The sequence below is a fragment of the Haemaphysalis longicornis genome, unplaced genomic scaffold (genome assembly GCF_048455015.1).
Source record: "Haemaphysalis longicornis isolate Haplotype H1 unplaced genomic scaffold, Haemaphysalis longicornis Haplotype H1 scaffold_9, whole genome shotgun sequence".
Lineage (NCBI taxonomy): Eukaryota > Metazoa > Arthropoda > Arachnida > Ixodida > Ixodidae > Haemaphysalis > Haemaphysalis longicornis.
This window is the reverse complement of record NW_027526460.1, coordinates 77,887,874-78,030,940: the sequence shown is the minus strand read 5'-3', so window position 1 is coordinate 78,030,940 and position 143,067 is coordinate 77,887,874. Positions and strand designations below refer to the sequence as shown.

General features: G+C 47.1%; 5 protein-coding genes and 3 non-coding genes across 17 annotated transcripts in view; 4 read left to right on the top strand and 4 right to left on the bottom strand.

Annotated features, from left to right (window-relative positions):
- LOC144153015 (solute carrier family 41 member 1-like) overlaps positions 1-48,985 on the top strand; it is a 117,016-nt gene extending 68,031 nt beyond the window's left edge. For 4 of the 9 annotated variants that reach the window (XM_077684645.1, XM_077684644.1, XM_077684636.1 and 1 more), the window contains exons 2-11: positions 22,986-23,346; positions 24,638-24,745; positions 28,525-28,596; positions 30,367-30,514; positions 32,552-32,698; positions 38,460-38,604; positions 40,535-40,608; positions 44,247-44,559; positions 46,760-46,995; positions 48,647-48,985. In XM_077684645.1, the coding sequence (XP_077540771.1) occupies positions 22,986-23,346; positions 24,638-24,745; positions 28,525-28,596; positions 30,367-30,514; positions 32,552-32,698; positions 38,460-38,604; positions 40,535-40,608; positions 44,247-44,559; positions 46,760-46,979 (1,588 nt within the window). In that variant the 3' untranslated portion in view covers positions 46,980-46,995; positions 48,647-48,985. Of the gene's footprint in view, positions 1-8,958; positions 9,175-9,303; positions 9,678-19,591; positions 19,724-22,985; positions 23,347-24,637; positions 24,746-28,524; positions 28,597-30,366; positions 30,515-32,551; positions 32,699-38,459; positions 38,605-40,534; positions 40,609-44,246; positions 44,560-46,759; positions 46,996-48,646 lie in introns of those variants that run through there. The other 5 variants (XM_077684641.1, XM_077684639.1, XM_077684640.1 and 2 more) reach the window with 4 other exon arrangements.
- Positions 48,986-53,852: 4,867 nt separating this feature from the next.
- On the bottom strand, positions 53,853-68,091 carry LOC144153686 (uncharacterized). The gene is made up of 4 exons (XM_077685358.1): positions 67,927-68,091; positions 67,717-67,785; positions 66,793-66,923; positions 53,853-58,702 (listed from the first exon to the last, which is right to left on the bottom strand). The coding sequence occupies exons 1-4, from the start codon at positions 68,018-68,020 to the stop codon at positions 58,502-58,504; spliced, it is 495 nt and encodes a 164-aa protein (XP_077541484.1). The 5' UTR covers positions 68,021-68,091; the 3' UTR covers positions 53,853-58,501.
- Positions 68,092-69,007: 916 nt separating this feature from the next.
- Trnaq-cug (transfer RNA glutamine (anticodon CUG)) lies at positions 69,008-69,079 on the bottom strand. Its single transcript has one exon. It is a non-coding gene; the product is annotated as a tRNA-Gln (tRNA).
- Positions 69,080-69,086: 7 nt separating this feature from the next.
- Positions 69,087-69,158, bottom strand: Trnae-uuc (transfer RNA glutamic acid (anticodon UUC)). The gene has a single exon. It is a non-coding gene; the product is annotated as a tRNA-Glu (tRNA).
- A 3,411-nt stretch (positions 69,159-72,569) lies between these two features.
- Positions 72,570-114,069, bottom strand: LOC144152603 (dnaJ homolog subfamily C member 2). The gene is made up of 17 exons (XM_077683923.1): positions 113,720-114,069; positions 110,304-110,494; positions 107,949-108,024; positions 105,848-105,946; positions 104,584-104,728; positions 103,286-103,366; positions 101,516-101,581; positions 100,601-100,692; positions 92,522-92,643; positions 87,904-87,972; positions 87,637-87,806; positions 86,132-86,204; positions 84,152-84,333; positions 80,775-80,872; positions 78,642-78,758; positions 77,036-77,199; positions 72,570-72,737 (listed from the first exon to the last, which is right to left on the bottom strand). The coding sequence occupies exons 1-17, from the start codon at positions 113,790-113,792 to the stop codon at positions 72,666-72,668; spliced, it is 1,890 nt and encodes a 629-aa protein (XP_077540049.1). The 5' UTR covers positions 113,793-114,069; the 3' UTR covers positions 72,570-72,665.
- Positions 114,070-114,165: 96 nt separating this feature from the next.
- Positions 114,166-119,345, top strand: Clbn (Nuclear export mediator factor NEMF homolog Clbn). Its single transcript, XM_077683922.1, has 2 exons — positions 114,166-114,984; positions 115,943-119,345. The coding sequence occupies exons 1-2, from the start codon at positions 114,413-114,415 to the stop codon at positions 118,368-118,370; spliced, it is 3,000 nt and encodes a 999-aa protein (XP_077540048.1). The 5' UTR covers positions 114,166-114,412; the 3' UTR covers positions 118,371-119,345.
- Positions 119,346-122,665: 3,320 nt separating this feature from the next.
- On the top strand, positions 122,666-122,738 carry Trnar-ccu (transfer RNA arginine (anticodon CCU)). The gene has a single exon. It is a non-coding gene; the product is annotated as a tRNA-Arg (tRNA).
- Positions 122,739-132,480: 9,742 nt separating this feature from the next.
- On the top strand, positions 132,481-142,632 carry LOC144151334 (protein lethal(2)essential for life-like). 2 transcript variants are annotated; one of them, XM_077682343.1, is made up of 3 exons: positions 132,481-132,884; positions 140,731-141,003; positions 142,278-142,632. In XM_077682343.1, exons 1-3 carry the CDS (start codon positions 132,537-132,539, stop codon positions 142,584-142,586), a joined length of 930 nt encoding a protein of 309 aa, XP_077538469.1. In that variant the 5' UTR covers positions 132,481-132,536; the 3' UTR covers positions 142,587-142,632. The 2 variants fall into 2 exon arrangements, with proteins under 2 accessions (XP_077538469.1, XP_077538470.1); XM_077682344.1 differs by lacking the exon at positions 132,481-132,884.
- The last annotated feature ends 435 nt before the right edge of the window (positions 142,633-143,067 follow it).

Below are 143,067 nucleotides of genomic sequence, written 5' to 3'. Positions count from 1 at the left end.
GCTAAATTGCATTGGTCTACCACAATCGAATCAGTCATACATATAAATACATCCCATTGTTTATGTGGTGCGTCATTGTTGCCCTTTGTGAAAACCCATTTAGTAAATTCGGCGTTCCTGCAGTGCGTTTTATTCCGACACCGCCACAAGTGAGGAATAGAAAGCTTCGCTTAATTAAAAAACTCCAATCCCGGAACCCCGTGTTTGGGGGGGTTAGTATTTTATGTTTACTGCTGGAAAGGAGTGGGCCTTTGTGAGGGCAGTGCCAGGAAGGGTGAGGAAAGCCCCGGGCGACAGCGGTCTTTGTTTTTCCCCCCACGTCGCGTGCGTTTCCTGCGTCCATGGCATATAGCCAACGTTATCGGCGCAGACTTTTGTCCTCATAACGATATCTCGCGCGTGAAGTGCATCTCTCGTGTAGAGGACGGGCGCGTGTGAGCGCCTCTTATCTCGCTTCACCGGCATCTCAATCATAAACACATTCCTCGCTACGCATGGGCCCTTTCCGCTGCTCACGTGACCCTTCGTTCTCACGTGATGCGAAAGGAACGCTGCCCACACCAAAAGCGTCGAATTGTGATGACGTCTCTTCTGCTTCAACGTTATCTGTGATGTTTAGGCTTTTGCGGGTTATATCGGCGGAAAACTGGACTGCAACGCAAATGGGACTTTCTGGAATGTTAGAGATACGTTAACCCCAACAACGGCTTGTCCATGAACACAGAATAGCTATAAGTGCGTTGCCCCCACCATCATGTAGGGGTTAACAGCATGTTTACCAGCTCGGTTGTGTACAAGGGTGGTCTGGCCTCACCTCCTTCGCGCCCCTCTTGCGGTAGGCCCGGCGAAATTTATTCCTTTAGGATGAACTTCTCCAAACACAACTTCGAGCGGACGAACTTTTTTATGACCTCCGCAAAATATAGAAATGCCACATGCTGCAACCTAGAACGTTATATTTTATGAGGGGTCCCTTGACTGTATGACAGAAGTGTCATCTTCTGCTGGTATTTTTGCGCGTCACCGGGCTAAGTCATGGGGTGCGTCTTTCTGTGTCTTTCAAACAATGTGGCGTCGCTTATGCGGAACAAGTGCCGGTAGTTTCCTGCAAGGCTTAGTCCGCATCAGCATGCTACACTGAATTCGGTGCAGCATGAGATTTTAAAACGCTAATTTTTTTACATGGAGGTAACAAATTATTCAAAAAAGTGGCAACAGCCTACTCTGCAAACATTCCGTCCATTCAATTGTCCAAGTATGAGTTCACTGTGCACAGAACGGGCTGGCAATCGTTGGTAATCTGAATTAAGGTGGGTAAGTACAGATATGTCAGCGAAGATATGCGATCGGCAAGTTCGGTAGCGTATGATTAAAAGCAAAAAGATAGCGGCTGCCGCCGTGGTCCGTATCACTTCGTTCGGGTAAAGCCTTCACAACTTTCAAATGCAGCATGCATTTTCTATTCTGTGCAGTCATCATTTGCGTCTAACTCTGCTCAGTTGTTTCACTTGGTGCTTACACCGTCCAACTGCGATGACAGCGTGGCGCTTTGACCAATATAGAACAAATAAGTCCCAAAGATGTACAATTAACAATGCGTTTTATTTTACCTCGTAAACAGCCAACTCAGCAAGAGCATCGCGATTGCATCCGTTTTTCCTTACGAATACATTCCCCTTTTGAAAGCTCCTACAGGCGCCACCATCACCGTGCGCAAAGGCGCGAACGCACATACTACTGTTGCCTGTCTCACCAAAAGAACAGATGCAGCAGCTAGCTTTTGTCGTATTGAACACTAAAATTGGCGCAGTGGCAGATACCGCCTTGTAAATATATTACCGATGTACCGCTTAAAGGGACAGAACACCGGTTTTTTGTGGAGCGCGTGTCGACTGGCTCATATGAAAGCCAGCGTTTTATGTACTGGGGTAACCGCAAAAGAAATTTCCAAATAAGCAGGCGGAAAAAATTTTAATTTGTCACTAAATCAAATTAAATTAATAAATGGAGAAGTCTGAACGGTGGCGCCATGTAGTGTCAGAACGTGACACTGCCGTACGTGTCCAAACAACTCCGTCGGTTTGATAGCGTGATTCAGAAACCTCATAAAGTAATAGGAAAGACTGATTATTGTTGTTTCATCCGGGAATAGGGTTATTAAATGCATCTTATCATCTCACGTACAGTTTAAAGTACGTTACCGCATGGGTCCCTGTCATGGTTGCCAGCACTCCTTTTGGCGCTGGTAGATCTAAAAATTCCGATTCCAAAGTTCTAGGGCGCTACCAGCAAAAGCGTTTCGTGTTAAAATGCGACAAAAATTGACTGTCCGTCCCGTTGTCGAAACTCCCGAAAAGGCCTAAATTTTTATTTACTTGATTTTTGAATAACTTTGTTTTGCATTTTTTTATCCTGCGCACTGGGCTTTCTTGTTGGCGCTGTCCCGTTTTTAGTCTCATCACTTCGCTGCCTTTCAGACACTTAATAAGCACTCTTAAGTGTTAATATGAAAGCCGGAACGAAAACAAAGTGGCATTACTGTTTTGTTACACTTTTGCACCGGCAGCTACCAGAAACGTCTGGGTCGAAGTGGTTGTGTACAGGATGCGACTGCCGCAGCCACCAGCCACCACAACGCCTAGAAATGGCTCCCGCCAGACAAAATAGCCGCACGCTAGACACAACACTCGCACGCTCACCTAACTTCCTTGGACGGGCCTGTATTCCCTATCATTTGCATCGCGAAGAGAAAGAGCTCGGTTCCACTTCCTCGATGAACCGTCAGCGCTTCTATCATTACAGACGACGCGCAATGCGGATTCGATATAATCCGTCGTCCGGGTTGCTCGTCTAATGGAAGAAGGCGAGTTTTGGTTTCCGCTTGTCGGTTTGCAGTTATATCTATGTTTCTTGCGTTCTGAGTACGTCGTTGTACAGATTACCACACAAACAGGCAATAGTTTTGCTGCATCGTAACGTACACTAGCTAGCATGTGGTTTCGTGTTGCCGAACTGTTTCCGGATTCGGCTTAAACACCGGCAAGAAAATGTGCAAACGAGCTCACTTGAGATTGAAACGCTCATTAGTGTTCTTATCTTTGTACAAGTGTTGTTTACGAACGTGCGTTCAAAAGCGTGTGCGCATATTGGACGCACAAGGGTCTAATACATAAAACTTGATACCATTTTTTGTTTCTAGGGTCACCGTTTTGTCGACATTGTTGCGTGAATACTAACGATCGTTGTGAGTAATATTGAACTCGACTGGGCCTCTTTTGAGATTGCAACCACCACACGTAAACACCGACGCCATGTCCTGCCAAGGACCACTGCCCTTGTGCTCCTCCTTTTCGTCTAATCTTTTTACAATGAACATAATAGCTGAATGTGGAAGCATGCACTTCTCCCCGCATAATTACATGCTAAAGGCATCGTTGTACTGCCAGGAACCGCCACTAAGCAGCGAGTTCACTGTTCGGCAGCCGTTGAGTATTACATGGTGATGGGCATATCGTTTTTTTAAGGGGCAAAGCTCCGTGGGGGTTCGGGCTCTCGGCGCCTCATGTCGTTGTCGTAACCGCCGTATCATGTCGTCACGGTAATAAAACACCGGGACACTCGTTTATTCCTGCCGCTAGAATGTAACGCGTACTAAAAAAACACCCGGGCACTCTTTTACGCCTCGCGCTGGAATGCTTCGTAACGCGTAGTAAAAAACACAGGGGACACACGCTCGCGCTGGAACGCTCCGTGCTTCAAAGACACCAGACTTTCACAGCAAAGCTGTATACCTCCACCCAACAACGGTTTCATCTCCGTTGGCAAAAACGCCAAGGCGCCAAGAATACACTTATACACTGCATGCTTCGCCCCCCCCCTTAGGTTCCATGTTAGTGGAGAAGGTCCGGGATTTTTAAATCACTCAGATTTGCTTCACTCATAGCTTTTCAAGGATACCACAGGAAACATCTTTCCTTGTCTTAACTCCTTCCTGCGCATATGTTACGTGATACATGTTCTTTTTGAGCAAACGAAAGAATGCCCTCATATTTATTTTGGGCCACTCTTCTGAGTAGGAAGTTTCAGAACTATTTGAGTAGAAAAGTTTGGATTTTTCACACATTTAAATGGTCCACATCGATCACAAACATGCAAATAGAGAGAGAGTGAGTGTAGGAGCTTTTCCCCCAGTAAAAATAGATGTCCGTGTAGAAACACTCCGAACGATTGACCAAAGGGGTGGGCGAATGCATTGAACAATTTATTCATTGGTATTGAAATTCCTGAAAAATGTGCTACACACTTAGGAGTTCGAGTACATCCTCAAAGAGATGTTTCGCGAACGCGAAAGTTAAGTTATTGCGTAACCTATGCGCAGTGTGGTTGGTCGATGTCAATCTTTGCACAGCAGTCCAAACTCTTCCAAAATGAACTGAGGGAACCACTTTTCGAGACATCCGTGTTACAGTCCCCGAATACAACAACTGGAGTGCGTTACACCTGTTGCGCCACTGTCTGGTCGCTTTGAAAACAAACAGTCGACGACATTGCTTTTTCTCTTCCCTCTGTAGCTTTTCATGGGCAGGCTGTTCGTCGGCAACCCTATCTGCGTGACCTTTCCATAGCATCACTAGAACACTAATATGAAGACCCCGTTCACGCTGGTCTCCGGTTTACTGCAGGCTTCATTAATTTTATGCCGATCACCCTCAAGTGTATGTCGGATGCGCCAGGGACAGGTTTTCGTTCGCGGAAGCGAAAGGTAGTGCCATCCCCGCCATGTACAGCTTCGATGTAAGAAAGAAGAAATCACCAAACAACGCATCCTCCTAATGCAGGCCAAAAATGATGGTTGCGAAAAATTAAAGTAGCCAAGCACGGGTTCTCACAGTGAAGGGAAAACTCGCGAACAAGCACCCCAAAAAAGAGCCTAACGGCCAGAGAAAAAGGAGGTCTAAGCAATGAAAGCCACAGCTCAGTCTGACCCTAATCCAAGAAGAAGACTGCAGGAGACTCCCCTGCGACGACTAGGGCTGCCGTTGACTCTTCCTGTGCTTTTGTCTTTCGAAGGCACAAAGGTTGGCCACTGACATAGGTATGTGTGCCATACCATCCACTCATTTATTTCAAAGACGATTCGTGTACCGTGCTAGAACTATTGCGGTCAGGCTGACTTTTTCCATTTTATTCCTGCTCCTCTCCTTTTTGTTTATTCATTCAGACTACACATTTCCTTCCGCTCTCGTGTGTTCTTCTCGTCCTATTGGATTCTCTGATTAAACTGAATTCTTCTTGGCTAATCCCCCTAAGTGGGTGTGCGCTTTTTTTATGGGTCATAACCATCATCATCATCATCATCTGGTTGGAACTTGCAGGCATAGCGCCTTCGCCCCAATGCGAGTTTTGTCAAGAGGAGGAGACAATCGAACATTTCCTGCTGTCTTGCCGGCGGTTCTCCTCTATCCGAAATCGATTCCTGGAGGTTCCCCTCCGGCGCCTGGGTCTTTCCTTGTCTGTATCGAATTTACTGTCATTTGGGGCATCGGGTTTAGGTTTCTGCCACGGGGATGTTTGTCGCGCCCTTCACGCTTTTATTTCACAATCCGGTCGCCTACCCTGTTAAAAGACACTTCGTACTTTCTTTCTTTGGTACGTGTAGTATCTGTTTTTACTTCAGTATGTTATAGTTTTTGTTTTTTTTTCCCCTCAAAATTGCCAACATCACTTCCCTCACACTCCACAGCTCTATTTTACCCTTAGTTTGAATTCTTGACCAGTTTCCCCAATCTGACTTGGCCAATCCCCCAGAGTGGGTACGCGCCACTGATTTCTGGTTCCAACCAACCAACCAACCAATCGCGCTGTGGTTTTGCTCAACCCGCTCAATAAAATATCCTAGTGTGAGGCGGCAGTTGAGATTGCAATGTGTACGGTGCAGTTAAATGCACGAGTAATAAAGAAAATGAAAGATAACGAAAAAGAAAACGCATGTCGTGGACAAAACAAAATAGGTTAAACAAAATAGATGAGTAAGATGAAGAATAAACCAATGCCCTCCAGACATTTGATCTCGGCTTCACAATCTTGGAAGTCAAGTTGTCGTTTCCTCTCTCTCTCTGCTTTTCTATGACTTTTATTTATCCTCTCTGAGTTAAGCGCAAAAAACTTTGGAGTCATGGTCAATGCCATTTCATGCGCACAGGCCACTCGCTCGGGGCATAGGCATTCGCAAAAATAGCCTCGTAAGAGCCGCACTGGCGCGGGCATGGTGACTTACAAGGTTTATTAGTTTTTGCGCGGTGACCTCCTCACAACGATGACTCCGTCGTTCGAGGTTGAGAACAAGCTTGATCCCTCACAACGTTATGTATTCGTAATGTGTACCAGCGTACAATGCCCTGACTCTGAACGGATATGTTTACACTAATTAGCGTTGCTGGTAGTACAGCGCGTGACTGTACAGACATGCGCAAATGAAACGTGCAGACGAAAATATGAACCAAAACACTCAAATAGCGCGATTTCTCTCCGTGCATGTGAAATTGTCGCGTGGCCTTATTACAGTAACAAATATTGAAAGTGTGTCTTTACAAATATACCACTAGCGAGTCATTAATCTGTCTCCACTATTCATATTCTTTGATTTTGCGTGTGCTGGTTCATATTTTTGTGTTCTCATTTCATTTGTATATGACTGTACATAGCCTTTAGAGCGTAGGGCAGCACGCACGCTGCTATATTACATCCACCTCATCAGAAACCATTGAAAAGTTTTACACAGGCCCAGACTTCACGTAACCAAAGTACCGGTTATGGCGAAATAAAGCAAAGCCCCACTTCGCATATATTCAGCAAGGTTGGTGTCCTAGCAAAATTGCGATAGTGCCTCATTGCTGGTCAACACGTGCTCTAGTTGTGCTTTGTTTACGCTTACCGAATCGACTTCGACCTATCTAGGCGCAGAATCGGAGAACGCTAAAGGGGTCAGTCGTGATCCGTCATTTCAGTCGCTGTACCGTTGCACTGCACGCGGCGAAAGGCGGGGGCTGCCGTTCCGCCAAAACGATTACGTGCTCCAAAGTGAGCTAAAAACAAGAAGACGAAGCCCCGACGATACACAGTTGGGCCAGCGGTTCCGTGTTTCCTGAGGCCATCGTGAAACACCGGCGTGCGGAACATCAGCTCTCGTCACGCATAGAACCCTTTTCAGCACTAGAAATATCCAGTAAAAAAGGAAAAGAGAGTAATTCCTATGTACCGAACAAAGATACCTGGAATTCCCGATATATCGAATGTTAGGTACTGCCGAACTTCTTCTCTGCGTCCCGCCGGAAACGATACAGGGGATCAAATGACTGCTGCTGCTGCACTTACAACTAGTACTTGACATTACAACAATACCTTCCACTGACCTTAAGTCACACATCATACAACACCTTCGCAAAACATGGCAAGCACACTGGAATGAACAGACAGACAACAAACTACACGCTATAGAGCCACTATTGGGAGCATACCCCACTGACACACATAACAAACACAATGATGTAACCCTGGCTCGATTACAGATAGGCCACACGCATGCAACACACTCCTACCTGCTCACGGGATCTCCAAGACACCTGTGTAGCAGGTGTGGAGATGGCCTATCCGTGATCCACCTGCTACTTCAATGCAAAGTACTCCGCATAACATGACACAAACACTTCGCCGAACTCTACAGACAACACATCCCACTACACCCGGTATTTTTGCTCTCTGGCGATCCCATGCTTTCTATCAAGCGCGTTTTTAACTATATAGCGAAAGTGAAATTTTTAGACCTAATTTCATACCACAAACTGGCCCTCGACACCAGCCATCTTCATTGCCTTTCACTAATTTTACTTTTGTTCTAACCGAATTTAGTGTTTACCACTTCATCTCTCATGTCATCATCACCAACCTATATACGCCCACTGCAGGGCAAAGGCCTCTCCCATTATTCTCCAATTGCCTCGGTCCTGTGCCAACTGTGACCAATTTATCCCCGCAAACTTCTTGATCTCATCTGCCCATCTAACTTTCTGCCACCCCCTGCCACGCTTGCCTTCGCTAGGTATCCACTCTGTTACCCTTACTGACCAACGGTTATTTTGCCTTCGCATTACATGCCCTGACCATCGCTCATATATAACAACTGTTCGGCGCACTTTGCCCCACTCGCCCTTGCGGCATAAACACCCAACCATCATCATCTCCTTCTTCTCTGCGTCCGACAATAGAAGTATGGCAGTACTTGGAGTTCGATATACCACGACCTCCCGGCATCCTTGTTCGATATATGCGAATTGTTTGTTCCCTTTAATTTTATACGGGGTATTTAGAATGGTGGGAATTGCTCACTAGGCGGCGAAACTTGACACGTAGCTGTTGAACCTTGCGGTGCTCGTGAGCATTTCAAAAGCAGTCTCAACAAGGAGAGCCAAGAGCTCGGGGGGAGGCGGCCCGACCAAGGCTGCATTGCACGGCTTCGTTCGAGGTCGCGCGAAGGCGCGAGTCGAGGAGAAAGTAGGTGAACTGCGGACAGCAACAACGACGCCGGAAGAGACGCCGAGTAAAAGCTCTGGTCTTTCCCGAGGGAGGGAGGGAGAGAGAGAGAGAGCAGCCGGCGGACCCACAAAGGGGCTCTGTGGAAACCGCGCGCGGCGCACACCCGATTCGCTCTACTGGCCCCAAGACCAAAAGCGCGCTGGGCCGTCCCGGAATCGCGCTGAAGGAAAACGAGGAAGGCGAAGCTCTTGGCCGGCTCTCGCGCAAGCCGGCCACGCCTGAACACCCGTGTCAGCCACGGTATTACCCTACCTGGCGCGCGCCTCCGCCTTCTCATCTTTCCTCCGCTCCCTTCTCTCCGTCTTCTTCTTCCTCCTCTTTCTTTCCTTTCACCCCTTTCCTTCATTTCGTTTTTTTTTTTTTCAGCGATGTAACGTACACGCCAAAAAATTCAAAAGCAACAATAGCGTACACAGCCGTCAGAGAGGCCGAAACACGAGCGTCGTGAGAGTTCCCTCGCCGCTGTCGCCGCCGCTCGCTGCGTGTGTGTCCAGGAGGCGGCCGCTCGTGGCATGTCAGGCGAACTGAAACACTGCTGCGCTGCTTCGACGACGAAGGCGGCCTGAAGACGGAAGACGTGAGGTGCGCAACGGCGTGTTTTGAAGTTCGCGCCAAACTGAAAATTTGCTACGGCGTAGCCAGTTCCGCCTTGTGTGTCGGCCGTAAGAGTCATCAGTCCCAGTGAAGGTGGTGCGTGCTTACACTGCCCAGTTCGTGCTTCCGGGAGGAGAGGCCCTAACCGAGGCAAGCCAGCAACTGGGACCATTCAGCCAAGGACAGCGCGACCCCCTTCGATGCCAGGCGCTGAGCAAACGACGTCCTCCTTCCCGACACGGTTTGCGAGTGGTGGCCGAGCCCGCTTCTGAGCTGGCCAGAGACGAAGACGAAGACGGCTGTAGCAGCGCGTCTGCGGGAGGCAAGCACGGGCGCCGGCGGTCCCCGTGACCAGCCATGCCGGCGGCCGACCGCGGCGACCGGGTCGCCGCCACCGCCGCCGTCATCGTACGACCTGTCGTTGCTGAGACCAACGGTGCACCGACGCACAGGCCCAGGCAGCGCGCCATGGCGGCCGACGAAGTGGCACGGTGAGCGGGGCGCTTTGGCACCGCCGTGTGCTTCGCGGTGTTTAAGTTGTCAGGCCTGATATGCGCGGAATTCCAGGTCATGCCGCCCATCTGGAGCTGTGGGTTATGGTTGGCGTGACGGTAAACCCTGGCGCGAATTGCTTGGATTTCGAAAGAAAGCAGAGGAGCTGGTGGCGAGAGCGCAACGCTTTCCTTCTTGGCTGCTGCTTTAGAGCCAGAGGGAAACGATGCTGGGTTTTTTTATGATCGGTGATGGCGCGAGTTCCTTCATTGCGTTTCCATATATCCTGGACTCCAGGCTTTAATTACCGTCGCGCCAACTGTACAAACGAAACTATATCCAACGGTTCTTGATTTCTTAGTGGATAAAGACGTGTTACAACTGACCATCACCGCCATGAGCCAGTTAAAGCGCGCTGTCGTAGAAGGCCTCTCACACTAACTTTCAAACGCTCCTGTCCTGTGTCATGTGAATTTTTTCATCGCAATGGAATTATCATCCTTCCATCGCCTCCCTTGTCTGACTTATTAATTGTAGTATACCACGCATTTCAATGCCGTGAAAGGCTATGCCAGGCAGTATTTTTAGGCATAGACTGACTGATGGGGGCCTCGGTTACGTGAATACGCAGCGCCCCCAACACTGGCTGTACGGCCCAGGGTTGCTAAGGATTACTGTAGTGACTTTTAGTGGCTCCACATAATGATGATAACATTTGTACAACTTTGAGAAACTTTGGAGGGAAATTGTGCGAGCCACACTGGCCCATAATAAGAAGAGTTGTGACACCAATGCACAACGGCTTCATTTTGCAAACGCGCCTATATACGTACAGACTCGGTAGCAACCAACGGGAACACACTTACAGGAAGCCCACTAACTCAATGGAGGGATGAAATAAAAAATGAAGAGGCAAAAAATGGAGTGGTTAGAGCATCGCCAGAAAGGAACGTACCAGGAACACGGAATAGGCCGTGGACACAAAGTACAGTGTACTAGAAGGTAAGGTACGTGTGTCGCGCGGAGGAAAAACCAATGGAAAGCGCGGGTCCCTTTTTCGATGAAAAAATTGTATGAAGCAGCAGGCGTTCCCGAGAGAAGTCCTGGTGCAGTCAGCGCCACCTATGTTTTTAAATCGAAGTAAACCGTTTTTTGACGGGTTTTATAAAACTTTGTCATGAAATGAAGAAATCGGGCTATTCTGGGCAATAAATGAGGATTACTTTGACAAACAAAACTTCTGAAACCAACTGGTAAGCAGCGGTCGCCAGGGGCGCTGCTTACAACAGGAGTTCCTTAGCAGAAATTTTCATCGCAAAAGGGACCCCCCTAATCGGTCCCGAACGACACACCTCTCTCTTCTGGTACACTGTACACAAAGTACAATGTACTGATGATTTTGGATTATAAACAAAACGAAAAAAAAACTGGAGACAATTTTGTGGTGAATGCATGCAGGTGTGGAGGCACCCGCTGCCACATTGCGCTCATCGCCATTTTTGCTGCAGTTGCCTTTGTTATGCTGCGCAATAATTTAGTTACGTGAGTCTTACGGGCTTTTTTTTATTGTTACAATAACGTCAAAGGCTACCGGTTCCGTGGCAACTGAAATATTTTATACTTCGAGCTGTGACGTAAGTTTATGCACCTCGCGTCTCAAGGTAATTTGTCAGCATCAGCAAAGATCGAGGTTGCCCTATAGGTTTCAGTGAATAACAATACCAGGTAATGAACAAGTATATCGCCGGAAATAGTTAGGAGCCATTCTACTATTTAAGATAGATGACCAGCGAAGTTGTAGGACAGGGTTACACGAGGGTGCATGCATTTATTTTCGTTTGGTTGCGATAGAAACGATTGCTTTGTTGGTTACTGTGATACATGCGCTGATCGATTCGTTTGGAACCTTAGATTCTCCCCAAAGTTAAATCTATTCTGACCGCCGTTTAGTATGCCACTTAAATTGGCGTAGCATTTCAAACCGAGCTTTTATACCACGAACTTACCATTGTTTGTGCGGTTTTGAAATGGCCATATTTATGTCTAGAGGAGTTTTAAGATCCGAGCAGCTGTCAGTAGTGTAACATCACCAAAAAGCCCGTGGCACGCACCAGAGATATCAGTAAAGGTCATAATCACTATCTTCATCATCAGCAGCAGCAACAGCCTATCTACGCCCAATGCAGGGCAAAGACCTCTCCCATGGGTCTCCAATTATCCCGATCCTGTGCTTTAGGTCCCGGTCCTAAAGCACAGTATACCGGTCATAAAGACCGGTCCTAAAGACCACTTACCTTTACTGATAGCACCCGGTCCCGGTCCTATCGGTAAAGGTAGGCGGTCACAAAACACTCGCAGAAGACGTCATGGCTATCGTTGAAACTTGAGGCGCTAGTGACAAAGCTCAAACACTGCGAAGTCTTCCGGTCACAAGGCGACAGAATACGCGTGCGCGGAGATTCGTTGGGATGTACAACGTGGACCATGATAGGTATCTCGGAGCTCTTAAAAGGGATTCAACTCGGAGCATCGTTCGTCCGGCGTGGGTATGCGGAAGGCGGGTGTCTTTACTGCCAGTTCATGGGGCACTCACAGTCGTTACGATCCACTTCCTGGAGAGTCGGTGTCCGGTACGCCGCATTCGGACCTTTTACGCCGTTTTAGTCCTCCGCGATGATGATCTTCCGCGCAACACCGACGACGGGGACGTTTTATGGCCGCGAATGATGTTCTGTGCGCTTCCCCCCGCTGCGTCGATCATAAGAGGGGGTTTCCGGCGCACGTAAGTTGGACTCGCTCCGCAAAATGCTCGGCGAAGCGACACAATGAAAATAAGAGTACCTAAAGGCGAGTTGGTTGTGCGAGTATACACGCCGGTGTACTACGGTAACGCGACTAAGGATTGCCAAAGAAATAGTTTGTTTTGTAGATTTTTACGAAAAAGTCGCGTTATTTCTCCTCACCATTACTCGATGGAGGGATGAAATCAGAAAATTCGGAGGAAAATAATGGACCGGAGCGTCGCAAGAGAGGAATGGCTCGAGTAACATGGGATAGGCTATCATATCATCCTCAGCCCCACCCCAGACGGTATGGGGTGAATAGTATTATTATTATTATTATTATTATTATTATTATTATTATTATTATTATTATTATTATTATTATTATTATTATTATTATTATTATTATTATTATTATTATTATTATTAAATGTGGGTATCGCGACGTGACCTCACTGAATTTTCTGACCCTGAGCATCTGGTTATGATGATGGTGATGACGACGACGATGATGATGACGAAAAGCAGCTATCGCTACGTGACGTCGTTGACTGTGAACGTCTTATTATGATGATGATTATGATGAACAGCGGGTATCGCGACGTGACCTTATAAACCTGAGCGCCCGCTCACTCGCTTAAAATAGACTCGTTCGCACTGGTGGAAAAAAAGAGCGGTCATTCTTTCCGTCACGGATCTGTTTTGAGAGGGGGGGAAAGTCGTTGTATGCTCGCCACTGAGACTCTGGCCACTGCCTTTTCAAAAGCACTGAATGCCAGCCAATCACTTATTATTTTGTTTGAAAGCGGATTCGAAACGTATATGCCCTCTCATATTGGTTTGTTTGTTTGTTTGTTTGCTTGTTTGTTTGCTTGTTTGTTTTGTTGTTGTTGTTGTTGTTGTTTTTTTTGGAGCAATACAAATCGTTTTAACGTTGTACGAGAATATTGCAGATGATCACGATCGTCCGATTACTACCTGTGCTACATGGCCGTTTCGAGGACCTTTCGAAAGCGTCCAAACACATTGCTAGCTAATGGCACATTTCCTATCTATGACACACTTGAAATTATTGTCAGCCGTCAACTGAAAGTTTCCGTGCGGCACAGGCATAGGAGTTGTTAAAAAGATAAGTTCAGTTGGTTTCTCTAAAAAACACACACTTGACTGACACTCAACACAATCAATGACCTCTGCTACAAAATACAAAAAAAAGAATACCACCCCTTCCTAAAGAAGGTTGACGAGAGAAGCGCGAACGCTAAAAGTGCGTCCAATCGATCGTTGAACCTTCCAAGATTCAAATCGCAAAAACAAAAGAAGGAATCCAGGCGACGATTTTTTTGCGCAATAAAGAAACGCGTACGCGAACGGCCCTAATCTATACCGATACGTGGTTTATGAGATAAATGTATATTATTGTACTCGTGATCGCTGCGTGTGTTTTCTTACCTAGAACCGTTCCTCTGTCGCGATTCCCGAGTAACCATTTTGTCTCAGTGGAAGCCCGGCTTCACGCACGCGCCGTGTATCCAGAAATGTTATCAGAGCTGAGCTTTTCGGTCAACCAAGCGGTCTATAAAGAATTGCGTGTTTTTTGACAGAACGCCCTCGGTCCCACTACGAAATCTTTCGCAATAAAAAAAAACATTCACAAACGCTTACGGATGGGCTGTCCCCAATGTCTAACCCAAGGTCAGGCAGGCAGGCGCTTCGCTGTAGCCTGATGTGATTACGTCACCGAGTCGTTGCAGCTGATGACGGAACGAGGCTTTTCAGCTGCCCCTAATGGTCATGACCGACGTCTTTCGGAACCGCCACGCACGCGACCCTGGGCAAGCATTGCCGATGAAAGGAAGGCTTCAAACGACAGCGCAAAACACTGAGACGCAGCGCAGTCACGTGTGCTTTTGCTGGGATTTTTCGAGAAATTTACTATTCGAATTTTTGGATATCTGGAACTATAAGCTTATTCCGGCGATCCGAGTACTAGGAAGCAGGGTGTGGAGACTTTGTGAAAATTTTCTAGGCCGCGTCAAAGGGGGATAGGTCAAAATAATTAAAAATACAACCTTACCTATCTGGGGAGTCTGAAAACTGCTATGTCAGAAACCTGGCAAAAGCACCTTTTTCTTAATGTTATAAAATATTTCGGTCATCCTTGAACGTGAAACTTTTGCTGTGAATTCTTTGTAGCCTCCGAAACCTTTCTCGTGGCCTAAAAAGTTTTGACACAAGCTGTATATTTTGTTCCCGGGGATGTTCTGCAAAGGTGCACACGTCTCGGAAGACTTCCCTGCCCTAATAGCTATATGTGGCGATGAAATATGGCTCTGGGCTGTGCTAATATGGTCGAGTTGCTAAACAATCGTTTGCATCCCTAAAGAAACCGTGTAAAGGAGGCTGAGCGTGAGCTCCCAAATTTTGCTTTCTCCGGCTGTTGGCGGTTTGGTCACTCGGCGTTCATTCCAAGCGCCGCGGACGTTGGATATTGGTCTCTAAAGCCTCATCTCTGCGAACATCTTTTCAACGTATGTATCAGCTGAGGAAAAGTACATTTCAACTTAATGATAACGGCCTTCAGTCGGCCGGATTTTCCTGCGCCCGAAGTTTTCTAGTTGTGCGAGCAGTGTCCGTCTCCGCAACACGTTTCAATGCCTACTAAACGATTCCGCACGTACTTACTTGCACGTCGTGCAAGAGACTGCACGTGGTGCAATCTTTTTCACATGCGGTTTGACTTTACAATAGCAAAATACATCAATCCGTGCGTAAACTTACAAATAGAAGATTTAGTTCGACGTTCCATAAAGGAAAAAAAATACCAAGTAAGAGCTTATGAGCACGCAAGCACAGAAAGAGGTCCAGTCTGACCTTCTATGCGGGGGAGAGGAGCACTTGCTTGCGGCAAGCCAATGATGGATATATATCATGCACGTTAGGCTTAGCAACTCTCGCTAGGTAAGTACATGTCTAAGACAATCCTGCGGTTCAGCTTCACGACAATGCACATGAATGACCAATCGGCGGAGCCATTCAATAAAATTTCCACGAATGACAATTTTAAGTTTGGTCTGTGCTGTGGCGAGCGCAAGTATCTCTCTCTCTCTCTCTCTCTCTCTCTCTCTCTCTCTCTCTCTCTCTCTCTCTCTCTCTCTCTCTCTCTCTCTCTCTCTCTCTCTCTCTCTCTCTCTCTCTCTCTCTCTCTCTTGCGTGCGTGCGTGCGTACACCGAAAAACGCCGCTGCCCGGCTCCTCACTTTGTGCTATCCTCTTCCTTGGCCCATCTGTCCGCTTCCACCGCTTCATATTTTGATTTACTGGCGTATATTGCGCCTGAAAAAATGTCGTCCCAACATTGCATTTGCGTCTAGAAGTGAAGCCGACGTTGAAGATAACTCTGCAACACTTCAGATAAAGGCTTTCGCTCTTTCCTTTGCGTCTGGAAGCACTGCGAAAGCTATACTTACCGCCAGAACCCAGCAGCACTGCTTGATTTGCTCTTCACAGCAGATGCGCATTCCGTTTCTGTTTTACTTTTGGGCTTATTTTTGTGAGCGGCTATGGGATGCGTTAATTGCTACAACTGAACGAAAGCCGGCCAATGACCGCCACATCACTTTAATAACGTTATTCGAGCTCTCGAGGGACACGCCAAGACCGGAAAAGAGAAAGTTTTCTTGAGCAAGTTTCTATATAAGCTATCTGATTGGACATAGGGCCGTAATTTCTGGCTGAGGTACTCTGTGGCCTCCTATTTTAAGAACTAGATCATGTATGCCGACAGCATATAAGATTTGGAAAAAAAAAAGTTTTAAAAACTGTTGCAGGGGCCCTTTAAGAAAATGGATGCAACTTGAAAATTGGCGCGGAAATACGTTGAGTAAGAAGAGAACTTGCCATCCTGTTAATGGATGCAAGTTTGATCTTTGTAAGCTGGCTTTACCGCATTATTTTGCGCGCAGTGAAGCCTACTCATGAAGACAAGTAGGCTAACTCACCGCGTACGCGGCGGTAAGAGACCACCGACGGCTGTCGTGCCACGAACGCCAAGCGTAAGCGCGATGGCCGTCGGGACCCGGAATACCGTAATACGGGGAAACGGAAGACGTTGGCGGGGCTACAATCCCACTCAACGCTTTCCCGGCGCGGCGCGATGCGCTTTGAGCGGGAGTTTGTTGCCAACCGATAACTTGCAAACAGATCCGCTGCTCATCAATCTCCCAAAAAGTGGAGTGGTACTGAATAATTAGGCCTTTATTGAAGCCAGAGCTTTCCTAGTGGGACCGACGCCACGCTGTCAAAACACTAATGCATTTCCCCATAGACCGGTTGGTCGACCGAAAAAGCTCTGATACGACCTCCGGACACGCGGCGCGCGCGTGAAACCGGGCTAAAACGGTTACTTGAAAATCGCGAAAAAGGAACGGTTCTATTATTAACGCAATACACGAATCGATCGCGAAGAAGGATTACAGTAGATATAGCTTTTATTTCATAAACGACGTATCGGTATACACTTAGAGGGTTCGTAGATTCGTTTACTTAGTGCGCGCAAAAGTGTTGCATGCGTTTGTTCTTCGTTTGCGATTTGGGTCTTTGGAGGTTTGACGACCGATTGGACGCACTTTTGTCGCAGCTTTGATGTGAGGAAGCTCTCGCGCTTCTCTCAGCTTTCTTTGGGAAGGATGGTAATTTTTTTTTAGTCTAATTGCACGAACGTTGCTGTCGTTCACCAAATTTGCTTCGTTGGCAGAGCACTGTGGCGAAAGTGAACCACGGGAGTGACTTAAACGTGTATTATTATATATTCTCTGTAGCGAAGAAGAGGAACAAGTTGGGCGAAGTCACCAGACGAGCCTAACCTCATCTTCATAAACGTAGCTATAGTCTCACTGTATTCGAGTGGAGATTGAAGGCCTGCATTTTGTTTCTGCATGCTACGGTCACCTTTTTTTCGGCGTAATTCAGACTACAAAGATTAATGACAGCAGCGGTTATTGCAGCGTTTTACTGCTTGTAATTACCGTAGCTTCGATCACAATACTATTCTTGAAGAGGTACTGTAAATGCTTGCTGTTTATGATCACCAACCTGTACTCAAGAAGCGCGCCGACTGAAAACCCTGAATAAAGTCTTTTTTTTTCCTCTTCAGTGACCCTCGCCCAGTATAAAAATAATATTACAGCACTTTTTTTAAGTGTCCAAATTCCCTAGCTCTGAAGCAAAGTGTTTTTCTTTGATGTCTTACTTTTGATTTCATTTCATTCTCACCGGCATTCTCCACGTCTACAAACAATTACGGCTTTTCTTGTACTAATCCTTGAAACGACGAAGTCTTTTTTAACAATTTAGGGTTTTCGAGTGGCTCGTGGCTCTTTATGCATCCATAGCAGCTCAGGTAGCACTGTTTGAGCCAGTCAATTCTTCTAGTTTATATGTAGGTCACATAGATATCCGGTCATATAGATCGATGCCGAAAAGAGTTTTTTCTGCACGTGCGCCGAATGTGCGAACATGGGCAGAAACGTTCCGAGCTCACGATACAGAGTGTTACGGCCTCATTTGATAGATAAAAGACGGAATGCTGCTTGACACCGCATCAAAAGCCGTCATCATTCGTGCAAGAATGCAGTAATGACCTCTTCTGTCTGACGTTATCGCTGCCACGAACAATTGCTGCAGTGTTTGAGATAAGCCAGTCTAGTCCGGACACAGGAGGTTGTCTGTGCACGACTGATCTGGAGCGCCCACCACGTGCGAGCTCCAGACCTGTGTCTGCTGTTGAACAAGACGATACGTATCATTTGCCCCGATTACTGTAACCTCGTTGACAGGAGCGGCTAACCAGCGATGAAATATTCCATCAGCCCTTCCACTTTGTGAAGACGGACGAGCACCAAAGCTGTGACATTTTTTCACTTCAATCGACGCATCTATGCAGGAAACAAAACATCATCATCATCATCAGCCTATCTACGCCAACTGCAGGGCAGAGGCCTCTCCCATAGATCTCCAATCATCCCGGTTCTGTGCTAACTGCTACCAATTCATCCCCGCAAACTTCTTGATCTCATCTGCCCATGTAACGTTCTGCCGCCCCCTGCCACGCTTGCCTTCTCTAGGGATCCACTCTGTTACCCTCAATGACCAACGGTTATCTTGTCTTCGGATTACATGCCCTGCCTGCGCCCATTTCTTCTTCTTGTCCCTTAATGTAACATTAAGGGACAAGACGAGAGCGGAGTGGGTCAGGGAAACAAAACAGGTTTGTATGCAATTTGTGATTGACCATACTTCCTAGTTAATTGGTTGGATGGAACTTGGAAGGATTAGAGTTCTATGCTATAGGAGACAAGCACGGGGCTGTCCGTTTAACTTCTATAGAAGCCCACGTATTGGCGGCAGACGGGAATTCCCCAATATTCACAAGATCGCTGTCAACTACGTAATCACGACAAGTAGATGAAACTCTGCGTATTGTTAGAGTCACCTTAGCAGCTAAATGAAATGTCGCATACTTTGATTCTAAATAGCGTCGATAAAACAAGAGTTGCAGCCGTTTTCTGTAACCGTACTCCCTCCGTAAATAGACATTTAGTGACAGCAGACTGAAATTCTGTAACGTTTACAACTTCACTGTATACTAATTATGACAATTATATAAAACCCGGCGTTACGATAGAGTTATCATAGCGGCCAATTTCGGTGTGACCTGCGTCATATTGAGAGCTGCAAAGCGTTCGCGATAAACAGGAAAGTAACTTCGTGTTTTGTTGAGGCGACGCGTAAACGGATGGATATCGACCCCCGCCGGAAGGCAACCATATACAACTAGACTGCAAAAATTTTCTTCAGTAGAACCCCGCTAAAGAACAAAATGAATATTATTCATCTGTACGAAGCTCCATCGGTCATCGGTCTTGGGGAAAAGCCGGGGAGAGATAAAAGAGGACTGATTGCGGGCGCGCGAACGTTGCCGCAGCGAACAATGCACCGTACAAACCCACAGGAAATCGAGACGCGCCGATAAAAAAGATACAGGTTAACTCGAAGCATACGCTGATGAGTGAGGGTAAGGAAAACCCGACGTGAGCCTTTATTACAACGCGAGAGTACAAGCCAAAACCACAAGGCAGATCTCCTGTTGGAACAGTAGCGTCAGGCATTACCGAAGACAGAGGAGTACCAAATCGTTGTTGTGTTTTCAATGGTGGCAGGAATGTTCAGATACATCTTCGACGATGAGCAACGAGGGAAGGAGTAAGAACTTTTTGCGCTCTGTTTTGGTGTCAGTCACGTTTTTCGCGATTGCTGGGATGTCGCAAATTGTTAAACTGTTAAAATTGGGCTCAGGGAAGTTAAATGCTTTGTTTTTAACTACCCATTGCATCGCGCTGAGTTAGTAAGACTCGTAAATCTTAAAATTAGTGGGTCTCTAGCTCGTGAGTTTAATTAACTGATAGCATTCGGAAGGTAGAATTTGTTTCTTCTCATTTGCGTGATCTCGGCGCGCGTCAAAGACACCAAGGTGGTCAATATAATTCAGAGCCCTCCACTATGGCGCACCTCATCGCCTGTGTAGCGTCGGTGCGTTAAACCTCATAAGGAATCATTCAACCAATCAATCAGTCAATCTCGCTTGCGTACTGAACCAGGAGGTGCTTTATATCCCTGCCGTCGGGAATTATTCACCTAATCTGCGATTGGCTAATCCATCCATGTGACGTAGTCAGTGAATGTCTTGTGAGCCGACGAATTCTTTTAGCACTGATGCCAGAAGAGGTACTTTTTGTTAACCTACAGAAGTTCTTTCTCGGTATGAGCATGCGAAAATTACAAATAAATTCCTATTCGATACGTTGATGCGGGCGAGCAATCTCTTAATTGGGAACTAGTTCTTTAATCCTTTAATCAAATTTTAATTAATTTACATATTTAATTATGTATGTGGTTGCTATTGTTTTTAGCGTGGTGTAGCGGTTGAGACATTAACTGGGTTCTTTTCATCAATAGCACGGCGCATTTAAATCATGTGCCTTATCTATGATCTCAGCACTGCATGTGTTTTGTGTGTGTAGCAATCATGCCAAAGATTCTAGAAGGCTGTACTGATGTTGTCCAAGCAGTCACACCTTATACGTGCCTACGCTCTACATTTCGGGCTCTGTAGACACGCATGTTACTTGTTGTTGCTAGATGTAGGTTGCTGCCCCTGCAGTTAGCCGCAAATGACGGATTTGGCAACACAATTGGCATGTAGTTGGCATAACTGGAGTCAGCCAGGCAGAACAGGTCGAATTTACGCGTGGTTGCACGATGCAGTAGGCTTTCCGGTGGTCACCAAGAAAACGATGACAGATTGTGATTCGCAAAAAAAGCATCTTTCTTTGCTTCATTCTAATCGCTATGTACGAATAAACGACCGTCTGCAGGGGGATAGAAGCGACAGTGATGTACTCAGGAGTAGCTTAAACGACCGTCTGCAAGGTGGTTGAAACGACAGTGATGTACTCAGGAGCATCTTAAGCTTGCCTACCTCTGCAGAGTGAGATAAATAGAGAAAGGAGTGACTTATTTTATTACACCATTCCAGAACCTGGACCAAAAAAGTCCGCACTTCTAAGGTCGCAATGGCGCCGGACATAGCAGATCATATGCACGACCGCTCTTCTTACTGCCACGAGTTAGAGGTAGACAGCCAATGCACCGCATTCGCAGAACTCGCGTGTCATTTTTCCAAATTGATAGTTGGACTAGGCAGTTCATATGAAATGTACAACCTTGCAGAAGCCGTAAGCCTCGCGAGTCGGGGATGTGGTGCATATACTCCGAATGGCTTCTTTTAACACCAAAGGGGCCTCGAGGGATACAAATACCCGCGATCTATCACACGGGCCCCGTGTGAGAAATTTTGGAAGATCTACGCAGGCCGGGCTTCTCGCACGCAGAACGGTCCTATAGTGGCCGTTTTTAGCGCCAAAGCAGAACTAGCCTAGCTGTTGTGCCGCGCCGGCATGGATGCGCTGCAGCGCACGTCGCTACAGACGCTGCCGTCATGCCTGGTGTGAAATAATACCCGGTTGCATATATGGGAAATCAACATGGAAGATTAATTGGCGTCGTCATCTGAAATGTCTTAAGAAGACACGCGTCGCGCTAGACACAGTCATAAACACGGCACAGATGCACATCATCACGCGGGAGATTGCGCGCAATTGGCATGCATTCCCGGTACCTGTAAGGGCATCTGCGTTAGGCATTTACCCGCATATGTACATATGACACATTCGCGCGCTCAAATGACTCCGCAACTGGTACGCGTTTAATTCGCAATTGGTCAAACAATGGCATAGGAAGGCCTAACCTTCTTCAAGAAGATGGAAGAACATTGAACTTTGACGTGGCGCTCTCTGGCCTCGACGCGCTTGCGCTACGAAAACACACATGCTACTACGTGTTTCAATAAAACGGCTAGCTTTAGTTTTTAGGGGCGAAGGGGCTCGGGCTATCGGCGTCTCCTGTTGTCGTTGTCGTCGTCTCATACAGTCACGGTGCTAAAACACCGGGACACTCGTTTTCAAACCCCTCTCGCTAGAACGTAAATCGTACTAAAAGAAAAGTGTATAAACAATAAAACCAGTTCAAAATAAACTAACATGATTTAAACGTTTGTGTAACGCTCCCTGTCCGCTTCAGCAATCGTCAACAACAAGCAGAAGTAGACGGGTTATAACTTGTGTTGCACTCAAGTACCCACCGGATCTCAACGGTAAGCCTGATCGGGTAGGGTGGTCGGTTGAAGCAAGAAAGGGCATACTTACCTGGTGCCGGGGCCCCATTGATTACCAAGAACGAGCCGCGCAGGCATTGCACTGCGCTCGCGTTGATCCCAGCCACCAAACTGGGGAAGATGGGGCATGCAGATTGCTTAAATCTGGTTCAACGCAAGAGAGGGCGCCACCGCCTCAGCGAGGGCGCGATTGCTCCTCCCACCGGCGCTTCTCCGGCGCCCAATCAGCGCGCGGCGTGTGGCAAGAGACAGGCTTGCAATCTTTGAATAATACACTCATACGCTGCATGCTTTACCCCTCCGCAGGTTTCACCTTAGGGTACATGGTGCGGGATTTTTCATTTAAAAAATAATACAGACGCTTTTTCACCGTCTTAGCAGGAAAAGGTTACATCACGTTGCTAACACACAAGGCAAAACTATCAGATTTAGACAATATCAGGTGTTTGACGCAGCCAGCCACACATGTACACACACACACACACACACGCACAAATCCAGCAGTCAATAACGTTAAGGAGGCGTACTATACATACATACAAATACATTTCGCATGCTTAAACATCAGCGCTTGGAAGCTTAAGAACAGAAACAGGACCGGCCGTAGCGCTCCACCAATTCAATTAAATAAATGCCGTAACAGTCAATCATTTCAATGATATATTGTTTCATGTCACAGTTCTGTGTTCCGCTTCTTCTCTCTTTAATCTTTCGTTTATCACGTTCACGCAGGAAGGCGGCCGGCGAAATGCTGTCCCTGGCGGCCAGCCACTGCCGCGTCAGCTTCGTGGAGCGGCCCCCGTCGCGCAGGTCCAGCTGCAGATTGGAGAACGGAGCGCTGCCCGCAGCCAACCCGGCCGCCGCCGCGGGGGTCGCCATCGTGCAGATGTCCCGTCCCACCGACGACCTGCCGGCCGCCGGCGATGTGGTGCTGGCGGGCAGCGGCGGCTCCAGCGAGAGGCTCGACGTCAAGGGCGACGAGGAGCCCGAGAAGGCCGAGACCCTGTGCGTCACCTGCGTCCAGGTCTTCCTCCCCTTTCTGCTGGCCGGCATGGGCTCGGTCGCCGCAAGCCTGCTCCTGGACCACGTCAAGGTGCGCGCTGCCCTCATTTAACGGAGAAACACATGAACGGTAAACCGCGCGTCTGCGGCTCCGAGAACCGGTTTGGTTGCCGGAACGAAAAAGACCCCCCCCCCCCCCCCCCCCCCCCCCCGATCGGCCTTTCCTGCGAGCGTCCAACCTGCTGGATATTTTGCCGCGCTGCGTCGGAAACCGGATTGCTCGGACTCACATGCGTCTGCCGCACTTCGCGAGCAGCAGTGATCCGTTCCAGAGCCGATACAAACTCGCACCCCAGTGTTAAATTTGGGAAGGGGTGGAGAGTGGGCTACAGGAAAATGTAGGCTCGTAAGAAATGTTCGCGATTGGCCGGTTGCGTCGTTTGAAGTCACTGTTTCGTGCCGTGATTGGCAGGTGGGATGATAAAGGGAGAATCGTAGTTCCGTTTTTACCGTTTCTGTACAAGCTGCAGTATGAAAAAGAGCTTCTTCCATTATAGAATGGAGTGACCGGGCAAGACTAGGAGTGGCTGAGAAGGAAATTCAACCCGACAACATAAATCTGACACAGTGGGAACCGCACGGCCAGTGCGGACCCCGGCTCATCAGTCGAAATCATCACTCGTAGTTTTTCCTGCTACAAACTGAGTCCATTGCGGTCGACTAATCAACACGCTTCTAATTAAGGCTAGTTTCACTACTGCGGCCAGCAAACTGGTGCTATATCATTGATGTAAACAAAAGATAAATCGCTTGCGTTTGCCTGCTGCCATGGGTTTACACTCCAGGTTACAGGGCCTATCTCTAGCAAGAAGATGCAAGAGACATCTTATGCTCTCCGGCATTTGTCTCAAAGCTCTGTCAACGATGTGTGTCTGTCCTCCATGTGCTCGCTTAATGGGATACCTGTAACACTCACGGAAAGCGCCATTTTAAAGAGCTAGATATACACCCATTACAACCCCTGCACCCTTCAGTAATTTTTTTCAAACTGTCTCATGTTTTCATACCAAAGGGATTTTAGCTAACTTGCTGATTCTCACTTTTTAAGACACATATCACACCATCCAAAATATCATTTCGCCTCCTCCTTCTCTGTCCCAAAACAAGGGCGGCATCGTGAGACTCTTCCATTTTACATGCCTAGATTCATTGCTTTGCGGTCCTATACACCTACCTGCATAGAAAAATGTTATTCTAGGGAGTTTTATCACGGAGCGTATTCTAACATCTCATCTCACCATTGTAATGGCACTCTTTGCCTTTGTCGGTCTTGCGGCATAAAACCTTGAATCATCATCAACATCATCGTTTTTCCCTTGCAGAGCTGGCCCGTGTACGTTGCCTACCGCGAGTTGTTCGTCCTCATCCCTCCCCTGCTTGGTCTCAACGGAAACCTGGAGATGACTCTGGTTGCACGCCTCAGCACTCAGGTACGCGCTGCGGGATGGCGCCAGGGCGTGGACCCATCTCTGTAGAATTATATACGTTCGCGACAGCAGCCTGTTCCTACATATCGTTTTCTTTTACGTCACCGAAATGAAACGCAAAGCTGATAGTATTCACAAACAATCTGCACAAGTAGTGTGGACATTTTGCGGGTGTGCGGGGCCACAGACTACAGATGTGCGCGCAATCTGTAAAGGTGCGCGTACAATAGCGCGCGCACGCGTGCGTATTTCTCTGAGCCATCTGCTATGGAACGCAATAAAAAGGTGCGCGGCAGGTGGCATGTGCGAAGCAACTCAATTAATGGTGTGTTTTAAATAGCCCCCTATAGACCTTTTTAACTTCTTCGTCCTGGGGTCTGCCGTTTTATAAGTGGGCTGTGCTAGCGGCTCTATAATTGGCGCAGTCGACTGGAAGATGCGACTGCTCGTGCGCAATACAGTCCAGAACATGACCTTATCTTATTAGAGATTAACGGATGAAAAGATTTATATAATGCCCGTTGGAGCGTCGGACCTTAAATCAATTGATAAAAACTTTACCATACCTTCCCAAAGAAAGTTGAGAGAAGCGCGAAAGCTTTCTGACAACAAAACCGCGTCAGAAGTGCGTCAAAAACGTTCGCTAAAAGTGCGTCCCACTTTCGTTGAAAGTGCGTCCAATTGATCGCCACGTCTTCAAAGACCCACATCGCAAATGAAGAGCGAAACCGTGCGACGATTTTTCGCTCACTAATTCAGAGCATCTACGAAAGATGTAAACGTATTCCGATACGGGGTTTAGAAGATAAAGATATACACTCAATCCCGCATATATCGAACCCCAGATATATCAAATTATTGCATTTATCGAACAGTCTTGGAAATCCTATGCGAAAGAAAATATTTTATATATATCGAATTATCCATATATCGAACTATTTTGCGATCCCCTTAGAGTTGGATATATCCGGGATCGACTGTACTCCTCCTTAATGATCGATGCGTGTATTGTGTTAACTAGAACTGCTACCTACTTTTCCGCCATTTTCAAGTAACGGTTTTGACACAATGGAAGACCTGTTTTCACGCACGCACCGTGTGTCCAAAGACTTTATCAGAGCTTTTAGGTCGACCAACCGGTCTATGGGAAAATGCATTAGTTTTTTGACAAAACGTCATCGGCGCCACTACAAAAGCTTTCGCTTTAAAAATTGAACCGAACAGCCGCATGAAAACAAAAAATCTTGCACACCTTTGATGTACAAGTGATCTCGCGGAACGCGATTATGAAAAACATACAATCGATTATGTGTGCATAAAGTACTGGTGCCTTTCAATTAAAGTTGACACACGATAACTGGGACAACCTCTAGCTGAACGCGGTGGCATCTGATTCGGAGGTTATTGGTAAATGGCATATTTTCTCAAGTGTGAGCACCTAACAATTACAAGTTCCATCTCCTACGCATTTAAGCGTAGCGAAAGTTTTAAGGGACTTAAATTCTTAACGTCACCGTTCTTCGAATATAAGCACCTGTCCACACTTCAAGTTTGGCGGGTTAAAAAGAGGTAGCTAACCTACAGTAGCGAAAATGCGGTAGTTAGATACATCAAATCAAGTTAGACGTAATCAGTAGTTCAGTGCGCTAAACGTAATATGCATGCAAAAAATGTTTGAGGTGATGCCAAGACTATTCCGTCTAAGCAATAATTTGAAATACGCGTGATCGAGATAAGTGCGTTAGTGTCATTACGAGACTTAGTCAACAGGTATCAACTCTATAGCTCTACAACTTAATATAACAACACCTGAGGCCAAACAATTACGTCGTTCTTCTTATAGCCGCCTCGCTGTTCACTGACCTTGTTCCAGCATTTCACAATCCCCGTATGACTCACACACACTCAAGAAATAAAAGTGAACTTGCTGCTATCACGCAGATCATAATCGTCTCACATCTTGCGTTGATTAGTACGGGGTTGTGACTTGATTTGTGGCAAGCGACTCGTCCAGTAGAGTACCGATCGTGAGCTCGCTCTTCCTAGTGAATCCTGGCTTGACCAGGGGAGCCATCATGTGGTCGCACGTTTTGGGTGAAGCCGTGGGTGAGCGCGATAACGATGCTGCTTCTCATTTTGGCGACACACACCACATGCACACACCGCAGACAAAAATTAAATTTTCCGACTATAGCGTACATGCCACGCCTTCTACCAAATTTGCCCGCAGAAAATCCCACCAACGCATGCTATTTAGCTTCCTAGCGTTGAGCCCTTTCCTAACTACCTAGCAGTGGTCGTCATGAGCCAAGCTGGTCGATTTCACGTTTGACTGGTATACAGACAAAAAAAATGCTCCCGTCGTCTTCGATACAGTGAATTTTTACCGAAGTTATTTTGCAGCATTTATCCCTTGAAAGTCACAATATTTTGTCTTTTTCAACAATGCGCGATCGGCATTAAATTCTACAACAGATACACACTACAGAAGCACGTACAGTCGTGGAGAAACGTAATGCGAACACAAAAATCTGAACCAGAGCGCGAAAAATTGCAAAGTACTGTTCGTGGAGTCCCAGTAATTTCACGGTAGGGGGATATTTGAAAAGCCACATATCCCAACTTTGTTACCGCAATTAGGTCACGCGTCAATTTGACTTGAAAGAAATCGCGCTATTTGTGGATTCCGGTTCATATTTTTATGATCGCGTTATATTTGTCCATGAGTGTACATGCCAAAACTTTCCATACCGCTCCAAGCGCTTTTGGGCCGCACAAATAGCGAAAGCTTGTAACTTAACAGTTTCCCCGAATTATTTCATGACAGTAAGAATAGTGGTTGACTCCGCCAGCTTTCTGGCATTAATTTAAGTTACTCTACGGCGGTAAAGTGGAACATGAAATTTTTGCGGACTAATAACTTTTTTTCTATGGCCTAGAAACTTTCGACAAAGACTGTACGTTGCCATATAATCGAATATTTTAACTAAGATGATGTCGCTCCTTTGTAGGTATAGGCTTGAATATTGAATTTTTTGTGGACTAATAACTTCTTACATGGCCTAGAAAGTTTTGATAAACACCGCATGTTGCTGTATATTCGATTATTTTAGCTAAGATGATGTCGTTCTTTGATGGGTATAAGCTTGAATGATGAATTTTTTGTGGACTAATAACTTCCTACATGGGCTAGAAACTTTTGACAAAGACCGCACGTTGCATATATTCGAATATTTTAGCTAAGATGATGTCATTCTTTGATGGGTATAAGCTTGAATGCTGAATTTTTTGTGGACTAATAACTTCTTACATGGCCTAGAAACTTTTGACAAAAACCAATAACTTCTTAGATGGCCTAGAAACTTTTGGCAAAGACTGTACGCCCCTATGTAATCGCATATTTCAAGTAAGCTTATGTTGTTCTTTTATGGTTATAAGCTTCAATATTGAATTTTATGTGGCGTAATAACTTCTTACGTGGAACAGAAACTTTTGACAAAGACTGTACGTTGCTGTATTTGTTAAACCCCGCTTAGGACAGACTTATGACTGGCGTCTCTATGTGCTCATTGGCAAATGCGGGCATTGATTCATCTTAAACCCGAAAGCATGCGGACTTGTGATTCTTTCAGATTCTCAGGGCCAGTCTTGAAGCGGCCCAAGGAAGAGAGGAACACGTCAGTATTACTTGGGGAGACGTTCGCCCTGCGAGTTATCATTGTCGAATCGCGCGTGACCGTACGTCTCGGGGAGTGCACTCACATCAGTTTTGGTCATTGCAGGTGAACCTCGACCGACTCACAACGATCAAAAGTCAGCTTAAACAGGCAGCCGCCAACATGGCCCTCCTACAGGTAACGTTGTCTCTAACGTCACGAACGCATTAATCGTAGACTTTTTTTTTTTTGCTTACGAGCGAATGCAGAAGGGACGCCTTTGTGCTTGGCCGCGTGTGAATGACTTCAGTGACGCACGACATTAATGCGGTGTGTTCGCGACCGATACTAACAACAACGCCTACTCAAAAAAAGGAACCCGTAAAGTGCCATATCAACAAACAAAACGACCCACTCCTGCAGTCTACAAGTACTCTAGGTCTACCTTGTTGACGTAGTCGATATAAGATTGAAAAGTTTTAAAATTTTCCAGAAACTCTCAAGTGGTAATTGTCGGATTAATGAGTAAGCCGCTCTAGTACACACCTAGCCCATTCAAAGTCGCCCTCACAACAATACACTATTGCATTGCTGGGACGGCATTCTTAGGAACAATACAAGCAGTCTGATATTGAAGTAGGGAAATCCTAGGTCTTTTTGTTAAACATATCCATAAGGCCCCTTGTTTTCCTAAAGAGCGTTATAAACCCAACCCATTTAAGTCGGCTGGCTGCATTGCTGTGCACGAATGCGTTGATAGCAAGACATCTTTCAGAAGCAGTATGGGCGTTTTTATGAAAATATCAATGCCCTAAGGCCTTCTATCAACACAATTTTCCTAAAACGTGAAAGTTTGCCACATCAGGCGTTAAATGCAGATAGGTGGGTTGCCTGGTTGGGTTGACATAGGATCAGATTTATTTAACTCAAAAATGTACAGCAATATAGTCGCGGTAAAGCCTAAGCCTTTCATGGCATAAAAATGCTTACGCATTTAAAACGTGCTAAAAAACGTCTTCTTGTAGGATCAAACATTGCGAACGAGCCCTGGGCCTGCATTTGGTGTACGCACTTTAGATATATTAATATCTCGCGATGGCTATTTTATGCATCCGATGATGCATGAATAATGAAATATTTTAGGTGCACTGATGAGCCCAGTGCCCCACTTTACCCCATGGTTGCCCGCTTGTCCCTTTTCTCTGCGAGACATTCTTCAAGGCTCAATCTCTTCCTTGCTCGCCGCAGGCTCCGTATACTGGCTGCAATCTTGCGCGGAAATTCGACGAATTTGTGCTCAATTTTCGTCTTTTTTGCTTGTCATTTCGTTTCTCGATATCACGAGCTCCTCCGACATTACGAAATAGCGTGAACACAAGATACCAATGGTCGACCGCCCAAACAGGGTCACGTTAAGTAAAGTGGCCAGTGCTAAGACACCGAGTCGCGAACAGAATTTCTTGTTAGCTGATGAACTTCATGCCTTCACTGGTTAAAACAAACTGTGCTACTGAGAAATATTGAGTAAGCCCTTATGCACGTACAGAGGGCAACACACTTGTCTATAACACAGGCTTCGTACTTGTAGCCTTATCTTTTTTTGGAGCCTTAGCATTTGGAGAAAACTATTGTGTCATTCTGAAGTATGAACCGTATATTTTGACCTCAACGCTTTTTGTGAAAAGTTTGAGTCCACAGTTTTGAGAGGTAACTAGTTGAAGTTGAACTCGGTGTTACAGACAAGGGTGTTGCGCACTGTACAAATGCCGTCAAGCACAGCGAAACGTATGCTAACACCAAAACTCTAAAAAATTCGTTGTTCTCTTCGTGCTTAGCATTTTCGTCTCTTTGTTCTGTCCCAGCACCAGTGAAAACGGCCATCAGGGTGGAATTTTCTTGTAACTGAATGCACCTGTTGCCAACGGCCGGGTTCCGAGACAGCGCTTCTCACGATGTGTCCCACCGCAGTGCCAGTCGACGGTGGTGGCCCTGGTGGCGGTCGGACTGGCCCTGGCCAAAGGCGTGGCCCGGCACGGCTCGGGAATCACGCCCCTGTACGCCTGCATGCTGTGCGCATGCGGGCTCGCCGCCGCTAACGTGGCCAGCATGGTGCTCGGTGAGGGCGCCTGCTTTGTCCTTGAAAATAGTAGTCCTATACTCGGTGACAACTTCAGAACGGCACCGGAAGTTGCCGCTGTGCCTTATCACCGTAGCCGGATGTTTCTCCGCGCGGCGCAAGTAGGGCGTTACTGGGAATATTTTGAACATTGCGTGAGCCGTTCCCGTGATTTTGTGGACTTAATATGCTTATAAACGACTCAAGTGACGACGAACAAACTGCGTGAGACAAGGCAGACGATATCACGCATTCATAGCAAACCCCTTTCAAAACGCGCGCGCGCACTGACGTCACGGGTCCGGCGCTTTGGCGGAGTGATACACTACATGAGGTGGTGCCGTTCTTGAGTTATAACCGAGTATAGTAGTACCCGAGTTTTCCTTGGTAAAAAAGGAAGTTTCTCACGATGAATATTTTCGTTAAGAGAAGGGCTGTTTAAGCTTGAGCTTGGTGTTGTGGCGTTAGGGGGAAAAATACAAAGAACAAAAGCTGCGCCACCTGTAAAGGATGCACCACCGCAGATAGGGTATTATTATAGCACTGAAGCCGGCTTTCGCGCCTCCTGGAGTGTGAGCACGAGGGGAATATGCCTATGCGCGGCCCTTACTGTACCATTTTATAGCTGATAAGTCTTTCTTGGGCTACTAAAACGCAAAAAAAAAAAACTGGTGCATCTTGCACTAATACTGCAAGGCTGGAGAAAAAGTGGAGCTGTGGCTCGACGTAGCTTATTCCTCCATGGGATATGCTGTCAGTGTGGGGGACCGACCGGAACGGACTTAAAGTGTCTGGATAATGGCATTACCCCTCAACGCTTGGCCTAAAAAACCTAACAAAACTTAGCAAAGCCTACCAAAGCCTAGCAAAAGTTAGCGAAGCCGGAAGAAGCTAGGTCTACACCCCCCCCCCCCCCCCGCCCCCCTCCGCTTTTTCTCCTGGTTTGCACCAATAGTGCAAGCAAGCAATGCGAGGTCCGACGACAAATGCAACGCCGTCCGTTATGGAGGGAACCATAGTGTGTTGGTGGGATAAAGGAAAATTCTTGTGCCAACAAATATTGTAAGGTCCTCGAGGTTTAAGAGTCAAACCGCGGGGCCGTATTTTTGACAATCCAGTCGTGTCCCCCATTAAACCATTCGCGTTATTATTGCGACAGCATTATGTTCCTCGTGACGTGAAAACGTCAGCGTCGTTATCGGCTGTCCGCCGTGAATGGTTTTAAAAAAAATGTCCATCTGCGCAGAGTAAAAACACGTCAAAACCACCCGGTTTGACGCCACATTTCTCAGAAAGACTGCTCTAGAGAAAGTACATTAAAAGCTTTAAAGAAAACAAAATGGTACATTTGGGGTCGGGTGGGAATCGAAACCGTGCATTTAGGGAAGCGAGACGAGCTCGCTACCAGTTTGCAATGGCGGCTCCACGCTTCCGGCTGAAGAAAGCGAAGCCTACTGCGTGCGTCATTGGACACGTGACGGAGCATAATGGTAACAGCGCAAATCAAAACTAGATTAAAAATTCCCAAGGGGAGGACACACACACGCGGCGCAGCCAGTGAAGATAAGGTGCATTTTCAGCCTCCTTATTCAGTACGTCTGTAAAAGTTCATACTGTTAGAATAAAAGGCAGCCCAGAGTAGACATTTGGGCAGTTGAAATCCGCCTTCTATGAAGCTCTCCTTCACTCATTGTCCTTCCACGATTAAGCTTCGACAGGTGCAGGCTTAACTTTCAGCTGCCAGATGTGCCTTTTCATAACATAGAAGCTGGCATCACTACCGGGGCTTTGTAGGAACAGAAGTGGCAAGCATTGTCACCAAATAAAACGTGCTACTGGGCTAGTTGGTTGGTGTTTACCAAAGACAGTAAGGAGACACGGACAGTGAACGGACAGGACGGGCGCTATGTCGCGGCGCCCGTCCTGTCCGTTCACTGTCCGTGTCTCTTTACTGCGCTCAGTCTTTATTCCGTTGTCACCGAAACCGACCCAGTCGCTTAGTTCACCATGGCCACTGCTTCGTTACCTATCGTACAGGTGCGTTCATGACGACGGTGGTGCTGGTGGCGCGCCGGTGCGGCCTGAACCCGGACAACGTGGCGGCGCCCATCGCGGCCTCTCTGGGTGACCTGACCACGCTCACCCTGCTGTCCACCATCAGCTCGCGCCTGCTCCTCTGGAAAGGTGAACACCAGGTGATCCCGGACTGTCGCTGCATGCGCTGCTGCTCGCGAAAGCCAGGTGTGGCGGGACTACCCGCACCGTTTACAAACCTTTGTCCCAGGGCGTTACAGGACAAAAAGGGGTGCAATTAGCGCAAGCAACTTCCTGCACCAGGCACAATTGAATAGGCCGGTCTCGTGCGCAATGTTGTGAAGATTCACGATGTCAGGCGGACGAAGCTGAAGGATGTACGAATAGTATGCGTTACGCCTTTAACCAAGTCAATAAAAAATCAGGGAACCTTGCACTCTGGCGCAAGACTTGAATGACGAAGCTGTTGTAGGTGAGCACTGCCGGACACGGAGTTAAGTTCCAGTGTCATTGTTTATTAGCATAGTTGCGGTGCTAGTAATCGTCGTCATATGCATCGAAGAGGTTGTCGTCTTCTTCGCGGTGACTGGTAGATGCAAAGTCATCCTCAGCATTGTAGACTTCCGCCAGTTCAACTGACGAAGCTTGAACTAAGTCGCGCAAGGCTTGCACCATAACGAAGCTGCGGGATTTCGTTATACGTGAGCAGTGAAGGACACATCACCACGCATTTGTAGAAGTTTAGAATAGTTTGTTTACATATTCCGTTGTTGCTTTGCACTGTGCTAGTAGTGGTCATCGATATCGCCGTGTACCTCATGCCAAGCATCACATGCGCTTTAACACTGGACGACAGCACTGGAGTGCTTTCTTTTTTTTTTTGCTAAAACCACTTCGCGTGCCGGGAACGCTCGGCTGTCGTCGCGAAGCAAGCGCTCACGAGCGCCCCTCATTTTCTTGGCATTTTTTCCTGCAACACCGAACTTACGGTTTCTACAACATCTCCGCTGTTAAAAGGTATACCAGCGCAATTGTGGGGACACCTGAAGACATCTTCTCTGCTCATTGTGTGCGTATGCACACACAATGAGCAGACAAAGGCGCGCGCACGTCTGTGCGTGTGCGTGTGAATGTGTGAGCGCTCTGGTGTGCAAAATTCTTGACGTGTGTGAGTGTGCGGGTGTGCATATATTTGTGTGTGTGCGCGTGTTTGGTTGGGTTAAAGGGTACACACACGAGTGCGTGCGCGAGGGGCTGTAGAATCCGACCAATGCCCCTATTTTACTTGGGAGATGGCACTTCGTACACCGGTTTTGAAACGCCGCAGAAATTTCAGAACCGTATTCTCAAAGCAGTTTTGGTACACCGGGAGTTGTGCTACCTCTCATGGTCGAAGACGTAATTAAGATGACTTGAGAACCTAGCCCTTCCTTTATATTTTTTTCCGCAAGTAAAACCCTTTAAAAAATATTGGCCTAGATCTCTAATCATGCTTCTGGAAGAAAACCGAAGCGTAATCTTCGCAGTGTATAAGTGTAAAAAACGTAGTGCGGCGACTGGAAAAGAAAATATTGGCGTTCACTCAAAAAAGTTCCTGTCTTTTCTGGTTTAATGAAACTTCATATTTAAGCAGTTTGCTGCCCCACGTACATTCTGATGAAGGTTTAAGCAAACAGCCGAACTACCCATCACAATGAATACTCGAACTCCAACCGAGGATGACCTTAAATTTAAATCTTAATTCCAAGAAAGCCAGGTCTTGCAGAAACGGAACCACAAGCGCTCGCCTGTCTAAAATCTAAGTTTGCAAAATGGTCAGATGCTATACAGCAGGTGCACAAAAAAGTGTTCTTCTGTCTTCAGCGTACCGTTTGTACAGTTTATTCTGCTCAAACAGCGCGAAATTCCACGGATGGAGGTGAAGTAGGAAAATCGCATGCACAAATTGGGCGAAGATTCATTTCTTTTCGCTCGTTCGTCTCTCGCGCTGTTTGAACAGAATGAATTTGTTTGCGTACCTCGGCCTCGGAACAAACGCGCTGGTCTACGCTTGGGAGTATTCTGAGAAACGTGAAGCCGATTCATCACGCATTGACAATTTTTTGTTCTCAAACTGCTTGCACGCTGGCGTCCTTTCTCGAAATGGCCACTATTTCAATATTTCATTTTCGCCGAAATCATTACGAAAAGTGTAGGGGAGTAGCTGTTCGCTCTACGAAGTGCAGTAAAAAAGTGAAACCAAACTACATTCGGAAGTTTCGCACCTCGCGCATGCGAGCAAGTCAGCAGGCGGTGGTGGTGGTTGCGGTTTTCGGGGAAGGAAAAGGAAAGTAAAGGCACTGAAGATATTTTGAGCTTGTCAGGAAGCTCACCTGCATACAACCCAGTGCAGGGGAAGGGAAGTAGAGGGGGGGGGAGGAACGCACGAACTATCACCCTCCTCCGCAGCTGTTGTGCGTCCTATAGACATAACTCATCACCAATGGGGCCAAAACATTCACTGACAATACTCTAAACATTTCTAGTCCTTCTCTACGACTTAATTAAGAGCAGAGCACTTCAGGGGCTCGCCTTGTCGTTGTAGCTCGTTCGCTCTCACAATGTCTAGCGACTGCCGGAATCAGGCGGCGCAGCGAGATAACGGACCCGAGTAGAGCCTCACGGCGTTACGGCGTTACGGCGTAACGGACCCAAAAAGAGGCTGCGAAAAACAAACTCCTGATCCGCTGGCGCTTGTCATACGTCTCCCCGCTGTTTAGTGCAAAGAAAACTGCAGGTAAAGAAGCAAAATCTGTGGAAATAAGCGGCAGCTCCTGCGTCCATTTAGTTAGGAACGCCCGTTGAGTTGGTTTTACGATAGCAAGCGAAAATAGTGGGCGCCAAAAACGACGCGTCCCAAACGGCGCAGTAAGGCGCCGGCACGTGCGATATATGAAAGCAAGCCCCCCCCCCCCCCCCCCCCAAAAAAAACAGAACTCCCGCTCGCGCTGTTTCAGGCAGGGGCCGCGCGAGCACTGGGAAGGCGGGAAATTTGAAATGCGTTGGACAAACCTCTGTTCAATTCATTAAGGGAGGAGTAAGACAGGGAGGCGAAGAGCGTGATGGGTGGTAGCAGCGAGCGGATAACGGCGCCACAGCCCATAATGGCGAATCACTGCTCTGCACTTCCGACAGCTTTCACATGCAGTGGAACGGCTGTATATTTTTGGCAACATTTCAGCAGTAGAGCTTCCGCAGCGTTCTTAATTTGACTTTGGAGCAGTACAAACGATAGGCATTTTTATTTTGTCGTTTTGGACTGCTCACACCTCCTCCAGAACAGTATTTCTTTCCTTTTCTTCTTTTTTGCCCGTACAAATTTTATTGCGACATCATTTTTGAGTTGGCCACGAACTGCTCAAACGCTCTGGGCAGGCAAAAAAAAGGAGGCCAGATCTTAGCAGCCATGAAGGGCAGACCTTTCTCTACACGGCTGAGACGAAAGCACATCGTTCCACCTTTTCGCGGCGTGGAGTTCATGCGAATAAACTGCAAATTTCTGCAAAACCGAAAGGCGCCAGACGAACTTTGAAAGCGGCATTTTCATGAAAGCGGCGGTATACGTAGCGCGCCGCACCGCCATTCTTTAGCGCATCGCGTTTCACGAAAACAAAGATTACGCTCCATAGGAAAACACACCACATTAAAAAAAACTCTGCAGCGCTTCCGATAAACGCTTTCACCCTTTCTTTTGCATCTAAAAGCACTGCGAAGGATATAGTTGTCGCCAGCACGGAGCGGCACTGCGTGATTTACTTGTCGCAGCAGACAAGTTTCTGCTTTGTTTTTGTGGCTTTTTTTAAAGGGGCACTGACACAAAATTTTGAAGGTGAGATAACTTCGGAGATAGATTGGTGGGAACACATATACATCATCTGCAAAATATCAGCGGTGAATACAGCCTAGAACATTTTTAAAATCAATTTTGAAGTGTGCGAAACGCAACCGAGCGGCCAGCAGAGGACCACGCGCAAGTGTAAATAAACAACATCCAAACACGTCACGAGTTTGTGTTTGCCGCTTCCGCACTGCCGGCTCGCCGCTCCAATCGGAGGGCCGGAGGGCGGAGCTTCTGCTCTCGAGAACGAACGACCCGATCGTTGGCAGCGGAGGCGCCGTGATTTCGTCAGCTCATCGGGCAGCTGGCCGCGACCAAAGTTCTACAGCGATTCCAGGCACTCTGTTTCTATTACTGTTTATTACCATTGGATGCGGAAACGCGCCGGAGGCACGAAAAGCCCACTGAGCAAGCCGCACGGTCGCTGTGCAGGCGGCGGCCACGGCCGCGAAGTGGCCCACGCCGGCGCAGGTAGCTCGAGTGATAGCTTGTTACCGCTGCACGAAATTGTCCCCAAGTCCCGACCATGGTGGCTTACATGAGAAAGGAGTTAATGATGCCATGGCGGGTTGCATTAAAAATTGTCATCTGCACCGCTTACGAGAGCGGCACTCGAATATCCGCCGCAGTGCTAAGCCGAACACATCTGTAGGCGGACCTGTAGGCAGACCGGCCGGCTGCTCCCAGCGCGCGTCTTGCCACCCACCGTCTCGAGCGTCGCGCGTCGTTCGTTAGCCGCGGTAGCATTTGCACTCGCAGCGCCTGCGTCACATCCACGGTCGCTTTTTAATTAGGCGCCTCACGAGATCAGTACGGGGGGGCATTCGCAGAAACTGCCGTCGATGCGGATTCGACAGCGCTACGGCGGCTCTGCTCTGTAACTGTGATATTTCTCCGACGGTCACGTGGTCAGCTTTGTTCACACAAAATCCACAAAATCCATCGTTTCGCGGCACTCGCTGAAACCGAAACTGCGACTGGCCGCATTGAAAATGCCTCTAATTAAACAACCGTCGCACGCTGAAGCAAATGAGGTTTCTACAGGTTATAAGTAGGTCACTAGCTACTTATCGCAACAAAAAAAACAAGATGCAAAATTTTTGTGTCAGTGCCCCTTTAATGGGGCTATCGAATGCGTTCATTGCCATAACTGAAGAAAAGCCGGCCAGCAGCCGCTACATCATTGTAATGACGTACTTCCAGCGGTCGAAGAATGCCCAGGCAGTGAAAGAGAGGAAAACAAGCTTCTAAGTTATCTGATGGCCATAGAGGAGTAATTTTCGTGGCAGATGTACTTTGCGACCGCCCCATCTAAGTACTGGATGTGTTGATTATTTACATTCTGCAAGCATTAAGGATTTCAAAAAAAGGTGAAGAAAGTGTTGCAGGGTCTCTCTATTTCGCTGCCGAACGAGTGGTAGCGCCAGTCACGTTCATATTATGTCGTTCCTATTATCTCTGGAACGGAACGGGATGCAACGGAACGGAAGCAATGGAACGGAAGATGATAGGTGTCACATTAAGGGACAAGAAGAGAGCGGAGTGGGTCAGGGAACAAATGCGTGTTAAGGACATACTTAGTAGAGATTAAGAAGAAGAAATGGGCGTGGGCAGGGCATGTAATGCGCAGGCAAGATAACCGTTGGTCATTAAGGGTAATAGAGCGGATCCCTAGTGAAGGCAAGCGTTGCAGGGGGCGGCAGGAAGTTAGATGGGCAGATGAGATCAAGAAGTTCGCGAGGATAAATTGGTCGCAGTTAGCGCAGAGCTGGGATAATTAGAGATTTATGGGAGAGGCCTTTGCCCTGCAGTGGGTGCGCAGATAGGCTGATGATGATGATGGTGGTGGTGTTAGTGGTGATGCTGATGATGATTATTATCTCTAGTGCGTCGTATGTTTACGCTAACGTTAGTATGATGCGCTACACGTGTGCGTGCACGGTGGCCCGTTGCCTTAAAATTAAACCAGTGCAGGTTTGCGCCGGTCGCCAGCATTTAGTAATGCGCATGTGCACCATTCTCTCGCCGTCGCAGACTCCCCCTTCATGACGCCTGGCGTGATCTCGCTGAGCTTGCTGCTGCTCCCTCTCTGGTTTTTCCTGGCCTTCAGGCACGAGAACACGCGCGCCGTGCTCAAGGTCGGCTGGCCACCCATCCTGGCCGCTGTCCTAGTCTCCAGGTGCGACATGTCTTCTCTCCGTTTGCCGTGTCTGCGTGCCTTGTTCCCGGTGTAGTTCTTCCTTTCCCTTGTCAATTTCGTACTACCGACCGTGTGTCTGTTGCCCATATACCATCTGCCATGCCATCCGCGTGTCTGTTGCCCATACCATCTGCCGTACCATCCGTGTGCGCGGGTTCTACTCCTGGCCGCGGTGGCCGCTTTTCTGATGGAGGCGAAAAGTAGAAAACGCCCGTGAGTACGAGATTTCGGCGCACGTTAAGGATTCCTCAGGTGGTCAAAATTAATCCGGAGCCCTCCGCTACGGCGCGCCTCATCGGCTGCGTTGCGTCGGCGCGTTAAACCCTACAATCAATCAATCAATCAATCAATCAATCAATCAATCAATCAATCAACCCCCGTGTGTCTGTTGCCCATACTATCTACCATACCATCCGTGTGTCTGTTGACCATATCATCTACCATACCATCTACCATACCATCTACCATACCATCCGTGCATCTATTGACCATACCATCTGTATGTTGCCCATACCAATGTCTCAGTGGTGAAAAAGAAACTGGAGCAAAAGAGCTGGAAGGGAAGTTGGACTTGCATTTTGGACTCCCCTCTCCTCACTGTAATAACCCCTGTTCTCTCTCTCTCTCTCTCTCTCTCTCTCTCTCTCTCTCTCTCTCTCTCTCTCTCTCTCTCTCTCTCTCTCTCTCTCTATCTATCTATCTATCTATCTATCTATCTATCTTTCATCTGTCTAATCTCACACCCAGCTACATAAAAATCACGTAATCGGTGGGGTGCATGATAAGAGGCGACAACCGGATAACGATCAATGTGCGAGGGACCGGAAATCTTGGCGAGTTTTCACTACAAAAGGAGGTGCATGGATTGGTAGTTCCTTGCTCTGGCGTCAGTTCAGTACGTTCTCGAAGGAAAAAGTTCGCCTCATAACCCACTGTTTATCGGTGTGTATTGGGTGTTGTCAGGTTGCTTACAATGCCGCTGTATTTTTTACCTCAATCACAGTAGAAACGAAAATTCCCTAGACTTCTGTCACAAAATAAGCTATTACAGTTAGGAGGCTGTCAGCTCATTGGCTACTAGCTCTAGAGAGCAATATTTTATGCAGTTGAATCTCAATAGACGGAAATCGCTTAAGCGGAATTGCCGCTTATACGGAACAGTAGCCTGTAAGTAGGTTGGTTTGCTATTCAGATAACTTAAAAAACTTTTCATAATTGGAAATAAAATTTCCGCGACATCGTGTAAACGAAACCGAAAATGGAACTTCTTGTCAGGCACATTGCCATGAGCATCAGCTGATGAAGATCCTGCTTTTCACGGTGCAGTTGCAAGGTATCAAATAAAACAAATTGATGCATTTGTAGTGCACACTGACTAACTGTTGCCAAATAAACTTTGTGAATGCTGTGCCTAAATCCCTTATAGTTTTCTTGGTTTCTAAAATCTATCTGCTACATTCACCTTCTAGTGCTTAGAGTTCCATGAAATGGTATTAAGAGTGTGTACGCGCATAAATTTGCACTTTTGCGCATCTCTCGCAGTAAGCGGAACTCCTGTTAAATGGAACTATTTTTTCCGGTCCCCTGAAGTTCCGTTTATCAAGAGTCTACTGTATATCTTTCCACTGCACACAACCTGCAGTCACGACACCCACAGAAGCCCAATCATTCCATTAATAGTGGCACACCAATAAACTTACAGTCGCCCTTCTGTTGCACGTGGACTGACGGCGATTGCAGTGTTGTCATTGGACGCGGTGACTGCATCTAATCAGCAATGCACGTTTGGTTCCTAATGAGTGCGCATTTGTACCAATGACCTAAATCGCCCCCGCTCTTTTAGCGGGGCACGGCCTTTCTCGCAGAGCAAGGTCGTCTAAACATTCGTCTCATCTTGTACACCTCGCAGTTTCGGCGGCTACATCCTGGACTACTCTGTAATACGCTTCGAAGGCATTGCCCTCCACCTGTCCGCCGTTAACGGTAAGGACGTTTTATTAGATAGAAGCACTTCACCTATAGCTGTAGTATGAAGCAAGGCTTCGTGGCTAGCTTCGTCGGCCACGTCAGAAATTATCTGCCACAGATCTGAGAAAGAAAGCAAACTATGTTTTGAAAGCGACGGTCTTTCTTGTTCTGGATTAAAGCAAAATGTTTTATGCCGGGATACACCAAGAATTGACTGACGTCATATCCGTCACGGAAATGACGCCAGTCCACCTTTGCCGAACCGACCCGCCAGCAGGACGTCGCTCTCCAAGCGCACCCACAAGACAGCCGCCGGCCCGCAAATCATGCTCAGCTGCAGATTTCGCAGCACATTTCACTTTCGTTTTTTAACGATTCCTATGACAGAGAAATCAACATTTTTTTTTTCGTTTGTTTGTCTGTCTATCTGCCCGCCTGCGTCCTGAATAGGCCAGAAATGTTACTAGTGGCTGAACCAGTATCATGTTATTGACTCATGGCAGTTGGTGGGTCGCTAGTTACCCAGTGTGACCCAGTGACCAGCCAATGGGTCACCACTCGTGGGTTATTGGTGAGTCCCGTGAACGGGGAGAGGGAGCTGTAAAGGAGAAGTTGAAAGGGATAGGCTAGGCAAGGGCGGATGGAAAGGGGAGTTGATATCTGGAGGGGAGGATATGAAGGGTAAGAGGAAGTTGAGAACAAAAAAATAGGAGGGAAGGTAGAAAGAGGAGAACGAATAATGGGGCAGAGGTAGAATGGAGCAAGGGAGAAGGGGGAGTAAGAATGGGATGGATGTGAGGAAGATGAAAGGAGGAGGGTAAAGGGAGGAAAGAGAGGAATATTATCAGCCAAGGAGCGGAAGGAGCGCTGTCATGTTTCCACATCATTTGCAGCGACGATAGCCTCCTATGCGTGGCCATTTTATCCCCGATGTGAAACGTTGTTTTGTTTTCACATTACTCAGTGGTAATGTGGACACGTATTTTGCTTTTGGGCACGAGATGACGGGTTCCATTCGCCTTTAATGAATTATCACGCGCTAGCTGTGCAAATCTGATGGCAAAAAGATCCGCAGCGCCCTCATTTCGACGGAGTCTATAATATCAACCATCTCCTCGGCACAGCTGAGTACAAGCTTCGATGCGCACCATGTATGACATTTGAGCTTGTGGTCTCTGTATTATATAAACTCAATCGCCCTACAGTCCCGCTCACAGCATTACCTTTAAACTTTGTAAACTTGGTAACTTTGGTAACCGCAAATTAAAAAATTTGCCATTTTTTCCTAGAGAAGGTTGACAGAAGCGCGAAAGCTTTTTGAAATCAAAACTGCGACAAAAGTGCGTTTAAACCTTCGCTAAAAGGGCGGACAACTGATCGTCAAGCCTTCAAAAACTAACACCGCAAACCAAGCAGGAACCCTTGCGGCGATGTTTTGCGCACTACGTCAAAGCATCTACGAAAGATATAAACGATACCATGTACGTGGTTTATGAGATAAGGGTATACTACTCCTTCTTAATGATCGATGCGTGTATTGTCTTATCTCTAACCGTTCCTTTTTCGCGATTTTCACATAACCGTTTCGACACAATGGAAGCCCAGTTTCACGCACGTGCCGTGTGTCCAGAGATCTTGTCAGAGCTTTTCGGTCGACCCACCAGTCTACGGGAAAATACATTATGTTTTTGACAGGGCGCCATCGGTCCAACTAAGAAAGCTTCGCCTAAAAATGGCCGCGTATCTGCTTGCTTCTGCAAGACGATAGTGTTCTCCCGCCACTGCCCGTGTAACTCCGTCTCCGTTCCCACCCCTCACGCTCGCCCCTTCCCCTCTCTCTTCTCGTGATGGATCGAATGTAGGATTGTTCAATGAAAATCGTGTCAAGCGGCCAGATGACTTAGCCCTTCGAGAACGGGGCTGAAGCGAAGCGTCTCAGGCGTTAAATTTAACATCAATGCGTCCGCATTCAGAAACCCTAGGATGTGCTTAGGTGTCATCGAGCTTTTTTTGTGTTAACACGAAAGTGTTTTGTTCCCGGGTACACCACGATTTCATTGACGTCATATCCGTCACGGAAGTGACGCCAGTGCAACGAAGCAAGCGGCCTGTAAAGGGTGCACCCCTTCACACAGGGTATTCGCGCGGGAAATCAACCTTTAGTACTAAAGAGTACGTTATACATAGGGTTGTTTGTTTTCGGGTTTTACATTTTAACACGAAAGTGTTTTATGCCGGGATACACCAAGATTTGACTGACGTCATATCCGTCACGGAAATGACGCCAGTCCACCTTTGCCGAACCGACCCGCCAGCAGGACGTCACTCGCCAAGCGAACCCACAAGGCAGCCGCCGACCCGCAAATTATCCTCAGCTGCATATTTTGCTGCATATATCACTTTCGCGTTTTACCAATTCCAATGACAGAGGAATCAACACAATTTTTTTGTTTGTTTGTTTTCCTGCTAAGCTTGCTCCATACAGTCTCAGGTCCGTGGGCATGTCCCAGACGTGCTTCACGGACCACAGAAGCTCTCATCGCGTACCTGCAACCACAGGCCTAATACCAGACTCTATAAATAACTGAACGCATTTGTGCGCATCAACTTCTTCGACATCATCCCCATCATCTCTATCACTGTCAGTACATCCATCTGGTACGGGCCGCAGTGGCCCAGTGGCTAAGGCGTTATGCTGCTGAGCCCAAGGACGCGGGTTCAATTCCCGGTCGCGGCGGCCACTTTTCTGATAGAGGCGAAAAGCAAAAACGTCCGTGTGTTCAAGATATCGGCGCACGTTGAAGATCCCCAAATGGTCAAACTTAGTCCTAAAGCCTCTGTTAAGGCGCGCCTCATCGCCTGTGTAACAGCGTCAGCGCGTTAAACCCTACAATAAATCAATCGACATTCATCTGGCGTATCAAGGCATATTAGCCCGGCTATCATGCCAAACTTCATTAAAGATCTCTATTTAAAAAAGGTCGTGGCACTTACTAACAGAACACTAACCAGTTACTTGTCCCAGTATAAACTAGGTACTTAGTGCTGTTTACTAACTGGTCATGCAAAACCCAGCAAAAAGCTACGCGTGACAATGTGGATCTGCTGAGCGCGCAGCACGACATAGACACATTCAACACGCACATATCACACTTTGACAACAAATAAATTAAGCAAGAAAACCTACGAGACACACGATGAGAGCGAGTACACCTTAGTCGACTGAGACATACGTCTGCTCTTCTTGCTTTTATAGCCAGCAGCAGAAAGTCCTCTGATACAGTCTGTGGACTTGTTGCAACAATGAAATATTTTAGCGACAACTTTAAAATTATGCATTTTAATGTGAGCATATACCAGTCACCATGGGGATTTTCAAAAACTTTTTAATCGTGATTTGGGGTGGGAAAAGTGCTGTAGTTATTATGTTTAATAATTCCCAGAATTTTGTACTATCAGTGAATGTTAGTATCTAACAAGCAGCAGTTATTAAGTGCGCGGTCTAGACTAGTAACGGTTCCGCACTTAGTGGCGGGACCTACGTACCGTTCTGGGGTAAAGTAAAGTTCGTAAGGGGTTTAGTAAATACAGCCTTCACTACCCTTTTACGAGCTTTTTTGTTAAGAGTGAGCTCTTTCTCTCTCTCGCTGCAGCGGTGGGCGGCAACCTGGCTGCGATCTACTGCTGCCGCCTGTCGACGTTCCTGAGCCGTCGCGTGGAGCGCGGGGTGCTGCCCCCCGAGGAGACCACTCGGTGCCCGAACCCGCTGGCCGTGTTCGTCTCGGGCTCCGAGGTGGGCCGCGTGGCGCGCATCCTGCTCCTGGTCGTCATCCCGGGCCAGCTCATCTTCCTCACCGCCACCGACCTCATCCGATACGGCTCCTTCACCGTCTCGCCGCTCTTCGGCGTCCTCTACGTGCTCGTGGCCCTCGTGCAGGTGCGTCAGCAGCGTCTACCATCCGCGGGGTCAGCGCACCGCTGTGCAGCAATTTGTGGTACAATTGAATCTCGTTACAACGAACACTGATATAGCGAATTATCGGCTATAGCGAACTGAATACAAACTTTTGTTGGTCACGCTTAATTTCAGTGACACTTATTCTTTTGTAACGAAACTGAAGCCGTGAGAGCTGCGCGCGGTATCGGATATAACGAAGAAATATTTAACCAGGTGTCTGAGAAGATAATTAAAAAAAAAGCCCCGTACGTCGTCCGAAACTGCAGAAGTGTAAAGGTCCTTTGTTCGTAGACACTGGGGAAAACTTCGTCCTGCTCAGTGGTGTGAGTAGCCAGCAGACGAAGATCACATCCTTCATCAAATAAATAAGGACGCAGGCCTCTGTTTTGTCAAGTGAACTTTGTTCTGCTGTAATTTCACGTACTCATGTTCCGGTTTATTGAGGTTGAAATACAAGAAGAAGAAAGGTAAGAGTCCGTCGTTTACAATGGATTCGGAGCCTGAAAAAATTTGTAACAAGTATTTTTGCGCGAGCCAGATTTTCGATTTTTAGAGCCGATTTCTACCTGTACTGTTACAACGAATGTCAGATATAACGAACTAATTTGCTGTCCCGATACTACTTCGTTGTAACGAGGTTTGACTGTACTCCCTATGCCGCGGCTCTAATAGGCGAAAAGTTTACCAAGCTTTCCTAAGGAAAGTTAAGAGAAGCGTGAACGATGAAAGTGCGTCCAACGTCCGTTGAAGGTGCGTCAAATCGATCGCCAAACCTTCAAGGACCCAAATCGCAAACGAAGAAAGAACCCGTGCGACTGTTTTTCGCGCACTAAGTAAGCGCATCTACGAACGATCTAAATGTATACCGATACGTGTACCGATGATCAATGCTTGTATCGTCTTACCTAGAACCGCGCTCCTTTTTCGTGATTCTCAAGTAACCGTTTTAACACAATGGACGCCGGTTTCACGCACGCGCCGTGTGTCCGGAGATCTAATCAGACCTTTTTGGTCCACCAACCAGTCTATGGGGAAATTCACTATAGTTTGTGTGTGTGTGTGTGTGACAGAACGCCAGCGGTCCGACAGAGAAAGTTTTCACTTTAATATCTGCGGCGTATAGTGTGATTTCCTGGGGCAACCGTTGTTGCTGCATAGGAGCGGATGTCTGTGCCGTTGGGTGAACTAAAACCCCAATCAAGGCAAAACAGCTCAGCAGACCAGGACGAAAAAACGCGTTGCCACAGCGTTGTAGTACACAAACGGTAATGCTACCCATACGGTACCACGACTACTGAATACAGCGAAAGCAAAACGAGAGAGGGTGAGTTGGGACAGGGTGGGAGAACTAACAAGAAACTGAGAAGCTTGAGTTCTGGAAGACAGCGCACGTCTGCAGAACACTTGCTTGCTTACAGGATGGTGGAAAGTATGTTCGCCAGTAACCATCAAACACATATAACTTCCTGGTACGGTGCCTTGAGAGAGAGGCAAAGAAAACGTGTTGACTAAGAGTCTTTAGGAGTTCTTGTAGGAGTAGTTCCCTCTTTGCAGGAATCCATGAGCCGTCTTAGCAGCGACCGCTCTCCCGGTGAGCAGAGCTGGTATGACAGGGAAAGGCTGGACAGCAGTGCCTCCCACTGCTCTTGGGCGTTGTGGGTGCGGAGAAGGAGTGGTAAATGCTTGTTTTCCCTACACTCTATGACAATACGTCTGAGTGTACCTGGCTGCTGACAGTATTCGCATTCCGCTGGAAATTGTGTGGGGGATATCCGCTGTAGCCCAATTTGGTGCGGGTAAGGTGTTTGTTTGTAGCAGTCTTAGTGTTGTTTCTTGGGACTTCGTGAGGTTTGTTCGAGGCAGAAGAACTGTCCGCCGATTAAGCTTGTAATGTGTTATTTATTGATGCGTTACAAGTGATGTAGTGTTATGCACGTCCTCCGAGGCCTTGTAGGCAAGTTCTCGGGCCTTTTGGTGGGCAAATTTTGGGGGCATACCTTGTACGTCCAGGCACTGAACAGGCCTTGGCATGATGCCACGACTTGCTGTGTGGCCCTCGAGTTCCTTTTAGCACCGTGCACTCAGATCGTAGTCCTGGTGACGACTATTCGACGTGAACGTGCAATGGACGATTAAGGCTTGAAAGAAATGTGCCATGAAGCAGCGACGACTAATTCTCCAACCTTTATTTTTCGATCTTGTGCACAGGTGGCCATCCTGCTGTACATGTCGCGGTCTCTCGTCTACTGGCTGTGGTGGTGGCGCGTGGACCCGGACAACGCCGCCATCCCTTTCATCACAGCTGCCGGCGACTTCACGGGGACGGGCCTGCTCACCGTCGCCTTCTTCGCCCTCGAGGCCGTCGGAGACAACGCAGTCACAGGGTGATGCCGCCCGCTGGACGGGCCGTTTCCCGCGACCGCCCTGACTCCGAGCGCTACAGGGTGTGTACACGAAACTGTAACTACTCAGCTGGACATATACACTCATCTTCGAATATAGTACAGTCGTCCACAGGCTTAGCTGGAACACCATATTCTACTTTGGGGTGGCATGGCTCGAACATTCTGACGTAAAATGATTCGAACCAGTGTGGAGGACTTGAGTGGTACCGTTAACTTCAGAGCAGTGCAAGAGTTGTGACTACATTCGCTTACGCTAAGAAAGGAGGAGACAGCTAAGTGCGGAAAGCGTTGCTCCAGCTAAAACGGTGGACGACTGTACAAAACGACAGAGAAGAGGAATGATGTGACGAACACTTTGTCTATCCTGTCCTTTGTTGCGTTGTTTTGCACTATATTCGAAGATGAATCGTATCCAACTAGCCCGATTGTCTCTGCAGACGTATTCTCGCAGACCTCGTGCATGATATCTTAGATGGCAGTGGTCACATCAGTAATCAGAAGGGAGGAGAGCCTCCGTGACAGTCTTGGGAGGAGAGCCTCCGTGACGTGGTGCATCTCACGTGCCGGGTAGAAACTATCTGGATTAGAAATCCAACAAGTGAGTTTAGACCACTCATTTTAAAGTTCACTGGCGTCCTTTGACCATTGCTTCATATGCGCCATAAAACTATACAATCTAGGCCGCATCTTTGCACTATACATCCCTTGGCTGTCAGGATCGCCGAGTCTGTGCTGCATAAAGGAATGCCGCCAGAGCGAATTGTCCCAAGTTTGCCCAATAGAAGTTGATGTTGCGGATATTCTTAAACTAATATTTATTACGGAAGCAATAAATTACGGAAGCAATGCGGAAGCAATATAAGAGGTTCACGAATATTTATTACGGAAGCAATACGCGGTGTATGTCGGAAATACTTTCAGGGCTTTCTTTTAATTTCCGCGTCGCTCTGCCAACAGAAGCGAGTGATATAAGAACACTTACACGACGGAGTGGAGAAACCGCGTGAAGATGGGGGAGCTGCCCTGGAGTCTTGATATTTTCTGAAACGAAAGCTTTCTTATTGGTACCGATGGCGTTCTGTCAAAAAACTAATGCATTTTCCCATAGAGCGGTTGGTGTACCGAAAAGATCTGATTTGTGATCTCTGGACACACAGCGCGTGCGCGAAATTGGGCTTCCATTGCGTCAAAACTGTTGCTTGAAAATCTCGGAAAAGGAACGGTTCTAGATGAGGCATACACTCGTCGATCACGAAGAAGCAGTACGATAGTGTGCCTTTATCGGTATACATTTAGCTCGTTCGTAGACGCCGTTACACCAGCAGATGAAATGTCTTCACTCTGGATCAATTACGCTGAGCCTGATACTTGGACCACGATATTCTCCCTCCTCTCAGCGGAAAGCCCTAAATGCGTTATTTGGCTGTCTTGAAGATATTGGCGTCGCTGATTATAGGCCCTTTATGGGGACAGTCCTCGCTACATCCCATGCCCCTATATATGACGCTATTAGGGCGCGCGAAAAATTATCGCAGTTCATTCTTTGTTTGCGATCGGGGTCTTTGAAGGTTTGATGATCGATTGGAAGCACTTTTAGCGCAGGTTTTAACGCACTTTTGGTGTGAGAAAGCTTCCCCGCTTGTCTCAGCGTTCTTTAAGAAGGGGCGGTATTTTTCTCCCTTTTCCTCAGGCACCAGAGACATCGCTGGCTGCCCACAAAAGATGCCGGACGTGACTGCACTAGCACCAGGACAATGCAAGAAGACCCTTCACCCCACTCCCTCTCTGCCGACGGGGACGGATAGCGTGCTGCCACGGCAAGCAGACCTGAAGGAAGCGCTGGTGCCTGCCTGACATGTGCAAAGCGCGAGGCGCAAAGTAGAAATCGATCCGCGAGGGTGGTGCGCCGCCAGCACGTCGACCCTGGATTGACAACACAAGGTCACCGCCGCAGAAGTTGAGCTACTCCCTGCTTCCGCAATGTTTTTAACGACGACAGCAGTGTATTAAAGAGAAGTGCCCACAGTGATGATCTGCCTGCTTTCTTGTTCGTTTTGGGGACTCCACATTCGAGGCCGCAAGCTTGAAGACAGGACTGCAGTGGCGGCGGCTGTCTCGTGCACGCCGGTACATTATACGATTGTATGTATGTATGTATGTATGCATGTATGTATGTATGTATACATGGATGTGCGTACGTATGTATTAATGTATGCGCATATGTATGTACGTATGTATGTATGTATGTATGTATGTATGTATGTATGTATGTATGTATGTATGTATGTATGTATGTATGTATAGTCTGGGAAAAAATAAAACTCACGAAGAGCGCGAAAAAATAATAAAGACACAGACACACGTGAAAAACATTTTAAAAAAATTGAAGTTTACCAACGTTTCAAGAAGAGGACTTCCTTTCTTCAGAGTGCAGCGCAAGCTGAGTTTACAATGTTATGCAGGGTTTCCCAGCTATCATGCACCAAGATTTTTAAATAGAGTAACGGCATTACTCGAATAAAACCTAGTGCATAATGCTTCGAGTACAGCAAAGTATCGGCGAGTAACTATTTCGTTAATGAGATTCAATTCATTGTACAGTAGACTCTCGATAAACGGAACTTCAAGGGACCGGAAAAATTAGTTCCGTTTAACAGGAGTTCCGTTTACTGAGAGAGATGTTCTAAGGTGCAAATTTAGGTGCGTACACACTTCTAAGGGCATTTCATGGAACTCTAACCACTAGAAAGTGACTGTAGCTGATAGTTTTCAGAGAGCAAGAAAACTACCAAGCGTAGGCATAGCATTCACAAAGTTGATTTGGCAACAATGAGTCGCTGTGCACTACAAAATGCGTCAATTATTTTTGTTTGAGTCCTTGCAACTGCATCTTCACGGAGGCTAGAGGCCTCAACTTCGCGAGTGCTTACGAGCCACCGAATTCAGAAGACGGCAACGTGGTAATGAAGGACGAAAAATTTGGGCCCATCTCCCTGCGAGGGGGACTCGAGTAAATGCGTCGCATAGGGGGTGGGTGTATTGCGTTAACGTTTAGTGTTTAAGGAGTTGGTGGTAGTGAATGCGTTGTATCAGCAGCTTCTTGACGTAGTTTGAATGAGTCAAGGATATAAGGCGCGTTCGTAGCCTCCCATTTTGTGTCGGCTCTGTGGCGCGGTGGGTAGAGCACCATGTACATTGCGTTCCGCCCGCAGGGTCGAGGGATCGAAACCAGGCGCCGGATAGTATTTTTTTTTATTTAGTGTAGGGGGAGGGGTGCGGACAACGACGGTGCGGACTACGACGGACGTCAACGCGGGTGGCATCGTGAGTTACTGAAATGCACTGCATTTAATAGCACAACGATGGCAGGGACGAGGCGACAGGAGGTGAGCCCTGTAGCCTTGGCGTCTAGAATCGAGACCGAACGACTGGAACAAGAACTTCGATGTTGCATTCATTGCGCTAACACGGCTAACCACTTACGAGACGAGGCTTACGAGGCCAACAAGGCTAAAAAAGCATGGAGGAAGAAAAAAAAAACAAGAACGAAACAGCCGGAACCGTAAAAAGTTGATTCTCATGCCAGTGGATTTCACAAGAAGTTCCATTTCTGGTTCTGTTTACACGGTGATGCGGAAATTTTAGTTCCCACTACCGAGAGTTTTTTTACGTTATCTGAATACAAAACCAACCAAATTCCAGGCAACTGTTCCGTTTAAGCGGCAATTCCGTTTAAGGGATTTCTGTTTATCGAAATTTAATTATTCAACTCGAGAAATACTGTCCTAATCACGAAAGTGTCAATAAGGCACTTGTAGGTACCCCCGAGAGTCATATAACAGCGGAATTTTCAACAATCTAAATGCATGGGTACTCATTTATTCTGACCGATAAAGAAGCCCCGCGAAATATCAAAAATACCACGTGACGGCGCTCCCGCCCGCTCGTGAGTACCTACAAGTGCTTCACTGACACTTTAATGATTAGGAGAAACTTCTCGAGTTGGATAATTAATTGCAAGTAATTAACTGAATCTCATTAACGAGAAAATTACTGGCTGCTGCTCCGCTGTACTAGAAACATTATGCACTACGTTTGCTTCCAGGAACACCGTTGCTGTTTTTTTAAATCTCGGTGCATGACAGTGGGACACCCTGCATAAGCCAAATGTAGCAAGGGAGAGGGAAGGGAAGAAAGCCTGTCCACATATATATATATATATATATATATATATATATATATATATATATATATATATATATATATATATATATATAATCAGGGGCTCGTAGAAAATAACACAGAAATAAGGGTTGGCAGCCAAAAAAACCTCGGAAAGCAACGGGGAGGTTGTGGTAGGTCATTGAAACACATAAAGAATTTGGAAAGAAAGAAAGCGGAGAAAAAATGCCTGCCGGGTGGGATCCGAACCCACGACCTCCAGAATACCGGTCTGGTGCGATAACCACTACGCTACCGGCGGGGCGATTTTGCCCCCCGCTTTCTGGGGTATTTATGTCAATGTACGGTAATTTTTTTCCTGTGCTTGGGGGTGGTAGCCAGCGCCACTCTGAATTCACGGCGCGGGGATTAAAAAAAAGGTCCCCTTCACCCCGAGAAGTCAGAGTGGCGCTGGCCAGCGGCAACAACCGCCCCCTGAGCCACATAAAGCTCAATAAACATGTTCTCTCTCTCTCTCTCAGAGATATTCTTTGCTAAGGCTAAATCAATGCATGATCCATGAATGGTGGTTTGTTAAATTGTATTGGTGAAGCACATGAGTGGAAACTCAATAAAAAGAAGGGAAGCTTGAACCCGGTGTTAGACAATCTCACTTTTCCTCCGTCTCTGTTGCCGCCGACCGGGCGGCGATATCGGCAGCTCTGGTGACCAAGGAGGTTTGTACCTCTAGATCTGAGCTCCCTAGCGCCTCGTCCCACTGCTCATCACAGGAAATTAGGGTAAAGGGATCTTTCGGGCACCCCCAGAAGATGTGGGGAAGGGTAGCGAGAGCGCCACATGCAAGGCACTCTGGGGAAGGGTACAATGAAGGGTGTATTCGGTGAAGTATAGCGGGATTAGGGAACGTGTTCGTCTGAAGGAGACGCCACGTGTGTTCTTCCGAATTAGTAAGGTTGGCGTGGGCCGGGGCGGTCGAGGCGGAATAAAGCGTGTGGTTAAGTGCATTTCACTTGCGCATGGTTTCACTCTTCGTAGAGACACGTGTGTGAATACAAGTGACGTCGCACGGGTAATGGCTTTGGGTGTCGTTTAAAGCTTCGCTTTCCAGCCACCTTCACAAGTGGAGTGGCCCAAATTTTTTTGCACATAGATGACAATGACGATGATGATGATGAAAATAATAATAATAATCACTATCATTATCATCATGAGGGGCGTGAAAATATATTTGCCACGGGCGCCGTCCTATCTAGTTACGCCACTGGTCATCTCCCAGCGCGTCACAACGGCTCAGTATGTCTCCCTGCATCCCCCTCTAACTTTCGCCAGACGCTCCTCCTTAGTCTGTGGCCCATCCGAACCACGTGACATATGCAGGGAGGGTTCAAACACGATTTGCAACAACATGCTTGACGGCAGCGAAGCGCTGCGAGATAACGGAAGAGTAGCGCACGTCCCACACTGAGTTCGCTGATCACGCGATCACTTCCTCAGACGCAGTTACCGAGAAGACTGCAGTTCGCGCTGCGCACAAATTTCGCATTAGGGAGTACAGTAATCGTTACACAATTTTCACTGCTACATCATCACCCCTCTCTCTTGACAACCCACCGCGGGGGCTCAGTGGCTAAGGCGTTGTGCCGCTGAGCCCATGACGCAAGTTCGATTCCCGGCCGCAGCGGCCGCTTTTCTGATGGAGACGAAAAGCAAAAACGCCCATGTGTACGAGATTTTGGCGCACGTTAAGGATCCCCAGGTGGTCAAAAAAACCCAGAGCCCCCCACAACGGCACACCTCATCGCCTGCGTTGCGTCGGCGCGTTAAACCCTACAATCAATCAATCATCAATTAATCGATTCTGTCACATGCACCAATTGGGCGCTGCATTGGCGGCCTGGTGAGGTTGCAAAATGCAAGCGAGATCGTTACGAGGAACTGCGCAGCGGCTTGATGGTCATTTCATCGTACCGGACGTCGGTCGAAAAATACCAACAACATTTTCAACTATTTCCTGGCTCACATTTGGTGTCGTCAGATATCTGAAGGTGACAGTCGGAGCACTTAGGGAGGGGGGAGAGGGGGAACAAGTTTGCCCCCTCCTCCCTGGCCAGCACAAAAAAAAGCAGTGCTGTACACAAGGCAGACCTACCACACTCATTACTTACACATAGCTGCTAGCTTAACAGAATCTAACCTCTCACTTGTGCCAGGGCCATGCCTGTTATCTTAGCCTGTTTGAATAACACCGCACGTTAACCTTTGGACTGTCACGCACACTTGTGAAAAGATAAAATGGCGAGGGTGCGACTGAACATTAGAACTTAATTTTTTGCTTTTGGCAGTAAGCAGGAAGATTGCAATGACTGCTGGTGATGCCGCACACTTCTTGGCGCAGCGTGCTGTGCAGTGAAGGTGCCTTTAGGGGCAAAAGTTTGCACATTGCCACACCGCAAGCTGGCTTCCAAACCGCGTGAAACCGCACCACCACTTGGAGACCACGAGAGCATTAGACCTTACGGAAGCCCGCCAGAGCACGCTAAGTCATTTATGATAGCTAAAGGAATGAATCCCTACTGTTCCCAGCGCAATGCGACTGGCACTAAACATTATCTCGCAGTTGCCTCACATTTTGCAGCACCGCTTGGGAGCAGTTTCGGCCCCATTCTGCCTTTTGAAGCAGGATGGTGCCGTTAAAGTGGATTGGCATAGCGTAGTGCAAATGGCACAGCACTACTGCCCCTGTATTTGCACACACCTGCTTGCGACCATAGGTCGTTCCACACAGAGTGTGACCCAGAAGGCTCGTGGCATTACTGGTGTAAAATGGGGCGACTGCCAAAGCAAAAGTCGAAGCTTGCGCAATAAAAAAAGTTTTTTTAATGAAAACACTCCCCGTGGGGTCCAGAATTAACTATCATGGTGATGATGCACGAAGCAAAAAGGACTGAGCTGTCCATCGTAAACAAACAGTTGCAGACAACACTTTGCCAGCACCATACTCACAGCTCCATAGGTGACTGCAATGCACCGGTCATCCTTTTCACCAACACAACTCTGGATATCCCCCTGTTAGTTCCCCTCCCTAAATGCACACACGCTTCCAGGAGAGTGCATCATTTTAGAACACACAATTCATAACTGCATATCCACATCAATGTACATTAAAAATGCACTCCCTTTAACATTATACCACAACGCAACAAACTGTCACATCAACACCACACTGCAAAACATCACCAGACGGTGGTTACCCTACAATAAGCAGCAAATGATGTAAATTTAGGCGAAGATGCAGAGCAATCATACAGTGGCTGCACAGTACTATGCAAAACCAGGAGTTTAAAGCAAAGCAGGCCTCAACAGCTCTTCAGCACACCAGAAGCAGGGTAAATCACCCAAACACTGCATAAGACATCGAACTAATGATACTAGGCATGTCCGTGCACAGAAGAAATTGCATAAAACTCTAAATCCTACACTATCTCCGAATCAGATATTGACCTAATAAGCACCCTGGATGCTAGTTAAAGGTCAACACGACCTCCCATATCAGATATTAAGCTGGTAAGAACAGATGCTGCAAGCTGGATTAACACCTAAGGACTGCATACCCTCCGATATCAGATATTAAGCTGCTAAGAACAGATGCTGCAAGCTGGATTAACACCTAAGGACCACATACCCTCCGATATCAGATATTAAGCTGACAAGAACAGATGCTGCAAGCTAGATTAACACCTTAGGACCGCATAACCTCCCATATCAGATATTAAGCTGATAAGAACAGATGCTGCAAGCTAGAAATAAGGTTAACATTTTAGGGCCACATAACCTCCTATACCAGATATTAAGCTAATAAGAACAGACTTGCACTGCATACCAGATGAAGGCAAACATCTCAGGTCAACATAAACCTCGTATCAGATATAAAGCTCATACGAACAGATGCACCGTCACAAGGTAGAAATGAGGTCAGCATATTAAGTCCATATAACCTCCCATATCAGATAACAATAAGAACAGACTTGCACTGCATACCAGGCAAAGGCAAGCACCCTGTGTCCATATACACCCAATACCAGATATTAAGCAGATAAGAACAGATATGACACTGCATGCCAGGCATCTCATATCAAAAGCTCTCAATGTTTTGCATGCACGTAGGATGTGTCAGCTGTTCAGTTGAAGCAAAAAAACTTGTGTTGCCCTCTTCACAGTCTAGTAAACATAGTCCTAGCCATGTACTTAGTATCTACTGTGTTTGCCTAGTGTCTAGACGGATAATGACAAAGAAATTACACTACTGCTAAACACTTATGAGCAACACAGGGGGGCTACTTATATATCCACGTAATATAAAGATTAATTAGAAAGGCATGACTTTGCATATATTCCAAGTTTTATATGTGTACAATGAAACACTCCACGAATATTCCAACTTTTTTACATATACAATAAAACATACACAGGATGATTTATTTTAACACACCACTAGGTTTTAAAACAAAGCTACGATAGCAGCTTGAGTGCCGTTTTGGCAGATAGGTTTTAAGGCCGAGCAGACATTATTTGCGATAGAATATGCAACTTCCGCAACTAATTACAAAAGTCATGAAATTGAACTTTAAATTACTAGTTTTAGGGTACACGTTTATGTCAGTAAAATAAATGCCGGTATTAATCAATCTACTACCTCCATTTACGACAAATATTCCAAATCTGGCTTCCAGTTAGAGATGTACGCCACTAAAGTGGCCCCCAAATACGTCAGCATTCCGTGGCCATATTACGCACCTATCACCAGATGAATCAATGAATGTGACTATGGCTGCCCGATTCTAAAACATGCCAACAGACATTGTGCTATGCTTGTAGCTGACCTTTCAAATCTAGTAACAGGTTAGATTAAATCATTCTGTGGGTACGTGCACATAGATATTTATATTTTGTGAACACCTATGCTCTATGCTCGTATTTCAATGTGCACTAAAGAAACTGACAAGAATGAATGAGGCACTGTAGGAAAACACTCCTGGCTCTAGCAATACCCGTCACATGGCTTTGAAACATATCTTCGTACATGCCATCAGCGATTAAAAAAAAAAAAAAAAGAGGAGGAGGACTAAGGGAAATTATACATACGGAGCAGCGATTCAGAATGTACGTCAGTGAATGTGCGAGCGAATTTGTTTAAAACCGAGAAAGGCGATGCAGATGGGAATGAATGCCATGTTTGGCGAAGCCACGAATCCGTCCCAAAACGCCTCACAACCGCTTCTCTTCCCCTGCTAACTTCCACATCCCCACAGCGTGATATTCACAACTGAAAGAAACTTCACTGATTTAAAATACAAGACATCGAACCAAAGCGGTACATACATTTGCAAGCCATCTTAAAAGGAGCCATGAAGAGAAAACAAAAGTTTGTTTTATTCGAAAGATTAGGTGTTTCATAATACCCTAAGCGCTTTCCCGGAAGCAAATGATGCTTTATTCACTGAGAAATAAGGCAATTTAAGCCAAAATTTCAAATCTCCCGCTAAATTGCACATTTCGTGACGTGAACAATGGCGTCATACGAGCCGGTCCATGAAACAGATACTTAGTATAGTATGTCGACTCCATATAGCACCCACAGGGGGTAATCAAACAGGAACTGGAACTCGTGCCAAAACCGAGACGACGGCCATTTTAAAAATACTAGTAAAACCAAGTGCACCCGCAGCCCTAGTCATGGAATCGCCTGATCCAGAGAACAAAACTCTCGCCGAGAAGCTCGGGCTTGCATTTAACAACCTCACAGCACTTGAACACTCAATGCTTCTAAGTGCACGAGCGGCAGGAGTAGTGGGATACGCGGATGGACCGGAAAGTGACCATTCTGCGATAGCCACAACAGACGAACGCCCAGCCGTCGGCACCGCTGCCTCGTCAGCCCCGTCGCGACGGACAAATACAGACTGGTACGTATGCGCCGTATTTTTATTACGGTTAATAATAGTTCAATTTCAGTAGCAGTATTGCTTATGCCAGTTGGCCGGTGTCGTGCATGGAAAGCCGTTCGCGCGAGCTCTCTGCTCCGACCAGAAAGATACGAGCGTTAATGCGCGGTGTGTACGGCATTTTTTCCCCCCCAAGGTCAGAGCGCTTTGACGGCGATTTCACGAAGTCGGCGATGAGCGCCAGCATGTCCCAGGAGTGAGCTAACATAAGGGTCCCTGCCGTAATCACTTCCTCGGAAATGAAGCGAGCACACTCGTACTTCCTTCAGCTCTCTTTCTCCTCCGTTTGCAAAGTTCACAAAACATAGCCACTTGCTTCACCGAGGTTCGTCGTTGGGCAGCACATGAAAGGAGATCTCACCGGCGGGGATGTCGCACTCCCTCGACGATTTGCCCGTACTACATGGGCATTTCAAAACGCAGTAGCGAAATTTCATTGTAAAGTACTCGAAAAAAACTGAAGTTTTCAGTGGTTGTAAACTAGAAATGAGCTCCTAACAACAGCAGCAAGTCAACACCATTCCAGAACTTCTGCGACGACTGTCACTATCTCGTCGCTGCTTGCTGTTCCTTACTCCCCTCGTTTCTATTTTTACCTTTGCTGGTTGGCGATATGACGGCCAATCTCCTGTGAAGGGATTACGATACCAAGCAAGGTCGCAGCTGTGCGTGCTGGGACGGTTCGTTGGCCCCGAAGAGCCTCAAACCCGAAAATTCGTCTGCGCGACGGTGTCGATGGCGAGATGTTGAGTTCGGCTGGCGGTAGTTTCGTACGCATTGGCATACACGCTTGCGTGTTTATTCGGAACTTTAACCGTTTACTCCACCATTCTTAGTGTCATAAAAGGAATGTGCAGTATGTTTAACGGGCATTTAGCTCACTATGCAAACTGGTAAGCCCTCCTGACTAACTTGCGTTTGCTTTTGCCAGCCTCCGCCAATCGCAGAGCATTCTCGTGTGACATCACAGGTTCTGTTGCGGGAAATGAGCTGGTGGGTCGCATGGTCATTCCCTTTTTTCCTAATTATGTAGCTTATTTGAGCGAAGTTTGTGTTAAAAGTGGTGTCAGTATGGTTCTAACGAGGCAATCTTTCGAATGAACCAAACTTGTGTTTTCTCTTCATGGCTCCTTTAAGAGCACAGACCCATCGTATTGCACTTCATGGTTTCAGCTCTCACAGGCAACGGTTCGGCAATTTCGGGGATGCAAAGCCTCATCCTACTCTTGGCAAACAAAAGCTGTGAGGCAGCGCCACAGGGTGGCATGACCTAGTTACAGCGATGAAGCTACTTACAAGTGGTAAGCTTAAAAAGCAGCATGCCTCTAGTGAACACATGTTGGCACCGTAAAAAGCGCTTTTCACTGGGGCTTTTGATGTAACTCCTCATCCTTTTGCGAGACCTCCAGTATGAGGGCCGAGCCATTGGTTGTGCCTGTGCGTTTCGGCCGCCTCACTTTTAAGGCTGGCCTGTCCCCTTCCGATTCCGATGACGCCTCGCTGCTCTCTGAATCCGACGAGCTGTCGTCGCTGGAGGACACCGGACCAGCAAGGGCAAAATTCTGCAAGGAGGTTTTGTCCACAGTAATTAGTTAAGTGCAGCACGCTTATAACGAACACATTAGGAAACCTAAATCAGTTCGTTATATCTTTTTTCGCTATATCTGGACACAAAATCTATGTATACAAATGGTAACGAGAAACGAAGATTTGTTTGTTATAGCCGGGATTCTGTTAAAACTGGGTTCGCTACAAGTGGGCTATACTGTACTGCACTCAATGACACCACCAACGAGTTTTTAAAAGTGTCACTATAGGCGCGCAACTCAACTGGACTAGGAAGGTCTGCAACCACCCATGAACAAGTGCGAGTATTGGTAAACCACGCATTGAAGCATTCAAGGCCAAAGTCTAAAGTAAACATTGAAAAGCGAGCAATACTTCATGAATGTCACAACCATTGTAACAGCCACGTAGCATCCTTACTTACTTACTACCTTTACTTTACTAACCTTGTGCTCGGCAATTTCAAAACATTTTCCACCAAACTGGGTTCCTTGCTTCCTAGACTTCATTGCTTTTCCTGTTTTCCAAGAATTAGTTTCGACTTGGAAATTTTAGAATGCCTGACCCATCTTTTAGGCGAAAATACGACGACTGGCATCACACCAGGAACAAGCACAGAAGCACCAGTGCAAGTGCACAGCAAACCGAGAGAATGCCAGTGGCACATTACAAAGCACCTCTTTTATACAGTCCACAGGAACCAGTGCACAACACCAAGGAAATGTGACAACTGGGTTTGCAAAGCTACTGCAACAAAAGGCCTAGGTGTGGTAAATTACCGCACTCCAACAGCTAAAAGCAACGCAAGACAGCATGACGTAGGCCCAATGCAACAACGGAGAGGCATTAGAGCTATTTACACGTTTATGTAGGCAGCCCAAATTTTTTTCTCCAGCACAAAACTACTGTCTCAATTGTGTTGCACCTTGCTTTATCTTAAAGGAGTCTTACATAAAATTTTCATGCTTGGTTTTTCTCCAGCTATGAGTCCCTACCAGCCCTTTAAAGGAGCCATGAAGAGAAAATACAACTTCGTTTAATTTGAAAGAACTAGGATTCAGTATCTCACTCAGCTACATTACAGCCCCAAAAGATGTTTTTTAACGAAAAAAAAGCAAGAAGTATTTAAAAACTTTCAAATTTCGCGCCACAGTGACGTGTTATGAGCAAGAATGACGTCATACGGGCCAACAATAAAACATAATTTTCAGTGCGTTAACTGCACGTTAGCATTCAAGTGATGCGGTCAAATGGAATTAGAGGCCCCATTACAGACGTCCAGTCATGTGTTGTCGCGACAGGTCAGTTAGGCGGCCGCCAATCGCACAAACAAGGTTCCGTGACGCCATAGAAAAGTTGCGGGAAATCGGCTAGGGGGTCGCGACTGCTTCACACGTTTTCTTTTATATCTCCGTTATTTTTTAGAATATTGGGATGATATTGGCATCATCGTTATCGGGACTACGCAGTCTTAATAATAAACCCAACTTGTATTTTCTCTTCATGGCTCCTTTAATCATGAAATGGAACGTTAGACTGTCAATAGCAGCGTAAATAATTATTACAGCCTCATTCATTTGTGTCAGTTTCGGTTTTGACAAAACGAACACCGAAGCGGCCACCATGACATAACGGCACTCGTGACGTTGCACATTCTTGTCACACCACTGCTGGTCTGGGCGTGCGCGCACGCCCAGACTGGCTGTGGTTTCTACAGTCTTCACACACTGAGGCAGCATGACTTCAGTCCCAAAACCTGTGACGTGATATCCACACCGGAGCAGCGCGCTGGCCACATCACAGGACCCCTCAAATCGGCAGTTTGGGGCCAGGAGGAGCAGATGGCATCATGCTGATGTAGATTGCGAGAGGGTATTACCCATTCTCAGCTTTCTCTAGTGTGCAAAGATTAAAATAGATTTAAAATACGTTGTACTGAACGGTTACTGTGGAAACTTGCTGGGAGATATCTACACATCCCTGCCAGATTTGCCAGGATGGCATTAGGGAGATCTTACTGGGGCGGGGGAAGGCAGGGGGGAGGGGGGGGGGGGGTAGTAGCAACAACAGAATGGGTAACTTTACACACATTTTTTTATTTACTTACAAGATAGCAGGAAATGAACTGTTTCTTCGCCCAAACTACCAACAAGGTGCACCACTTAAATGTTCGACGTTGCAGAAAGTCCTGGAAATAGTACTGCAAGCGCAATACAAAACAGCAGGAACTGAACTGTGTTGTTGTTTCGTCTAAACTAACAACAAGCTACACCACTGGAGACTTGCTAAACCTCCAGAACGGCCGTGCTCGTGCGTAAATGAAAGGTGCGGTGGCGCTGCGTTTCTATAAACAGTAAACTAACAATGGGACGAACAGGTTCACCGTCTGCGCATGGCCGACTACGCTTTTTAAGCACTTCACTGATAACGATGCCAAATGGTGTCGGGTTGGATTGTCAGGTATACCTCCGGTGCATTGTGGCCATACTGGGAAAAGGAATAAGCCGAAGACGGGTGCGTTTTCGGGGGATTTTTGTTTCGGCCGTACAATCGTACAAAACCATGAAAATTTGGGAGTCTCCCGGAAAATTCGGGAAACCTGGCAGGTATGTCTACATATACAAAGGAAGCCATTTACATAGTTATCTCAGCTTTGAAATTTGGTGCCAGTACTCCTTTAACACCCCAACCCCACCTCAATCCATGGCAGCCAAGGGTTAAGATCATCCTGCACAATTGCTCCCGTTCGTGGATCTAACGTGGCGCATGTACCGTATTTATTCGATTATAAGGCGGTCATGATTATACGGCGAGGGTGCAGTTTGCACAGTAAAAAAAAAAAACGCCATATATATATATATATATATATATATATATATATATATATATATATATATATATGTATATATATATATATATATATTCGAAATTTCTTCTGGTCCCAACCCAAACACATGCATTTTAGGCCACATTACTCGAAGCGCATGAAGAGCTTCACCCACGGAGCAAGATATAAACAGGAGTGCCGACTGTGGCCCAGAAAAAATCTTTTGCTCGGGCCGATAATGTCCACGCGCCGCCGGCCGCCCAGCTTTCCCTTTGCTCTCTTCCTCCTTCGTTCGCCCTCTCGTCGCTGTGCCTCTGTACATGGCTCTTCCCTTCTTCGCTCTCCCCAGAGGCGTGTTTTCTTTCGCAACGACGTCTGTCGTATGCCTGTCCTACTATGCAGGAGGCATGCGTGCACGCGCGGAATTTAAACACCCGTGCGCGGCCGCAATAGACGGCGCAGATAATTGCACCCGCCTCTTTCATTGCGGTGTGCTGCCACCTAGCGTGCCTAGCGGAAGTTGAAGCCGTAGGGTTTGCCGGCGTTTCCTCCGGCTGCGTTCTCGTTGTATGCACGGCAATCCCACATTACGGCGAGGAGCAGCCGAAGTTTTTCTTCTGTATTGGTGTTATAACGCCTTAAGATGACAGCCCCTGGTCATCACATAATACCAGGCGGCTTCTTATCACTGAATGAGGGCTGGCAGAGAAATCTCGGACAGATCCGTGTGCCGTCCGAGCAGCAGAGCGAGCAGTACTTGGAGTCGTCTGGCATGAAGTGCGATCGCCAGCTCAACAAAGGCCGGCAGTTCGCAAAATGCCTTTAAGCGCTGGACACATGTACGATTGGTACACGCGATTCGCATGCGACTGATCGTTACGACTGTCGCCACGACTAGTCGTACGCGTGAATTTGAGACGGCCCGATGCGCGCATGAGATGCGTCGTCGGCGTCGCTCCGCCCACTGTTTTTGCTCCATGGTCAACTACGATGATCGCTGAGCTGAATTTGTAAATTCTGCGCGTTTGTTCGCAAGAAATGGATAAATCGTGAAGCGTTTTCTGCCCTCGGAAACAGTCCGCGCACACGCCGGCCGCGCCTGCCAGCTGGGCACACTCAGCGGCTCGAACCGACGCAGACCACGGTAGCAACCGCGCTTGTCGCTGCTCTTCTGAATCAATCTGATCGCTAAAAAGTTCCACATGCGAGAAAGTAGGTGTTAGTGTGGTGAAAAATTGTGCTAGGGATTGTTGTCAGGGCTTATTTTAAAAGCGGCGATCAGATATATCTGCCGCGATGCAAGCCGCCTACGCTGACCGGTCGCCGCGGCGCGGTGCGCCGAGCGGTCGAGAGATGGCGATACCTGCGCGGAAGCATCGAAACAGGCTACGCAGATGTCTTGGTCACCGATCGCTCAAACGGCAGTTATAACTTAATAGAGTTCCACATGCGAGAAAGGGGATGATAGTGTAGTGAAAAGTTGTGTTGCGGATTGTCATTCGCAGTTGCACAGATAGCAGCCATCAAATATCCGCCAGGATGCTAAGCCTATAGTTCCCATCACCCGAGCCGACGCGAGCGACGCAAACCGCCGTAGCCGATCGCGTGCGGCCGACGGGAAGCGATAGAGGCCGACACCGCTCCCTTTTCGGCACTCCGAGTTACAGCGGAACGCAGCACAAGTTGTGGGCATTGTTCCGCGCACAACGAGCACACACAAAAAATCGAACGATGTAAATACAACCACGACCCCTTCCCGCTTGTGCGGGAGCTGTGGGGAATGTCGTCTGCTGCCCCTACTGGACTGCTTAGGGACTTGGCCGCTAGGGGATTGCGCATGCGCAGTGGGGTTGTGAAAGAGGCGGATTGCACGCCACCGCATACATGGCGATCGCTTATTCCCTATAAGGGCACGTTTATTCTTACATTATGAAGACCCACTAAAAATATTGTACTAATCCAGCAGATGTAAGACGCAACTGAACGACGACGACTTCAAAAGCACCAAAGAATGAGCAAGAGTAATATGAAACGCCACAACATGCAGTCTAGCATGATTCTGCTTACGACAAATCGATGCAGCGCAAAAATTACCCTCTGTTGTTGGCCCGCTCTCCGGCCACCTGCTTAATTATTTATGCCGCTTCTGCGCACGAACTACGCTTACAAGGGTCGCCCGGAGTCTCCATCGGGAAACGGCAATGAGACACACATTTCTGTGCCAATGACTGAATTGGACGGCTGCCCTGTTGTAATAAGTGTACAAAAACACTGTCATCTTGATAAGGCCCCCAAGAATATCAAACGCAAGCTTTATTGTAACTCATACCGCAACTTACCGCCCGATGTTCACTGTTGCTCTATGGTCGTGTTATCTCGTCGATAACGCCGTGGACTCCAAATAAAATGCTGCGATTTGTATGGCTGCAATTTTGGGCCTACGAGGGTTCCCGGCGTTTTTTTTTTTCTTTAAGCGGCTGACCGGCAAAACAACCGGCTCGTGAAACCTTTTCTTTTGTCGAGTCATCACCACAGAGATATAGGGTCCGGATGAATTCAAATATCGCGAAAAATAAGGCTTGTGAAAAGACCGCACTTTCAGGGCCTCGATCTTGAGCAGATTGCTACGTCGCGGGCAGTCGCGGGTGATGTTATCGCGTTTCTGTTATTTTCTGATGAGCGTGTGAGTGCCAGTCCGTGTTCTAGGCACACTCTGTTTTGGACGTATGTTGGAGAACGGTGAGAAAGCTGAGGCAACTTTTATAATCTCTAGTGATCAGAACTAGTTGCTCCTTTCGCCTTTTGTAAAACCTGTTAAAACACACCCGAATTGGTGTTCACAAATTTACAAAACGGAGTCACATTTTCGGCAAGCACTGCGCAAAAGGTAGTGTTTGTATAGCAGCCCTAATGTCTATATGTGCACTCTACATTTTGTTTTCCGCCATGCAAACCAATCCTTAACGTGTCTTTGCTGTGCCGTACGACCACTCAATTCCTTCGGGTTCGGGTTACCCAGAAGGTGCTGCCGAACAAGTTAATCAAGCCCTGCGAAGGAGGAGCGCAATGAACGTGAAGCGGCGCCAACGCAGGCCCAAAGCACTCCGTGCCCAGAACTACCGTCGCCGAAGCAGACGACAAAAGCCGACGGTATGCGTTCCCCCAACGCGCCCGCCGGCGCATGGGGAACGCCGGCCGCTTAGCCGGCGGACCATTCGCTGCGCCATCTACATTGTGCTCCGCGAGTGATGGACATTAAGAGCCCGCAGGAGAGAGGGAAGTCGGCGCTCCTGTTTATCTTGCTCCGTGGCTTCACCCGCTTAGAGCAAAGTGGCGATCGGAGGAGTCGCTGAGTGGCGGCGACCCAGGCTGTCAACATAGCGAGTCAACGCAATCTGGTGTCTCCCCGGCAACTTTCTCAAGCACCTCATGCTTGATTCTTGCCATTTGACTTTAGACAAACAGTCCAAATGTGTGGTAGGGCCATTGAATTTTGTTCCTAAATGGTGCGCGAACACCGACACTCGGTCCATTGAATCAGCAGTGTTGTCGACAACAGCACACCAAAAAACTCTTGTGTCGCAAACTTAACGGCTGCACAGCCCGGGAAAAAAATTACCGAGTGATCATGCAAAGCCCCTAGTGCAAAACCGGTTGGTTTTCATGATTACACGTTGTACCCACTATGAGCGGTTAATCGTTTTTTTTTTTTTTAGCTCAACAGACACAACCTCAAGCTCCAGCCACTGCGTTTGCGGCGCTTTCCAGCGCGAAACTCTCGTAGTATTCCGTGACGCCCGCACGCCCTGTATAAAGCTGGCCACTGCCACTTTTATGTGCGGCGACCGCAGCATCATGTAATGCTTGGGCAAATTGAAGCAGGGGTTGCTCGTGCTTAGCAAGAACTTGAAACAGCCAAAGCTCGCTGCCTTTTTTGCACCTGAATAAAGTTTTGCTTCACTAAATATATTGTGCTTTGATTCCTCACAGCTGTGGTGCTACGAAAGCTCATATGCTTTAGCTTTTCTCGAGCTGTCGCTTATATCGGAACACTGCTTAGAATTAAATTTTTTGCCGTCCCACTGACTTCGTTTATAAGGAGAGATTACTGTGTGTGTGTGTGCGTGTGTGTGTGCGCGTGCGTGCATGCGTGTGTGCGCGCGTGTGTGTGTGTGTAATGTAGTGCAGAAGAGGTAACAGCGGTCAACAGCTCTATGCTGACTATCTCCTACCCTTGCAAGGAGATTGGCCGTCATGCATTAACGGCAAGGAAGATGAAGCACCGGTGAACTAGACAGGCATCTTCATCAGCGTGGACCACGAGAAGAGCGCGCGAGAGCCAGCCGTGTGCCCCGCTTGCTTTGGACTGCCTTCGCTGGGCATCCTGCCGCATTTCCTTCGGCAATAAACCCATCTTACAATATTATATATATATATATATATATATATAAGCTTCAAATATAATCCTTTGCAACACGCATTAAGATGTAGCCATCAGAAAAATTTGCAACTGCCTGTGTATGCTTTTGACAACCAAAATTTCACGTAAAAACCATAAACAACTCGATCTCATAAGGTCGTGTCCTAATCGTAAACACACCATCAGAAACATGACCACCGTTTCCTTACCATTGCTACGATTGAAAATGTATACACATTATTGTGATCTGTAGCCTTTATATATAACAGCTTCAAATGTAACAGCGTCAGTATTGCTTTAATAAATGTTTTAACTAGACAGAAAACGTAACACCAAGAACACCTACTTGACACGCCTCAGAACACAGAGGAGTTCATCTTGCGCTCGTTTTTTTAAAGCATTGGTGGATGGTAAAGGCACGGCATTCACAAGATGGCAGCACCGTTCCATAGAGCAAGAAATGAAAATACTGGCTGAGCGGTTAAAAAGGGGATGATGACGATTGTAACTCCCAAAATGCTCTAAGAGTCACGTGCACAATTGCACACGCCGTGTCGCAAAGGGATAAGGTTGGGTATGACTTTGAGGCTACAGATTTTGGGGAAAAAAAACACCTTGCCTTATATTTGAATAAATACGGTACATGGAGGCATGAACAGCACTACTTTTGAGTGTGGTTACGAAGGTGCATGCACTGTGACTGTCTTTGGTAACACTTCACACCTATTATAAAAAAAACCTCTTGGTCAGCTCAGTCACACTGTCAAGCGCTGATGAAATCATCCCAGACAACAACAACAAAAATCTTTAACATCTAAAACCATCACTGCAAAGCTCACCATTTCGATCAACGGTCCGGTGGCCTCAGAGTCTTCAGTCTCAATGTTGACCTCGTCAGCAGCACCGGAAGTGAGCCTCGCCTTTTCAGCCTCGGCAAATTTTGGCAGGAACAATTTAGCCTGCGCCAAAGCTGGAATGCCATGCGACGGAATTAACGCCATTGCTACGCCTTGTACACCGCAGCCCTTTCAACAGGGGCCCCTCTATTACACATAACCCAGTTCCATTGTAGCCCTTTAAAGATTGCACAGTGCGAGACACAATTGGGAAGTATACAGAAGTTCACAAATATGGAAACGCAAAGTCGCAGCCTTAAAACGAAGTAGACAAAGAGTGTTCACAATTAAAAACTGGCTGGTAAGTTAGGCAAGGGGTACACAATTGATAACAAATGGAATTGCCCACTACGAACAAGTGTCTGGGTGGGCGGAGCCTCTGTGTGAAGAATGTTGTTGCGCCTGGGCCTCATAATAAAACATCCCTGGCACTCAGCTTCGTGTTGGTCCCATTAGATGATAACATCAACTACTCAGTTCCCGACGCCGAAAAATGGCAGGATCAAAACAAGCTGTTCGCGCCAATGCGCCATACTTGTAGCTTACTACAGCTCGGATTCTTAGCGGGCTTAACTGTCACCACCTAACCACTGTCACAACTTAACCACTAAACAAGTTTTCTCTCTTTTAAGTGTACAGAATGTTTCCGTCTAGCGCCATTCAGTGCCCTGAAACGTGAATGGCGACGAGGAATCTCCTGTCATACACTGCGGTTTCACCTCGCCCTACACTACGGTGGCGCCCAGCACTAGTCCCTTATGCCACCACAATTGGTATGTTCGTAAAAAATTGAGGTTATTAGTGCAGGCGCCGAGATTAATCATTCCACTAATCCACGAGGGAGGACGATCCAAAACCATCGCCCACCTGAACTTTTCACTTGAAACGTCTTCGGTGGTCCTTTCGACTGCACGAGGGAACGAATGTGGTCTTCGCCTGGAAAAAATACGTTGCGCGCTCAGACAAGTTGACGAGTATCAGCGCAACGAAAAACGATTTGAAGCTAACGTGCAGAACGACAGCAGCGTTTACTAGCCGCCAGCACTAAACGACTGACGAGTGAAGAGACGTACTCACGCGTGATTATTTCGTTTCGTAAAAGATCTTTTGAGCATTTTCCGTCAGACTTCTCGCTGTTTCCGTTCAGAACGCTGCCGTTACTGCTTGCCATGACAAAACTGACAAAACCAGGGAACTAAAGCAACTCTAAAGCACGTGTTTGTGTGTTTTTGAGCGGGAGCACAAGGTGGTGAGCACAGTTACGGGATTGTCTCCAAATCCGCCAGAGCGAAGAAACCCCTGTGAAAAAAAGTTTGGCAAAATCAAACTCTAAAGTGACGGCTGTCTTTTCCAATCAGGGCACACCCTTACTGGTTTCGCAAAAGCAGAAAAAAACTTTATTTCCCACCATACCATCTTTTTTTTTTCTTTTTTGCTTCTTTACGGTGTTGATAGAAGTGATAGCGGTTCTAGTTCTAATTCTAGGGTTCTAACATTCCTACTATAGATATTCATACCACTAAGCACTAATGTGAAACTTTATGGGGTCCAGAGCGACCAGATCTGCTAGCACTGCTAGTGCTGCTAGGTCATAACCCGTGGTCATAACTATGGCGGTCATAACGCTAACTTAGGCTCTGAACTTTACTAGGGACCAGCGACACCGGTGAAACGCATCTTGCATTCGTATTCAACTCGAATTTATCTCAAAAATACTGATATTCTACTCTGCCCAAATGCAAATTGCCATCACCGCACTGCCATCACAGCCATAGAGTTAATACTATCACAGCACTGTAATCATACTATATCTTCAACGAAGCATTTTAAGAAGGAAAGTGACTTGCTGGTCCAAAGGATAGGAATTCGAAAAAAAGGAAGCATGTGGCATCAATTAAAGGACAGAGGTCAAGACAACCTCGATCGGTTTATCGGCATGATTTATGTGTGCCTCAAGGCAATCTGCAGCCTGTGGAAAGTGCGTGTTGCCTTTCGGCACAAATGTAAAGTTTTCTACGCTCTGGTTGATGTTATTTTCCGTGTTCTTGTTTAAAATAGTTTAAGAAAGTCACCACTGCATTGGCAAGACGTAGCTTAGAGGCAGAGTACTCCAGGGACTCTGTTTGATCCAGTAGGGACCAAGGCTACAAAAAAAATGAGGTCTCACCGAGATTTGAACTCGGATCGCTGGATTCAGAGTCCAGAGTGCTAACCGTTACACCATGAGACCAAAGACGTTCCGACGCCGGGAATCGAACCCGGGCCTTCTGGGTGAAAGCCAGATATCCTAGCCACTAGACCACGCCGGAGATGGTGCACGGGGCAAAGCAAGAACAATAAATGCACAGCGGCTTCAAGTCCGAGGAAAATACAGCACATAAACTATATATGTACAAGGGAAAATGTATGAGAACGTAACTGCTAATAACATGGCTCCTTGGTCCCAGCGTGAATCCCCACAATGTTCCAATGGCAACAGCCACCTTCCTGACTGGCCAATTCCGATTTGTTCACTCGTATTTTTATACTACTATTCATTTTTTATTTACTTACCTGTTTATTTTCTTTGATGAAGAAGGGTGCATTAGACAACCTCAGTCGTTCTTCTTTGCCTTATTTAGTTCTTATTAATAAAAAAAAAATCTTGGCCAATCCCCTGACTGGGTATGCGTCCGTTTATGGGCCAGCACGTACCACCACTTCGTTAGCGGGGCTCAATTTACAAATCTTTGCCTCCAGACTGGTGATTTTACAGGAATTCAGGGCAAAATCAAGCCTAATATCCTGTCCAAGGGAGCCTGCAAACAGTATACGATGAATAATTTAAGCATTATTCCCCGCTTTTCGTGACCCAGGCAATTGCTTACAGATGCCTCCTTTGTGGTATTTACCTGTTTTCCTCCGTTGGGGCCGTGGACATTCTGGGATTGACAGCAATGAGTTGGCGCATCAACTCACCGACGATTCTCTTTATCTGTACCAGATTCCCTGGCCCGGGCCCTCGGGGGACGGTGGGAGGCTCCAACTGCACCGCACCATCTGGACTGTGGGTAGAGGCGTTAACACCTCTACCCGCCTCCTCACCATAATGGAGGCTCGACTTCTCCAGCACTTTCAAATGAATACTCTGATAACACCCTCCTGCGTATTTCTTTGTTTCTATCAATTTGAGCCCTCCTGTACCACTGTCCCACTGCCTCTGCTGAGTTACCATTGCCTGCTTTACTGCCCGGTGGCTCAGCTATCCGGCTCATATCCCTAAGCGGTCTTTCCATCCCCACCTGGCTCGACTTGCTTAGCTTTGAAGGGGAAGAACAGCGCAGACTGGTCACCCAGGCAGTTGACGTGCTTGGCCTCTAGTTTCAGCCGAATAGAAAGTCTTTACAACTATTACTACGACTAATCTGAGAATGTTCAGTAATGTGCCATAAACTAAGGTAAACAAGGGCAGAGTCAACTTCAGCACATTACGATATGGGCATTGTAAGCTGGACAGAGAAAGCATATAAATCGCAAAGTTTCTTATTACTCGCTGCGGTGGCTCAATGGCTAAGGCGTTGCGCTGCTGAGCACGAGGTCGCGGGTTCAATTCCCGGCCGTGGTGGCCGCTTTTCTGATGTAGGCGAAAAGCAAAAACGCCCACGTGTACGAGATTTCGGCGCACGTTGAAGATCCCCAAGTGGTCGAAATTAATCCGGAGCCCTCCACTACAGCGCGCCTCATCGCCTGTGCTGTGTTGGCGCATTAAACCCTACAATCAATCAATCAAGTTTCTTATTGAATAAAAAGCCACGTTGGCATCACGAGTCAGAATTAGCAGTAAACTTTTCAGCTGCATGACGCAGACTACTCTATCCATGACACACAATATTTGTCTCTTAGAGTCATAAAGGAGCCATGAAATGGCCGCTTCTACAATTTCTCTGGAGAAGCATTTTGATGGTGGGGAGTGCCCTGTGGTCAACAGCAACCTTCACGTCTGGTTGCCACAACAAGGAAAGTGTAGCAGAGAAAAACTAGCGATGTTAGTGTAAGTTTAACAATGACTGCTACTAGCCATGCCTCCTTGCAGTGAGGTGCATTGAACCAGGGCAAAAAATACACTTGAACAATATGCAAAGATAAGAAAATTGTGTCGCCGTAAGCTCGTGCGAGACCCCTATGAGGCAAACAAAAGCTACAACGTTTGCGTGAAATCTTTTGCTTTTTTTTTTCAAAGTTGAGGACCTGCAGAGGATGCTTTTGCACTTGAGCCAAATACAGAGAACAACTTTTTTTTTTCAAAACTTCAAATTTCTTACCACAAACAATTATAAGCCCAGCATCAAACGCTGGAATCTTAAGAGCTATTGCAATAGCTACAACCTCTGCGAGATTGCTGTTATGACTAGAGAGAGCGAAGTGTTGAAGACAGCTTTAAAAACCGAAATCACATGTATACAGCATTGACTGAAGCATAACTGATGTTTCTGGCAACATTCGTAGTCCCGACCATTGGCTGCAGAGCTAGGTGCAACGCGGAATGTCGCACAAATACAACATGCCGTGAACGTGCTGTGCACGGTGGTTGGTCACCTCGCCCGAGTCCTTACCCAGCCGGCTGTCCAATTCTACTACAGATTGGCACCTACATTTTTAGTGAAATCCAAGCCCCCCATCCCTCAGTAAGGTAAGGAATTGGGCTAGTTGGTTTTTTCGCCTGTTTGAAAACTGTGCTTGAGGTTACAAAGGACACACTTTTTTAAGGAATACAAACGACATTGTATGTTTGTATTCTTTAAAAAAGTGTGCCCTTAGTAACCTCAAGTGCAGTTTTCAAACCCCCATCCCTCCATTTCTTTACTGCTCCTTTCAATGCTTGCATAACTTCCATGCTCATTGTGGTAGTAGCAAGATTTCTCGTTCCCTGCTAAGTCCACATGTTGAGAGACCCCTGTTTTGGCTGTTACTGGTTTGGCTGTCACCTCACAGCAGCACTTGATTGCGATACAAAAGCATAGTGATGGTATCTCGGAGATGCTTTCAAGTATTCGTATTTCTGTATAGAGATCTGTTTGCTGAATGTATTTGTACCTCTGCGGCAAAAGACTTTTATAGCGTATCAGTCGGATCGCGGTACCCTGTTACCATTGTTGCTAAACATGTTTTTATGCAGGGACCATATCCAACATTAAGCAGGCTTTCTGCAGCTGTAATAGCCTTCCATTTCACCGTTCCCTTTTTTTTTGGAAGTGACGGACATTACCCGTGCCTCGATAGCCTTTCAATAACTTCATCGAGAAGCCATTTAAAAACTATGTTATAGACCAAATTCCTCTACTATACTACTTACTACTATACTACTACAGTAAAAACTCCTTACAAGACACACTCAAGGGACCCAAGAAATGCATCTCTTGAAACCAAGGTCTCTTGTATGCAATGTTGCTAACATGATGAACATAGGAGAACCAACCAAGCCGTCTTTCAAATGTCTCTTATAACCAAGTGTCTCTTGTAACAGTGTCTCTTGTAACTAGGTTTTACTGTATACTACAAACCTTAGATCATGCATATCCTTTCCCCCCTCAACCAGCAGAGGGAGCTGGCAAAGCTTGCATTATTTCCTATTTTTTCACACACTTGTTTGTTTTTGCACAGAACTGCTTCCCAACGTTTCCACAACAGCCGTTTTTGCGGATTCCAGCACAATGCAAAGGAAATGAGCTCCACCACCCAGGTGCTGAGACTTAAAACTCCGGTGTGGAGTGGATCTTTTTATTAACAACTTCCAGCAAGGCAGCAGCCAGAGCACCCCACAAAAGCGCAGCCAACAATCACTTCCGTCCGGTCTGGGCTGCAGCAGCCTGTTGGGCAGCCTTCTTGGTCTTCACCAGTTCCACCAGGTCCTGAAAGGTGAATAGATATAATCATCATCATCACCATTTGTAAAACATGTGGGCCGCGGGGGGAGGGCACCACACTAATTTTTTTTGTTCAAAAGGATTAATGTTCTGTGTTCAGCCTAAAACGCCGTGAAGAGGCATTCTGCACGAATCACACTGAAGCCATTATGACCGCACACAAAACCGGTCAGTCTTGTCTGGTTCTCCGTGGCTTGCATGTATACCTGGTACTTTTTCGAACTGGTGTGGACCTCAATATCAGGCTTGCCCCCATGCGAAAAATTCACATCACGGGCACACAAGGTGCAAAATCCAAACTTCTCTCCTTTGTCCGACGGCACGAAGCAGGAAAATTCTGACATTTACGATTTGAAAAACACCTAGTAGTGATGTCATGGCTTCGAGCCCGTCACTGCACTGCGATGCAACTACCGCAGTCGTACCACAGGTCGTACTGCATCAGACACGGCAGTCATACCAAGAGTGACATGAACACAGAAGTCCTAACCGGCCGCAAAACAACGTGCTATAAACAGGCTAGCCGAGGTGGTAGCGAGTTCTGGATATGGATGTGTAGCCCAACCCGAGAAGGTGACAGAAGTCGCAACTTCTGCTGATGCTGATAACAAGAGTACGTAGTGCCTTCTCATGGCGGCGCAAGGTACCACAGTGTCGTTTTAATAGATGTTCCAATCTTTTCTTGAAAATTCGTAATATCGTAATACGTGCCAAAATTCGTACATTTTACGGAAAATTCAAAAACTTGGTAGGAATGCTGTTGCTGTCTATTTTAGATGCCCAATTAGACTCCTTCTGATACCATCTCCGGATTGGAACACAGTGCAACCAACATGTTTCATGAAACTTGCCTCTCGCAGTTTAGAGTAAACTGTCCTCTGCTTCCATGCCTAATAAGTATTTTTTCGTGCTCCCGACGTACAACACGGCACTGCGCATGCAGCTCTTTGCAACAAAAGGGGAGAGGTGGGGAGGCTGCATTCCTTCTCCCAACACACAAACACATCTGACTACAGGAGGAGAACTGAATTCAAGGGGAAAAAAAAAGAAGAAAGCCTCACGCTTAGGCCTAATGTTAGGCTTTCTTGTAGTTTTGAGCTCCACAACCTGGCAAGCATCACTGTACAGTTGCTAGAAGTGTTAGCACCACTGATCTCCACCTAGTTGCTGGATGGCGCTTCGCCGCTGTTGCGGCCGGGCGCGCGTACGGCCACCGGAAGTTCAACGGCTCGTCCCGGAAGTCGGGCGTCTGCTACGCTTCTCAACCGCTGATAAGCGTCCCCTTTGGCGCATTTTGGCATTTTGTTCTCATTTTATTGCATTTTGGCTATACACATCGCGTTCAGATCGCAACTTATGCTATACCGAAAAATGCGACGTTAATATGAAGCAGAATTTAATTGCGAAGGAGAACGAAAATGTCACTTGGGTCTTGGTTTGAGAGGAGACGACGCAGCATGAACGGGATTTATGCTAGAAATTTATGCTAGGGATTTATGCAAGAAAGAAAACAACGTGGGCACGGCGTCAGGCTGTAGCCGAGTTCGTGCACCCGTTCTGTCAAAACAGCTGTCAGTAAAGTGGTCACTGCAGAGCCTGCTGCCTGGGGATGGAGCCCATTTGTCCCTTCTTAATGCCCTAATTACACGAGCACAGTTAACCATGGTTAAGCGAACCGCGGTTAGACAAAACCGCAGTTTGCTGCGTTACACGGCAGACGAAACTGCGGTTACGTCGCCAACCATGGTTAACGCAAACAGCTTGGCCACCTCAGTTCGGTCATGCTAACCGCAGTTTCCGCAGCCACAGTGCTCAAAATCGCACAAGTCCTGCCGTTTGGAAGAGACGAAGGTTCCCAAATAGCGGGCGCCCCAAAGCTGCCCCCAAGACGCGCTTGCGTTCTTTGCATCGCTCTCTCAATCAGCGCGACTGCCCGACAGCAGCGGCTCGTTTCCCTATCCGCCCGACTAACTACCGTATTTACTCGCGTAATCCTCGCACTCACGTAATCCTCGCACCCCTAATGTGAGCCACCAAAACTTGGATTTTTTGGTTCCTCGCATAATCCTCGCACCCCCAACTTTGCAGTGGCGAAAGTTGCCTGCTCGCGAAACCCGCATGGTGCACGCGATCTCCAACGCGCGCCCTCCCCCGCCGCCTCTCCGTTCGGCGGAGAGCGCTGTGTATCCAAGGCCATCCAGGCGCCCTAACAACCTGCATGGCTACTCCCTAACAGGCGCCCTAACACGCTACTCACACTGTCCTTGAGCCGGTTTCGCGTGTGCGCAACTAGACGGCGTTCGCGCAGCCCGCTGTCGTGTCGTCGTGTCGCCGTCGTGGTCCCGTCGTTGAGCAGCAGCAGTCACTCGCGTCAGTGGTGGATAGCTCGCTGCCATTTTGAGAACTTTTTGATCTCTTTGTTTTGTGCTTGGTGCCGCTTCGCCATGGGGAAGAACGCCAGCTACAATGCCGCTTTCAAATTGAAAGCGATAGAGTACGCGATCGAACACGGCAACCGCGCCGCAGGCAGGCACTTCGGCGTCACCGACTTGAACGTGCGTTACTGGAGTAGGGCACGCACATGACAACGACGAGACAGGGTGCGCGCCAGAAAGCAAAGGCGGCAATTTCATGATCGCTGATCGACGGGAGACTGTTTATGTTGTAAATAATAAAATAAAAAGAAATAGCTGCTGTTGGCAACACTGAGCTTACATTACAAAAAACGACCGCTACATTTAGCGGGACTGGCAGAAGGCAAATTGGCAACACTGTGCACCGGATATGATTTTTTTTCCCCACATAATTCTCGCACCCCTATCTTCGCATTGACTTTTCCGAAAAAAAAAGTGCGAGGATTATGCGAGTAAATACGGTACTACAAAAGCCGTGCTAAATTTGTTCCGCGCGTCGTCCGCCGAAAATGGATATAACAGGCAATCCTGAAGCGTTTTCAGCACTCGGAAACAATCGGCGCGCGCGTCAGCCGTGCCTGCAAACACGCCGGCGCGCCTGTCCGCACGGCACTGCTATAGCGGCCCGAACCGGCCCAGACCACGGAAGCAACAGCTTATCGCCGCTCTTCGAAAACAATCTGATCGCGGAAAAGAACTTCCACATGCGGGAAAATGGATGTTAGTGCGGTGAAAAATTGTGCTATGGATTGTAATTCGCAGTTGTAGAGATAGCGGCGGTCAAATATCTACCGCGATGCTAAGCCGAAAGTTCCCAACACCGAACAGACCTAAGCAAACCAAGCCGGTTGCGAGCTGTTGGGGAAGCCCCTTCCCTCGCCGCGCGCGAGTGCGTTGCATTTGGGTCGGAAGCGACTGCTTTAACGATATTTTTTTTGTCTACACTGCTTCTCTTTTGTTTTTTATCGTGAAGTTATAAGTGTGATAATTTATTTTTGTTACGTTCTCAATCAAGTAACCACGGTCACCAAACGTGCAATTTCGCGTGTAACAGCCAAAACTGCAGCTTGCGATAACCGCGGTTAAAGTTTAGTAACTACGGTTAAACTTAACTGCGGTTACTTTCGCCGTGTAACTAGGGTATAACCACCCAACGCCGGTACAAGAGCGAGGGAATCTGCGTAACAAGAGCCACAGCTTAAAAACGACACCGATATGACATTTGCGTTTCGCTGCGTATCACGCACGTCGTACGGAATATTGTAATACTTCCAAGTGGAACGTATTCCCAGACGACTTCTCTGGTCTGCTTGTGCAGTTGACGGCGCAACAAGCAGGCATTTTTGGCGGAATGCGCGCGAATACGTAGCATGCGCTATGCTGGAACGGCGGCCATTTGCCCGACTTCCGGGACGAGCGCTCGAACTTCCGGCGGCCGCGCGCCGGAGAGCTCGACGCGCCATCCAGCAACTCTAGTGGAGATCAGTGGTTAGCACCAACACAGAGGCCGCTGCCAGCATATGCATAGAGGGGCAGCTTACGATAGCCATGAGCACGTCCTCAGTTGCCGATGATAGTTCGATCAGCCAATGAGGAGGTCGACCCAGTACACACGAAACCTTGCTGACTAGCTAGAGGGAACTATCCCCAGCTGCCGCTCTGTGCAGAGGCTGTCACCTCGTTCTCCATTGTTGTTAACACTTCTGACGTCAAGCTGCAAGTGGCAGCTGACCCAAACGCAAGACGTCGAAACATGACTCTAGGCCTAACGTCGGACCAGAGCTCATACCCGCATCACCCGCTTGCCACTTTTGCCCGTCAACCTTCGCGCAGGTGGGTCACAAACCGTAACGATGAAAGGTAGCACACCTTGTATCGGCGCATGCACTCCTTCTTTGAGCGGGTGGGCACGCACTCCGCGATGCGGTCCCAGCGGTCAGGCGTGCTGGCCGGGTACGTCTTAAGGGCCTGCTCCAGAAGCCGCTGCTCGTCCGCCTGCCACTGGCCAGTGCCAGTCCCGCCAGCACCGTCACCTGCACGCACACGAAGCCAGCCAAGGTTGCTCCAGGAAAGGCCTCAATGGCTACTGTCACCCACTGTTAGCTTGATGTTGGCTATTGTTGCATATTGTCAGATGCTGCCTCTCAGAACATTTTGCCTGCAAGCCAAGCATGAAGCTAACTAAGAATGAAGGCAACAAAAGGTCTCAATGGCTATGGTCACACATTGTCAAATCAATGTTGGCTAATGTCGGATATTGTTGGCTACTGTCAAACGCTGCCTCTCAAAACGCGTCGTATGTAAGCTAAGCACGAAGGCAAGCCCATACCAGGGAAAGGCCTCAATAGCTATTGTCGCACTTTGTCGGTTCGATGTCGGCTATTGTTGACTATTGCTGGATATTGTAAGTTGTTGCCTCTCAGTGGCAGCAGTGACCAAAAACATATGGCCTGCATCCCTTTTTGACGTCCAAACCTAGGGAAAATAAGAGAATGCCAGAACAAAAGAGCACCAACAAGCCTGTCTCCTCCACATCTCGTGGAAATGCTGATGAATAAAAAATGCCTCCATTTCCTCTTGAAATTAGTTCTTTATTGCTCTTCTGGGTTAGCAGCATGTTCAGATCTCTCTGCTACAGTTTTTTCTATATTCTCGTGCTTGCATTGAGCTCAGATGGAGAATTTGTGCACAATTCGCCAAGATAAGGTGCAATTCTCACCCGAGTTAAATGACGTTAACCCTCCTTTTGCTTTTATTTTCTAATAACTTGTAATTAAATGGTGTCACTCCCCACTCAAGGTGCCTCCACAACAATGAACGGCAGCGCGAACCGCAGACAGATAGCAGTTGTCGCTTCCACGCAAGAATGCCATTCTTGCTGCCCACTCACGATAGGCCCAACTAATTCAACACCACTTGGCTCCCGGGTAATTCAAACTGCCCCCACTGTCCTCGCAAAATTCTTTGTTTCAGATTTAACTCTTCAGTCCATTCGGTCTTCCAATCTCGTGGGGCAGAATCAACAAAATACCGCTTTATCTCAAGAAAGCACTACCTAGAAATGTAGTGTGCTTATTACCACTCAGTATATGAATATGCGTCTGCACGCACGCACTGGCCTCGTATGCCTATCCCCCACTTCCTTGTGCACAATCTTGTGAGGCAGAATCAACAACATTTCGCTTTATCCTGATAAAGGACTACCTAGAAATGCAGTGTGCTTGTTATCCCTCAGTCTATGAATGCACGTGTCTGCACGCTTGCACTGGCCTCGTATGCCTATCCCCCACTTCCCTGTAGAAAATTTGTGAGCCAGAATCAACGAAATTCTGCTTTATCCCAAGAAAGCGCTACCTACTAATGTAGTGTGCTCGTTACCACTCAGCCTATGAATACTCGTCTACACGCATGCACTGGCCTCATATGCCTATCCCCCCACTTCCTCGTGCACAAAGGAAGGAGAAGCAGCACGTACCGTCAAAGCGCTGCGATGGGGTCGACTCGTCCTTGAAGGCCACTTCCGTCTTGCCCCCCACCGACTTCTGGTGCTGTTCGTACGCCTTGCGGTTGGCCTCTTCCTTCAGCTGGGGATCTGCACGATGCACCCCGGCACACTCAGCTTCCAACAAGAATTTCAGGGACGCCAATCGAAGAGTTAACGAGTTTGCGAGTGCCAGCCTACAGATTCACTGGGCCCCATTTTCAACACCAACGGCACTTTGGCAGCTCATTATCCATAGCACCTCATTTTCTTTTACAGGGCCTTGAAGACAAAATACAAATTTGTCCAATTTGAAAGAATCAATGTTTAGTAACTCCCTCAGCTGCATTCCAGCCACGAAAAATGTTTTTTTTTTTTTTCCCCAACAAGAAAAATGCCCGAAATGTTCCAAAACTCCCAATTTTCCGCTACAGTGACGTAGCATGAGCCCACACTGAAAACATAGCTGTCAGTGTCTTAGATGTATGTTAGCATTTGAGTGGCACGATCAAACAGAACTAGAGGTCCCCACCACAATCTCTCGGTCACATTTTTTCGCAGTTGCTTAGGTCGACAGCTTCCATTAGCACACAGAAGTGCCCGTGACGTCATAGGGGTTGCCGGAAAGTGGCCGGGGAGTCGCCACTGCCTCATATGTTGTCCTTAACATTTCAGTTATTTGTCTGATGGTTGCACTAAAACTTGCACCATGCGTATCAGGACTAAGCCGTCTTTTCAATAAACCATTTTTGTATTTTGTCTTCATGGCCCCTTTTAGATGACCCAGAAAGTACCTTCTCAAGATCTTCGTATTTCGAAGCACCAGGCCTGGTTTCAAAGAACAGTGGAAAATGTCTTGCATTAACAGTCACAACTAGAGGTGCACAAACAGTGATTTTGGGAAATCAAGTTTGACACAAACGCAGCAACTGTGTACCAAATAAAATGCGAAACGAATACAGAAAAAAAAAAGGGTTAATGTTCAACTGCGGGTATGGTGCTTCTAGAAACAGGGTAACGGGATACCCCCCCAAAATTGTTTCTTGACAATATATGATACCAAATTTGAAATGGTGACATATTTGTCATCAGCGGCAAGAAATAAACAAATTTCGCAAATGAACATTTGTGAATTGTTCCAAACAGTGCGCACCAACTAGCCCCATTTGAAGCTTTTTTCACCATAATGAAGCACTTTCCTGCCAAAGTCTGCTTGTCTTCGGCATTAGCTGCTCACATCAGAAATCTTCTTTCAACTTACGGCTGCCTTTATTTTCCCTTCTCAACATAACAATTCGAGCACACCATTAATCACGACAGTTCTGGTGCTTCTAATTTGCAAATATTTACAGATACGCAAATAGTATACTCATACTTACGCAAATATACGAGCTCTTTGCTATCTCTTTCACACGGGACACTATTTCTGTGCATAACATCACAACTTACAGGTTTGAAAGACAAGTTGTAGCCTCACTATCAGCTCAGCAAAATGAGCAAGGGCATGAGAGAACAGGAAAGGAGCCTGATCTTTATCGGCTTATTTTTCCCCGTCTGAGGGTGCGTGTGCATTCATGAAAGAGAGAGAGATTGCCCATGAAGCCCTTTGCAGCTCTACACAGACCTGTAGATGTGAAGCCAAATGGAGAGACGAGCTAGCTGGTGAACATCCATGAGTGAAACTTAAGCGCAAACAGACACAGGGACGAGAAAGGGAAACGACACCAGCGCTTACTATCAACTGAAAGATAACCTAAAACACATATATACCATGCCAAGACCCAACAATCAGGCACGTGTGACCGTCGCACATGCGTACGGCGGCACACGAGGACAACCGCCCCCTTTTCTTCTCTTCTCTCTCTTTCCCTCATCCTCTACCCCCTCTCCTTAAATTAAGAAGTTGCACTTCTTTATCTAGAATACTTAGTGACGGGTGACTTATACAATCCGAGGCCCTAATCCGGATATGGAAGGCTTCAGCAATTTCCCTGGTAGCACGGTCTCTGTGTTTGAAAAGCACTTGCGTGTCTGTGAAGAGTGTCTCCTTAGTAATTTTTTGTTTAGATGTGTGTTGTCACTGCAGAACATTATGATTGCACACTGCTGTCGTTAAGCCACACGCACCCAGCCTCTGCAGGCTCTTGGCCTTGGCGAGCACCTCCTTGGCTGTCCGGTCCGAGGTGGCTCCGTGCTGGTTCATGAAGGCCGCCACAACCTCCCACCTGAGCAAAGACACGCACATAGTATACGCACGCTCGAACCACCGCCAGCTAGAGCAACGACGCCTGAGCACTCAACCTCCTCTCAACAAAAACCAGTAAAATTTGCTACCTCCTTAGTACTTTTTTGTTTAGGATGCTCAGTATAAACAAGACCACACACACTGTCTACCCGGGGCTTTATTTTTATTTTCCTGACTGTGTGGCTACATGCATTTTTTATGATCGTGCCCCAATGACCACCGTTGCAGACATGTTACATTGGTGGTAAAAGAGGGCCAAAAAAGTCAAGTTACTCGAGCATTTGCTGCAGCTGTCACCTATATCACAAGTAACAAGTTCCGTGCTCCGTCTGCCAAACAAGGCATTACAAAAAAAAAAAAAAAAAAAAAAACAGTTGCAGTGGCAGCGAACCCCCAGTACAGTGGAGCCAGCCACCCAAACAGCAGGTCATGCAGTGTTTTCCCAAATGGATGACGGACACACGATTGATTAACCTCGCAATTTTAAAGCCTGGTACATATATGTGCAGTTTCACTGCAACACCCAGGTACAATAGACTTTCAATCATTTGACCTCGGATAGCTCCAGATCATCACATAACTCCACTAACTTTACAGGTTTCGTCAGGGTATAAACCTTGGTATTTTTACCAATTTTCCTCTTAATTTCACCAAACTTTAGCGGTGCCAACAGGGTCCTGTTCCAACAGCACAATCATTTAGTACTTTATTTTTGCTCACATTCTGTGCTCGTGCCATTATACAGCAAAAGCCAACATTGGATAAAAGCTATTAAGTTAATCAACAGCTCTACTAGTGGGTGTTATTGTTTTCCCAAAATAATCAACTGCACGCAGTGAACTATGCCCAACAAAAAACACAGAGGTCTCTCAAGAAGCTGGGTTGTGAAACGGTGAAGACTGATACAGAGGGCCTGTTTAGTTAAAAGTGCACACAGCCTATAGCCAGCATAGCATTTAGGCAATTACTTAGCAATGTATAAATTACTGCTCAAAATCATTGCTTTGGCACTGCCACCAGCTTTAACTGAGCATTTCTCAATGCTTCAGCGGTGAGCCCTTTAAGCCAGCAGGGTTACCAAAACAACACCAAGTCCGTCATTCTTGGTAAGCCCTCAACGAACCCATATAGAGACTGTAAGCATTGTCGCTATGGCCTGTAAGACCACCGGGAGTCCACTTACGAGGAAATGCAGCCTTTTTAGGGTTGAGCAACAATTGCCAGACCTAAAATGCTCATTTTTCTTCCTGGGTGTGTTGAGATAAGGACAGCCAAAGTGGTGCCTCGACCATTTTTTGTTGGAGATGAAACTTTTATATTGTGTAGAGCACTGTATCCTTACTACGGAATGGGCATTACTTTAGTGAGGAACACCATAGTTGATTTAATAAAAAATTATTTAGAACGAGATCGGGCCAAGCTACTTTTCACATTGCTTGGCGTGGCAACTTTCGGGACCTGTAACACGAAGCGAAAATTGTTCCAAATGCTCCTAATTCTTTTACCAAATATTTGCAAACTTTTCTGCTTGATTTAGAAGAACTGAACATGTCAGGTTTATACTGTTTGAGAAAATATTTCTCAAAGTTAGTAGCCAGAGCAATGCCGTTCAAAAGTGCACTTCTAAAAAAAAAATTTTTTTTTTACACATAGGCCTAAAAGCTAAGCTGTCTGGTTTTTTAGACTTGTTTACCAGGGGCTGCTGAGCACTTCATAGCCTGATCATTGCTCTAGAAAGAAACATTGTCAAAATACGGCTTCGTAAAGTGCAACAGAAAAACGAAAATCTGGAGAAAAAGGCCACCATTCTACGTCATTTAAAAAAAACAATAATTCTCAATTTTCGAGATATTTGCTCAAAATGGCACTCAATAACTGAGTATTCTAGAAAGCTAAAAACGTGCTGCATTAATTTTGTTCTAATTTGGAAAAATGAGGTCACATTCAACACTTTTTTTTAACGTCCAATCAACAGTTTAGTAGCTGTCCGCAGTGAAAAAAAAATACAAATAATTATGGCTGTTTTTACAGATTTTAGGAAAATAAAGCGACTGATATATAAAGAAAACTCATCAGAGTAGTCATATTTACCCATCGTTAAATTTGTTAGTTGCGGAAGGCATTAAAACAATTGTGGGTTTTTTCAGCTCGTGTCTTCTACAGTGTCAAGCTGCCATTTCAACAATTTTTCTTCATCGCTTTGCCTTAGCTGCGTCATAAGCCCATACTTTACGTTTCTGACACTGATTAATCACACATAGTTAGTAATTTATCCCATTTACAAGCCAGTAACTGCACTGCTTGTTCTGAGAATTTTTGACGCGTGAAAGTCATGGTCAAGGGGGTATATCTCCATTTTACCTGGTACATGCGAAGTTCTAACTGCAATAAATTTTGTCGTTTCAATTGCCTGTCTTTGAGGCTTTTGGGGATACTAAATTAATTTGCTTTCTGAAAAAAAATTGTTTTCAGTTCTTAGAAAGAAACTTTCATCCCACTACAAAATCTATCGACCTGTACTTTGCACACTTCTATGTTAGTGGCAAGGTACACCTTTATACCTATGAAGACGTATTGGTTAATAACTATATTGTGATATGTAGGGTGACTTACTATACTGATCCAATGAAGACACATACATAACTGCTTCAGAATTAATTCTAAATTATTTTTATAAATATTGTTCCAGGACAGTTACGATAAAACAAGAGTTACAGCCCTTTTCTGTAACCATGCTCCCTTCTAAAACTCTTATGTATTGACGGCTAAGAGACGGGAATTCTGGAACATTTACAACTTCACTGCGAGTCAACTAATTAAGACAAGTAAATGAAATTTGGCGTAATGATAGAGTAGTCTTAGTGGCCAATCCCAGTACAATTTTTTCTGAGATATCTACAATACCTTTAGAGCTACAGACCTTCTTGTGGACGTAGCGCAAAATAGGGACAAAAGACAAAGGACACAATGAGCCGAAGATGAGCACTCGTCTTCGTCTCTTCTTGTCCTTTGTCCCTATTTTGTGCTACATCTACCAGAATTCTTCATCAGCGAGCCAAACTTCACACTTGCGTCAGCTACAGAGCCCTCTACACTAGCTTTGGCGCGAGCGCGTGCGATTCTCCGTGGACACATAGATATGCGCAATTTCGGTCCGAACCAAGCGCAAGACCATAAAATTTATGCTTACGATATACCTGCAAAGGTGAACAGGAAAAAAAGGCCGCGATAAATTGAGGTGACCACCACCATCCCAGACCTGTTGGCCGTGCCCGCAGGGAACAGGTTGACGGCCTTGACCAGCAGCTGGACGTCATCGGGGCTCCAGGCAGAGCCCATGGAGGCCAAGCCCTTGTCTGAGGCCCCCTGGCTCCGCCCACCCTGGATGCTGCCCGCCTGCTCTGCCTTTTCCCTTTCCAGCCGCTCCTCCAAGGCTTTGGCCTGCAGCCCAGAACGGTGCGGGGAAGGAATAGAGAGAGGGAGACGGACACAGAGAGAGAGAGATAGAGAGAGAAAACAGAGGTGGAGAGAGAGAGACAGACATAGGGGGAGATAGAGAGAGAGACAGAGAGAGATAGAGGGGGAAAGATAGATATAGACGGAGAAAAAGAAAGGGGGAGAGAAAGAGAGAGATTACACACTCCCTGGCTACCGCACAATTCCAGGCTCGAAAAACAGAAAAAGAACTTACAACACCTGAAAATTCGCTATGACGCAGTGACTGTGGAAGCGCGAGTTCCCGATTGCCAAACGTGTCCTCTAATTACTGGCATCATCCTTTGCACCTTGTGCATTTGCCTTCTCTCGCTTACCACGACTCTTACCCCTTTTCTTATTACCACACAAGAATCCTGCCAAGATCAGCCCTTACGCAACACAAATGTCGAGTGCAATGACCACAGAGTTCATGTAGCGAACGTGGAGACATTTCGTATCCCTAGCAGCCACAACGCCATTTTAATTAAAAGCCGTCCCCTCAGGGTACAGATATGTTGACGATGTGAAGAGTGACGCGCACACCAGAGACAGTGGACACACGTGAAAGGCTGTCTCCAATCACACACCATTCCCTCTTCCGGCAGTAACTGAATGCGTTCAAATCCGAGTTGCCTGGAGAGGACAACCAGGCTGCTACGAGTCGCATCAAACACAAAGGCTCTTCGACTATCAGCCTAAGGCTCAATGCAGACTTCCCAAGAGGAAATCTGGAATTCGTTTTTCACATTAGTTTCTACGGCGTGAAAAATCCTCAGACTACACACAGACTATCCGCGGTGAATACAAGATTGCAAATTGAACAGTCTCAGAGAATGTAGGTGCAACATAGTGGCACTGACCCCCCTGTCCACACTAACTAAAATTAATGTCACAGAGAAACGTACAGCGCAGCTTGCTTATAACGAATGCAGCAGGAATGGGAGATCAGTTTATTATAGATCCTTCTACCCTACTGCAGCGTTTTCCGCTAGCTCCTATGCCCTTTTCCTCCTTTCCCTAGGTGCCAAATTGCGATGAGGCACAACAGGGCATCTTTGTGCACCTGTTACAGTGTACTAGAAGAGAGAGGTGTGCCGTTCGGGGCCAATTACAGGGGTTCCTTCTGCAATGAAAATTTTTGCTGAGGAACTCCTGTTGTAAGCAGCGCGTGCCCCTGGCAGCCACTGCCTACCGGTTGGCCTCAGAAATTTTGTTTGTTAAATTATTCCTTATTTTTAATTCCCTAAGTAATCTTATTTTTTTTGTTTCATGATATAAAGTTTTATAAAACCCGTCAAATAACTGTTTAGCTTGATTTAAAAACTTATAGGTGGTGCTGGCTGCAACAGGTCTCTGGGGAATGCCTGCCTTCCATACAATTTTTTCATTTCAAAAGGGACCCACGCTCTCCATTGGTTTGTTTTCCTACACGACACACCTCTACCTCCTAATACACTGTACCCCTGTCAATGCGTGTTGCCAACTCCTACACTTACAAAACCACTTACGAAATCTCTGTACCAGTCAGACATGTCTTCCGGGAAAAAAATGCCTAAAAGTGAATCGTTCGTGGCATGGAAAAAGTTAGCTACCAGTCCAAACTGCACAATGGTCTGCTCGGGACGCAACTTGGGGCTTGTGGTGCTTGTGCACAGCTGTTAAGGCTTCCTACCTGAAACCTAATTGGCTGGAGAAAGTCTCCCCCCCCCTTCCCACCAAGACGCGGGCACAAACATGTCAGGGTGCAAGGGGCATGGCATACCTTCTCAAGGAAAAGCGCCTTCCTGCCACCAACGTCGGCGGCTGCCTCCATGGCCTGGTTGAGTTGCTGAAGCCTGTCGGAGCAGAGAGAAAGCAGAGGGGTGGGGGCGACGCAAGACGCGTGCGTGTTGTTTGTGTGTGAACGCAGTGCCACCATCTGGCCGACCAAGTGCCTTCACAAGAATACGAAGAGCGATTCGAATACTACACAGGGGTGTTAACAACAGGTCACCTGTCCGCTACTCCGAGTGCGTAGCTGAAATCCTAATCAGTCCCTAGTTGCAAAGATCTAAACCTAACTACAGGAACTGTGCTAACTAAATTTGTGCTGTAGCTAGTCACACAAGCACGCAAGATCGGTTGAACATTGCAATCCTTTTCCGAACTTAACCGAACCGAACTTGGATAACCGAACTTAGCTACAGAGGTGGCTGACGAACACCACTTCCCACATGTTCCACAATTTTTTTAAGGGCGAGGACCCTTAGGGACTGGGGCTGTTGGCATCTCCTGTTGTCGTCGCAACCGTCGTTTGTCTCGTGTAGTCACGGTACTGAAACACCAGGACACTCGTTTATGTCTCATGCTGGAACATAACGCGCATTAAAAAACATTGGCACACTCGTTTATGGCTTGCGCTGAAACACTTCGTGCTTCAAAGACAAGATTTTACAGCCAAGCTGTATACCTTCACCCCCCAACGGTTTCATCTCCGTTGGCAAAAACGCCAAGGCGAAAAGAATACACTTATACACTGCATGCTTCGCCCCTCCTCAGCTTTTGGAGATGGCCATTATCAATGAATGGTGGTCGAACCAGCCTTTTTTTTTTTTTGCCATCTCTCGTTTTGACTGTGTGTTGAACCCAGGGTGTCAAAATAAAATGTTTTTTTTCTTCCGGTTTCTGTCTCATTCCATGTATAACAGTTTTGTTTCGGTTCAGCTTCGGAACAAAAAAAAAAAAGGATGGTTCGTTATGGTTCATAATGGTTCGCGCTTACACGCAAGAAAAATTGATCTATGATATTATGATACGATACATGATATTATCATATGATAAAAAGAATATTGATAATCATGAAACTATGTTAAAATATTAAGTGATGGATAAAAATTTTCCACCAAAAAGAAAAGTGATGGAAAGAAATAAGAAATTAAAATAATGTTCGGTTAGTTAAATACCTCAACTGCGCGCACACGCGCACACACACACACCCACACACAAAATATATTGGAGAACACCCGGGAGAACGACGTTCAAGGTTTCCACCTTGGTCCCCAGAAACTAAATGCCGGCAGTCTGAAGTATACAACAGTTAGGAGGCAACCCTCCTACCCTCCAGAAAACCAGCGTGCTGCGCACGTACGCTCAATTTCTGAGTATGCTCCCTTGATTTGGGAATCGAATAAATCTGAGGCAATTCAAAATCCTGCTGTGCGCTTTGTTACTAACTCGTACAGTTGTGATTTAAGTCATTTCAAGTTTAAAACGGAAGAATGCACTCACTCCTCCAGCGCAAGCAGCTGGCAGAGCCGGTCGAGCTGCTGCAGTCGCATCACGCGCTCTTCAGCATCTTCCGCATAGTGGCCGTCCTCTGTGCACGTGGCCTCCAGAGTCTTGCGCTCCTTCTTGAGCTGCTTCCGGAGGTTCTCTTTCTCTCGGCGCTCTTTTTCCCGCTGCAATGAGAGGATGGTGGCAGAAACAGGGCGAGTCAGTCGGGGGATTCTAAAGAACCCAACGCACAAGAGAAAGCCCCCTCCCCCTCTCCATCACCTGCTGCCTGGCGTCCTCTTCCTGGCGCTCCCTCTCCAGACGTTCCGCCTCCTCGCGCTCCTGCCTCTCCTGCATCCGTGTGCAGAAAAGAAAAAAGGATTTTAAATGGGTCGACAAAACCACAGGCATGCACATACACAGTAACATCAAGAACTGGGGCCAGATTCAAAAATTTTGATTGATTGATAGAAGGGTAGGCGGAGACGCAATGCAGGCAATGAGGTGCACTGTAGTGGAGTGCTCCAGATTAATTTTGACCACCTGGGGATCTTTTAACGTGCGCCGAAATCTCGTACACACGAGCATTTTTGCTTTTCACCTCCACCGGAAAATTCAAAAAATGTAGGAGCACCTTGGGTAATGCAACCTATAAGGGAAACACACGCACTGAGCAGTGTTCAGGCTGTTTTTCAAACTGTTTTGTTAATCCCACCCTTGAATTTACAGGCTGAAAATGTCCCCGCAAGCAAAAGCCACCATTGTGTAGTTACCGCACAAGACAGCCAACCACCGGCGCCGTTTGGTGCAACCCAAAGTTCAGTCTATCCAGGGTGTGTGCTACTTCCCTCCTATGTAACCATAATTTTTCTGCAGCTTTACAACGCTCGGAAACGGTTGTACATAAGGTACCATTCGGTGGAACCATGATCGATGTATATCGGGTTTGCCTGCACCATCATTTTTAGCATGCTGGGAGAGGGTTGGCCAAGTTTTCATTCCTACACGGAATAGATAAACCATTAATGGCATTATAATTAACAACAAAAGTTAGACTTTTACAAAGTAACCCACCTGGTGCACCCTCGCTGGTATGCCACAATATCCACCTCACATAAAACTCCCCTCAGACCCCTTTCACTCAAACACCCTTCCCCTTTCTGGTCTGAAATGACTTATGGGGGACTCGCCTGATCCCATTCGAATGGGACGTACAAATTCATGACCCACCGGCTTCGAAACCAACGTGCTCCAATAAGAAAAGTCTTTCAGGTTCGTGAAAATGTCCCAATAGCCAAGTTTGCTTATTTTAGAAATACCTATTCCTTCTGTATTGAAATTAAAAAAAATGTACAAGAAACACGTTTTGCTTCGGCAAGTTTGTGCTAGATGGTGCTCACTGTTTAGCAAGAGAGACGAAGTTTTTTATTTCGACACGATGATATACAGTCGAGTCCACTTATAACAATATTGAGGTGCCATGAAAATATCATTGTTATAACCGATTATTGTAATAAGCGGGTTATGCCGAAAATAACAAAGAAAACATGACAAACAAGAGCATTTAATGCGCAATAATGTCCGCGCGTGCGGGGACAGGAGGATCGAGGCGACAGTGACCACAGAACAGGAACAGTGACAACAGGCAAGGAAGACGCTGGTAAGCACCAGACTCAGAACACGTGCAAACGGCGGAGCTGGAGACGTGGCCAAATTAGCGAAGAATAGGGAAGGTCGGCACAGTGCACACAACGCTGCTGCTGCGGCGGCTTAGGCGCCCCGGTGCTTTTTCTACAGGCGGCGCACCCTCAGAATGGACTGCCCCACTGCCCGTAGAGGCACCCATCTGGTCCTCCTCCCCCTCCTCCGCGTCGACGCGGCAGGCGAAAGCAGCGGTGGCATGCGAGCCGCTTCGGCGCGCACTCGCCGCGTGCGAGGCCAAGTGCGCGATCGCCTGGCCACCGCGCGTATGCTCTCATGCCCTTTTGCGTAATAGGCGGGGTTGGGGTGGATTGTCGCAGCGTTTTTGCATTTTTGTTTCGTTCAGGGTTGGTTCCATTGCCCACATTTAATTGTTATAACCGATACAGGGGTGAGACAGCTGAATCAGATTTGGGAGCAGTTTTTGGAGCAGCGAAATCTTGATTTTGGAGCAGAAGAACCTTGAAATGGAGCAGAAGAACGACATTTATTATGTCACCTTAGTTGCCTCAAAATCAAATTGTTGGAAACTCGAGGGGAAGAAACGCACTTTTCAATTGGTTTTTAACGTACATAACACGCAAATAGACATTCAATAAAGTTTTTCTACCAGAGTATCACGAGATAATAACTGCACTACCTTTTACAAACTATTTTTGAATACTTCGGCTCTATGCATGGATTACGAGGAGGGTAGTCGAAAATGTCGAATTTAAGAACTAAGCAATCATAAGGCATTTTTATTAGCATGTGAATGCCAAAGTTATTATTATTGTCGTCGCAGACTCGGCTTTAAGCACAAATGTAGAGCCACAGCAAAAGTTGCGCAAAGCGAGGTGACAGTTGTCACATCCCACCAGCCCTTCCATTTCAATGCCGAAATAATTATTTTTGTAACCCCAGACTCGACTTTACGCACAAGTGTATTGATTGATTGATTGTAGGGCTAACGCGCCGACGCAACGCAGGCGATGAGGCGCGCCGTAGTGGAGGGCTCCGGATAAATTTTGACCACCTGGGGATCTTTAACGTGCGCCGAAATCTCGTACACACGGGCGTTTTTGCTTTTCGTCTCAGAAAAGCGGCCGCCGCGGCCGGGAATCGAACCCGGGAACTCGTGCTCAGCAGCGCAACGCTAGCACTGAGCCACCGCGGCGGGTTACGCACAAGTGTAGAGCCACGGCAAAAGTTGCACAAAACGAGGTGACAGTCGCTGCACCCTACTAGCCCTCCCATTTCAATCCCCAAGGTATACGTTCACTATGATCATAATTTGAGTAACCGTGGTATGTTTAGCCGCCTCCCTCTTGACAATAAATTTCACTTCAGATAAATGAACCAGTATTACTAGCGTGAAATAATAGCCCGTCCCGCTATCGAACACTGCTTGAACATTTTGCGGCGATGTAGCCTGCGCCGCCTCATCTGCAGCGTCGATCGTCCCATTCCCGCTGCTCGCAAACTCGCTGTGAAAGGCGGCAATAACTCAGCGTTTTATAACACCACAATGAGTCCGAAATTTCACTTCAAGCCCGCGCTGTCCTCACACTCGAAGCCGAAACACGGCGAATTCGCGGGTTGTTTTTTAAGAACTCCCGTCTTTCGAGTCCCGCCACGTACCTGCAACAGATCAAACGAATAAATAATAAACCCAGTTACCCCCATAACTAAAGCTAAGGTAGGAATTAGCGAAGAGCACTCTGCCTGAACCACAAGCAAATGCTTCCCCCGGTGGACACATTTTCGCATCTCACCACACAAAGATGGCGGCGCCCCGTAAGGTCGTTCCGAAGATACGGCGCTCCAAAAATTGCTGAATCAACTTGCTGAAGTAGTTCGACGCCTCAGTACACATAAGTATTTTTTCTAAAGGACTTTGGAATGGTTTTCGATGGGAAAACTGTAAAAACGCACATGTGCAACCCGACATTGTGACTTTCGAAAAAACTATCTCGGGGACAATTTTATACCGGTTTTTTGTTGACTGATCAATCAATTGAACCTTTACAAACACCATCACATTGGGGGTGCTGGAAAATAATACCGTCAGTAAGCATTTTCCCCCACTGAAACTGACAGGAGCGTTAAAATCCTTCGCTCTCAGACAGTTTTGGAGCAATTTGGCGCAATTTTTGCAATTTTCAAGCTTTTGGAGCAGCCTGGCGCAGGAAAACAAATTTGTATCCAATCTGCGCAATATGCGCAGCTGTCTCACCCCTGCCGATATTGCATCATGACAGCATTGTTATAAGCGGTTTATTTTGCCATAGAATACAATGAAAAGCTGACGGTGCCGCGGCTGTCCCTTGTTATATCCGATATATTGTTAAAACCGGTATTGTTATAAGTGGACTCGACTGTATTCCTAAAATAATGAACTGGGCCGTTTGGATCATTTTCACGAGCCTGCAAGACTTTTCGCATTGGGGCCTGTTGGTTTCGAAGCCTGTGAATCATGAACTAGTAGGTACCGTAGGAACGTGATCAAGTGAGTCCCCCTTGCGCTGTCCTGTTGGCTTTGTTAACTTCTTAACTTCTTGGCTTTGTTAACTGCTGGGCAGTTGCCACGAGGCCCGCGCTCACGTGTGCGCACTTGGCAATTTCTTGGTATCTTGTAGCGCAAGCTACACTGGACAAGGTTGAGCAGTTTCACATGGACCCTGAAGGGCCCTGCTGCGCAAGCGCAAGGAGCACCGGATTGGATTGGATTAAATTGGATTGTATTAAATTGGATTAGATTAAAAATCCAATCTCATTGGAGTACGGGTGTGTAGAGAATTGGGTCTGCACATTCGCCAGTCTGCGCATTCCATGGGAGTGACGTCATAGCCACGGCAGAAGCACTGGCACCGGCGTGTGCCCAGCTGTGCACCTCCGTTGCGCAGTAGCCAAGTCTGACGCTGCGCCGGAGCCACTTGATAGCCGTTTTGCATGGCTCCTGGAGAGCCACGCTGTGCATGCGTGAGGAGCAGTGACTGGACTGGACTTGACTGGACTAGGCTTGACTGGATTGGATTGCTGAACCTTAGCTCATGCTAAGTATATCATGGCATAGCCGAGCTACACCACTGTTAATTTTTTTTTAACTGCGGACACGAGAAATTGCGATTTGCTAAAAAGCTTCGCAATTAGAATGTCGCCAGCGTTGAAAGCGAACCAGTAGATGGCGCTATATGCTCTCCCCTCAGCGTCCACCCACCCGCTCCTCGAGCTCCTGCCGGGCCCTGGCGGCCTCCTGGCGAGCACGCTTCTGGGCCAGCTTGCGCTCGCGCTCTTCCTCCTTGAAGCGCTGCACCCGTGGGTCACACGCGTAGGCCGTGTCTGTGAGAAAGGGAGGGAACAGGGCGGGTTAAGGGGGCACACTGATCTTAAAACAACTTCTTTCAATTTTTGTGTAAACTCTGTGAAACTTGCCAGTCTTGCTGCTTTTTTTCCCACTGATTTCAAATATGCCACTATTTTTTCAGTTGGTCAATAAGTTCCCAAGATAATTTTAGATAATCAGCCATTTTTGGAGGAACAATAGACAAAACAGTGTTAACTCATAAGCCTGTTATCTTTATGTTTTCCAATACTATGAACCCTGGTGAATGCAATAAGAGAATCGTTTTTTTTATGCATCGTTTGGAACTAATTTTACAGCTCATTAAAGTTTGGTGGCACCAGTGGCAAGGAACCATTTTGAGTGGCCATTTCAAATACTGAAGTTTAATGAGCACTAAAATTAGTTCAAAAAACTGCTTCTCTTATTGCCTTCACCAGGATTTATAATATTGGAAAATATAAAGATTACAGTTTTATGACCAACACTGTTTTGTCTATTGTTCCTCCAAACATGGGTAATTATCTCTAATTATCTTGGGAACTAATTGAACAACTGAAAACAATAATGGCATATTTGAAATCAGTGGGGAAAAAGCAGCAAGACTGGCAAGTTTCACAAATTTTACTTGAAAATTTAAAAAAAAAATGTTTTAAGACCAGTTTCTCCCCTTGAGACAACAAAGCACATCTTGTACGTTCAAACTGAACAGGACTCTGATCTGAGTTGGAGTTGCCAACGAAATCCACTCAGCTTTTTTTTTATTGCTCTTGTATATGACACAAGTACGAAACCTTCATCATCACCATCATCATTACTGCGTTTGTGTCCACAGCAGGACGAAGGTCTCTCCCACTTTTCTCTAACCGTTCCTGCTTTGCTACCCTTTAGTCCATTCTTTGTCTCTGAATTCTCCTATTTAATCCCTCCATCGAGCTGATCGACGACTTCTCTGTCCTGTCTATCAGTGGTCATTAGTATTACCCTAATAGTCTATTGGTTGGCAGTTCTCCATGTCGCAAGTCCAGCCCAAGTCCACTTCTTTCAATTAATTTGATCTACGATGTCTGCCCCCACCCGAGTTTGTTCTCTAATATGGGATGACCGTTTCCTAGCATCACCTTTATCATTGTTCTTTCGAATGCCTGTTGGGCTGACTTAAGCTTAAAATGTCAATAAACGCGCAAGGCCGAAACTGTTCCTACACGAATCTTGTCATCTCATCCTCCTGCTTCGAGAGAACTTTGGAGGCAGTTGTGTTAACGCCACCTGTTCACTTCAACGCGTTTAAGTTTACCCTTTGAAATTTTCGTACAGCATAGGTCGCCCCCGATACACACATGGCTTCGATTACCGTATTTATTCGAATCTAGGCCGGCCCCGATTCTAAGCCGACCCCCGAAAGTCCGAAGGCGCGAAAAAAAAAAAAAAAAACTTACCTCGAATGTAGGCCGAACAAAAAGGCAGGGTCAGCGTTCACAAAAAGAAAACACGTTTATTGAACATGAAGATGCGGTGCTGGAACTCAATCAGTTTCTCTTCAAAATCACCGGGCAACTTCTGGGCGATTGAGGTTCGACGACGGAGGCTAAAGCCGAAGTGCTTCATGAATTTTTGTAGCCAGCCCCGACTGGCTTTGAAGTGTGCCCGCGATAAGCCTCGTTCCCTTAAAGGAGCCATGAAGAGAAAATGCAAGTTGGTTTTATTCGAAAGATTTCGTGTTTTATAGTGCCCCCAGCGCTTGTCCGGATACAAACGGTGCTTTATTCACTGAGAAATTAAACAATTTAGGTTAAAATTTTGATTTTCCCGCTCAATCGTGCGTTTTCGTGGTCCCAAATGACATCACAGGAACCGACCGCTCTGCAGCCTAGAGTACCTTCATTCACGCATCCGCCGTACAGGGTAGAGACACGTATACGCTGGCGCCGCCATTTTCGGTTGCTCGCTCGCCGCCGAAGCAAGTAATTGTGTCAAAACCGCGCTAAAATTATCGCCGCAAAGCGGTTTACTGAAGAAGTTTGAATCATATTGTCTGTTTCGCGTTGCTAGGTCTCGTGGGAAACGAAAAGAATAACGCGTTGAGCCCGTTGGCCCAATTGCGGCGGCACGGGACCGTTCAAAGGTTGTCTCCACCCTGTACAGCGGTGTGGTTTGTTCCCGCGTTTCTTTACGTTCCGTAACCTAGATGGCGCCACCATACCGTGGCAAGCGTTTGGTTTGTTTTTGCCCGCGTTTAAACCTGGCTTGTTCTTGTTCTGGGAGAAAATATTCGTTCCCTGAAACAGTGCTCGCTCAACAAATGGGGTCACGTAAGACACCGTTGCTTGCGTCAATCGGCCAGTGTCGTCTGAGACAACCCCAAGCCCCGTAGTGCTGTGCAGCTAAACCAAGCATGCTGTGCGCAGTACGAACAGCAGAACGCATCAGTACTTCTATGTTTACATGTGCTTTCGTAACTTCCACTGTTTGTCCCATCATTCTTATTGCTTTGTAAAGAATGTGCCCTAAATTTAAGCGCAAATCGCTCGTTCGTCTAGTTTGTAAGCTCTACCTAATTTTCGTCTGCTTCTGCCAGCCTCCGCCAATCGCAGAGCTTAGCTCATGTGACATCATAGGTTCTGTTGCGGGAAATGAGCTGCAGTGGGTCGCATGACCATTCCCGTTTTTCCTAATTATGTAGCTTATTTGAGCGAAGTTTACGTTAAAAGTGGTGTCAGTATGATTCTAACGAGACAATCTTTTTAATGAACCAAACTTGTGTTTTCTCTTCATGGCTCCTTTAAAAGCTCCCTTGCTTTTGCCTGGAGCACTTCCGTCGTTACTGGAAGGGCAGCTGCTCGCTGCGTCTGAACGAAGTCAGCCAATGCCATCTCCATTTCATGGTGACGGCATTCTCGTGGTCCGGTGATTGCCAACCTCGTTGCGGCGCACGCAAAATCCTCTCCCGTTGCGTCCTCCAACGACGGACATTTTTTTCATCCACGCCGAAGTCCCGCCCGGCTTGAACGTTCGACGACAACTCCGCAGCTAAAACAACTTTTCTTTTAAAAGCGGCACTATAATAGCACCGCTTCTTTTTGCGCTGTCAAAACCAAACGCCACACCACACGCAGGCCACTGTCCCACAGAACAGGGTCCGCACAATTCAAAATGGCGGCCTATGGCCCTAAGTGGCTACTGGCTCGTCTAGTAATGGCTACAATACTTTCTTTTCTGGGTGGCGCTAGCTGCGCGCCACTTTACTTGGAAATTGGCGCGTATTTCAAAATCCTCGAATCTAAGCCGACCCTGGAGTTTGATATATCAGTATTTCAAAAAAACTATCGGCTTAGATTCGAATAAATACGGTATACCCGGCTGTACTCATCTGGTCCTTAAGGAGCTTACACAAGGCTTCCAAACCCAGGCAGCTGAAGAAGTCAAATAGGGGGGAAACTAATTTACACGCTCAAGGAGGCCATAGCCACAAGCATTGTACAAAAGCATCCCAAATCGGAAAAAAAAAAAAGAAAAAAAAAAGACAGACAGTTTGGCTGCACCAACCCACATTCATTCTTATTAATCATTGTCCAAAACCCCACCGCAGGTGTGAGCTAGCCTGTGACCATCTAGCGTATTCCTAAGCCTCAGAGTTCTAATCATTGTCCAAAACCCCACCGCAGGTGTGAGCTAGCCTGTGACCATCTAGCGTATTCCTAAGCCTCAGAGTTCGTACACAAGACTCCGAGTGCGCACCCAGGTTTCTTGTGGGCTACCCTCCTAGTGCCAGAGCTCTACGCAATGAACTGATAGATTGATTGATTGAATTTAATTACTGGCCGAAATAACTAAGCCAGTGACTCATTTTCTAAGCACTGTCCAATACACCAGTCCGCTGTTTGCAAGCTGAGTTACAATGGAGACCTAAGGTTGTGGCTTAACTCTTTCCTTACTGCGCCTATTCAAAATCGTTCAATTTGAACGATACTTTGGGAGCACTTTTTCATAGCGTTCCAGGCGTTGCTCGAATAAGTAAAGCTCTTTGGAGTTAGATCAGAAAATGGCCTTTCAAAATCAGTTTTGTTTTCATTTTTGGAACAAAAACGTGATTTTTGACACGTGTTTGAATCACCTGGGTCTGGAAAAGGGACGTGGTCATCGCGCGTCACTGCTACCAACGAAGAATGTGTGCCACTCGTAATTATTCTGCATCAGTGTTTGTTTTTTGTTATCAGGGCATATATGATGAACCAGCAAACGATTTTCAATCGTCAGGTTTGCACTCGACTGTAATAAACCCAGAAATCGGCTGAAAATGTCAAGCAGTGCCTGTTTGAAAAGCTACTTTATGATTTTAGGCAGTTTTATTGCCTTTCCGCATGTTGTTCGAAGTTGTGTGGTAGTTCTACTTACCCCAAGACCATTTGCGAACAGTTTACAACAGTTTCGATTTCGTTTCTGCATCATGAAATTCATATTTAGCGCTACTAGTATGCAGTTACCCAACTTCAAGGCTACCTGCCATGGCGCCTTGAGCGTCCACGACTGATCCTCGGACAAAGCATGCTGCTCCTGATTTCACTGAACCCTAACCCAATTTCGGCAATAAGAACTTCAGATGCAAGTCAAAAGATCATACCCAGTCGCCAGATATCTGTTCCGACGAGGACAGCGCTTCAAACCGGCCTTACACACTGCCAGCTGTTCGCCTTCCAGTTTCGTTTCCATACGAGGGTATCTCCGGGTGTCTAGTGTTGCTGCTTAGTCGAACTGTCTATTCGGACGGAGTCTCCGATAAGTTTTTGTACTGTTTCATTTCAAAAATGTTAGGTGGCGCTGCAATGGAGGAGGCTCGTTGTTCAAATCTTTTTTATCGCGCAACAGCTACTCGGCCAAAGTTTGCAGGGCACGATTCTAGCGCATCGCACCTCATTCCTGCAAGCAAGGCTACAATTGCGAGTCAGGAGATGATAATAAAGCTCAACTTAATATTTGAGAGATAACTGACCGTGAATGTAAACAAGCATCAACCACGGAGTTCCGTTTTCAACTTCATGCATGTTTTGCCGCATCGCGTGCTTGTCCCAAATATTGTGCTGGCTGTAAATGCAAAGTCAGCCATTGACAAGATGTTTTTACGTTATGTGGGGGCAAATTGGTGCCTCTGATAATGTGAAACCGCCAGATTTCTTCCACGGAACCACCCGAAATTTCACATTTTGAATTGGAGGTTGGGCTTCACCGCATGACATGGGCACCGTGCGTATCGTGTCTGGAAGGGGAAGTGTGACGGGCGCCGTATACACGCCATGCTTGGGTGCTACACGAAATGCGAGGAAAACCTTACCAGTTCGCTAAAGGCGCTTCATATGTGAGGGGAGCGGCCTTGGAAGGCTCGTCGCTTGCATTGTCGGCGTTGGGCTCAGCTCTCAGCCGAGCCCTTGTGCTGTTTGTTTTTTACGGCTGCGTGCGTGTACCGTATTTATCATCTTGAATGTACGTTGTGTGTTTTCCTTGTGGATCTACATGGTCAGATATGTAGCGAAACCTTCAAGCACATCATTCCGCTGAAGCCACGGACGGCCAGCTTGTATTTGTTCTAGGGACGCCTTTACAATGTTTTTCTCATAGGAAAAACTTTATGCATTCAGCATGCATGATTTTGTCGCTTCTTTAAAAGCAGCCTAAAATTCGACCAAGTCGGTTGTGAGGCTCACTGTAAGGCCCTGAGTAAGAAAAGACTTGCGCAGAGACAGCGGCAAAAGGATTTGATTGATTGATTGCGGGGTTTAACTCGCCAACACTGCACATGCGATGAGGCGCGACGTAGCAGAGATTGATGGATTAATAGAAATCCGGATAATTTTGAACTCCTAGGGAGCCTCAACGTGCGCCGAAATCTACAACACACGGACTTTTTTACTTTCTGCCTCCATCAGAAAAGCGGCCGCAACGGCCGGGAGGCAAAAAGCATTTGAAGCTTCGGAGATGCCAGTAGGCGCTTTCAAATTGATGCACTTTGCATGCTTTTTTTGAAGTGTATATGCAAGAAATAAACTGGAACATGCCCTTCAAATTGCGCTTGTGTGTATTTATTTTGCAGGTGTGTACTGATTCCCAGCAAACTTCAACATACTGCAATTGTTTCCCCGACAGTTACTATTGTAAACAAGTTTTCTTGGATGTCAGACAATTCGTTTTGAAGATTTGGAACGTGATCAAGACCGCTGAAACACGAAAAGCAAAGTTCAATCATAGGCCAGGAAAGGTTGATACCAGCCCAGGTTATTTCACTTGGAAGGCGCAAAGACTGCCTTTTAGAAGTGTTATTCAACATCGCTTGTATTCCTTCTCTAGAAGCTAACGTTTCTTTGTATGCATTAATTTTGTCTTTTTCACGTTTGAGAACTGCAGTACTGAAAGTTGCGCAAGTTGGTGTCCGCTCATGATGAAAAATTACGTGGAAGGAAGACCGACAGCACAACGCACACAAGGTAGCTCTTTTCTGAGTTGTGGGGCCTCATCTTCCTTCTGCGCTATTTTCATCATTCGGTATGCGTTCATGTTCCAAGCTCGACCGCATGCGCACGAAAACTGCCCTTGCCGTGATATGGCAATAAAATACTGGTGGCAGTTACCAATGCACCTGGATAAATATCTAGGCGCAGATTAACACTGTTAGTGAATGACTGCATTGAACAGACATGTAGCCGTTCTAGCTCTGGACAACGAAAGCAGCTTGTCTGCTTAGGAGCTGCATAGCCGAAACACGCGAAAGAACGGATGCAGCAACGAAGCCGCCAGCATGCAACGTGTCAGCACCTAGGAAATTACATCGTCCTGTAGTCCTGTCTTGAATTGAGGAACTTCTTGCAGCCTTTTTGCACAGCATATTTAAAAACACAAATCAAATTTCCGCAGCATTTTTGCGCAGCATATTTAAAAACACAAATCAAATTTCCGCCTATCAAGGGTGATTTTAGAAGAAACGCAATGCCAGCCGCCTGCCCTCCATACTTTCGAAGACAGCGTATCGGCGGAAGTGCTAGCTCCCCTCCTCCATTGTGGCGCCACCTAGGAGCTGTAATCACCGATTTGTGCAGCCTCTCAGTTCTACCCGTCACACTTCCCCTTCCAGACACCATACCGTGTGTGCTAACATTTTTTTCTTCCGCACACGTCGACATTTTTTCTAGGGCGTGCTTTTGAAATGTGTCCCTACAAAATTTATATTCTAAGTTTTTTCTACTACCAATGTTTTTTTATACACAACTCCTTTTTTATCATTTTCTTTCGATATTTAGACAAAAATTTTGATTTTGATATTTTTTTTCGCAACTATGATATATGAAAACATTTCAAAAACTGGTATTACTGGAAAGGCCGTTAAATAATCTGCATTTTGTATTCCTGTAATTAGTGCCCAACCAAATTTTTTAGCAGAAAAAAAAATGTTTTCTTGGACCCCTAAAAATCGGTCAATTTTCACGCGGTAACGAAAGAGTTAAGTGTTTTCACCATCCTTTTCCATTTGTGCCTGTTCTTCTTTCTCTCCATATACCAAGAGCTTCGGACAATTGCCCTAGTTAGGCCAAAGTTCAGGCTTAACATTTAGCAGCCCTAACCCTACTTCAGCTTAACGACCTGCCATGCTGCGTCAAGCTGCAGGTGCTGTTTGGTGACATTAGGCATTAAGCCCAACGCTAAGCCTAATTTTAGGCCTAATAGTGCACACCCCTGTTTCCTCACAGTCCCGCCAACAGTTCGGCTGGCTTCTTAAAAATGGTGACATTGTTACTAAGGCCTAATCTTGCGTCCACAAAATCTATTCAGGTACCGTATAAGTGCCTTCGTACTAAAAGGCTTTGTTGAGACCAGTCTTGCCACTTTTGAAAGACACCAGTCAAGGGGGAAGAGAGAGAGAAAGAGAGCAAAGCGATGAATTAAAAAAGAGAGAAGGGAAAGACAACGCACCAACCAGCTGCCGGATGCGTTGCATCTCTTCCCGCTTTCGCTTTTGCCGCGCCGCACGGTTCTGCTTCTCGATCCAGCGACGTTCTTCCCGGCTGCGTTAAGAGCGACACGAGGCAGGGCCTCCCTCAGGCACAAATACAAAGAACGTGAATGAAGTCGTGTAAGCCATGCAGCAATCGACCAGGCAACATGGAGGGTGATTGTGTTCCATAACACAATTCGTTCACGGGCCTTCTTCGTCCTATTGCGTTCACATTTTTCAAATTGTGCACCATAGCCTGCTTATGACAACAAACACACAGGGTACTAGAAATTGTACAGCTGCACCTACCTTCACAACAGCAACCAATGAGGGGGCACTGATAATGGTGAATGCATTGCAAAAATGCGCAAACTTGTGTGCACAAATATCTGCAGGCTCACATTACTGTCGCACTCATTGGACGAAACTATCAAGTCCCAATTAGGAACAACGGTACACAACATTTCTGAAGTTTGTCACTGCAGCAGTGCTGAGCACTGCTTCTGGCCGGTGAAAATTCTCAGAAAAATGCTCTCCAGGGCGAGCATTCCTAGGGAAGTGATTTAGTTCAAGTAGGCACCACGGTTGAAAAAGTCACTTTCCACACTTTCTAACTGGGGCACTCTCCACGTCTGCAGAGACAAAAGCGCCTAACCACACAAAATAAAACTGGCTCACGAAATTGCAGGGGCTGACCAACTTAGGGAAGATATACCATACATATAAGACATTTGACATTGCCAATGGATCACACTGCCACAAACACCGACAGCACTTCACTGCATTCCGACCCTGTTGCTGTGAGATCTGTCGGCAGAGACAACACCAAGACAGCACTATATTCCCTTGGGAAAAGCGTGGGCAATAGTGAGCCACGTCAAGCAGGGACTCACTTCTCTCCCTTCTCCTTTTCTTCTTCGTCGAGGTAGGAGTACTCACGCCACGAGTCGAAGCTGTACCTGCAAAGTGATGGGCAGAGAACAGAGTGAAGGAACGCAGGCTAGTACAAAAAAAAAAAAAAAAAAAAATGAAACTATTACATTTTTTTGTTGCTATTATGTAATTAAAATGGAATGCACAAGGAACTGAAAAGCAGGGCAAGTCACTTGCATGCACATTTAGATTTTGGACAGTCCTTAAAAAAGCGGCGGGAACGGCATTAAAGAAAACAAAGTATTTAATGTGCAACAAACCCCCTTCCACCTGATGTGGTTGGCAGACTAACAGTGAATACATTAACGCATTGTGAGTGTTATCGACCCACAGAGACTGTAAGCATTACCACAGCGGGCAGACGCACTAAAAGTGACGCCAATTGGGCATGTTTAGCAACTATTTTATTTCGATTTAAATGCGTTATAACTCTATTCGCTGTTTTCAATCAAAGAAATGTAGTAAGCGTAAATGCGGACTTGAACATAAAACTGTTTTCAAAATGCTCCAGTAACTCTTTCAGCATTACAAAAAAAAAAGTAATCTTACAGTACGACTTAATACCATCCGAGCACATGCTCCCCAACTAATCTTGTTTACGATAAAGTGGCACGGATGATTCTTTTTTTAAAGCGAAGCTGTCTGTGCCTCACTGATGGCAATAAAGTCCGAGCAAAACACACTGCTGCAAAGCCAACCTGCAAACCCAACTTTACAAAATGGGTTCCACAAAAGATGATGATGATAAGCAAAGCTTTCTGTGCTATACTCGGTTCCAACTCAAGAATGGCACCACCTCATGTAGTGTATCACTCCGCCAAAGCGCCGGACCTGTGACGTCAGTGCGCGCGCGTTTCGAAAGGGGTTCGCTATGAATGCCTTGTCTGCCTTGTCTCACGCAGTTTGTTTGTCGTCACTGGAGTCGTTTATAGGCATATCAAGTCCAAAAAATCACGGGAACGGCTCACGCCATGTCCAAAATATTCCCAGTAACACCCTACTTGCGCCACGCGGAGAAACATCCGGCTACGGTGATAAGGCACAGCGGCAACTTCCGGTGCCGTTCTTAATTAAGTTGTCACCGAGTATACACTGATGGTACCGTCTACCGTTATGCCCAAAACGCACTGCAGAAAGGCCAACTTACACAATGTGTTTCTACAAAGGCACATCAAGTGCCCCAAAAGAGAGAGAGAAAAAAAAACCTTCCAGTGGTCAGAATCGAACCTGTGTCCTTCGCATTATGAAACCGACGTCTACCTGATCACACGAGTACCGCATGGTCAAAGCAGTTTAGATTTGACTCAGGTTGTATAGAAGAAATCAGGTTGCATGGAAGAGTACCTACTTTGTAATAGTACACAAAACACTTCTACAGCCTCCAACAATGTCCTTATGATCAGCCCATTTCTAACACCTAGACTTTCCACACACACAGGCTGCCATTGTAAACAGCAACAACAGTATGCGCTGCTGCCATCTGAAGGCTTGCCAGAAAAATTGGACCCACAGTAAACTGACCCTCACTCGTGATCACCATCGTATCAGCAAAATCAGAGCCCCGAGGTTTTTCTACCGCAGCACTCTAGAGTTGGAAGCACCGCTGCTCGCTTGTATGCACCCTATTTACATAGTATTCCTGAGCAATGCCCTGCCTCCCACAATTCCGCATCAGCCCCTCCACAACCACCCACCCAACCGACGCAGCTTTTGAACTGCCGGAAACCCACCAGAAGTGGTAGAAGCGATCCACCTCATCCCGGCTGGAGTTCTCGTCACCCAGGGGTGGCATGTTGCGCTTTGTCGACCACCTGCATACGTGACATGGTTGTCGTCAAAAGGGGAAACTAAATACTAAAGAGATAAAAAGAGCTACAAAAAGCCAAAAATGCTGGCCTATGCATAATAAGAACAATGCAGTTCATGTGAATGGGACAAAATGCCGAAAGAAGCATCTCACACGACAGGTAGCGTTTTCGCTTATTTTTTCCCAGTTCCACACGAACTCACCTCACCTTTAGCCATAAAAAGAAGAGTAGTTGTGTGGTGCCAGAGGTAAATTGAGCTCATACAGGTATTCCTGTGGTGTCCAAACGTAGAAAAAAGCCTGACAAAAGAAAAGTTGTGTCGAGACAAGAAGTTTGTGCAGATTTATCATTGGAGGATTCTGGCAGACATGTACTATGTGACAAAATGTAGTCTCTCGAGCACTTCATCACTCTAAATGAAAAAAAAAAAAAAGGCAAAGCAAACAATACATTCAAAAAAAAAGAAAAAAAAAAAGGGACTTCACTGCCAGTGAGTTGTTTGATTCTAGTTTCAATTCATCAAACTCGGAATTTCAAAGTGGCCTTACTGGACACCACTGAATGGTACAAATTCCTCAACTTATGCACCACAAAAAGTGCTGGTAATGGCACCTCTAGCCTACTAACAATGGGTTCAAGCTGTTACCCACTTATTCTTTTAACGGCAGAGCTGTTTACGCTTTTAGTTCTGCTGTATACCGTTACCAGAAAAAAATACCAAAAAAAATACCGACAGCACGTGGGGGGAGCACAGACGCTGAGTTCACAGAGCCGGTTGTGACGAGTTATAGCGCGGAAAGACGTAAAAGGCTGCGGACTTTTTAAAACAACCCGGTCCTGCCAATTATGGAGAACTTTTAGCGGCAAGTTCGGAAATCCATTTGAAGTGCAACAGCCGGGTCTCTGACAAAGGGCGAAGGATCGCCAGCTCTGCTGTTTCTCCAAACTTGCACCACTAGTGCGAGCTGCGCCATTTTTTTCAATATTTTCTATGCTAGACAAAAGAAAGAAAGAAAGACAGCTTCCATCTAAAATGGGGACCCCAAAACAACAGGCTGGATCCTAAGCAGTCAAATTATCCCATAAAACAATTTTTATTTTGCCTTGCTTTCAGAGTAGAAGTTCACATCTGTGCAAAGCCTACTAGCTGAAATCCTCGCTTTCTTGCACCTGACAAAAAGGCAACATCCTGCTCCAACGGATGCAGTCAGTGACATCACCTGGAGTTGGCCTCGAAGACTGGTTGGAACGTGGCAAAGAAGTTGTTCCGAGACTCCGCGCAGTTGCTGGGAATGTCGTCGTCAAACTCGGGGTCCACACTGTCGTAGGAACGCCTTCGCACGGGGTTGCCCAGAATTTCGTAAGCTGCACATGGGAAATGAAAACATTCATATTACGGATGTTTTACACGCCGATGCTACACCTGGGCCATGAAGTGTGTTGTAATGGGTGGCTCCGGATTAATTTCGACCACCAAGGGATCTTTAACGTGCGCCGAAATCTTGACACAAGGACGCTTTCATTTTTCTCGTTGGAAATAGAGCCCCCATTGAAGGTCAAGCACTTCCAATAAAGAGTTAAAGGAGTGCTGTGTTTATTTGTTATTATGAACAGGCTTTTCCTGTCCCCACAAGATTAACTCATATGTTGTGGTGCATTTGTTACCACATTTGTGGTGCATTTTTTACACTAAAAGTCCCTTTCCCACCGTCTACACTGAGCCTACTGCACTTGCAAACACTGGAAGTCTGTTTTATACCAGTTTCTGCACGAGTGGCACATGCATGTGTGGCATGCAGTGCTGACAAACAAGGCTGCACTGACCTTGCACAAATGGCCATCTGCGAACATCCCCACACAAGATACCATCTTAACGTAAACAAGAAGGTTGCACAGCAGGAAAACAGCAGTGAAAACTTTGGGTAATGCAGAGTAGTGAATAATACATGGCGACGAAACATATATGCATAAATGCAAGTATAAAAATTTTTAAAAATTGCACATAAGAGCAAAATTTCAAATGACAATGCCCATCTCATACCAAAACCGCCTATTTTAGGGCACAGAAGAATCTAAATGAACATAGAGCTTTCACGACCAGATTGTTAACCTAGTTGCGAAAAATAAAGTTGGGTTGATGTGCCCAAGTGCCCATAGATGTATATAAGCGGAAATAAAGAATTCATTCATTCATTCATTCAAGTGAAGAACAAGTTTTTGTGCTACTGATGCCCCACCGGGATTCCTCAAGGCGGGTCATTCAGTCGATGTTGTCAGGGGGGGAGGAACCGGAGCTAAGCAGCAAAACAACCTTGCTAGTTTCACATGCCACTAATGAATGTCACACAACGCACAAAAGAGAGAGCAGAAAAAGAAAGCATAGAGGGCACGTAAGCTATAGTATACACGTAAGCTAATGGTTTACAAACACCATCATCAAGGCAGTGTCGGTTTACATGAAGGTGTTTCGGGGGTCGCACTCACCCCTGGTGATGCACGAGAAATAGTCGTGGTCCAAGTCCCGGACCTGCTCACCAGCCGTGCGACGCTTGTCGGGGTGGTGGAGCAGCACCTTGCGCCGATCTGCGATACAGCGGAAAAGAGAGAGAGATATAATTTTTTAAAGCAAACGCTTTCCCAGTGGGACTGACGGCAGTCTATCAAAAGACTAATACATTAAATTAAAGACTAAATTAAATTAAATTACAGACTAATACTAAAAGACTAATACACGCATCTGTCATGAAAAAAGGAGCGTAATAGTATACCTTTATCTCATAAACCACGCATCGGTGTACATATAGATCGTCCGTAGATGCGTTTACTTAGTGCGTGAAACATCGTTGCATGGGTTCGTTCTTTGCTTCCGATTTGGGTCTTTGAAGGCTTGACGATCAATTAAACGCACTTTCAGCGAAGGTTGCGTGCACTTTGAACTCTCACATTTCTCTCAACTTTCTTTAGGAACGGATGGCAAATTTTTTTGTGTATTAAGAGCCGCGTTGAAAGTTGGTGGCAGAAAAATGGGTGGGGGGCACGGTAAGGATGTTCACAAGATGGGCGCTGAACTGACAAGCCGTGAAAGACAGCATAGGAGGGTTGCACGCTGGGCTAGTTGGAAAGACATTCTTAGATGAAACCAGCGCGAACTTAAACAAAGACAGCGGCTGTCCTTGTGTAGCACTTCCTTTGTCTTTGTTTCAGTTCGTGCTTGTTTCATCCAAGAATGCGAAGACGGGCCTGTGAAGAGATTGAAGAAATTGCAGACACACCGTCTTTAACCAGTTCCAACACATACCTTTCTTCTCAAGAGGATTCCCACCTTCTCTCACCCCCAGCTCGAGCAAAACAAAGTTATTCATTCATTCATTTGGAGAAAATATGTTGCACAACCACATGCATGTTTGCATCGTTACGGTATGATGATGTTGTGCACATACGACGTAGGCAACACTAGCCTACTATTATTTGGCCTACCTGACAGCTGGAATGTGCAAGTGGCATTTTGTAACAGAGGTATGTTTTCACAGACTACAGTCCTTATGCCATCAGTCCATAGAGTTGTAGGTTTTAATGCGCTGACGCTACACGGACGACGAGGCACATTATAGTGCAGGGCTCCAAATTAATTTTGACCTGTAACACGCGCCGAAATACGCACACACGGGCATTCTTGCTTTTCGCCTCCATCAGAAAAGTGGCCGCCGTGGCCAGGAAACGAGCCCGTGCAGTCCCCACACAGTCATTCTCCATTAATATAGTTATGAGTGCTGAAATGATTCTTTGTTGAGTGCCGATCACAGACATACATTCTAGAAAGGTACTCAATGGCTACGGCAGCCAACAAAAAGTGCTGTCAACATTGCGCACTGTAAAAAAATTATTGACAGTCCAATATTTGGGAAGTATAGAAAAACTGTTCCATTTGGTACCACCACTGCTTAAGTCATACTTAGCTTAACGAAAATACTATTCACGCCACCCTAGTACAAGGCAAGACAAACATCATTGCTATTTCCACTCGTGCTACGGAACATCTTGTTTTCCAATCATGTAATCACATCCCACACAAATGCTTCAACTTGGACCCTTACAGGAAGCACTTACCGTATTTTCGCGTGTAACCCGCACCAAAGATGTGAAAATTTCAGTGGCAAAGTAGGGGTGCGGATAAAACACGAGGTTTTACTTCACGGCAATGCGCATTGTGTCATGAAGCTCCTACACAGTAACACTGACTAAGCCTTCCATGGCAGCGATTGCGCAAAACATGGACCAGGAAACCCTTGTGTACAACAGTGAGGAGCAGTGACACTGAGTGAATAGCGACTTTCCCCTTGCAGTCAGTGTATCCTACTCGCTAAATATACTTTTTTTTTTGTCTACATAGTATGTGATGAGTTGCTCGGGCAGTAGCTTTGGTGCAGCCATTCCTGTATCAAATGTGCGGGCAATAAGCGAAGATTTTTTTTTCTTTTCCAGCAGGCTGAAAGTGGGGGTTCGGATGATACGCAGGGGCGGGTTATACGCGCGAAAATACGGTACGCAAGACACAAAAATAGAGGAAACGAGAGGCATGTCTTACAGGCCTTCTTGATGTCGTGGTCCGTCGCAGCGTATCGCTTGGTCTGCAGACCCAGCACTCGGTAGTGGTCTTGGGACTGCGCATGTAGGGACAACCGCCAAAGCACGATTCGTTACACACAGAAGCGCTCACAAGAGCAAGCAGTCCTCAAATTTGCTGTCAGAGAAATGTGTTTCGGCAAGTGAGCTCCCCTTCCAGGCAGAAAATCAAGTCCTTGAGTTTTGAGGAGGAGACGCCCAGCCAGACTATGCTCGGCATTCAACCCAATGCGAATACTATGGGCATTCAGAACTGCTCGGAGTGTCGGCAGCCTCGCTTAGCGCACTGTCCAATTGCTCGTCCGGATAAGTGAAAAGGGTTACACCGGACGGGGTATCCAGCTGTAAAATACCTGCCATATTCTATAATGAGCAGGTACTTTCAAATGGAGGAATCAAGCTGCACAAGTATGCCATAAAAGTAAGCGGAGCTAGATCGCAAACGAGTCGGATTGCCAAATGTGGGTCACCGCAGTCAGGGCACTGAAGAGAACAAACTGGACGGCAGACGGCAGGAACAGCTAGAGACAATGGCTGCATGTGCTAGGAGGAGAACTTTTATCTACGGCTGCCACCACCTACACCAAGTTACTTTTCTGCCATACAGAGTTATTGTTCTTTTCAAGTGCTTAGTTTGGCTACAACTGCCTCTGGTAGACTTGAAGCTTCTACATCAGAGCATTTTCTATCCTTTTTTTTTTCTTTTTGCTGTTCCGCACAAATCCATTCTATCCTCCTTAAACCATTTCTAATATCCTTTCTTTCTCTCTTTGTAAGTCCATACTATCCTAACTCTCTTTGTAAGTCCTTACCTCTCACATTGGCCAGGCACATAAATTAAGCTTCTTTCCCACATAGTTTTTGCAAGCATTAAAAAGAGACAGAAAAGAGGATCACTGCTTTCTCTATGCCTTAAGTTAGCAGTCCCTTTTAATTCTTCTAATGGTTTTTAAGCTCACTTTTCAGCCTTTATATGTTGCTCCTCCCTGGTGCACGTAGCATTTCCTGAACTTCAAATACTCTGGCAACCAGAGATTAACTCCTGTTAAAACACACCAGCCAACCAGGTCGTTTTCCGCAATGCATGATAGTCTTCATTCTATTCGCTCAGCAAATCCCAGCAACATGCCATCCTTGTGCCTCTGAATTGTCCCCTTTATTTTATTTATTTATTTTACACACTGCAGCCTAATTTGGCTATGGCAGGAGCAGGTATGTACGCAGAATGCAAAAACACTTTTCAGCACAGGTGAACACATCAAAACTCGCATATGCTTTGCAAAGTTTAGACACAACCGGTAATAATATGAAAATTATACAGAAATTCACAAAATAGTAAAGCCAAATTAAATTATACAAAATTTTTTAGGGGCAATGACCTAGTTTCACCAGGTAGTAAATTCCATTTTTCAGCCATTTGGGGGAAGAAGCTGTACGCAATTAGATTAGTATGTGGTTGAAGAGGTGGAAGGTTAAGTTTGTGGCTATTTCTAGTAGATTTCAGTTTGTCAGTCACCTCACCATCTGTGACAGTCCTTTTGGTATTGTCCAGCACAAGATATTCCAAAGTTACCTGATCAACCTGTCTGCTAACTGACTTAAGCAACCCCTTTCCCCAGCAGTCAGTGACCTCTTTTAACTGACTCCTAGGCCTCCCCCCCCCCCCCCACTTTTTCTGTTCCTTCCTTTTTTCTGTGCTGCCCAGGCCAATTTCCGCATTGTTTCTCCAAACACTGTAAACTTCAGGAATGTCAGGTCATCAATCACCAATGTTTTTTGTAAACTAACTGCATAAAATCTTGTGACAGCAAAAAGAAATTCTATACTTTTGTGGTTTTATTGCACCGTTCAAATTTATAAGCTTTCGAATGCCGAGAAAATGATACAAATCGAACCAGTACATCCCAAGATATTGTACCCGACAGCTGACCTTGCGGGGAAAAAAAAATTGGTTCTGAGAAAACAGGGCACAAAGTTTGGAAACATGGGCAAAAATGGTCATTCAGGCGATCTCAAAGGGCGACCACTTTGTGAATATGTATGATTAAGCTATGATATTTTGCAGGTACTATCTTTGGGAACTGTAGAATTGCAAATAAAATTAATAAGAAAATTGACTTTTTGGCAATTTTTTGGTCCTTAACCACACTCCCCTTAACCGAATGTCCCCCCTGAACCGAAAATTCCAGTTAAATGGCTTCGAATTATCAAGAGTGTATTGCTTGTACAAACAAGAGAGAGGCTGGCCAGACCAACTTGTGATGAAATGAGCATCCTAGCAAAGAGCAAAGAGGAAGCACTCGGAGGAGGGGTTCACCTTCCACTCCTTGGGGTCGAGGCTGAGGAGGTAGCGTGTCTCGGCCGGGTCCTCAGCGATGTTGCCACCCTCCCCCTCGTCGGACGACTCGGAGCCCACTGAGGCAGCCGACGACACATGCCGTGCACGCGCGCTGTGGTAGACTGCTTCGAACCACCGACCCACGGGCTCCACCTCCACCTCGTCCAGCTCTGGTGTTTGGGGTCAACACAGAAGACAGAATGGACTTTCAGGAAGACCAGGGCTGCAGTAGCCGCTGAGCACGCAACTTCAGAATGCAAAGACCAAGGAGGAGGAGGGGGAGGAAGAACTTTATTGGTGGCAAAAAATAGATCTTTGTCTTCTCAAGTGAGAGGAGCTCTCATTCCAGAGCCCTTGTAGCTTTGGCTGTCGCGCGGGCCCTCTCGACCAGTCTGCGCTGATCTTTCCTCATTATGCACCCCTGGCATGGCCTAAACGACGTCATTGAGGCCATGGCTGTCCAATTGGCTGTCGCTGGTCAACTTCGCAGCTTATTTCTCACATTTCCTGTGCAATCTGCTGTCGTTGGCACTGTGTGCCAACCTCTTCTATGCCTAAACCTGTACACATACTTTTGGCGTTTCTTTTGTGTTTTGAGTGCACGCAAAGTTTGAGTGACAAACTCAATACTTCCCTTTCACCCACACAACTTGACAACAAACGTTTTTCGCTTCAAAAACACCCTAGCAGCCTGAGCGTGCACTTGAGAGCAGGCAGCCATGCCTACTTTTTTGTGGCACCAGACCGGAAACAGACCCCTCCGCGTTGCAGAGAAAAAGAGGAAACTCCGCAGCCTGTGATAATCGAACGGCACCGACGAAAACGCCGCAAGCCGGCCTCCTCTCCGGGAGAGAGCGCGCAGCTTTCGTCGCATTGTCCACGGTCGAGTTGAGAGGGAACAATTATGCGCGATTTCTCATCGTGTGTAGTTTCGGTGATAGTGAACGGATTCTCATAATTATTGCGGGAGGAGATTGCTGGGAAGAAAGACTTTACCCCAAAAAACATTCCGAATAGTCGATGGCAAGTGTTGCAGGGTCCCTTTAAGCCCTTCCAAATGCATGTGTGCCCATGTCAACCGTTTTCAGTGTGTCGGCCCACTGGGATATAAAATACGCAAGCGTCTTCCCAATAAACCTTCGCTAGCAGTCAGCACCTGAGTCATGTGTATTAGTTATGTTCATCCTACATTTTACGTGCCACCCACGAGTTGCAGACGCCATACCAAACAAAGCAGACACAAAACTGACCATATTAGGGGGGTGAATCATTTTGTTTTAGGGTTACAGATGGCGCCAGTGTACGAAGATGCGGTAAATAAGGCCGTTACGAAAGATCGTGCTCTGTCAAATTAGTTTGACTGACTTTATACGCACGACGTCGTGTGGTCTGGAGGAAGCCATTATACGCACGACGCGACTATGGCGCCAACGCGGCAGTTGCTGAAAACTGAAAGCGCCCTCATCATAGGGGTTGGCGGGTTCCCCAAGCCCCTTGGCGGCTTCAACGGAGGCGGCATGGCATTCGAATTTGGGGCACGATTTAGTTGCTTTAGCGATTTCGATCCCGCCTTTGAGAATTTCAGCTACGGAACAACGCCTCTTTCGTAGTGAAAGCTACAAAAACAGTGGACGTGGTCCATTCGCGGCTAAGTGTACGATTTGAACGACTTCAAAAGAAACTGAAGTACACAAACGCAACAACATACTCGAACATCACGATAACAGAATCGGACAATAGACTCAGAAATCACCGTGTGTTAATTAAAGCACCCTATTATTTTCGGAAAGATCGGTGCAGTTTGTTGTTGAGTGTCGCGGTTGCTCGCTTGACTGTTATGTTACACGCTAATACTTCTACGCATGCTGTTTTGTTTTATTGTCCGGAATAAACTGGTTCTTTCTGTTTCTTGCGTGTCGGCGTCACTTCGTCGAGGGGGGTCAGGCTCGCGAACCCTTCGCACATGAAGGAAGTTCCTTCACGACGTATACATAAACCAAGCAGTTCTTGGCATGTTCAGTGCACATTTGGTTTCTAACTTTTAGTGTACGTAAATGGTTAATGCCCAAAGCAAACATGAAAGCTGTTATCATTGCTCCACACATGTGGATGGGCTTGAAATGAAATGTCGTGGGTATTCATTTCGAAATGGTGAAAATTGGCTTGCATGTAGCCACTGAAATCCGTTTAAGAATAAAATGAAATGGGGGTGCATCTGACTTGAAATGGTGAAAATTGGCTTGCATGTGGCCACTGAAATCTGTTTAAGAATAAAATGAAATGGGGGTACATCTGACTTCGTTTTTTAATAATTTGTTGCAACTGAACTTGAACCTGTAACTTTCTTAACGCGCATGAGTAGAACAATTTGCCGCATCGTTTAGGTAATCCTCCATATACGTGTTAATTCTAAATATAGGACAGGTGCTTCCAACCCGCAGTATTATATCGGAGGCTGGATAAGAGCACCGCCATCCGTTAGGGTTCGATGCGATCGCAACCCGAGCGCTTCTGAACTGCATTGACTATGCAGATTGTAAGCCGAGTTAAAAAAAATACGTAAAAATTATAACCTAGGTTATTTTTAGGGAGTTGAACGTTATTTAAGAGCCCCAAATTTTCAATCGGTAATTGTTAATATGGTCGGTCTGTCAAGGACGTAATGTGGCACAGAGCATGTTAAATAAGTCGCATAGCTGCAATCGTAGGTGACATAAATGCATTATCCGGTTCTATGTCTTTCTTTGCATCCATATCATCAGCTGTGCTTTTTTTTTATTGCGATACGGAGCGCGCAAGATAAACGAAAGCCCATTTCGAGGAGCGTTGTGCGGCTGTCATTTGAACCATCGGCTTCGCGACCCGTGGTATGGTACCCGTGGAGCTACGGAAAAGGGCGATAGAGCCGCTTGGAAACAGCGCGGCGCCGGTTGCTTTGGCTGCCGCGTTGGCTCGTCCCTCACGTCGTGCGTATAGTGGCTTCCGCCAGACCACACGACGTCGTGCGTATAAAGTCAGTCAATTAGTTTTTATTAGATTTCCAAATAGCCAGGTATGTGCGGTAGGCGATCTCAGTGTTGAATAATATATACTATAAAATATACAACTTTGTCAAAAGTTTGCGCGATTGTGCGACCTCTGTGAGTGAGATGTTTTAGCACAAACAAATTTTAAAGTTTGTAACGCCGTTGCAACACATTGTGTATGGTACTAAGTCAGCAGGCCTTCAGGCGTACGACCAGCTCAAAAAACACTGTCTCGAACAGAAAGATTAAGAGAGTTCTTCACAAGCACACTTTTAAAACAAGTCTTTAATGATTTACCTTTCCACTTTCATTCAGCGACAGTGTTATGATACTGTCTCGGGCTGTCAGCGTATGAGAGTCACATCCTACCTGTGAGTTTTCCGAAGGCCACAGCGCCGGACTGGCCTGGAGGCGCCGGCGGGAGCATCAAGAGCTGAACCATTTCGTTCAGTCGTTGAGTTTCAACACAAAGAACGCAGCGGTTTCCCGCACGGGTGCTGTCTGGTGTGTCACGCGCGCAACGTCCTGCTAACTGTACGGCGTCGTATGCTCGGAACCAACCGCTTCTGACTACTTAGAGCTTAGGGCTGCAAGACGTAATAACTTCAGGCTTTTTCTACGGCACAGCAACGCCGCTACATCACAACATACCGCACTGCGCCCCACTCTAGGCGAGCTTCTTTCATTCCCTGCTCATCTCGTGGGCTTTTCGAGCCGCCGCATGCGACTTCGGAACAAGATTGGATTGTCTTCCAACGCTGATAATTCAACGCCACAAAGTTCGAATCCAAGGCAAGGCAAGCCAAGTCAACCGTCGTTAAATGCCTGCATGTCGCCCAACGCGACGTGAGTCGGGAACGCGACACGCTCTTTCTGACACCTCGACACTCGACAGCAAACATTTAAACCCGGTGACAACTACTTTAAAGTCTCGTACTAATGGCATGGCCTCTTCTACGGCTAGAACACAACGTCATCGTCACGGGCGATCGTATCACTGAACCGCCTCTTGCGCGCGTGCACTACTAGCATCCCCCATCGCTCTCCAGCCCAGCCGACACGATGAAGAGCCGCTTCAGCACCGTCGACATCCTCGCGATGGTCGCCGAGCTGCAGAAGACCGTCGTCGGCATGCGCGTCGTGCAGGTGTACGACGTCGACACCAAGACGTACCTCTTCAAGCTGAGCCGGCAAGAAGAGAAGGCCGTGCTGCTCATCGAATCCGGTGTGCGGCTGCACACGACCGAGTTCGCGTGGCCCAAGAACCAGGCTCCCTCGGGGTTCTCCATGAAGCTGCGGAAACATCTCAGGAACAAGCGCATCGAGCGATTGGAGCAGCTGGGAGCCGACCGAGTCGTCGACATGCAGTTCGGAACGGGAGAGGCGGCGTACCACGTCATACTGGAGTTGTACGATCGAGGTAACGTGGTGCTCACTGACGGCGACTACCTCATCCTCAACATCCTCCGGCCCCGTGCGCTGGGGAAGGACGAAGACGTGAAGCTTGTGGTGCGAGAGAAGTACCCCGTGGAGAGCGCCCTTGCCGAGCCGCCTTCGCTCGACGCCGAGCAGCTGACGACGATCCTGGCGGGCGCCGGACAGGGGGACACACTTCGCAAGCTCCTCACGCCAAGGTAGTGAAATGTGGACGATACTCGTTGATTTAAATGTGTTTTGTCGTTTTTGGTGAATCTGCCTGGCAGTGGTGGCGCAGCATGAGCTGGGCAACTTGATCGCCGAGTTTCATAACGAGCAAGTTTCGTTAACGGAACCAAACGAACACAGGCGAATCTTTGGTGTCTGTCGAGGTAGTAACAGCGCACCGGTGACTAAGTAGGACGTGATTATTTTGTAGGTAATTGTGCTAACAATTGTATTCGGATTCGAGGGCCATTTTGTCTAGTGCGTTGGGAAGACCTGTCATCAAGTTTAGTTTTACAACTGGAAAAGGTCAAACCGAAGTTCAAATTCAGTTACCTTGCATCACTCGTTAAGTTATTCAGTATGGTGTCGACTGATGCGCTTGGTAAAGGTGCTGTAGTAATTTGTACCTCAGAACAGTGTAAACTTAGGTCAGTTAATGAAATTAGCCGCTATGAAAATAAAAAGGTATTGCAGAACAGAAGACTGTCAAAACTCAGTGCAAAAACCTCGCAGGTCGCACACGGGCAACACTGTAAAGCACAGAAGCTCATTTCTGGCAATAAATGTGATGGTATAATTATGTCGGGCAGGGTATATACATTGTAGACGTATCATGCTAGAGAGGTGCAAATACATTTCGCAAATGTACCTCAATACAGATACACAGATGCTTGAAAGTATCCTTGACAAACAAGAAGAAAAACGAAAGAGAGAGAAATTAAGCACTGCTTAGCCTAGTGCTTTGGGTTCAATTCAATCCAATTGTATTTCAATAATTTTCTTGTTTATTCTGTTCATCATCTTCGAGCTGTTTCTACAAATCAAGAACTGCAGAAGTGTCTTCAGAATGCTGAAAGAAATTGTTTGTATTTTCGTGTCGTATGGCTCAGAATTCCACATATTTCAACTTTTCTGTTGTACACATCTTCACAATTTTATTCTTTCCAGAACTCTTTATGGACCGGCCCTTCTGGAACATGTGTTGCTCGGTCGTGGCCTCTCGTCAGGGGCCAAGGTCAGCACTTATCCCCTCGAAGAACTCGTCACAAAAGTCCTCGATTGCCTCCGCGATGCAGATGCCATCATGGCGCAGGCTCGCACCGAGCCGTGTAAAGGCTACATCACCCAGCGCATTGAGAAACGCGTCCAACCAGCTGAAGACGGGAGCACCGAGATCGCCGCTTACCAAGAGTTCCACCCGTTCCTCTGGCGCCAACACGACACGTCTTCCGGCAGCGGTGGCGCCTCCACAATTGAGCTGCCATCCTTCAGCTCCGCGGTGGACCAGTTCTTCTCAAGCATCGAGATGCAGAAGATCAGCCTCCGCGCCCACCAACGCGAGAAGGAGGCACTCAAGAAGCTGGACAACATCCGCACGGACCACGAGAAGCGAATCCAGGCCCTCCAAGAGGTGCAGCAGGCTGATGTCCGGAAGGCGGAGCTCATCGAGATCAACCTGCATCTCGTCGAGCAGGCTCTCTGCACTGTCCGCAGTGCCCTGGCGAACCAGATCGGCTGGGCCGAAATCACGGAGCTTCTAAAGGAAGCCCAAGAGCAAGGTGACCCGATGGCGTGCGCAATCCGGAAGCTGAAGCTTGAGACGAACCACTTCGAGATGCTCTTAAGAGACCCGTTCGATGAAGGCGGTGAGGCCCTGGTCGACATCGACATTGACCTCTCGGCATACGCTAACGCGCGAAAATACTACGACCAGAAGAGGCATGCGGCGGGGAAGCAGCAGAAGACCATCGAGTCCTCTGCCAAGGCCTACAAGTCGGCCGAGAAGAAGACTCGCGAGGCGCTCAAGCAGGTTGCGCTCACCACCAACATCGCCAAGGCACGCAAGGCTTTCTGGTTTGAGAAGTTCTTCTGGTTCATAAGCTCGGAGGACTACCTGGTTGTGGGCGGCAGAGACGCGCAGCAGAACGAGGCGATCGTCAAGAAGCACCTGCGGCCCGGCGACATCTACGTCCATGCCGACCTCCACGGCGCCAGCAGCATCGTCATCAAGAACCCCACTGGTGCTCCTGTGCCGCCCAAGACGTTGAACGAGGCTGGCACCATGGCCATCTGCTACAGTGCTGCCTGGGACGCCAAGGTGGTGACCAGTGCCTGGTGGGTCCACCATCACCAAGTCTCCAAGACGGCGCCAACAGGACAGTATCTTACTCCGGGAGCCTTCATGATTCGCGGGAAAAAGAACTACCTGCCCCCATCCTACCTGATCATGGGCTTTGCCTTTCTGTACAAGCTGGATGACGAAAGCATTGAGAGGCACAGGGGAGAACGAAGGGTTCGTGTTGCAGAGGACGATATGGAGGCAAGTACAGATCCGCAGGAAGAAGGGCCTGAACTTGAGCTGTCTGATGAGTCTGACTCGGAGAAGGGCAGCGTCAAAGGTGATGCTGACGCAGATAAGGATACGGAAGATGCTGAGCTTTTCCCCGACACAGTGGTGAAGCTGCCGCATGAGTTGGAAGTTGTTCCAAGCGAGCGTGACACTGAAGAGCCTGTCGGGGAGGTGGTCTACTCTCAGCCAACCAAGGGGCCGCAGATGACCCGCAGGCCAGCTCCCAAGCCTAAGGCGCAACCACCACCGCCTCAGGAGGACACAAACATGACCAATGTGGATAAGCCTAATCGGGCAAAAAGGGGAACGCACGGAAAACTGAAGAAGATCAAGGAGAAGTACAAGGATCAGGACGAAGAAGAGCGCCGCATCCGCATGGAGATCCTGGCGTCCGCGGGGGCTCCCAAAGAAACCAAGAGCCGCAAGCAGAAGAAGGGAGGCAAAAAGGAAGCAGGGCAAGCAGCCGGGGGAAAAGGTAAGCAACCGCCGGGAAAGCCGCAGCCAAAGCCGCAGCCGAAGCCGGATCAGCAAGCCGCTGCTCCATTGGAAATTGGCGATATGGTCCAGGAAAGCACGGAGAAGACACTGAAACAGAAACAAGTTGGGGACGCGGCTGATGGAGAGGAGCAGCCGGCAAAAAACAAAGCCGCAATGCAGCCGACGGAAGACGATGATGCGCAGGCTGATGCGGAGGAAGACGAAGACGAAGCCAATGTCGGCGATGAGCAGCAGCGGCTTCTGGCTTCGCTGACGGGTTGCCCAGTGGCAGAGGATGGGCTTCTGTTTGCCGTGCCCATCTGTGCCCCGTACGGTGCTGTACAGAACTACAAGCACAAAGTGAAGGTGACGCCAGGCACGGGGAGGAGAGGAAAAGCGGCCAAAACAGCACTGGGAGTCTTCCTGCACGACAAGAACACGACACCGCGGGAGCGTGACCTCCTGCGCGCAACTAAGGACCAAGACATCTCGCGCAACATCCCGGGCAAAGTGAAACTGTCGGCGCCGCATTTGCAGAAACGGAAGTGAATTTTGTTCAGACTTCAACACTGTTGTGTGCTGCAAGTTTATGGCATCTGTGGCTTCTGACAGCAGTGTGTTACAACCATTGGGAATGGGACAGCTTGGCAATGTGCGTTTTAAAATAGGGGTGTTAAGTTATGGTGCGGCTTAACTGTGGCTGAGCATATTAAATAAAAGCGTTAAGTTAATAAGCAAACATGGCTTGCGCTTGTGAGCTTGTGGTTCGTGCGATTTTGTTTTGTGGGGATTGTTCGTGTGCCTTTGGAGGTTCCCTTTAGTAGTGAGCCATTTTTAGAGTTTTGTGCCATTATGGGGGTTTTTATTGTCTCTTGAACATCGATCTGCTGTCTGTACTAATTTCAGGTGTATTCAGTGCATACCATTTACAACTGCCTCGTGATTTGATGCCTGCAAACACATTTCCTCTCCTGCACTGAACATCCGCTTCTGTTGAAAATACAAATGTGCATCAGCTACGTAAAACTTATCACAGACTTTTTTTTATATCCTGACAAATATCTTAACTGATTTGGCCAATGGGCCAAATATATAGAATGCCTTGCTTGTTAGTTTGATTTACTGTCAAAAGAGGGCAGTAAAAAAATCCTCTCTCGACATTGTCATCAGTTCCCTGATCATCTATAAACACTAGCTACAATGGTCCGTACTGGGCTGTTGAAAACTGTGGAGAGAGGGTTGTTATGAAATATTCTCAGGCTTTATAGTATGAATGCAGAATTTCTAGAGCTGCTCAAGAGAATTTGTAAGGGCAAGAAAATGCAGATTACGTGGGGAGGATGAACAGGCGAGTGACCTGTGCATATCCATAGAGGACCAGAACACGGTTATCCACTCTCCATCGTTGTTTATTATCTACATAACCACAACAGGACAACAATTGCAGTGTAGTAAATGTGGCTTTGAGAGAGAGAGAGAAATGACCTTTATTGCGTTGTCCGGCGGGGGGTGCGGGTCAGGCCACGCAAGGCTTCGCCGTCACCCCTGTCTATCTACCTATTCTAGGTGGCTTTGACTCATCACTTTGGTGCAGTGGACAGTTGGTAAAACAAGCTTGTCACAGGATTGATGTAAGATGTGGCGTTACTAGTAAACAGTTTGAAGAACACGCTGAAATTCTCGGATATTTGTGGCAAGGGTGGGCTGAATTTTAACACTGAGAAACCAGAGGTTCTGGTCTTTAATGATGAAGTGAACAGTGCCCTGCAATCATTCATCTGTAAGCAATGTCGTTTATTAAGCGGTACCTGCCGTGGTGGCTCAGGGCCTAAGGCATTGTGCTGCTGAGCACGAGGATGCGGGTTCGATTCCCAGCCACGGCTGCCGCGTTTTTGATGGAGGTGAAAAGCAAAAACTCCTGTGTGTACGACATTTCGGCGCACATTAAAGATCACCAGGTGGTCCAAATTAAGAGCCCTCCACAATGGCGCTCCTCATTGCCTGTGTAGCACTGGTGTGTTAAATCCCACAATCAATCAATTTATTAAGCAGTACAAATACTTGCGATAGAGCCCAGCTGAGGAAAGTGCTACCTAAATACCGATAAAAAGCAACATATTAACATGAAAGTGAGGCCAAATGCGGCCATATAGACATTGAGTATTCTGGGGATACAATAAACAAAAGGTAGTATGAGGAATCTGGAAAGGGGTGATGGTGCCAACGCCCGTATTTTCAAACGCAGTAGTGAGCCTAAACTTAATAGAGCCTGTAGGGGCTACAAGATTGCCAGAACATGGCCGCTTGACTCACATTCAGCGCTCATCGTGAAACTACGAATAATGCGGGTCAATGGGGTATAAGCTAGGCTTCCTTTGGTTTGAGGGTAGTGAATTCGTAATTTGTTTTGAGGAGAGAGTCAGAGATAAGGATAACAAGGAATGGACAGGCAGCGTACGGAGGTACCCATGACACCCAATGGGTGAAGAAGCCTAGAAAGCTGGTACCAAAGGGCAAAATTATTGGCAGCAGGGTCTGTCAAAGAGAAATCACAGAAGACCGTTGGGTAAGCACAAAGGATGGGAATTGAAAGGTCAACAGAGGCCTATAAAGCCAGCGAGTAAGGAATGGTGGTCGAACAGTTTCGCGTACAAAAACACAAAGGGCAGTCTGTTGCTCTTTGACACTCAAGAAGGCTGCCTGAGAGAGAGAGAGAGAGGGAAAACTTTAGTTTATTTTTCTTTTCTTCCCCCCTGGCATCTGTCAGTAGCCTCCATCCAAGAAGGAAGGAAGGAAGTAACCTTTATTTTCCTAAGCACCCTTAGTCTAGGGCGCCGTCTTGGGAAGCCGTGGCCATGGCTTCCTCCGCTCTGGACATCAGCAGGAGCTGTGTCGCAGCGCTCGGGTCAGCCAGACTTGCCTCCCAGGATGCCAGAGTTAGATTCGGGATGGGGGTCAACTTTGGATGTCGATAACAGGCCCATATTGTGTGGAATATGTTTGGGTAACCTCCGCAGAACGAGCAAGTAGGGGTGCCGGGTAAATTTCGAAAGGGATGTGTGAGATGTTCAGTAGGTAATGTGTTAGTCTGAATCTGTCGGAGGAGGACGGACTGCTGCCTTGTGAGTGTACGATGTAAGGAGGGATGTACCTTGCGCTGCGCGCAAAAAGACTCGAGGTATTCGCGCGAGCTAAAAGTCGGCTGTGCTTCACTTAAGGACGGCTGCAAGCTGCTGGTAGCACTCCGAATAAAGGTCACCAGGTCTCGCTGATCTTGGTGATTGAGTGGGGTGTGTTCCGAGTGCTAAGGTGTTTGTTCATTCCCACAGGATATGTTCTTGTTTAAGTGTGGTGTTGCAGTGGCCGCACTGGGGGTGTGGGCTGGCAGTCCCATGTCTTAGGTGGTGCAACCAACCATGACGGTGTTCGTAGTGTGTTTGTTTGGGCTGATCTGAGTGGTGCCTGTTTTCTCTAACAAAAGATGTGGGGGTGGGGTTCTGTCATTCAGGCACAGTCTCAGCTTTACACTATGCAGGGGGTGAGAGAACAAAAAGGACAAAAGTACTCTGTGAAAGCTGCAGCAACGATTCCAAGACAACGAAACAAGGAGTAACGGCCAAAGCCAGTGTTCATTGTCCCTAATCCTGAAACACTGAATGGACTCGTTAACAGGTCTGCAGTGGAAATAAACTAGAGGCAATCATAGTATTAATAAAAAATAATCAGGGAAGATAGGTGACAGGCATGTCGCAACTGTAGTGAGTTTGGATGTGGAATAAAAAGTGAAATAGTACGGTTCTAAGGTGTACAGAGCCTAGATAGCATTTGACATGACTCCTATTAAACTTTTCAAGGGGGAAGCCTTCAAACATCACGTAGCCGTGAAATCATGATTTCCTAAGGCCAGGGAACAAATTGTAGGCCACCTTTCTGATACATTGTACTTGTACTACTGCTAACGTGGTAATGTCACGTAATGTGTGAACATCGATAAGTAGCAGCGTCCTTTTATATATTTACAAGCACGCCAACGTGTTCATGATGCTTCGATGCACGCCAATCTGCTTGTCACAATGCAAGCAATGTTTTGCTCGTGTGTAATCTCACAAACATCTGAGTATTTCTCTTTTGCCACATAAAGTGCGTGTTTTATTTATGTCGGTGCAGTACAACTACGTGCATTGTTTCTTTGCTCGCCAAAATCGGCCCCCCTAGAGCCACAAATATTCAGTGCCGCTAGGCCCACCCCTGTGGTGTGCGAAACGCAACCATAAAAACCCGGTTTTGTTGCGTCGCCTCTTGTCAACAGTTAACGAAGCTGTACATTCGGAAATCACAAAAATATGCACTTCTCACTTCACGAATGAAACATTTACGTTGTCCTGAAATAGCGAATACGCCATTATGCTTCACCACGGGAGCTCCACGTGAAACGTAGATGCGGCCTTGTCTGCCTGCGATTTGAAAATGTGGCAGCAGCAACGATACTGGTTACCAGTTTGCGTTCGCGCATTCGCAAAGCTTTAAATATGGTTAACTCTTTTTCCTTGCTAAAACGTCAACCAACTACCCACCGGTGCCGGGAAAAAGTTTGAGCGGTTTGAGGAAGTTTCAGCGCGCTTTCAGACACAGCTGTGCAATCCATGTGTGCAACGTACATCGACGCGGCATCGGATGAGGAGAAAGCGCGACTAGGCATCGAGTGAGCGACGGCAAAGCGATGGCAGGCCGCCGCGTCGGTGAGATTTCAGACAACGACTTTGTTACAGACTTCTGAAACCGCAAACCCACCATTCTTCGCGTCCACGATATAAGTATGCAGCTAATAGCAAGGGCAAGTTGTCGCCCCTGTGGCCTAATGGATAAGGCATCGGTCTCCTAAACCGGGGATTGCGGGTTCGAGTCCCGCCAGGGGTAGTTTTTTTTTTTTTTTTTGCTCTTTCTTCTTGGTGGATAGAATGGGTTTTCGCGGCGAACGATGTGACACGCGTTCAGTATGACCTGCGGGACAGTTTGGCGAGCGGGAACCGGTCCAGAAATACGCTGCTGGGAAAGCTGCCAGAGCGAGGGTGCCCGCGAGCGCCGGCGCAGACAGCGCTACCGCCGCGAATGAGCACACAGCGAAGCGGTGCGAGGAAAGAAAGGGCCTCAGAACGAGTTGTGCACTGAACGCAGTCGTAGCAGCAATCTATTTTGCCTGGGAAGTTCCTTGGCAGTTCTACAGCCACTGTAGCAGTTCCGTGGGCGGTCCGAAGGAGCTGCTCTCGGTCGAAATGGTCATCTTCCTCCATGGCGCACTTTCATTTCGAAATTCATTTCAGCCGTTTAGGAAGGAGGCATCACGCGCCCTGATCGATATTTAATTTGTGAACTGACAATGCTTGCGAATATTCAAGCGCATACGTTTTCCACTTGGATATTGACATGTTAACTTCCAAAAAAGAAAAATCAGTCAATCAAAACTTATTCGACCTCAGGAACAACCGTTAGGTCTTAGGGGCCGCTGGTACACTTACAACTGAAAGGATAGCAATAATTACAGACACATTCCGCATACATATTACAATAATAATGGTAATAATAATGATATGAAGATGGACATGTCACTTGAATTGCTGAAGGGTATTCGCAACGCAGTTTCATTTTACGGCCGCTGTCTTGCCGGAAATAAATCAGTATTTTGAGGTCCTCACGAATTTAGAGAAGTAGATTAGTCCTGGCCAATACCCCCTTGTGGGTACGGGCCAAAACTTTGAGGGCATCATCATCAGACAAAGAACGAAAGAATAACAAGTCTTGAAAAGAATGTATGGGGGGCAGATACGTTTCCCGGTTGCTAGGATAGAAGTACATAAAAACCAGCGCACGCAAGAGCCTGCCATAATAAAAAATTCGAAGGGGGAAATGAGTCCAACACCGATCGATAAAAAGGCCGGTTAGCGTGGCAGGCTGGCATTTAATTCGTCGACCGCCATTTTAGAAAACAGCAACAGACACCAGGCAACCGCGGAAGCGTGGCATTTAAGTGTAGCCTGAAGAAAAAGGGGGCACTCGGGCTGTGCGCACTGGGGCGACACCGTGCAGGTTCGTGGTTATAAAACGTGCACGGGATCGGCGGCCAAAGGCGCCCCGGCTTCCATACGGAAGCCATTTTCACTTTCCATGACGTTACGTACGTTTCTAATGGCTCTTACGTACGTAATATCGTACGTTTCCTAGCTCTGTCAGCCGGGTTTTGTTCGACGAGTAACGATGCGTTATTTGCTGAGAAACAAGTGAAGAAATCTGGCATAAAGCGCGCCGTAGCGGAGGGCTACGGCACGGATTAATTTTACACCACATGCAAAAAATTTCAACACACCGCACGTGGCATGCATACCACGCATGCGCGTGGTATGCATGCACAAGTCGCATACCACGCGCTCAGAAGCACAATGCTTTAGCCGCCATCGAAACGTGACGGAGAGAGAGAGACTCTTCATTAAAGAGGAAAACGCAGAGAGGTTTGCCGACATGCTACTCAGCAGGGAAATATTTTTATTTCATTTATACAACAAAAATAACATATACGGACCTGCTTCAGGGCATTCAGTTAAAAGTTTCTTGAAATGTCAGGAAGGCTGGACACTAATATTCAGGAGAAACTCGAATAAACGAGACGGTGTTAATTGACCGACAGCATCGCGGGTATATGTGGGCTACCCGCCCTAATGTCGCATTTCCTGGGCGAAAGAAATACCATCATAACTATGTTATTATTATAGCTAAATCAAAGAGCTTTGGCGGCTAACTCTGTAAAGAGGGAAAAAAAGCTAAACGACGCTGAAACCACACTTTGCGACCACGCACGGCTGTCACGTGTTTTTCACATAGAAATGGAACTTCAAAAACATTAAGGAACTAGTATCTATCGCGACCTACGAAGAAAAATACACAGCACTAACACACACACACACACACACACACACAAACGAGCGTATTCTTGGCGCCTTGGTGTTTTTTTTTTTTTTTTGGCCACGGTGATAAAACCGTTGGGGGTGTACCTGCTGGGGGGGGGGGGGGGGGGGGTACACAGTTTTGCTGTAAGTCTTGTGTCTTCGAAGCACGAAGCGTTCTAGCGCGAGGGGTTGGAAAACGAGTGTCCCGGTGTGTTCTTCTAGTACGATTTACGTTCTAGCGCGAGGCGTTGGAAAACGAGTGTCCCGTGAGACTACGACGACATGAGACGCCGACATCCCGAGCTCCTAAGGGACTTCGCCCCTAAAATTGAAACGTGCAGAAACGAAAAGTATTCCGGTCTGATATCCACAACCGTATATATGGGCTATGTCCCGAAAAACTAAACGAACTACGGGCATCAAAAGATTATTTATGCCAAGTTTGTCCGTCAACACGACCGTACATTTTTTTTTCATTACGAAGGACGTCTTTCGTCGTAACAATTTTTTTTTTGCCTCTAACGGTGGGTGACAATGAAGTACTAACTAGCTCGAATACCAACGATGGTATAAGCGCGCTGATTTTTAGCATAACTATACCATGTACATAACTTGCCCGTCTTGCGACCTCGCTTCATTGCCACCCTTCAACCGCTCCGAGTTGGGAAAACAGCTGTAAGGTGAGCTCTAATGCGAGGCTACTAGGAATTATTACACCATGTTCATCCGCAGTTGTAAAACAGTGATTCTAACACGGCTTGATTTTAATCGACTTGGAAAGTGCGCTGTATCGCTGCTCGAAAACTGTCGAGAATATCGAACCTTATGTCGAGCCATCATTTGAACATATCGAGCCACATCATCATATACAGTGAATTGCGACTTCGATGACAAAATCTCTGTTCTCGGGTATGGTCGATTTCAATATCCGCCACTGCATTAGTGCCTTTATAATTAAAAAAAAAGACGGCAAGGAAACTCCGACGAGGAATTTTGTAATTGTAAAAAATGGCAAGAAAACTCCTATGAAGAATATTGTAATTTGCAAAAAAATGCTAAAGGAACTCCTATGAGGGATTTAGTAATTGTCAGAAATAGTGACGAAACTGCTATGAGTAATTCTCCGATAGTGCTAAAAAGCATTCTGGCCGCATTAGTATCACATAAGCACAGTCGCCCTATGCTTTTTTACGAGGCTCATTTACTGTCGCCAGACTTCACGCATTACATGAAATTCATGTGGGAAAGCCAACCTTGCAACGGCCAAGTCACTGCATAGTGGGCGTGGCTGCTATGTAATTACAGCGATCTCCTTTAATGCCGGCTGCACTACTATGCACCAAGGCATCGCTGAGAAGACTTTCTTCCAGGAACAATGAAGGCAGTCTTGCATGGAAATATGAATGCCTTAAGGCCTCTTATTAAATATCTCTTACTACCCCGTGAACGCCGCGCATCGTGTCACGCTGGACAGAGAGATTTGTGAAGGGCGAAAATGCTTACGCATTAGAAAATGCTCGGAGAGCGAGTGTTACTTCCAAGGGATGCGAAACCTAACGTTGGCTCCATCGCATAAAGAATACTTACCGTGGAAGATTGTTTATTTATTTATTTATTTATTTATTTATTTATTTATTTATTTTCGTCAAGGGTCACTAACAGAAAGAACATTACATGAGGGGTGGGTATACAAGACATTGGTAAAGGCAAAATGGGATGTGTACTTGACCATTTTTAGACAAACTGCGCATCAGAGGGCGGATCCACAGTGATTTTGGGCGGATGATTGATTTGATTTGATTGTAGGGTTTAACGCTTCAACGCAACGCAGGAGCGGAGGGCTCCGGATTAATTTTGACCATCTGGGTATCTTCAACGTGCGCCGAAATCTTGTACACACGGGCGTTTTTGCTTTTCGTCTTCATCATTTTGGTGGATGCGGGCACCTTGGAACCTTGGAGTTCCTTGGAGTTAACTCCATGCCTTGGATGCATGCTTTGGCCACATGCAAGGTCTACGATATTAGCGCTACGAGTAACGTCCTCGTCGAGTGTTTTGATTTCAATAGAGTTCAGCACAGCGCCCGGGAACCGGTCCCGGTACGGTACCCGGTAATTGACCGGCGCTACTGTGCGGGCGCAGGGGAGGAAAAACGGGTTGCGCGCATGCGCACGCGTGTACCGGGTACCGTACCGGGACCAATTCTCCAATGGGGAAGGATGCAAAGGCCGCCCGCCGTTCGGCGTTTATTTCGCTGCGTGATGCCTCATCCTTTCCTCCGTGAATTCATTGTTTAGTTGGGAGGAAACGACGCGCTTTGCCGTATTTCGTTCAACAAGCTTTTCTGGAGACTTGCTACGACGGGTTACGACGTCGGTGCAATTTGAACAATCCACAATACGGCCACAACAACATGCATTTCGGTAGGGGTCGATGAATGTCAAATAAAGCGATAAAAAACTATGATTTCGTTACTATAGGGATTCATCCTTCATGAAAGTTTGTACGACTTTGCAGTGCTTGAAAAAATCCCGGGCCATCTCCACTAACGTGAAACCTGGGGAGGGGTGAAGCATGCAGTGTATAATTGTATTCTTGGCGCCTTGGCGCTTTTGCCAACGGAGATGAATCCATTGGGGAGTACAGGTTTATACAGCTTTGCTGCACAATTCACTTGTCTTTGAAGCACGAAGCGCTTGAGCGCGAGGCGTAAACGAGTGTCTCGGTATTTTTGAGTACACATTACGAAACGCTCTAGCGTGAGGTGTAAACGACTGTCCCGGCGTTTTTTTTTAGTACGCGTTACGTTCTAGCGCGAGGCGTAAGCGAGTTTCCCGGTGTTCTAGGTTTTAGTACCGTGACTACACGAGGCGACGATTACGACGACGATTACGACTGCGACGACGACAGGAGACGCCAACCGCCCCAGCCCCTAAAAACAAACACTGGTTGTTCGCACGCGCGCTTCACGATAGCGTTCCGAACTGCCGGTTCGTTGTCATCCTTGATCTTTGTCTTCAACCGCGTGTTCTTGCTGTCCAAATGGAGGCAAATTTACTTCCGAAAAAAACAGAACAAAAGCCGTCCCTGCGCGGGGTTGTTGGCCTAGCCAAGCGACGACAGGCTTCCGTCAGAGCGCTGCAGTTTGGGTAGCATCGGCAACAAGGCAAAACAAAAGCCAGCGAGCGAGAGACGTATACAGACGAGCAAAGAAGGGGGTTGGGGGTTGCGTCTTGGCCGCGAGCCACTTTCGAGCTCTACGCGCCTCAAGACACCGCGTCACCGGCCCGCGAATAGAAGCGCACGTTTTTTGCGCTGGGGACGCCCGAACCCAGGGAAGCATGGCGTCGCTAATGGCGTGCAGCGCTGCGGGACCTAAGCGGCCCGGGCAACGAGATGCAAGCAGCGCAGTTACCACAGACGTAGCACCAGTGCGCTGCCCTGGTGTTACGTCCTGGTGTTGCCTGGTGTTACGGTGCATGCACTGCCATGGCAGGCTGGAGCTCTCAGCTATATAACAGCCAGTAAAAACGATCGAACCTATGGTGACAAATGGAACAGCTGCTATTACGGGGAACAGAAAAGCAACAAACACGAGCGCTTCTTCGTTACTTGTTTCTGCGTCCAGTCTTAGCGCTGTTCCAAGCATCCTCCTCGATTATCAGTTCCGGATCGTCCGCGAACCGCCTGGGACGAGATCTGGCGCTCGATTTTTTTACGTATTTCTACACGATTGATTGATTGATTGATTGATTGATTGATTGATTGATTGATTGATTGATTGATTGATTGATTGATTGATTGATTGATTGATTGTAGGGTTTAAAGCTCCGACTCAACGCAGGCGATGAGGCGCGCCGTAGTGGAGGGCTCCGGATTAATTTTGACCACCTGGGGATCTTTAACGTGCGCCCAAATCTCTTACACACGGGCGTTTTCGCGTTTTGCCTCCATCAGAAAAGCGGCCGCCACGTATTCCTACACGGCCTTCGGTCCGAAGGCAGTCTTCGTACTGCCCGCGGACAGTCCAAGGCTGCTAAATCGCAGAGGCCCATTTATGACAAGTACCAAATCGCCCAACTATAAACTCTCCTGAATTGTTTGGTACCACGAGTGTCCGTATGCAGCAGCGTCACGCGTATCAACCGCGGCTTTGAGTATATTGTGGTTCTCACGGTTGGAAAATGTGCTTTTTCAGACTTACATCAACTGCCTCCCTTGGATTGATATATTTGCTGGATTTGGCTGTCGAACTTCGAAGAAATGATCCATGCTCTTTCTTAACTCGCGAATTCCCGTCTGCGCTGCAACCTGCGACCACATGCCCGAGTGTCCGCAACGCTTTGCCGGTGAAGCTGCCGATCGGCATCGGCGCATCGCTACTGCCCTGCTCGAAGGTGAAATGACGTTAGGCTGTAGCCGATGGAAAGGATACAGCCTTACTGCAACACTTGGGTTGAAAGAAGGTAAACAATAAAGACGTAGAGGGACAAGATTGGTAGTGAGTACTAGATTAAAACCCTTTCGGCCCTGGTGTCCTATATTTATGACATTAACCAAAAGTCTTCTAGCAATTTGAGAACAAAACGAAAACAGATAGTTTTCTGGGAAATAGTTCTTTAAGGATGCCCCTTCCGATTGATATAACTATTGTTTGTTTTTTGCTATAGCTGAACACATGAAAAAGGAAGGCATTGCAGTGAAGACCAAATTGACGTCAGGGTGACTCCAAGGACCGAAGTCATAGTTAGATTACATGGCTGTCAATCGAAAAATATTTGCACTACCAGCTTCAATTTTTGTATGTGGGTTAAGTTCTTTCCAAAATTTTGGGAAACAAGCAAAAATATTTTTTCTACTTGACTTTAAAATTTTAATTGCCTAATGACCTAATTAGTTGTCATGCCTGTAGATCGCTAATTACATGCATCACAAGCTCAATTTTTTGTTTGTAAACTAATGGGGTACAAATATTAAAGAAAACACATAGAAAACATCTTTTCAGTGGAAAGAAAAAATTCAGGGCTTAAAGGGTTGAAAAGAAGAAAGGACGCAAGTTTTACCAACTTACATCTAAGTCTATCCCTACCGGCAGCGCCAAAACTATTTTATGTAGTCGCATTAAAAACCTATGGCGAAATGGTACGTGCATGATCGTGATTGATGTGCATGATTATTAAGAAAGTAAATAAAAAAAACTAGAGACACTCTGGTGGACCTTAAAAAATCTCGGGCAATCTCCACAATGTGAAACCTAGGGAGGGGCGAATCATGCAGTGTATAAGCGTATTCTTGGCGCCTTGGCGTTTTTGCCCACGGAGATGAAACCGTTGGAGGGTGGAAGTATACAGCTTTGCTGTAAAAGTCTCGTGTCTCTGAAGCACGAAGCATTCCAGCGTGAGGCGTAAACGAGTTTCCCGGTGTTTTAGTACCGTGACTACATGAGACGACGGTTACAACGACATGAGACGCCGACAGCCCAAGCCCCCAAGGGGATTCACCCCTGAAAATCCGTGAACATTCATTTCGATCCTCTCCCTTACGAACATGAGACTCGGCTTCCTGCGCGTTCCTAAGCTCCGGCTTTAGAAACCCACGACACGGCGTTTCTCGCACGCCTCTCGCACACCTTGCCAGCCGGGCTTTGCGCTGTAACCGCTTCAGTTGCCCGGTTTTCTCGCTTTAGCAGTTGCAGTGGCGGCCTGTCGCTGCTTTTGTTGTCCACCAGTGTCGGCATTTCGTCAGCGTCAATCCCATTCAATCCTCTTCTGCTGTCTACTCGGCCACATGCGCCCACGTCACACTCCACTTTACAACGCGTGCAACCAGTGGCAGGACGCGTCGAGAAGCGGACGACGGGCGCGTCGGCTGCAGAGGCAGCGGTGCGAACGCAGAACCACCGTAGCCAACCTCGCCGCCGGCTTGGGCTCGGTTTCCCGTCACCCATATCCGCACGCGCTCTGTCGTTTTCTGTTCTGCTGTCGCTTTGTGCCCGCGGATTGACGGTAAAGGGAAAGCTTTCTTATACCCGTGCTGCAGTGGCGTCCGAATGTCATTCGAACCGACTGTCACTTGACTCAAATGAGGCGCTTCGAATGCCAATCAGAATCCGCCGTGCTCCACTACAGTTTCGATGGGATTTGAAAGCTTTGGCAATCGCTCGCCGTGCTGCATGGCACTGCTGCGGCCGAGTTCTGTTTTTACACAATAATGCAACAATCAAATTTAGCAGCAGTCTTTGGCAGTAAAATGATATCACATAAAGCAAGTTTTGACGTGGGTTTTTGCTCAATTCTGAATCACAATCCAAGATTTCTTGTGCTGTCTGGTCACATTGGTTTGTCGCTTGCTCGCACTGGTTCTGAGAGTATGGAATTATTACATCTTGACATCACGATTTAAGTGAGTGGGAAGTAAAAGTCCCACAATTAAGAATATTGTGTTTGTTTTAAGTACGCCTGTAATGTATTTGTTCATGCTGATTTAGAACGCTGTGCGCGAGATTCGATAGCCCCAAATGTCTCTCTGCATGGGTGCCGATTTGGCTCGAATGTCATTCGAGCCGAATGGCGTTTCTAAACCCAGTGGAGCAGGACAACTTCGAATTTGAGTCAAATGACATTTGGTTCAAATGACATTCGGACGCCAGTGTATTAGTAGGACCGATGGCGTCCTCTCAGAAAACCAAGGCATTTTCCCGTAGACCTGTTGGTCGACCGAGAAGCTCTGATAAGAGGACTGGATACACGGCGCGTGCGTGAACCGGTATTCCATTATGGCAAAACGGTTACTTGAAAATCGCGAAACAGGAACGCTTCTAGACTCATCAGTCATGAATAAGGAGTACAATAGGATACCTTTATCTCATCAACCACTTATCAGTGTGCATTTAGAGCGTTCGTAGATGCGTTTACTTAGCGCGCGAAAAATCGTCGCATGGGTTCGTTTCTTTCTTCGTTTGCGGTTTGGGTCTTTGGAGGCTTGTCGATCGATTGGACTCACTTTTAGCGAAGGTTGTGACGCACTATTGACGCAGTTATGATGTGAGGAAGCTTTCACGCGTCTCCGAACTTTCTTTAGAAAGGGTTGGAAAGTTTTTTTTTTGTTTTGTTTTTTGCCGGCATGCCTCCCCTATTGCCCACGCAATAATGGTTCAGGATACGTATCATTGCCACCGACTCTCATCATGGCGGGCAAACGACGCATGCCCGCCGTAAAGGAAGCTAAACAAGTGGGCTGAAGCATTGCCATTGAGCTGAAACGAACCGAAGGGACGCCGAAACGTCGCTCGAAGACTACGTCACGTGACCATGAAAAAGCGTCAGGTAAAGCATGCAGCATGCAGCGGGTGAAGCATGCAGCAGCAGAGCGCGCACTCATCACCGATCTTATGGAAAAAAACAGCCTAACCGTGCAGCAGACCAACAGGTATGTGCGGCGAACCGCTGCCCACACTTCGCGCAGCGGCCCATAATCGACTTCCCTCGACATTTGTTCAGAGCATCCTACTCGATAACTTTATGTTCCCCAGTGCAAATATGTACGATGGTCAAGCCGGCTGTTTCCCCAGAAGCACATCAGTCAGTTATTTCTGCGCTAGACCTTAAAGCGCGTCTCACCGAACGGAAAGGCCAGTTTGATCAATCGCTGCATATAAATAATGAAAGGTCTTGATGGGGCGCGTTGAAAAGACGAATACACAAGACCGGATATAGACACCGCCCCTCTAACTTATTGAAAGAGAAACACATAAGTGCCATCGTACCAACTCGCCCAAATGTCGACCCTTGTGCGTCTCAATCATATCGCTAATGGTTCAGTAGCCGCGCCTTTGAAACTACGGGCCCGCCTGCTTCTGTGCCGGTGCACGCAACTTCCCCGCACAAGTTCGCCTCGCTGTCTGCGCCTCTCTCCTCCGCGTTCCTCCTCCTCCTCCTCTCCTGAGCAACTTCTTCTTCGGGCAACGGAGAAGGGCTCCGGGCCCGGGCCAAGTTCGGCGAGCGTGGCTTCGGCGCCGGCTGTTGCTGTTCGCTGTCATCGAGAACCCATCGGCCCAAGCCGCACACCCCGCCGAAGACTCGCATCCTCTCTATCGGACACCCGTCGGCTCTGCGCTTTCACAGCCGTAAGTACTGCATGAACACGTCCTGGTCCTTCAGCGATGCAGATAGGTGGTCTTGCGCTGGGCGCTGTTGCGGGTATGCACCGTTGGGGTCTGCAGTAGGGTTACCAACCGTCCCGGATATTTCGGGGCTGTCGAGTTTTTGCACAACGTCCCGAGTCCCACACCGTCGCTGTCAGGACAGCTATATGTCCCGCATTTGCTCCCAACCTTCCAGTTAGATATTATGGTGAGATCTTACGCACGCTCCAGGCAGAGCTCCAGGTTAAGCTGAACATCCGTGCGAGAAGAAGTGTTCCGAGCAGCACGTAGCCAGGTGAAGTACCACTTCAAGAGGCCTCGATAATAAAGAAATAATCGGTTTTTTAGCACATCGCATTCAAGTAGAAGGGGCCAGTGCGCTATACTCGGCTACAAGTTAAGAACGGAAACGTGATAATTATGATTGCTATTGGTTTCCCCTTTGTAGCGGGGTGATAACGTGTCATCTTACCAAAAAGGACTAATATACCTATGTTTTATACTCTTGGTTTAATACTAGCGCTGCTTAGGGCAGGCACGAAAAGCTTATTAGGCACAAAATACTTTTTTTTTTCCTGTTACAGGTGGTAACTGTCCGAGGCAATATTCCCCTCTCTGCTTTCGCACCAGCATTCTAATCTTCTTTTCGTCGCCTCGACAGCCTTGGAGTTAACTGCCTCTCTGATACCCTTAAATCCTAGGGCTTTTGAAAGCCCAATATTCCCTTCATGTAGATTTGGATGGATACCCTCACATTCTAACACTATGTGCCGCATAGTTTCTGTTTCTTTTCCGCGGACCACGCATACCCCCATCATTTTGTCAATACTTCCCCACAAAGCTCTTAGTTCGCAAGCAACCTACTCTGCCTCAAAAAGCAAAGCACTGCCCTGGGAATTTCGTAGAAATTTTCCTTTCTGATCTCCAATTTCCCCGCCCTGTACATCTCTAACGACGTTTTAGCTTCCACTTTTTCTCTCCATTTATCTGTTTCTATCTGCCTTGCTTTTTTTTTTTGGTTGTACCCTGGCTGTGTTGGATTATCCACTCTTCTTTCCGTATTTCATCGTTAGCCTTCTAGTCTTCCTTAAGCACTGCGTGTCCACGCTTTTCAGGTATAGGTACTTAAACACCTTAGCTGCCCAACTACGTTGATACATTGATGTCAACCTCCTCTCAAAACATATTTTACTCTGCGCTTCTCGAACCTCAAGCGAATGCTGTACTCTGCTTAAAATCAGACGTTCTATCAGGCCTTGAAGTGAACCAGAAAACAGTAGGCCGTTTGGCCTTAGGCGCGCGTGGAAAAACAACTAACGAAGCAGTGCAGGGAGATATGGGCTGGAAGTTGCCGCTGCGCCTCATCACCACAGCCGGATGTTACTACGCTCGGCGCAAGTAGTGCGTTACTGGGAACATTTTGAAGATGCCATGAGCCGTTTCCGTGATCTTTTGGATTCAATATGCTTGTATACAACTGCAGCGGCAACAAACAAACTACGTGCGGAAAGGAAGACAATACCACGCATTCACAGCAGTCTGCTTTCAAAACGCGCGCGCCCGTTGACATCCGGGTCCGTCGCTGAGGCGGAGTGATACCATACATGAGCTATTGCCGTTCCTAAACGCTGGCGCATCGCATTAGACAGATGCGCTATATAGGAAATGCGATGTAGTACTATCGCGTTAACGTAAATGACCTTACTGAGGAAGAAAGGGGGAGGGAACAATACTTTTGGAGGGACCTTGTATAGCGCTGCGAATAAATGCTGTCATCCAATCATTCGTGCATGTAAGCACTGCGAAAAGACCTCTTCCGGTTTCCGTTTTGCGTTTGTTGCGACTATTTCTAAGATGACTATAGAAAGCGTTCATTGCTGCGACTGGAAGGGAGCTGGTCAATAACCGCTACATCGTTTTAGTGTTTTAGTGGCACCATTAAAGCGCGCTAACAATATCTTGACCGAGGCAGAAAAAAAAAATTGGGGGCAGCTTCCGAAGTTATCTGACGCGCTTAAAGCTGTAAATTTTAGCTAAGGTATTTTGCAAATCCTTATGCTGAATACTGGATGCCCTTTGAGATTTGAGATTTTGAAAAATAAAAAGTCGGAAAAAGTGTTGCGTAGACTGTACGAAAAATGGTAGACTTTTGAACTAATATGAACGACTCGCTCTCGCTGAGTTTAACTATATATTCGGAATTCCGTAAGGGAGCGAAAAACACATAGGCTGTGGTTGACGCTGACGAATCATTTAATGTGAATTCCGTCTCGTATTTCGCCCCCGCCGACGAAAAAAAAAACATTCTTGATTTCACAGCGCACACAACCAAAAGGACGAAAGGGAGAGCGAGACAAACGGGCGTTGACTTACAACTGAAGTTTATTGCTGCGACATCTGGCATATAAATACAGCAGAAATTAGACAACGAAAAACAAACACGTAAAAACAAATTAACAAATCTGCCACGACATCGTTACCGCCATGTGCTTACACACTGTCTAGATAGGTGATTTCTTTTTCTTTTCTTTTTTTGTGCAGAAGCGCAAAAGTGAAAAACGTTCATCTAGGAATACATTGTAGAGACTGTGCTGGGTGCGAGCCTATCTTCAATAATGCCGCAATATTGTATGAAAATAAGCATAAACTGACAAGGGACGTCATTGTGGCTCAATAAAAAGCAAAGAAAGAAGAAAAGTGTAAGCGTCCAATCTGTCGCGATATCAGCACAAGAAATCACCTATCTATACAGTGTTTATACGCATGGTGTATAGCGATGTCGTGGCAGGTTTGTTAATTTGTTTCCACGTGTTCTTCCTTGCATGGATTTCTGCTGTATTTATATGCCAGACGTCACAGCAATAAACTTCAATTGTAAGCCAGCGCCTGTGTGTCTCGCTCTCCTTGTCGTACTTGTTGGTTGTGTGCGCTGTGAAATCAAGAATATGGAACACCAACTCGCCCAAGCTTCAATGCAAAAAAAAAAAAAAAAAACAGCCATTGAAGCCAGGGATCGAAGCCGCGACAATGTGTTTGGCACTGCTGCAGTGTTCCGATTTCTGTAGAAAAGTCTTGACACCATTAATTGATAGCGTAACTTGACAGACTGACTGGTTTTTCCTCCGTGGCCGCGATAAGAAGTGCCGATAACTTGGATGGAATTCCACTCGAAGTAATTGTTCGAGACGCCCATGGTAACTCGATAAATACCGCGGCTTAAAACGAGAAAAAGAAAGGTCTGTATTGAAAGGAATGTTCTGGACATTGTTCGGAAGAGTCATTAGGTGATTTGGGGCTTGTATAAACACTTTCGGCGTCTCGCACAAACGCCCGTGTGTTCGAGATTTCGGCGCACGCTAAAGATCTTAAAGATCCCCAGGGGGTCAAAATTAGTCCGGAGCCCTCAACTACGGCGCGCCTCATCGACTGTGAGGCGTCGGCACTCAATCAATCAATCAATCAATCAATCAATCAATCAATCAATCAATCAATCAATCAATCAATCAATCAATCAATCAATCAATCAATCAATCAATCAATCAATCAATCAATCAACCAATCAACTTTAGGCGTTTATAACCAATGACGGCCATCGACCAGCGCTAAAAAGAAGTGGTCCAGTAAGATTGAAGAGAGAGAGGAAAGGGAGGGGGGGGGGGGTGTTGCTAGCGGCATGAGGTATTTGAATGCCAGTATTTACATGCCAACTCATTATGATCATCAGAGTCAGCAGCGACACAAACCGGCTGATCATGATGGTAAGTTGTGTGACGTGTAGCTGATTGATTTGATTGATTGACAATGCTGTTTAACGTGTCGACGCTACACAGGCGATGAGGCGCGCCGTAGTTGAGGGCTCCGCACTAATTTTGACCACCTGGCAATCTATAACGTGCGCCGAAATCTCGAACACATGGACGTTTTCGCTGTGACGTGTAGCGAAAGCGATAGCCACCACAGTAGAGGCATTGGGGGTCCCTCAAGACACGGTGAAAAGGTGTATACATTGAGTGGGTGGTGGGAGCGAGTAAGTTTGGGTTTGCCGCACACGGCGATGGCATAACTTCTGCGAGGGAAGGTTCGATGGCAGCTTGAGGGATGAGAGACACGGTGAAATGGGAGCCCGGCCGAAGCAGGCTATACGGGAAGCGTGGGACCGAGCAAGGGAAGGCGCTGTTGCGTGGGGGGCGGAAAATAGCTCGGAATGCGCGGCGACGTCTCGGTGAGCTGCCTACACCCGCCGTTGGGTAATGTCAGGTTACGTAAGGGGCGAGCAACTCACGCAGGCTCAGCCGTCGCGGCGGCGTTTTGGTGGCGTTTGTCGAGCGCTGCCGGTTTTAGTTACTTTAGTGCGCTTTTCTCATTCATTTTTGTTGCGTAAAAAAGTGCGCTACCATCACTAATCTCAACTTTTCTGCTTGTTTGAAAAAATGCAAAATGCCAAAGAAGGAATATTGTATCAAACTGAAGTAAACGCGATATTATAATGCAACAGTATTTGTAGTTCTGCCTCTTTTTTTCCTTCTTCTTTTTAAATGCATCCGTTGCGTGCAGTGGTGCCATTGGTAAGGCGTTCTGATTATACGCGCGCGCACGCACGCACGCGCGCACGCACGCACGCACGCACACACACGCACACACGCACACACGCACACACACACACACACACACACGTGGTCGTCACTGGAGGCCAATAAAAGTACTTGTGCTGTACGTATCCCACGCACAGCCGCGCAACCACTCTGATCGGTTGGCTGAGGCTTGCTAAGTACTGTAATTTATAGTTCGCTTATAGTTCGCTTATGTATATTCGAGGAAAAAAGTGTTAAAGCTGGAATGGCCAAATAAGATTAAACATTGAAGGCATGATAAAAGTACCGTTGTTCTTACAATGGCAGTTCAACGTTCGATATACGGGCCTCAACTCGGGCAGGCAGACGCAGGCAGCAGACAACTCAGGGCATTGTCCGCCGAGGCCATCCTACATCTACTCCCCGTATTTATTCGCTTTTTATTAGTGCACAAGCACTCTGGCGGGCGCTACTCTGGTTTGGCGGCGGCGACGGCGTCGGCGTCGAAACCGAGCGAGCGAAGGCAGAATGAAAGCGGCGGTGGAAAGTGTGGCAAAAGGGTGAGGGTGAGGGCAGTATGCTGAGCCCGCACGAGACGCTCGTAGGAGCATCTGGCGAAGCTGTGAGGGGGGGGGGCTGGCATGCGCTGCTATGGCGTCATCTCTCTCTGCCCTGCCAGATGCTGCTACTCCGTGCGTGGCTCATTAGAACCACGTGACATTTACGCGGGAGGCTCATACACGATTTGCAACGACGCGCTGTAGGATAACAGCACTGCAGAGCGCGCCACCGCGCGTTCGCTGATCACGCGATCACTTCCTGAGGCGCAGAAGATATATGCGCAGTTACCGAAAAGACTGCACCCTTCGGGCTGCGCACAAGTTTCGCGTTAGGGAGTAGTGTAATGATCGTGAGTGCATTTTTGTAACCAATGAAGTCTCTTCATCACAATTGGGGGTTATTTCTTTTATTGTTTGCGTTCTTTCCTTCTGCGGCGTCCCACTTACGCGATCACATGATGCTGTCTGTCTTTGCGTCCGTCCGTGTTCGCCTGTCTTTCGCCAAAGACATCCCCTTGATTTAACGCGCCACGACCCAGCACCTGAATCGGTCACGTGATACGTCATCTCGTCCTTTACAGCGACACATGTGAATTGTTTATCTCCACGATATCGTCCCTTCTACTGACAAGTAAAACGACGAGATGAGCCCTTCTCGTAGCATTTTAGCCACTCCACGACATTCTCAGGTCAAGGGCATAATTTGTGATGTCACACTTGACACGAAATTTTGGCATCATTAGTTAAATTCCCACATAGTTGTTGGCGAAGAACTTTTGTGCCAATTTGTGTATTACTGCGTTCCTATATACATTTCCGTCGCTTTTCGCACGTCGTCTGCCCCTGTTTTTGAACAATGTAGGCCTCGGAAGCTATAGATACAGAAAGCTAGTTTTTTTTTTTTCTTCCAGTGCCCGCTGCTTGTAGAAGTAGGTTCATTGAATTGATCTTGGATGTTTGACGCGCCGAGGCTACGCCACCAGGGCTCTGAGGCGCACCGTAGTGAAGGGCTTGGGTTTCATTTCATTTCGGATTCGGATTCATTTTCGGATTCATTTCGGATTCGGATTCACCGCCTGGGACTCTTTAAAGTGCTCCGAAATCCCGACATACGGGCGTTTTTCTTTTTTTTTTTTTGGTTTTGTAAAAATAGAAAGGAACATAATTTAATTGGTTGAATTGGATGTGAAGCGAATTTGACCATTCGGAAAGGGTAGGGTTGACAATGTTATTGTGAAGCAGTGCCTTCTGCTGTCTTTACTGATCCCTAACTTTTGCAGAGGTGTTCGCTCCGTTAGACTTTTAAGGCGAAGCTTTCTATATCTCACTGACGGCGTCCGTGCGCAATACAAAAAAAGGCACTGCAGGAAGGCAAACTTTTTTTCACGATGATGATGATCGTGGAAGCGCTCAAGAAAAAAAAAAACGCTTCCCGTGGTCAGAATCGAACTTGGATCCCTCGCGTTATGAAGCCAACGGCTACTTGATTGCGCCTCTCCCACACGGTCGAAGCAGTCTGGATTCGGAGAGTGGTGCATGGACGTGCAAAATTAGAAAAACTGTGCCCCACTCCGTCTAACGACGACGGTTTATCGCGAAGCTTTCTTCGTGCGAAATCAGAAGGCCAAGGGTAAACGTCAAAGCCGCCGCGATCAAAAGTCTACACTGCGTGCGAGTCAAAGTCCAATGAGTCAATGTCCCAACTGTCTGCGAGTAAATGGCCAAACACAGACGACAAAGACGGAGTCCCCCCAACGAGAAAGCTTCGTGTTTGACTTTTACTATAGTTTTCCTACTCTTCTCTCTGTTTTTTTTCCGTGTTTTTTAAATGCAGAGCATTTCAGTAACTCACGATGTCACCCGCGTTGACGTCCGTAGTCCGCACCGCACCCCTCCCTACTATATATAAAAAAATACTATCCGGCGCCCGGTTTCGATCCCTCGACCCTGCGGGCGGAACATAATGTACATGATACTCTACCCACTGCGCCACAAAGCCGACACAGAATGGGACGCTACCAACGCGCCTTATATCGTTTACTCATTCCAATTACTGCTGACGAGCGCTCTCTCGTCAGCAGTTGCCACAAGTGCAACAACATTAGCGTAACGCAAACTACTTAACGTCGTGCGCCCCCGGAAATGCTCTGCATTTGATCGTGCCCCTCGCGAGGGGGATGTTTCACTGCGTCTTCTCTCGGTCGTGGGACCCGTGGTGCCATCTGGCGGAGGCGCGGCACAACTCGTAGCACTTTCTTTAAAAAAGCGCCTCGAAAGCGCGGCAAATATGAAATAGGGATGACGCGCTTTATTTGGAACAGTGATCCGTATACTTTTATTTGGAACACCGATCCACATAATTTAGTTGAAAAAATTTGGGGTGCACTGTTCCACTTAATTTTCAGGGTATGTGGAAGACGGTTCCAAATATATAACTGGAACTTTTTTCTCTCTCTCTCTCTCTCTCATTAACCTAGACCAAATTCTTTCTTCTGCTCCATTATTTTGCCTCGCATGATTGATTGTAATGGAAACATAACTCTTCTTGGCCAATCCCCCTAAGTGGGTATATTTTTCGGGCCACCACCACCAACAAACATCGTCGTTACACGGAAGGGCGCATGATTTTTGTTTTTGTTTCTCGACATGTGCGTTAACAGTACCTACATGTCATTCCTCTGCTTGTCCATCAATCAGCGTGCGAAAGAAGAGGACATGGCCCGCAGCCTGGTTCCCTCGGCGTGGTTCCCCGGCCGCGGCGACTGGTGGGACTCGTGGGACGTGCCCAGCAGCCGGCTCTTCGACCAGCACTTCGGGACGCCGCTGCTGGACGACGAGCTGAGGCTTCTGCGGCCGTCCAGGATGGGCCTTCCCGCCACCGCGGGCCTGCGCTCGCCCTTCCGGCGACAGCTGTCCAGGCCCGGAGGAGGCGGGGTGGCCGAGCTCAGGAACGAGCCGGACGCCTTCCAGGTGAGCGGCACTTCAGGGGCTCGCCTTGCAGCTCGCTCGATGGACCCAAGTACAGCCACATGGCGGTTCGTTGTCGCGGCGTAACCCGGAGGCTTCGAAAGCCGAGCGGTTTATATAGTCATGAGCGTTCGAAACTCGTGAACCGCTGGCGCTTGTCATACACCTCCCCGTTGCTTAGTGCAAAGAAAACTGCGGGTACATATGCGGCAGAATATACGTAATTAACCGGCCGTGCCCGCCTTCATTTAGTTAGGCTCGCTCGTTGGGTTGATGTTTACGATAGTAAGCGAAAAAAGTGGCAGTGCAACGCCGGCACGTGCGGGAGGAAAAGCAACCACAGAAAGAACAGAACTCCCGCTGGCGCTCCCGCTCGCGCGAGCACTGCGAAGGCGGGAAATTTTAATTGCGTTGGGTGGTAGCAGTGAGCCGATAACGGCGCTGCAGCCCATTATGGCGAATCACTGCTCTGAACTTCCGACAGCTTTCACATTGAGTGGAAAGGCTTCAATTTTTTTCTTATTGTATGGTCTTACCACATGGCATCAAACAGATGAGGTAGCCATGCACGGTTCCGTTATTAACAGTGTGCCCATTGACGAAGATTAGTGGTTGCATGAGCATGCGGCCTTGTGGGAATTAAACCTTAGCGATGGTGATGGTAATCATAGCTATCAATTAAGGGCCACTTTGAGTATGTTCGTATTTCGCGGTTTGAACTCTGCTCTGGCTAGCTGTGGTTGCGACTGGCACCACACATCCCGTTGTTCATAGCGTCGGCTGTTTAACATGTCTCTGCCAATATCACAGGCCAACGTAATCATCGGAGAAGGGATGCGACGATGTAGATCTCGTGTATTGTATTTGAGATGTCGGTTTAATAATTTCGATACCGTATAGACATGATTCCATATAAGGTCACTCACCCAAACCCCCCGTTAGTGTAATACTTCATCTACGACATTTCCCCCCTCTCCCGCACATAGTAGCCGGACATGGCTGTCGACCTTTCTGCATTTAATGTTGAACAATATTACTTCTTTTCCTCCGTAGTCGACTCTATAATATATTTTGTACATCACTGTACAACATCAAAAAAACAGCATGTATGTATTCGCAATGAAGGGCCGAAATAAACTTGGCTTAGCAGAGCAAAAAAAAAAAACCAAATGTGGATCACAACAACTTCAGTTTTTGTTGGCAGGAGTGATGTCATGCCATCTGGTATGACGTCAATGATAGTCGCGAACCCAGCTATATACTACTCTCCACCGCAGGTGATGCTCGACGTGAGCCACTTCAGCCCCGAGGAGATCACGGTGAAGACGGTCGACAGGTGCATCAGCGTGAGTGCGCGGCACGAGGAGCGCATGGATGAGCACGGCTTCGTGTCCCGCGAGTTCACGCGCCGTTACATGCTGCCCGAGGACACGCTGCCGGAGTCCGTTTCGTCCACGCTGTCGCCCGACGGCGTGCTCACCATCACGGCGCCCAAGAAGCCCTCGCCGTCGGCGCCCAACGAGCGCATCGTGCCCATCGCCGTCCAGGGTGGACCGACGCCGCTGCCCGTGCAGCACGAACCGTGAAAGACTGCAGCCTCCTTTCCACAATAAAATACCGTTTTGCACCGCATCCTACAGCACTTGCGTCGCACGTCTACTCTGCCGGAACCGTAGGAAAGTTGCAGAGCATAAAACGTTTATTTGAGCCGCTGAAGTTGGCGTGGTTCCCTAGTCCATAAAACCACGAGATGAGCTGGCACTCTTCGCCCTGGAGGCCCGGAGTTTCTGGACGTCGAGATGAGTGCTGGTCTCCAGGTTCTCCCACAGCTCATGGGTGGGAAGAGGGGATCAGAGAGGTGGAAGGTTTCGAGCTGTGCTCTCACTGCATTATAACATGAGGTAGACTTCTGGGCTGTCAACAGAACCGCATTGCATTCGGCAGGGTATTAAGTGGGAAACAAGATGCAGGCGGACTGGAGAGGATTAATTTGCACTCCGCACGCCACTGCTACTTCCTTGAGTGTAGACGTAAGACTACACTCTACACTGCCATTTATGGTTGGCG

Coding starts and splice junctions, on each gene's coding strand:
- LOC144153686 (XM_077685358.1), bottom strand. CDS start 68,020: ATGGCAAGCAGTAACGGCAGCGTTCTGAACGGAAACAGCGAGAAGTCT. Junction 67,786..67,926: donor ACGAAACGAAATAATCACGC/GTGAGTACGTCT, acceptor TATTTTTTCCAG/GCGAAGACCACATTCGTTCC. Junction 58,703..66,792: donor CCGGACCGTTGATCGAAATG/GTGAGCTTTGCA, acceptor ACCTCCTTGCAG/AATTTTGCCCTTGCTGGTCC.
- LOC144152603 (XM_077683923.1), bottom strand. CDS start 113,792: ATGGTTCAGCTCTTGATGCTCCCGCCGGCGCCTCCAGGCCAGTCCGGC. Junction 80,873..84,151: donor CCTGCGGGCACGGCCAACAG/GTCTGGGATGGT, acceptor GTCTTTGCTCAG/GTGGGAGGTTGTGGCGGCCT. Junction 78,759..80,774: donor CAAGAGCCTGCAGAGGCTGG/GTGCGTGTGGCT, acceptor TGCATCGTGCAG/ATCCCCAGCTGAAGGAAGAG.
- Clbn (XM_077683922.1), top strand. CDS start 114,413: ATGAAGAGCCGCTTCAGCACCGTCGACATCCTCGCGATGGTCGCCGAG. Junction 114,985..115,942: donor CGCAAGCTCCTCACGCCAAG/GTAGTGAAATGT, acceptor TATTCTTTCCAG/AACTCTTTATGGACCGGCCC.
- LOC144151334 (XM_077682343.1), top strand. CDS start 132,537: ATGTCGACCCTTGTGCGTCTCAATCATATCGCTAATGGTTCAGTAGCC. Junction 132,885..140,730: donor GGCTCTGCGCTTTCACAGCC/GTAAGTACTGCA, acceptor TCCATCAATCAG/CGTGCGAAAGAAGAGGACAT. Junction 141,004..142,277: donor ACGAGCCGGACGCCTTCCAG/GTGAGCGGCACT, acceptor TCTCCACCGCAG/GTGATGCTCGACGTGAGCCA.